The following is a 127,500-nucleotide window of genomic DNA, read 5'->3' as shown; positions in this document are numbered from 1 at the left end:
GCAACAATAGCACTTTTTATGAGAGGATTTGATGTATGAGACGAATGTTGTTGATGTTGGTGGTGGTCAATAAATATGGTCGATTTGAGGTATTAGTTGGAGACAAATAGCTAACGTCAACAGTAGTTGCCTCTAACTTTTATGTTAGAGATAAACAAAACTATTGTGGCCACGATTTTTAATTATTCCCTGCCCGTTAAGAGCTATACAGGTGTACCTGTTGAATTGTTCAAAGAACGAATAACCATACCCAAAACCACTTACCTATCTATCTGTAAAGAATCAATTATCTTGCCCAATCGTCTCCCATTTCTTTTAAAAAGACCTATGTGCTACTTGCCCTGCATGTGAAGGTGTTTTTAGACGTAATCGACTTAATCCACCTGTATTATTTTCTATTTCTGGAGGTTGACTTTTAAGACCTAATCATTTTGCGTTGTTTATAAAATTAGGATGAGAATCCTCTTCGGATCTTCTTTGTGGGGATTCTAGGGATCCTCACATTCTAGCAGTTCATTATACATTGTGCGACCAGTTTTCGTCAGATACTATTTATGTTTAATTTTAAATAAGTAAAGTCAAATGATTTCTAACCGCATGATATATGATGACTAACTAAGATGTGAGGATCCCTAGGACCCCCACAATTTGGATCCGGATGGGATCCAAGAGCATAAAATGATAATCAAGCAACTTTAACCAATTTTTTTAGCAGACATGAATAAATTCATATCGGTTATAAAGTGAACAGATTTATCAAGCACAATCTCCTTACTACTCTAAATATTGACCACTTATAGCGGATATATTAAGTATGATCATCCATGAGTTGCAAAGAAAACATGGCCTTTTTTTTCTTAGCAGGATAGACTCATGAGTTGCAAACAAAGTGGACACCAGTAGGCCTATATCTATACATACATACATCCTTAAAATAAATTACAGAGTGAGGTGATAAAAACGTGTGTTAATAATTGTGTAAGAAAAGTAGTGCACAAATACTTGTACATATTAATACAAGATAGTGGTCCAATACTTTAGAAAAAAACTTGGATAGTTTTTTCCAGGTCAGCCTTTGTCCTCATGTGATGGTCGTTGTTAGATTTGGATCTTCTTCTGAGTTTAGGAGGCTGAGCCTCTTGAGCAAAGCACACTGGCTGTTGGATTTTGATCTAATAGCTACAATTATTATAACTTTTAGAGGACCCCCTGTTTGTAGCCGTTGAATTTTGATCCAACGGTCCGTGTGCTTTGCTCAGGAGGCTCAGCCTCCTAAACTCAGGAGAGAATCCAAATCCGTTGTTGTTTACATTTCACCAACTTAATCTATCCAATAAATATTAATTTTTCCCTTTGACAAAAAAAAAAAAAAAAAAAAAAGAGTTAATTTTTCTTTTTCTAGGGTTGACTCAATGATGACTTAAACATCCGGTCTTTTTGTATTGTGAAGAATTTTACCAGTGTCTGTGGTATGTGCAGCTTATCTCCGGTTTAGACTCTATATATTTAAGACAATCATCATTTTGACAGTTGTGATTGTCTTAAATACATGCATTCATATGAATTATATTTAATCATATGATAATCGTATTGAATACATGCAAGTATTGTAGCTTTGTATATATTTGACTCTTTGACGTCTTGACCGTACCATTGAAATTTTGTTTTTTTTATTAGATACAAGTGATATTAAGAAAGAGAACATTCAAACACATAATTTAATATGCAAGGACGAATGCTCTATACCGCTTTAAGTGATATTGAGATAGGGGGCATTGCTCCAGAAAGCTGGCTTTAAGGTCGACATTTGTACACTGATCACTCTCCGGTGAAATTCAAGGACGGAGCAAGAGGAAGACAAGGCGAAGAAAAGCGGAATTGATGACCATCTTATAGAGTAGTGACAAGGAAGTACTTGATCATTGTTTGCAGAGAAATTACACGGATAATTTTGGTTTTATTCTGACAAAAAAAATTTATATACTTATATATAGCAAGCCAAGAATAAGAGACAAAGTAGATAAGCATTAGATTGAGACACTGTTGGGAATTCCCTTGCCAGTAATTCCGGGATCACTCGAAGGATAAAGCAGTGTATATGGCATCTTGGCCGGTCCAGAACGGTTCTTCAATCTCTTATCCTTGTTCTTTCTCTTTATGCATTCCTCAATTTCTTCCAGCTTCTTTCTGAAATTTTTAGAAGCTTGCAATATGTCTGCGTCCGTTGTCCATTCTGCGGCGTCTCTATGCCCCAAATAAACCTCATCAACCGTATGCCTTGATAAGATTTCGATTGTGGCCATGCCAAGAAGGGTCTGCCGCTCCGGTGCGAATGTTTTCAAAAATGCCTTCTCGGGGTTTGTCTTGAGCTCCTCGTATTCAGGAGTGCCTTCTTCAGGCATGAATCGCCTGCTTGTGCTTGGTCGGTTTGGGGGGTATCCACCATAAGGGTACTGCCCAAAATTGATTGCTGCATGATAGGCTGAAGCAATCCATATGATAATGGTGCACAATTCTATCAGCTCTTCGCGAGTTTGCATTTTTGGCCACCAGGGCTCATCTTTCTTGTCACCGTGACCTTCCTCGTGGAGTTCCTTCCACCAGGACTGGAGTTCCGAGTCCTTTTGGACAGTTTCGTCAGTTTTATAGTAGAAGGAGCAGTAGTCTTTAACCCATGTTTTAATTGCAGACCATATCTCAAGCCCGTCTGCAGCATATGGATAGTCCTCTATCAGTAAGCGCACACCATGAGAGGAGCTTGAATCTTCAACTGCCATTCCTCTGAACAAAGCAAAGGGTAGATGCTTAATCACTTTAACGCTATCATCTTTGTTTCTAAATGCACATATGATTAATGTATTGTCATAATATTTACCTTTTAATCAGATCTGCGGGGAGTGCTTGTTCAGGAAAAACCCAATTCTTATACATTGCAGACGACCATTCCATTGAAAACTTTGCAGGAAAGACCGTTTTTTCTATTATTCCACAAGCGTTAATGAGGACCCGTCTAGCGAGTGCATTTACATTCATATTGTCACGAAAGTGAGGATGCAGAAGTTTATAAATCGGGTGAAGCACGCTCAACTGCCTATTTGTTGCTATAATAAATGGCTCCATCACTGCGTGAGTTCTCAACCTACAACAAAACAAGAACACATAAAAGATTCATTTGAAAAAAAAAAAAAAACGCTATGAACTTATTTGCTAGGCTTTTTTCATGTGTTATACCAGTGACTGATGAGCTGATGATAACCAGTATCATTCACAGCCACGTAAGCTTTAGCAAGTTGCCAAATGGAACTCTCGACGCCTTGGCTAGAGGGAGTATAGACTTTGCCAGTGCAACCAAATTGATCTCCGTTGGGATGCGGCAAGCTTAATTCAATAGCTAATGGCTTCAAAGTCCCGTCATCTTGTAAGAAGAGGAGTGTCCTGCTTGCATATGTTTTCGTTGAAGTTGTGTTTATGCGCTTCAGGTACGGCATTATTGAATCATGGTGGTCTAATATGAATAACCTGTTTTCATCGATTGCCTGTTGCAGAAAGTAATTTTCAGTAATTATTTTGAATATGAATATAACGAGAATAGAAGGATGCAAACTTGCAAAGCAACCTCAGGACTACTTGGTTCAAACTTCAAACTCAATTTCGAAAGAAACTAGTCAATAGTATTACCTGGTCTATGCTGAGTCCTTTTAAGTTATGAGCTATGTTTTCTTTGGTTATTAGACTAGTTTGATCCCCATGTGCTTTTCGATCTAGTTTGCTAGCAGGCGGAAACTCCTGCAGTTTATTCAAAAATAATAACTATCAGGGATGAAAAGTCGAAGTTATTATGATTCAAATGTAAAATCTCTAGTGTCTCATATTTTCTTCAAAACAAAAGAAGACAATAGCTTACTTTGAGACGACGAATTGTAACAGGATTTATTCCTGCCAGCATTTCTCTTGCAAATTCTTCATCAGCTCTCCATGCTGATTTATCCTCTAATATAAATCATTCAAAAGACCAGTCAGGTAAAAGAAAGAAGTAAATGAAGATACGTTGAAAGTAATATCTTGTACCTTTGATCACTTGAGGCACTGGGAACTTGAGGAAATTTTCACCATCAGGTCGGAAAAGTTCCTTGATTGTCTCTAAAGGGATGTTATCCCTAACAGATTTCTGTAAAAACTCGGGCAACCGTATTCCTCCTTCGTAGAGTTTAAGTACATCTTTCAAGCTTCCAAACTCGTTTTGTGAGGCAACTAGAGTTGCTAGCTCATCAGGCTTAACGAGCTGAGATATCGATTTCAGGGCATAAGCAATTGCGTCTGACGTCTTTAAGTGGCCAAATCTTTCGTCTCTGGGAACGTACACAAATATGTTCACGGGAAGCATCATGGGGCACGCTGTTAAGATTAAAGCAAATTAGTCATAATCACACAATACATCTTTTCATGTGAGCAGTGACTGAGAAGTAGGGCAGATTGACAGACCATTTTCAGTTGTTTGTCTTCCGATTTTAACTCTGCGAGGATAAGGAAAATCACTAGACCCTCCGAGAGTTGGACGCGCATACTCTTTCCCCATACATGGTTTGCCCAAATCATCATAGTAAGCATAGCCATAAACTCTGTCCCATTCCTGAAGCTCTCTTTTTTCATCATCGTCGTCTCCTCTCAAGTTCTTGAGCTCTTCTTCTCTGAATTTCTGTAATGGCACTGGCGTATCACTTGAAAGATACGTCTGCGCAAATTTATATAATTCGTAAACCTTACTCGTGGCTTTACCGAAGACTATTGAGCATAACATAACAGTCCATCGGCTAAAACATAAAATTCAATTGGAAGTTAAGAACTTCATGCATCCTGTATATCGTTACCTTGTTAGCGAAGAAAACGCGGTCTTTTCTGTACTTTTCGGCAGGGTACACCCATGAGTTGCAAACAAAGTGGACTCGACCTTCACCAGGAACATCTTCGAGTGTGAGAGACTTCAAGTAGAACTCATTGTGATGCTCATTTCGGATTATGAATGCTCCCGGGACTCCAATCTCCTCGTCCCAATCGAAAGTAACATCAAATGCAGTCTCCTCTGCTGTTAAAGAAGTGATTTTGGTAATCCAATCTTCCAAATATGCCGGCCTTCCAACTTTTCCTTGCGACCCATTTTCTACATTAACATATCAAATCAAAACCGAGAATTGAGATGTGCTGTTTTCTGTTTTTGGATTCTGGCATTAAGATTTAAAACAACATATTTTTTTTAACTGATTATTTACTTCTTTACCAAAACAGTACAACAAAAACTATGGAAGCTTAAAAGCCGTTGTTTTCCCGAACACGCAAAATCGGTGCGATTAGGACGATGAGTGGGAGTAGGCTACAGATTTAGGGTTCGAAACCTCCTTTGTACTAAAACTCATATATTTTGTGGATGAGATAATTGGAGCAATTGCTCTCCTTCAACTTTAGGACAATTGGAGTTTTAATCTCTGAATTAAAAATTCGTGAGTATTGATCTTTGAACTTGTTATAATGTGGAGAAATTGTCATTTTGGCTAACATCATTACAACATTCATCTATTTGTGTTCCCTTAAACTCTTTATTTTTTATAAAGTTCTAACGGAGTTAGCGAAAATGACTACTGCCCATATTATTACAAGTTAAAGGACCATTACTCCATGAACTTAAAAAAAAAGGTGAATTAGTAAAAAATTCTTACCAGGGTCACAATTAACAGAACTGATGAGCTGCAGTAAAACTCTTTTACCCCGCAGCTCATCGAAACGATCAAGAACTGAAGCTTTGAGGTCGTTGAGCTCCAAAACGTTCTTCTTCATCAACACCACTGTCCCTCGGAGTTTCTTCTCCCCAGTTTTCTGGCGATAATCAACGTTGATGGTCTGGGATGGCTTTGCAGCTGATGAAACCACAGTCAAAGGCTGAGATCGTGCCACATCAGTCATGCACAAGACACCAGCTGGGAATACTTTCATGGGATCAGTCGTTTGAAGCAACCCTGGTCTGCCAATGACCGACGTGGAACGATCTCGATTGTTGGTTGTTGCTGCTGCAACAACAACTGAGCTAAGAGGACTGAGTTGCTTGAGAAGAACATGAAGCATATTTGTCTGCTTCAAGATATGAAAAAGTTGGAAGTAATATTGGAAAAAGTGTTTGAACTGAAGATCTCACTTCACCGACAAGTATGAAGAATGTGAAGGAAGGGTTGGTGGTATTTATAGGAACCGGGAGCTCACTGTTCAATGATTATAGAATAATCCTCCAATTTTTTAATGGGTCATTCAGTCTTTGTAAAATTGGAGCGCTTTTCGTGTCCGGAACACGGGATGATATATGACGTGTTATTATACAAGTGGTGAAGTACTTGTGTTGAAAAACTAAAAACTTGAAAAATAAAACTTTCCTCTACTTATATAATAACATGTGGTGTACCACCTTTGTTCTGTGCACAATGAAAATTTTCTGGTTGAATTGGAGAGATTTTTTTAGTGTGTTAGAAAACACAGCCCAGTCTACAAAGCGTCATTATACAAGTGGTCAAACCACTTGTACTATTACACTTATCTCCAATTATGTTATAACACTTGGTGTACCGGGCCGTATTTATGGTACATTGAAAATTTTCTCGTTGAGTTGAGACTAATTTCCATGCATGGCTATACTAATAATTGTAGCATTTTCTGATAATAATACAATTATATGTGAAAATATACGCATTATTGTAAATTGATATGAATCGTCACAGAACGATATATCTTTGTTGTAACAGTCTTTCTCATTTGAATGAATGAGTACTAGAAATCTTGATTTTTCATGTTTTGGTCTTTAAACGGGAGAAAGTGGAACGTCTTTAAACTTCACCAACTTATTCGGTGTTTTTATATTTCAAGGGTTGATTTAATGTTTTAGTCCTTTTAAGGTAACTTCAACCCTCCCTACTAAGGTAAAAATTTCGGCCTGATTACGTTAATGATTATATTAATTTTACAAAATAATAGGATCTCTAGTACCTTGATCTCGTTAAGTGTAAAGATTGTAATTCCAGGTCAAAAAATGAGCTAATTAATTTTAAGTTATATGGTCAAATTCTAATACATAATCGCGTTAGTTCTATCCCGTAAGGGAATTGCCTTAAGCGATAACCCTGGAAACTCTCATTTAACTTATACAATTAACTTTGTAGAAAGTTACTTGCATAAGTTAAAAGCCTAAAATACACCATTTAGTTGCACCACGAATTCACAAGTCGGTGACAATATATAATTCAAAGTTTCCAACATGGTATATTTGGAAATAAATCATGAGTACACGTTTACCTAAGTCCATAGAGATTTATAATATACAAAATATATACTAGTCAAGCGACTAGCTGTACAAATAAACATAATCTACATGAATTTACAAAATCTAGTCCAAAAGAATTCTGATCGGATTTTCCTACATCGAAGTTTTGTAATATTCGGTGACAATATAATTGATATTTCTGTCACATCAAAGAACAATTTGTACACTTAATCAATTTAAATAGAAACTTCTGTAACGCGTTAGTTACCAATCAAAAAACATACATAACGAGAACCATGCATTCAGATTCCACGGAGACCCAGTCTTAATCGAGTCAATGAAGAAACCCAACAAACTATATTTCTCATCAATGTGAGGTCTTTGAATTCACCAACTTAAAAGGCCCAGTCTTGCATTTTGGTGATAGTATCATAATAGTCTGAACTTTCAATGATAAATGATGATGGTGATAACTCTTAATGTTTACATGTGTGTAAATAGAAAATGATCATCTCCGAATTTCTTCAACCTAATTATATTCATTAAACAATTTGAATTTTTGAAATTTGATTCAACCATTACAAACAGAAGTTCACTTTAAAAATTATAATAATTTTAACCATTGAATCAAATTTTAAATATTCAAATTATTTAACGATGAAAATTAAATGAAAGGAATCAGAGAAGATCGCTTTCCGTGTCAGTTGTTTACAGCTCTGTCGCCTCACATAAAGAAAAATTTCTGCGGTTTCATAGTCACACTTTCCAACACGTAAGCATTATTACTTACTTAAGTATTATAATATAAATATAATACATAATTAAAATTTCATGACCGCCACACAAAATTTCGGATAAATCTAATCAACCTAATAATGCTGTATCCACATAAATTCTTTTTTGTTCTTTATTTCGTTGTCGGAGACTCAGACTCCGAATCAACGTTATGGATTCATATTGTGTCCTGTTTAAAGGTGTAATTGTCATCCTTCACCTACCATAAAATATTTTCTATAAAAAATCTAATATTAATAAAATAAAAATTCAACCAAGTTGTCATATTTTAAAAAGAATTTTCACAGGGTTTTAAATCTTATTTGGGTTGTCTTTATTCATTTGAAGAATCCAGTGTCTTTGTGGGTAATCCATGCCGGAAGATGTTATAAAGATTAAATTTGTAAATTATTTTTGTATACTACGTGATGCGGGATTGATAGTCAGACTCATTTTTTAATAATTTAAATAAAGAATTCAACTATCAATCGTCAAATCATGTAGTTTACGAAAGATGATTAAAAAATTTGATCTTTGTAGCGTCACCCGATACATGCCTACCCCACAACTATATATAAATCAAATATTAAAATGCTTAATAATCCACATAAGTAGCTAGGTTTTTTTTTATTTTTTTATTTTTTTATTTTTTTTGGTCAAACGATAGATTTTGTTAGATTAGAAATTAGATTAGCCACTGACAGAGTTTGAACACACGTCGTCATGTAAGGACTCAATACCTTTCCACTACTGTGGTAAAATGCACATGCTTAGGTTTTTTTTTTTTTTTTATTGTTTTTTTTATAGAGAAAATTGTAGAAATATTCCATCAACTTTAACTCAATTGGCGCAATGGTCCCTCAACTAAATATTCATGACCATTGGTCCCTTAGCTCATCAAAACGTGCAACTTTTGTTCTTTTCGTCAACTCTATCAGAATTTTGTCAAAATGAGTCATGTTGGGAGGACCATTACTACAATTAGATTAAAGTTGAAGGGCCATAGCTCTAATTGGGTTAAAATTAAGGGATAACTTCTCCAATTGGGTTAAAGTTGAGGGACTATTGCTAGATTTTTGTTTGATTTGGTTTTCATATTTGCCCCTTGATTCAATCTCACATGCGTGGCACGTGACTTATTTTGATGGAAGTTCTAACAAAGTTGACAAAAATGATTATAGTTGCACATTTTGATGAGTTAAAGGACTAATGATCATAGAATTTTAGTTGGGGGACTATTACTTCAATTGAGTTAAAGTTGAAGACTATTGCTCCAATTTCTTTTTTCTTTTTTTTTATAGCGACAACGTCAATCTAACTCCAATATTACTATTATAGAAAGTGACTATGAGATGAATTTATTAATAAAAAAAATACAATAAGTCCAGGCGGACTTAAAGTCAAACTCACACCCTTTAAAAATTCATCAAAACCAAGTCAAAACCACTTTTAATAAAACCTATCACATAATTAGCTATGTTCTTCTTCTGCACTTAAAATATAAATATATATATATTGATTTTAGGTGATCAAATGTCAATGGGAATTAGACAGACAGTTTACATGCAATAGGTATGAACTTATGAATAAATAATGCAAAAGCCTTAGCAAATTGTGTTCCCATTTGTATCAACATCTATGAAGTTGAAGAACATATATAACTTGTCTGAAACAAATTAATTTACTGATTAAATTAAATTTAAATAATGAAAGTCGTATCCACCTCAGCTTTCACATTATAAGTTTATAGTCAAGCCACATGGTATCGTTCAAAAAAATAAAATAAAAGTCAAGCCACATGGTAGAAGACAACTAGACCAAGTCAAGCAAAAGTGTAAAACCGTATATATGCAATGAAATTGCAAAGTTCTTTTCTTGGACTTGTCAAGGTTTCACTCATTAAATATTTAAATACTATTAACCTATATTTACGGGGTGGACCATGGCACAACCTATTTTACACAATTTTTAACATATGTTTTTGTGAGGCACATACGTAATGTATTTTAATGATTCAAATTGTTTATCTTTTAGAATATTATTTATAAATCATTTAAAGAAAAAAATTATATAGATCCAAAATCATTAAAACATTTATTTGTAGTGCACAATGGACAAATACTGTTATACAAAGAAACCCTAAACCCTTAATTCAATGGTCATATGGTTTCAGATTTGGGTGATTTATGGTACAAAATAGACATGATCTGTGAGGAAAGACTTAAAAGATAGACGGTTTGGATAATTGAAGTACATTACGAAATATACTCCACAAAAACGTATGTCAAAACTTGTGTGAAAAAAATGATGTCACGGATTCATGCCTATATACATTGTCTTTGAAGTCTTACAAATTGACAGTAGTAATCCAAAACGACAACACAAATGTTTGTGTTGGACTCTCACAAGGTGTAGGAGTCCCCATTATTTTATGGTACAATGGTGAGAGTTTGAGACAAATTTAAACCATTTTATATGGGTAGTTGACTGTTTCAACTTTATAGTGTTTTTGGTTTTTGCAAAATCTTTTCTCTGTTGTGATGATTTTTATTTTAATTCTGAAACAGATAGAGAGAGAGGTATTCAGAAAAAAAAATCATACCAGGGTATAAACTACCAAATTTCTGTTATACTGAGACTGCGTTGTTTTTATAATTTAGTAGCTTAAGGGCCCAAAGACTAACTCAAACAGTTGTTATTAGCAGAAAGAATCACAGAAGCTTTAGATTGAGACACTGTTGGGAATTCCCTTGCCAGTAAGTCCTCCTCCGCTAGTAGGAAACAGCAATGTGTACGGCACCTTCACCGCCCCGACCCGGTTCTTCAACTTCGCATCATTGTTCATACTTGTAATTCTGTCCTCAATCTCAGCCAGTTTCTTTCCAAACTTGTCGAAAGCTTCCAACGGCACGGCGTCTGCAGTCCACTCGGGTGTGTCTCGCTGCCCTAAGTACACTTCATCAGTTGAATGCCTAGACAGAATTTCAATGAGGGAAATGCCAAGCAGTGTCTGCAGCTGAGCAGTGATTGTTTTCAAGAACGCCTTGTCGGGGTTGGACTCAAGCTCTTCGTATTCAGGAGTTCCCTTTTCGGGCATGAATTTTCGGCTTATTGTAGGGCGATTGGGAAGGTATCCTGCGTAAGGGTACTGTCCAAAGTTGACAGCTGCATGGAGGGCAGAAGCAGTCCATATGATGGTTGTGCAGATTTCGACTAGCTCTTCGCGAGTCTGCATTTTCGGCCACCAGGGCTCGTCTTTTTTGTCACCGTGGCCTTCCTCTACTAGCTCCTTCCACCAGGATTGGAGCTCGGTGTCTTTCTGGATTATGTCGTCGGTCTTGTAGTAGAACGAGCAGTAGTCTGCAACCCATGTTCTTATGGCAAACCAGATTTCAATCCCATCAACAGCATAAGGGTAGTCCTGGATCAGTAAGCGAAGACCGTGTGGAGAATTTGCATCCTTCACTGCCACTCCTCTATTTTGATCAAAGGCAAAGCATTCTAATTAAAACAAGAAATGAATATTATTACTATGGTAAATAATTTCCACGCCTAGTTTTCTTCTTCTGCACACCACTGTTTATTAATGCCCCTTTCTCTTTTGATTTATTCAATTCAAAAGCTAGAAATACACAGGGTTTGCCAGCAGAGAAAAAAAGTGTGCGGAAATAATTTTAAAGTCAGAAATCATAGATTTTATGTTTGCCTTTTGATGAGATCTGCAGGGAGGGGTTGCTCAGTGAAATTCCAATCCTTGTACACAACTGATGACAGCTCCATGGCATACCTAGCAGGGAAAACTGTCGTCTCAAGGATACCGCCAGCATTGATGAGGATTTGCCTGGCAAATGCATTGATATTCATCGTGTCACGGAAATGAGGATGCAGAAGTTTGTAAATTGGGTGAACCACGCTTAGTTGCCTGTTCGTAGCAATTACAACTGGCTCACTCGCTGCATGAGTGTTCAACCAGTGACTGATGAGCTGATGGTATCCAGAGTCATTTACAGCCACATAAGCTTTAGCCAGTTGCCATATGGAGCCTTCTACACCTTGTTCTGCTGGTGAGTAGACATTGCTAATGCAACCAAATTGGTCTCCATCGGGATGAGGCAAGCTCAGTTCGATCACCAATGGCTTCAAAGTTCCATCATTTTGCAAGAACAGGAGAGTTCTGCTTCCGTAGATCTTGTTTGAAGTTGAGTTTATCCGCCTCAGGTATGGCATCAGAGAATCATGATGGTCTAGTATGAATAACTTCTTGTTCTTGAGTGCCTGTTCAACCAAATTCAATTTCATCATTACAATTTGATACAGAACCAACATAATAATCTAATTTCAAAGTAACAGCATTGGTATGTGAGTTTTTTTTTCTTAACTTTCAAATGAAATGAATCAAAGATTTTACCTCATCCACAGTTAGTCCATCCAAGTTGTTCTTTATATGTTCTTCGGTTATTGTACTGGTTTGATCACCGTAAACTTTTGGATCTAGCTTGCTTGCAGGCGGAAACTCCTAAAATTTGATTAGAAGTAAGTGTGATTAGAGACGAAACGAATAATAAACTTGACGTTTAGATTGTTACTTTTTGCTCGGGTCTATTTATTTCATTATCATTGCAAAAAATCACACAAAAGATACATGGAGATTACTTGGAGGCGACGAATGTTGACAGGGTTCACTCCAGCCAGCATTTCCCTTGCAAATTCTTCATCAGTCCTCCAAGCAGACTTATCCTCTTTGCCAAATCAAAGCATCGGAGTTAGAACTTAGACGAAAGAAATAGTGCTTTATTTTTGTAGGCCCTTGTTTGTAAGCCTCTAAGTTCAAAATGTTGTTGTTACCTTTGATCACTTGAGGCATTGGGAATTTGAGCAACTTTGCATCATCAGTTCGGAAGATCTCCTTGAGCATCTCCAAGGGGATGCTGTCTCCAATATGCTTTAATAAACCTTCAGGCAATGGAATGCCTCCTTCGTATAGTTTAAGTACATCTTCAAAGCTGTCAAACTCATTAGGAGTTTGATCGAGCAAGGATTCTAGCTCCGGTTGAATGAATTGAGCTATGGATTTCAGGGCATAAACCAGGAAGTCTGACAACTTCAAGTGGCCAAATCGTTCATCCCTTGGCACATAGATGTTTAAGCTCTCAGCAAGCGGCAGACGACTCTCGCTTTTTTCATCTGTTGCAATAAGACCAGAAAAATTAGTGATCGTAACATCTCCAGTTCATTAAAATCCAAATTAGTATATCGAGTCTTACACTTTTTGGTAAACATTAACACTAAAGATAATCATCATTAATCGAAAACTAGATTAACTATGGTAACTCTAAAAATAAAGGAGTAGTATTTACAAATGGCTAACCTGTCTTAGTTTTTTCTCGGCCAGTTCTTCCACGGCGAGGGTAAGGGTACTCACTAGACCCTCCAAGAATAGGACGGACATATTTGGCACCCTTATCAGGATTCCCCAAATCGTTGTAGCAATCATAGTCATAAACCCTGTCCCATTCTTGGAGCTCTCCTTTTCCGTTTTCATCATCTCCTCTCAAATGTACTAGTTCTTCTTCTCTGTATTTGCGCAACGGCAGTGGTGTTTCGCTTGGAAGATAAGTCTGCACAAACATATAGCAGGCATGAGCTTTTACCATATATTTTAAACCTCACAAAAAAAAAATAAAAAAATTTACATCAGACACTAATGAAACGTGCAAATCATTTGTTACCTTGTTGGCGAAGAAAACACGGTCTTTGGTGTATTTTTCAGTAGGGTACACCCAAGAGTTGCAAACGAAGTGTACACGGTCCTCAATGGGAACATTTTCGAGTGTGACAGTCTTGAGGAAGAACTCACTGTGGTGATTGTTTTTTATTAAGAATGCTCCTGGGACTCCTACTTCCTCTTCATGGTCAAATGTAACCTCGAATGCAGACTCTCCTGGTGTTAAAGATGTGATTGTGGTAATCCAATCTTCCAAGTATGCTGGCTTTCCAAGTTTCCCCTTCAACCCATTTTCTACAAAAACACATCTATTATTTAGTGATAAAATAATTATCATTCAAGAGTTCCTTTTTTTCATCTTTTACAACCTGATATTACATACTACTTTAATTTACCGGGAGTGGAATTTGAACTCGACTGCAAGGGGTTAACACACAGCCAAACTCGCTCAAGTTTTATTATGAACAAATCTGAAGTTGTTTCTGTTGAGAACGAATCCGACATTGATGAGAGGAGGGATATTGCATGGGCTTATAAGTAAGTTGGGCTACTCCCCATATTGTCAATTAGTTTTATGGTGGAACCTGAACTTCATTCATGGTACCAAAGCATGTTCTCCCACGTGTGAAGTCAAACGGTCACACGCGCTCCACGTCACCCTTTGTGTTGTCTACATGTTAGGCGCTATTCCCCATATTACCCATTTATTTTATGGTGGAACCTCAACTTTCTTCAGGAAAAAAAGAATTGGATGTGGTAAAAGTTGTAAACCGTAGTAAAAAAAAAAAAAAAAAGGTTTGAAAGCCATGTGGTGCTTCATTTTCAGGTTAAACCGGTGGCTTAGACTGGTAGTTGGCTTCCAAAGGTAAGAGTTTACCCGTCTAATCAGTTAGACTGGTAGTTGGCTTCCAAATGTTCTGTTTTCTCTTTTCGGGTTCTGGTATGAAAATGTAAAGCAGCATTCTTAAACAGATACATACTTACTCAACAATTTACGAATAAATATTTTTATCAAGAAGGAAACTAAAAAGCAAAGTTGTATTCTCACCGGAACTAATAAGCTGCAACGAAACCCCTTCGCCAAACAGCTCATGAACACGATCAAGCACGGACGCCTTAAGGTCGTTAAAGTCCAGAAAATTCTTCTTGATCAACACCACTCTCCCTTTGATCTTCTTGCCCTTGTAACCAGTCTCAACTTCCGTCTTCTCTTCCTCCATTTCTGTGGGGCGTGGCTCATCAACAGTCGTGATGTTCTGGGATGTCTTGGCAGCTGCCAAAGCTAAAGTCAACGTTCGAGGAGATCTCGTGACATCGGTCATCGACGAGAAACCATGCATTTTCATAGTACTCGTAGGCAACAGAACTGGGAAGATAGATGGGCGGGTTAGAGCTTGCTTGTTAGCTGGGCGAGAGAATAGAAAGAAACATAGAGAGATTGTGTTGGTTGTTGCTGCAACAACTGAGCTCGTCTTGAAGCTCAGAGGATTGAGATACTTGCAATGCAGCATCTTTGTCTGCTTCAAGAACTCAAAAATAAAAGTTGAAAATATAGAGAAGGTTTGAAAACTTAGGTTTGAACTTCTCACTGGTGTGAAGAATGAGAGAAGGATGTGTAATTGTGCTATATTTAAGGAATTTGTGAGCTCATGTTCAATGTATGTATGTGTAGAAAAATACTTAGGTGCTTATTTCCAGGTCAGTCTTTGGCCTAATGTGATGGTCTTTTTTTACACTTCACCAACTAATCTATCCAATAAATGTTTAATTTTTTTCCGATGTTGACTTGGTGATGAATTAAACATCCAGTCATTTTGTAATCTTAAGAATTTTACAAGCGTGTGTTGCCTGTGCAGCTTAGGTCTGTTCTAGTTTTGCCTCTTTAGATTTGTTGGTTTGATTTTCTGGATTTGGCTACAATATTTATATGTATTTAATACAATCATCATCTGAACGGTCGGTCCGGTCGGATAGTGATTGTATTAAATACATATATTTATATGAATTATATGTGACTATCAGATAATAATTGTATTAAATACATGTAACTATTGTATCTTTCAATTTGACGTTTTGGCGTCTTGGCCGTAGGTTGAAGTTTTGTGTTTTTTTTTTTTTTTTTTTTTTATGGGATATAAAGCGGTATTGATAAAGAGTGATTCAAACGTAGAATCACATATGCAAGGACAAACGCTCTTGACCGTTTTAAGTGATATTGAAGAAGCATATAATAAACTTTGCTATTTTGTTATAAAAATAAGATATAAAGCATTGGCAATGAATCATATTTGTTGACCTAACACAATATAATCATATTTTAGCCGTTTAATTGAAGAGTGTCATTGCAATCATCCTCCTACCATCAAAATCTATTCTATAAAGATGAGGAAAAATTAGTATTCTTTCTCTAGCTGTTCATGTTCTGTTGATAGACCTTATTAGTTTTCAGGTTTTAATTGAAATTCCTAAATTTAATGTATTAGTGTATTTACTTGTCAATTATATAACTTTTTTTTTAAAATAAAAATTGGTTAATTGATTTAGGGCTTTAATATTCACACCTTCATTAATCTGCTAATTAATTCTCAATTTAAAACATTTTACAAAATTAAAATAAATTAATATAAATTTGTACTCATTTATTTTATATAATTTTTTGGGAGGTTTTTGACACACCCCGACCCGAAATGTCCACTTGGACACCTGAATCACGATGTGCTAGTCGACACCTAAGAGGTGACGAAGCCATAAAGTGTAGTGATGTGGAAAATGTGAATAAATTAAAGCCTAAAAGTGACTCATTTAGAGTGTTCATGTGAGCGGGGATTGAACACATATCACACAAGTGATGTCAGAGCATAAACAAATTGCAGTAAATGAAGAGTAATAACATTTATACCGGAAGGAGAAGTCTCCTACATAACAGCTTTTGCCAACCATCCTCATCGTCAAGAAACCTTTGCCACTAAAATCCTGGAAGGGCGAAAAATAAGGATGAGTGGGCCTAAAAATAAAGTTTTGTAAAAACCTTTTCGAAAAGTGTAAACCCTCTAAAACAAGTATATGGTTTCCCAAAAATATTATAATAATAGTATGTAGTAAGATGTAGGATGACAAGATGTCTCAATATTAAATCTCAAATCGATATCACGAGAAAACAATACTCATTAATTTATGTAGGCATACAAGTCCACTGCAGAGATATTCAGACAGTAGAACAGGTTGGGTGTTGGTTTTACATTCTAGTACTATATCACGTGAGCTACGCTAGTTGCATCACATACAAGTCCAACACATCATACAACAGGACATGCTAGCACCTAACTGGATCCAAAGTGATGTAAACGGTGCATGTGAACTACACGTGAAGCTAGTCCTTGGCCCAGGACAATACAAATAACTAAGAGACATCGTGTAAACATGTAGTAATGAGTAGATAAAAGGTAAGAATGTCATGCCACAGTTTATGCTCACAGATAATATTAAAAACATAAAGTGCACTAAAAGTCTATTTGTAAAGGGCATGGCACATCATAATATATTTAAAAGCAGTTGTTCGGAAAAACACATATACATATATATACGTTAAATATATATATATATATATATAATAACATAAATAAAAAGTTACTCTTTTTTTAATGACAATAAGGAATTAGTTCAATTAATACTTTTAATAAAGCTGCAAATTAAAATACCATTGTAGAAAATTAGTTGTTAGCTAGCTTAAGTGATTACTTTGATTGATGATTTCAAATTCTAGCATATTTACGTGGGTTAATTTTCTTATAGTCACAAAATATTTTTAACATTGGGATTAAGTCGATTAACGTTGTGTGCTTTTTAAGGAGAATGTTTTTCCTCTCAAAGAAATTTATTAGACTAAAGTTTCTTATTTTCATCTCATGCTGATATATGCAGATTGCAGAATCACATGTAACCTTTGCTTAATTAATAGAATTAAGAAAGCCCGAGTTCTAAACAGCCCGAAGGGCCTTGGTTCAAAAGAATTTGGGCTTGAAAGCCCGGCCTGAGTTCAAAACATGCATCGCCGGACCCAATTGAAGGAGAAGGCCGGATTTTGGCCGGAAAATTGGACAAACTTTAAACATTCATAACTTTGTCAATACTCAACGAAATCGAGTGATTCAAAAGCAAAAATCATAGTGCTCGACGAGACGAAGAGAATGGTACCTTGCACGACGTCTAAATCTTTATGGTTTGGCCGGAAAACGCCTTGAAAGTCTCGGAGGTCGCTGGAAACTGGGTAAGATTCAAATAGATATAACTTCTTCAATACTCAACGAAATTGGGTGATTAAAAAAGAAATGTTGTAGTACTCAGCGAGACGAAGAGATTGATACCTTGGACGCCGGCCAAATCGTCGTGGATTGCCCGGAAATTGCCTCGAAAGGGGCGGTGCTCGCTGGAAAACTGGGGAAGTTTTCCCCCGTGAGGTTCCTACGTCCAAACATCGATATAACTTCTTAAAACCACTTCCAAACATACACTAAGACATGATCTATAACTTTTGGACGAGGTTCAAGGCTTACCTTCGCCGGAGGAGGAGAAAACTCGCCGGAGAACTTCGGTGAACAGTGCAGGCCGAGAGAAAGAGAGGGGTTCGGGGTGTTCTTTTTCGATTCTAAGCTCACTAGGGTGTTAATGGAGATGTTGATGTTGTTGTTTGATGATGAGAAAAGCCCGCGGAGGGGCTGAGAGAGAGAGAGCCGAGAGGGACCGATAAGGGAGAGTGAGGTAGAAGATAGAACTGAAAGAGAACACACAGAGAGAGGTCGGGGGACACAAATCAAGGGGTGGGCCCCTTGGCACACCCATTAAGACCGAAAAACAAATTTTAGAAGAAAAAAATCTAGCCCAGGTGAAATTTCACGAAAATACCTTATTCTTTCTATTAAAATTGGGATAGATTGTTACAGGTGCCAAGTCATCGGTATTTTCTTTGGAAGAAGTCTATCACAATTTATCAAAATTACTTGTAGGGATGGCTAAGTGATGGAGACCAAAATCCATTAGATATGATTTTTTATGAAACATCTAAAAGATAGACGATTCAGATCGTTGAAATAATTACGAAGCGAGCCCCATAATGACATATGCCAAAAAGTTAAAAAAATGATGTCATAGATTTGTTTTCTACATGCAATCTTAACATATTTCTATTTTTTTTTAAAAAAACTTCCTACTCTCACATTCTTTATCACTTTCTTCCTCTCTTCTTTTATTTCAAAAACAAAAATAAAAAATTTTCTCACGTACAATTGTGTGTGCCCATATGCGAGTATATATAGATAGAATCAAAAGACAAATATTTTTACACTCTATTTAGGCCCTTAGGTTAAACTCGTTTTAATGGTTATGATTGCATTGATCCATTGAATATTTTGAAATAAAAAAATTATAAATATTTTGATTTCTCTCTCTTCTTATATCTTAAATCCAAAAATAAAACTGTCTTTCCGAACATGTTCTGGTTCATAAATTTTGAAATATCTATTGGACATAATCTATACTAAACTACGAACACAAATCTCACCACTATCATCAAAGTTTTCCTTTCTACGGTCGTCGGTTTGAAGTCCATCTTCATATGTCACGACTGCCCAAGTCAGCCTAACGGAAGAAACTGAATTCCGACCCAAGTCAAAACCTACACTATACGTGGCACTTTCCAAGAGCCGTTCAGAGCGATTCCACATGCTCTCCGCCGCACCACATTATTCCAAATCTCCTACTTGCTCTCCGCCGCACTAAATTATTCCAAATCTCCAACAAGCCCGCTAAACCGTCCTCTCTCTCTCTCTCTCTCTCTGCGCGTCCCAGCAGCTCGATTCCAATTTTCGCGCTATTTCTCTCTCTACGAATCCCTAATTTCCAATCCAAAAATCCCAAATCGCACGTATCGATTCAGTTTATAGGGTTTTTGAATGGGTCCCACCGACGCAGCCTCGTCGAATTCCACGGATTCCTCCGTCTCCGGTGAGTTAATTCGCACGCAGCTTCTTCAATTCCTTTCATAATTTTCTCTGCAATTACACAATCACATTGTGGGGGTGTGTAATTTTAAATTTTCGGGAAGCAAAAATAATAATCTGAATTTAATTAATTAATTTTTATAATTTTGTAGCTAATTATGAAAGGGGAAATCAAATGGAAACAGAAGGTTTCAATTTTTGTACGTTTTTAAATAAAATGGAAATCAAACTTTTATGGGTAGGTAAATAAAAACAAAAAGTTTGCTTCTTTTAACTCTTTAAATGTGTAATCAAATTCCAATGGAGGAAAGTAGTTTTATTTGTTTCACTTTTCAGATTGAAAATGTGAAGGTTGTCTGTAATCTTTGAATTTCGCAGGACTCCGGTTGAAGCATCACCAGGAACTAGAAAATTTAACACTTACAACACAGCCGTTAAAGACATTAAAGTATTTCAATTTGGCTATTGGCCAATATGTTCGGCGTTTTATGGCGAGAGGTGGTTGGTTTCTGCTTCTAATTATGTTAGCAGGAGGTATAGGAGTGATCACTGCGACAGTTGGTGGACCTCAACAAGAGGTATTTACTCGCAGGGCGACATTTTTGTTCAGTTGCATTTAGATTTTTAGTTAGAGTAACCGTTATTTGATTAATATAGTTTGCTTAATATTGTTTGTATGAGCTGTTGGGATAAAGACTTCCCATGAATGTTGCATTATATATGCATTATCGGGCATGTTTCTTGCGTAATGTTGATGTACTTTTGGACTTTCCTTTATTGATTTTATAATTAATCAAAATGCAGCATATCCAGGAGCTTATTCGTTATCTGCAATTTGGACTCTGGTGGCTGGCTCTTGGTGTAGCATCATCTATTGGTCTTGGTAAGTGCGAGTTATATTCAAAATAGCATGAAAACTGTGAATTTCAGGTTGATGGATTTGCTCTGTCTCCAAATTCTCGTGTAGAAACATATTTATATTACACACTAAACCAAATGGAGAAGTAGCAATTGATTTTTTTTCTTTTAAATTCTGCGGTAGCATGTTTGTCACAAAACTCTGAATGATTTTTGTTGTATCACTATTTTGTGCAGGATCTGGTTTGCACACGTTTGTGCTGTATTTGGGGCCTCATGTAGCTCTGTTTACCATGAAAGCCGTGCACTGTGGCAGAGTTGACATAAAAAGTGCTCCATATGACACCATTCAGTGGAGAAGTGGTCCTTCATGGCTGGATAGAGAATGCTCTGAATATGGGACACCCCTGTTGTTATCACAGCACGGTTCAAGGGTTCCGCTTAGCAGTATATTGCCTCAGGTTCAGTTAGAGGCTATTCTATGGGGAGTTGGAACTGCACTGGGGGAGCTTCCTCCTTATTTCATATCAAGAGCTGGTGAGTACAAAACAAGAAGCTATGTTATTGTGCCTACTATTTAAGTATGTTGTGGATAAGTTCTGTCATCTTTGTATTAAGCAATATCTAGTCAAGAACAACCTGTCAGAAAAACTTCATCTAGTATAATGTTTCACATTATCTATGTTCTATTTGTATATATGCATCTCGAGCATATGTGGTTACCTAGTTGCATGTACAAAGATCATAAGATGCCTTAACATTCTACATTTCTAAAGTATCAATTTTTATGTACTTCTTGGGTAGTTGAGAGTTTCATAATCCTGCCGTTGGTTGAATAGTTTACTACAATTTCAATTTGTGGACATATATCATAGGTACCCTGGTAGCATTTCTATCTGGCTATTACTTAATTCAGAACTGTAGGCAATATAATGAAAATTGTGCCTGTGTGCACGCATGTGGCGATGTTCATATTTTACTTCATGGCCCTTTTCAAGTCAGGATAATTTTCTGGATTCCTTAATCTGACTGCATACTGCAAGGATGAGTGAGTTGGATACGTTTGAAATTTTAAACCACTAATTTTTCCCTGAACAAATTTCTCAATTTCTCCTTATCTATACTTAAGTGCAGCTAGTATATCTGGTCAAAAATTGGAAGTCATGAAAGAATTGGATTCTTCATCAACTGAAGACAGTGGAATGGTAGCTAGTCGCCTCAACCTGATGAAATCATGGCTTCTTTCACATACACAATATCTGAACTTTTTAACTATATTAGTTCTTGCTTCGGTAATTTTTCTTTCTTAATGCTACTTATACCCGTGGAGTTGCAACGTTCTTTCAACACATGTTATACTTATCCTTTTTGCAGTGCAGCACTTTTTTATTTTCTTGGCTCTTTTTATTTTTTTTTAATTTTTTTTATTTTTTATTTATATATAAATATTTTTGAGACCTTTAAGGGTGTTTATTCAAAATAAATTTCAGGTGCCCAACCCTCTATTTGACCTTGCTGGTATATTGTGTGGACAATTTGGCATTCGATTTTGGACGTTCTTTCTAGCAACATTGATTGGAAAGGCATTTATTAAGACTCACATACAGGTTTGTTAACTTATCAGATATATCAAATTTTGAAGCCTCTTGATGCCTGCTCGTCCTGGCAGAGGTTTTATCTTGTTATTTTGAGGTGTTTTGCTTCATTTATGATGAGTTCTAAGAACTGTTTCTAATACAATCTGTGCATCACTGATTGGATCCTGCTCCGTCCAATCAGATGTTTAAACATTGCTTTGTTTTTATATCTACCGAACATGCTTACCGAGGTTTATAGTTTCCTATTTAAAGATTCCTTGCATTTAACAATGCATAACTTTACATAAATTGAGGCGGTTATGTTGCCCTGTAATTGCAGACAGTTTTCATCATCTCAGTTTGCAACAATCAGCTTCTCGACTTGGTAGAAAATAAATTGATTTGGTTGTTCAGCTTTTTCCCTGGATTTGGTTTGTTTGTGCCCGACCTCATCACCAAATTACGTACAATGAAAGACAAGTATACACACGCCTCACCTCCAGTCGCCTCTAACAGCGAGGTAGTGTTTTCTGAATTACAGCTTTAGCATCCATATGTTGTGTTTAAGTTCATTTTCCATCAACTGTTCGGGCATATTTTGGACCGAAAGTGGGTGAATGCAATCTATTGGCCAGTTGGTAAATTGAATTCTGTATACATGTTCCTGAACCCGAGGAATTTGGTACTTCTGTTTCGAGTACTTAACAACCGGGCATGCTTGTCCTTAACATATAACTTTTCCGCATTTTTTGCTTTCAGGAGAAGAAGTGGGACTTATCATTTAGTTCGATTTGGAACACTGTTGTGTGGCTCATGCTCATGAACTTTTTCATCAAGATTGTGACGGCAAGCGCACAAAGCGTTCTCAAGGAAGAACATGAAAAGGAGCTGACTGCGTTGTCGAACAATCTGCATACATCCAAACAAAAAAGTGGTGCTTGTTGCAGCCAAGCCTCTGATTGAATCTTCCGAAGGCTGCTCCGGTTTGGTTATTTTTCTCCTTTTCTGGTATTCACAGCATTGGAGTTTAGCGGCAGAATTTTTGTATCTGCCGCGATTGTTTCTCCCGTAGCTTCCACCCGTTTATCTCTCTTTCAATTTGTACGTATAAAACATGAAATGAAACATAGGTTAACCCGTAGAAGTATCTACATGTATCATATTTATAGGGGGAAGTTTATCGGCGATTCCATATCAACCGTCATTTCGTTTATTTTAGTGACATCTAGTCTCTACTTTGTCTAAGGAGATTCTGAGTTCAAATTTCATGAACGATAGTTAAATCAAGAAACGAAAAGCTGAACATTATTCTCTATTCAAAACAAGAAGCTTTCCATCAATAACAACGTTTCGACATTAAAATTACAAATCACAAGACTTACATACACTTGAAGTTGATTCATTGGCTGATAGAAAAAGCATTACAAGTTGAAATTCACTTAGCAAAAGCGCTACTGGCAGAAGCGCTTATGACACAAGCAGTCCCGAACCAGCCCTAAGCAAAGCCGAGGTGGGTGCTGGTCTCCCACCTAAGGTCTTGGGAGAACTGAGAGATTGCAGCTCTTGGATCGCCATTGGCAATGGACAAGTAGTAGCTTGCAGTTGCATCATCCACTCGCAGGCTTCTCCTCAGTGATTCAATCACTCTTTTCTTGCTCTGCAAAACAGAGCATGAAGAGATGCTGCCGCTGTTTATGGTTTTCGGGCCGGGGCCGCCCTCCAAATACAACACAGCCACCTCTCTCTTAGCATAATTGTCCACTTCAACATAGCACGTAGCTTCCGAAAGGATCTCCGCATTGCTTACCGGAATCAGCAATCTCTCCCGCGAGTATATTCCGTGCTCGCTCATCATGTTGTTCAATCGTTTGATGTCCATCACCTGAAAGAAATTGAATTAAGACTATGTTTGGCCGGAAACTTAAAATTGCTTATCTGTATAGAAGTACTTATGTGCTTCAAAGCAAACAGATGATAGGAATTAAGAATCAAAATGCTTGCGTACCTGAACGGAATACTTGACGGCGAGGCTGGCGACGCTGTCCCCGCGGACAATCCGGTGAGAGATGGCGAATTTTCCGATCGAATTGTCCCTCCAGAAGCTTAACGACGCCGGCTTCCCGATCACCTCCTTCAGATTCCAAGGAGCTTTGAAGGCTTTGGCGACGATCTCCTGATCGGAGGCGACGGAGCTCCGGACTCGGCAGACGCAGCTGGAGCGAGCGAGGTCGGGAATCGGGAGCTTCTCGAAGATGAGGCGGAGGGTGTCGCGGCAAGTCAAGGCCGAGAAGTGAGAGTTCATAGGGGATATGGTGGTGGTAGAGTTGGAGGATTCGCCGACGCTTGGGGCGGTGGTGTCGGTGGCGTCGGCGTAAAGAGGGTTGAGGATGTCGTCGTCGTTTTCTTCGTCCCCGCAGCAACCCATTGTCGTTTAAAGAAGCTTAGGGCCACAGCAATATAGAAGGACGAATTTTGCACTAACAGTCCCCGCATTTTATTCGGATTTTCACTTTTCTATTATGTACCTTTCTCTTATCATTTTCGTCTTCATAGTTTCCTTTTGTTTCTAATCCACCAACTTAAGTTTTCGATTGAAAATTATTAATTTCTTCTTATAAAGTTCCAAGCAAATACTTTAGTCCCTGCTCTGTTTTGATTGTGTTGTTTGAACAAAGTTAATTTTACGTAGTTTCAATTGTCGCAATTTAAATCCTTGTAATTTGTCAAATGTGATAGCATAATGACAATAGTTTGATTTTATTTGAGGATAGATTGGACTTTCTAGCACTATAAAATGCCATGTATATACTTCGATTGTACGTTAACTGTGAAACTGTTTATGACAGATTTTGCTTCAATAATACATACTTATAATGAGTCTTATCTGTTTTAAGAATTTTCTCTTATATTATTTTTATATTACAATTTGATATGTATAAAGTTGTTTGGTAATGAAAATTTTCCTTTTCTCAAAAATACAAAATAAAAACTTTCTTTGCCCATTGTATAAAGTGGAGGAAAATCTAAATGGGGAAAAAAGGAATGGCAAAGGGAAATTATAGGGAGAAAGAGGATTCAACTAAAGACAAGGTATACATATGCAAAACAATAATACTTTATGTTCCCCCATTGGGAATGCACATCTCATATTTTACAAATAACGTATCCTCATCATATAACTCTATAATTGGACCGTTGAACTTATTCTCCAAATTAGAAAGCGTTTAGTTGTTCAAATGTATAAAGTAAATCAACAATTCATTTTGAATATGTTACTTGGTACTCACATCATCACTTTCTTCCATACACTTCGAAGTCTAAATGATCTCCAATTAGAATGATATTTTCTAGAAATAATCTTCAACCGAAGATTAAGAAGTTGAACGATTCTGACCATGAAATTGATATAATGAATATACGTTATTAGAAAGAAGGGGGAGAATGAGAGGTCTTACACTCTTACTACATATACAAATAGAGAAGTATCATATTTGATCATACATATCAACCAGCTTCCTTTCTTAAATTCAGAATACAAAATACAATACATCACAAGCTTGAAAGATTCAGCAGAACAAACGTCTTCATCGAGGAATATTGTACAAACAAACAACAGTGCCTTATTCCACTAAGTGGGGTCGGCTGATCGAGGAATATTCTACGTTAGATAAAAACTTCCAAGCGTTGATGGCAGAGCAAAAGGATTAATCCAGTGGCCTGAATCTACTTTCTACCTCAACCGCATGGTGACTTGGGAAAAAAGTTGAAAACACAATAAAACTCATCAACTTGCCAATCCATGACCATGGCCAAGACCGTACGCATCAGGATAACTAGCTCCATGACTATGATGGTGGTCATGCCCGTCACCATGGTCATGGTGATGATGGTCGCTGATTTTTGCTTCATCGAGCATTTTCTGAATATGCTCGGGGATCGGCTCTTCTTCAACCTTTCTGACAGTTGCAGGCAATGAGGACACAAAATAAGAAATATTTTCAGCTACCTCATCAGCTGCGTCCTCCTGCATCAACCAAATAAATAGAACAGCTTATTAAAACTTCCACAACAGGCGATGAGAAGACCTCGAAACAGAGCGATTTCTTGAACTACATGGCATATTGTTCAACAAAGGACGAAGTTGGTCCGTAAAAATGGAAAGTAAAATCAAACTCCTTTGCATAAAGTAGGCAAAATCATTAAATATTTTTTATTTCACTAACAACATTGTCCCAATACACTAGGTATCCTGACCTATCGACTACAACATTGGTAAGATAGGTATAAATCCTTCCACAAACCGCGCAACTACATGTTCAAGCAAGAACCATCTGGTTGTATTGATTCGGCCGGCTGTCCAAGAGCTAGCCTCCTCCACCCAGCAACCGATGCCCTTTGTGAATATACCATTATATCGTAATCTTTAACAGCAATTTTAACTTTAAGTCATAAATTTCTAGTGACATGCACTACAAAGTCAATTTCACAACCAAACAGGGACATTGTCTTGTGTCCCCTGGAAACAAGTTTAATCGCTAAATAAGTTTCATAATTTCCACCATATAGAAATTTTTAACAGTATTATTCCAAGGAAACCAAGACCTAGGCAAACGTATCCTAAATATTGAGATTTTTAGCCCCGTCACATACAAGAAAAACAAGCTGTAGTTCATGAATATATCGAATCCTCACCTGAGGCCACCGCCCGCCGGAATGGGTGACAAAAGTTGCCTGTGGAAGTGCACTTGCAACACGGTTTCCCTCTTCACTCCATTCCTTGGACCAACTGCTAGACCAAAGCACCTGCATTGGCACACCTTTCAATCCATCCGAACCCCCCCATTCTGCTATATCAAAGCTATGATTCAACTTCTTTCCCATCCCAACAATGGCCCTAGTCCCATCCCTACCCTTCAACAGAAGTCTATGTGCATCGATATCCGAAACATCAATCCCCCTTGAGCAACTCATTTTAACCAACCAAGCATAAGCATGTGAAAACCTCAGCACAAACTCCCTAATCATTGGCACTCCCAAAACCCACAAAGGCAAAGCACCCGTCGATCTGGGTGAGGTATCAACGAGCGTTACACTCCTCACCGATCCCACATTTTCCAAAACCCAATTGGCAACCATCCCCAAAGCTGAATCATGCAACACCAAATGCACAGGAGCTAAACCTGTCGTCTCAATTACTTGCCCCAGCACCTTACCAATCTCCTCAGGACCCATTTCAATCGGCTTCACAACCTTCTGTTTCGAAACCCGAGCTTCGATTTCCTCATACGGCATCTGCCCTGTTTCGATTATCCGATCAAATGCCCAAAACAAACCCTTTTCCTGAATTTCACCATATATATTCCAAAACCTCCCTAAAATCCCAGTTTCCCCCTCTCCAACCTCCACCACCGATTTGTCCGAAAACCCGTTTCCGGGCAAATCAAACGCAACCGCACGAACCCCTTTGGACCCTAAAAATTTAACAACTTTTCGAAAAGAGTAGGAGCTGAGTCCCAGCCCATGAACAATAACAGCATTTTCCGATCCCACAGAACCTTTCTCAGTACAAAAAACTTCAACCGGGTTCTGATTCGGGTGAGTTTGTACCTTTATGGTGCGACCCTTGGAGTAGTGCTGGCGGAGAGCGGCTGGCAGGCTCAAAAACCAAGACTTCGGGTCTTGCGGGGAAAGAGAGGAGAGAGAAATGAAGACGACGGTGACGAGAGAGACAGTGAGAGTGAAGTAGAACCAGAAAGCGAATGGATTTTGAGAGTTTTGCGGTGGTTTTGGCGGCGGCGAAGTGCGTTTTGGTGGTGGAGTTGGCTTGATCTCTTGTGGTGACGACCGTTTCGGTTTCGGTTTCGGTTTCGGGTCGCGGCGGTGTTGGTCTTCGTCTTCCTCTGTGATGGTCACCATTGAAAAAAGCTTGAAGCTTTCGGGAAATGGGGAGTTCGAATTGAACTGGGATTTCGGTTGGTTTTTGATCTGCGGAGTAGAACTGGAAAGTAAAGCGACAAAGTAAGAGAGAGGGAGAAGAAAAAAAAAGCAGAGGTCCGACTTTTTGGGTGTGCTTTTTCGTTGGAGCTCTTAGGTGAGAAGGAAACGGCATGTCGTTACGCTGTGTATACACATGCAGACTGACATTCTCCAAATGCCCCGCTCTTGACTATCCGAAATTGCACCTCTCCATCTCCGCCAAGCCATCTTCGGAGCTCCGAAAGAAGAATTCCGGTTCGGAGCCCCGCTATTTACCTTTATTACCAAAGAGAAACATGCATGCTTGTTAGACAGATGACTTCTAATAATGTCATTATTGATTAAACAAAACAAGTTTTTTCTTATTATGGGCAATGACGAGACAAGCACATTTCAATTTTAATATTGTATTAAGTGAGAAAATTAAGTCATAAGTTAGACCACAAAATGGTGCTTGGCTGGGAAGAAAAAATTGTGATAGTGATTCATTCTCAAAGCCTATAAATAGGCTTTTTCCATCAAAGTGTCAAGCATCGCAAAATTATATTTGAAACAAAGCAACATGAAATAAGCAAAACATTTTTGGCTTCTCTAGTTTTCTTGGTTTGTTTCAAGAAATAAGGTTTTGCTTGAGTGAGTGAGTGGTTTGGTTTTATAGTCTGGTTTGTGAGTAAAACCAACAAGGGTGTATTTGGGATTTTATTGGGAAGTGAGGTTGAGAGTTAAAGAGTGTTCTTCTTGTATTTCACATGTTCCCTTGTTAGTGAAAGTGAGTATCTCCCTCCCGTGGACGTAGGCAAATTGCCGAACCATGCAAAATTTCTTCTTGTTATTTTCTATGTTTATCTTTGCTTTAATTTTCCCATATCATCTTTACCGACGGTACCGCAGTCAATCCGCTTCCGTTGCACAACAATGCTCTTATATTCCCAAGCTTACTACTGAGTCACTGACATAACTAGGACCGTACATTTTGGTGAACCTACCTCGCGACAAAAAGAATGCTTTACCCGAGTTTTTCAGGTACACAATTAATGTACTTGAGTATTCGACTCCTCGTACTGACTAATTTTTTGCATTTGAGATCCGATTGTCTTTTGAGTTTTCTGATAAAGTTTGCAATTGCAGGGTCATATAGCTCTTGATGAGGCAGCATTCCATGAAAACACGCCCAGTTTTGTGTTAGATGCATTTGCTCGATCTTCCCTTTGGAAGATAGGACTGGATTTTCGACACGGTTTTTTTCTTGAATTTCTATCAAATTATCATAAACTTTTTCCTTTCTGAGATGAGCTAAATTATTTTTACGTTGCCTTTAATTGTGGTAGGAACTGGGCATGGTGTGGGAGCTGCATGATTGTTATTCCATACTATTTCACATGTTCATCCTCATACAGAATCTCCTTGTTGTGAAAGAAGTCGGCAGGCCAAATCGTTTTGGAGGAATTGGCTACCTGGGATTTGAAAAACTCACATTTGTCCCGATTCTGGTATGCTTTGGTTACCTAGTAGTTCAATTGGTTATGTGTGTGACCTTTTTCAGCGAGTGGTTAACCAATGCATTACTGCTGGAATACCTTTTAGTTTCCCTCAGACTAAGAAACCAAATTTGACGTAGAGCAATCACCCTCTTCACATTGGCTTTTACCTTTAGCATTGCTCTGGTGTTGGAATGGTTTTACTTCTACATGCCGAGCTAGAACCGCCCCTACAACTTTTAGTTATTCGTCCTTAAAAGAAGGGGCGAAGGGGCTGGTTTCTATGGTTTTTCTTTCCATACGGTTTTTACCATGCATGCTAAAATGATCAGACTTATCTTTGCTTTCTGCTGCGGAGTTTGATTGCCTTGATGATTACCATTCACAAGTTTGGGAGAAGGTTAGTACCACTGTTCTAAGAATCCTTGCCTAGGCGCAAGACGGTTGATCATCGTCCTTATTAATGCCTAGACATTTGAAAATAAGAAATGATGCCTAGACCTGCTGAGGCGCCCACCTAAACTGCCTAGATAACTTTCATTTTGCATTTTATTTTTTTCAATAAATTGTAAAAGACTTGTTGAATACGTAAATGAATACACATTATATGCATGTTCCCATGTTTTCATTATGTTTCAATACTTTATAATATATATGTCATTCTATTTTGTAGTTCATAATAAAATTATATATATTTTAAGTATAAATAGACATTTATTTACACGAAATATAATAGATTTACTTAAATCTGCCTAGGCTCTAGGCCTCAGCTCGTCACCCGACTAGCGTCTAACGTCTTTTGAAACCTTGGTTAGTACATATCACATCCTGGCCCGGGGTCCACCACATCCCGAGCCCGCTCCACTACCGTAGCACGATATTGTCTACTTTGGACCCCGACCACACTCTCAGGGTTTTGTTTCTGGGAACTCACACGAGAACTTCCCAGTGGGTCACCCATCATAGAAGTGCTCTCGCGCGTTACTTGCCTAACTTCAGAGTTCCTATGAAACCCGAAGCTAGTGAGCTCCCAAATGGCCTCGTGCTAGGTAGGAATGAAAATATACATATAAGGATCACTTCACTAAACGATGTGGAATGTCACAGTACAGATCAGGAAACCGTTTTGGCTTGAGGGGTTATGTGTATATTGAATAAAAGGCTCAGGTCGGGTGTGCGCGTCTGTGCGTGTATAGAATTATTTTTGTCTTGCTGTATAATTAAGTCGTTCCAGATTCAGTCTGGATATTAGAACTAACCTTAAGGTTTCACAGGTCTCCTCTCTTGTGGAGGGTTCTGCTCGTCAATGGCTTTGGGCTGGGACAACACAAGGCCGCTTGTGAAGCAGTGATTCGTATTTCTATCCATCAGTTTCTCTCTCTCTTCTCCCATATTGTACACAAGAATAGTAGCTAGCCACAACGATAAGCCGATCAAATATATAACCTTGTACATACTTTGCTCCGGAGGCAGTGATATTTATCAAATTTATTAAATTGTTCAATTGAATTCAGTAACGTACTTTTGTATTCCAAGCACTCATAAACTAATTCAGCACAATATTCCATTTAAGTAAGAGATTGTTATTGGCATTCCACAGTCGTCCTACGCGTTGCATTTATGAAAAATACAGACAGATACATGAAGGACATGCAAAGATCCTTCTTACTTCTCACACCCTACTCAACATGCTTTGTCTTTGTAACTTTCCATAGCATTGATTTCGAATCCACAGTTCAATCTTCTTTCATAATCAATCGTCAACATCGTCATACTTGGGTATGTTCAGTAACATATGGAAGACACAACGTAAAACGAAACATGTAATGCGATGCTTGGTAGAAATCGGGATGATCAATGGAACAAGCAACAGTATTACAATGACGAGGAAGATTGAACCCGTGATGACAACGAATATGGCAAGCCAAGTAAGGTTACTTGTTACTAAAGCAACACCAGCCATGAACGCCACAAGCATCATCGAAAGAGCCAAGCCTAAAATTGGTAGTCCAACTTTTGAACAAGCGTAACTCATATCACCCGTCTGTGCCCACAAAAGACCAATTGCAACAGTGATTGAGCTATACATTGCTATGGTGTTGCATATCAAGAATGTTTGGAATAGCCAATCTGTAACCAAAGTTGACTTGCCTTCGTCCCTTCCAGAGCTCATATATCCACCTGGCATCGTGAAGCCAGCAGTAAAGGTTACAGTGGCTACGAGTGTCGACACCAGTAGGAGATTAGTCTGTATATGGCTACTAGCGTACTCGGGGACAACAGAAAGAAATGCTCCCCTCTGCTTGGTGACGTTGAAATAATTAGCTTCCGTTGGCTTTACTTTGGAAGAAATACTCTTGTGTGGAGAACGCGAAGCACTTGCTAAGGTCAAGGCCATGACCGTTAGAGGCTGCAAGGAGAAGGAAACACTGAGAAAATTCAATCTGCACTCGTTCAGGAAATAAAATGTGTTGAGGAAATTACTTACCCGGAGAAGAAACAAGGTTTTTTCGCCCATCAAGGACGTTCGTGCAATGTCCATTGCTGAGTAGCCTGCACTGTTCCTAACGCTGAAGTTAACTCTCTTATTTGATGCTATAATGCTGACAGTTTTTGGGTACCCTTGCCATACGGCTAAATGCAGAGGAGTGTTTCCAAATTTATCCTTTTGATTAATCAACACTTGAAACTCGAACCTGCCAAGAATATATTTGACCACGTTGTCTCTTCGATGCCAAACTGCCGTGTGAAGAATATTCCATTTGTTTTTGTCAAGCAAGTCCCTTGGCGGTGGGCAATGTTTGAGAAGTAAATCAACAATCGTGATGTGGCCCTTTCTGGAAGCCAAATGTATGGGAGTGAAGCCATTTTTGTCCTCTTTGTTTGCGGCAGCTGAACCTCCGACAGTTGCTAGCATGGTGCTAACAGTTTCAAAGTCATCTATATATGCCCCAAGTGTGAGAGGAGTCATCCCCTGTTCATCCGTTGCCCCGACTAGAGATGAAGAAATGCATTGCAGGACTATGTTTATGATTTCTACAAGAATTTTACGAATAGTTGTGTGAAGAAAAGGAAACAACAATGCTATTTCGGCACTCAAAACTGACATACCTGCTAAACACAACCTCTAATAGAAGTGGTGAACCATAACATTGTGTGTTTAACATCACTTTGTACAAACTCAAGACCTAGAGAGTACTTGACTTAGCAGATATTCACGTTCCACCTTTTTGCATACCCTTCAAGCTAGGGCTGCATGTATTTATAGTCATGCGAAGATTACACTCAGGGATTCAAATCCCTATTTACATGGAGACTTTGAAAAACAAATATACAAACCTAAACCTATCCAACTACGTACAAAACAGAAATACAAGATAAACAATAATTCAAACAGATTCGGAACACTTCAGAACAGACCCAATCTTAACAGACTGAGGACTAGGTCTAACACACTTATATATAAAAGTGAAACGCAGAAAGAATGGATGTTCGTCAGAAATTAACTATGTTCCGTATTAACCTGGCGCGAATCACTTGGAACTCAGACATAATACAACACTGACGAACTAAGCTCCCTTATAATTTCAACAAAAAAAAGGTCAAACAAAATTTGTGGTACACAGAAATTACCTCTGTTCCTTCCTAGAATGGCAGCGCGCAGAACTGAGTTTCCTTCCCATCGTTCCTCAGGAAACTTGTCAAGGGGCAACCAACTAGGTCTGCCAAATATCATATGTTTAAAGAGCTCAACATTCCCAGCTTCAGCGGCCATGGACAAGGGAGTCTTGCCATACATATTTGGAGAAAACCTCGATTCGTCATTATTAATCAAGAACTTAGCCACCTCTTGTTGGTGATTTTCCATGGCAACATGCAACGCGGTGTTCCCTCTCGTATTCTTCTCAACCAGTAGATTATAATTGTTAGTTTGGGAAATTTCCACCAGAAAGCAGACCGTTGATAGATGTCCGGCGGATGCTGCTAAATGAAGTGGAAGGTTTCCTTCATTGTTTTGTTTCAGGACTTGCGACGGATGTAGCTCGGCTATCAGTTTGACACTCTCCAGATCGCCCACACTTGAAGCCAAGTGAATAATGTAATTCCCAAGGGTGCTTCTCTGTTTGAACATTTCTAACCTGAGCTTTGGACTTGTATAGTTCGGATCATTGACAATTGCTGCATACTCACGTATTTCAGGATCCATGCATTTGTCAATATTCTCCTCCTCCTCCTCCCAATTCCATTGCTCTGCAGTGTTCACCATCTCGATATCTTCCACGCCGTGCTCATGATCATGAGCGGCACCCTCTTCCATCTTAGCCAAGGTTTCAATGCCTTGTCTTGAACTTGAAGCAGCCATGGTGTACATGTGCGCTACCTCGACCAACTGGCCAAAATAAAGATTGATGGAAACACTATATATAACTCGTACCAAGAAAAGAAGAAATTGCGAAACAAACTAGAGGAGGAGGAGGAGGAAGATGTCCGACTCCGAACTGATGATGCAAGATCAGGTCATACAGTCAGTAAGATGTTCATACTTCATGATCGAACATTGAAGTCATTATTTTGTTTTATTTTCTTAGGTCAACCACCAGTTCTAACAAAGTAATAACAATTAAAAGAAGGAGGAAATAATATTTTTCTGTTCACACCTGCTTTAATTTTTATGTTGAACAGTGAATTTACGAATGTATCCGTAGCTGGTAGTTGGCGGGGTTCCTGCAACGAGAGAAATGGGCGTGGTGCTGTCACGTCCTTAAAGGGATGAAAAATCCCTTCGTTTTCCATTTGCTTTCATCGTTATCCTTTCCTCACCTGCAAACTTTCCCTTTCACTGCGCCCTCGACTTGAGAAAAACCACAACACACGAACCAAGCTTCGGCTTCAATCCGCCTCACGGATCTCCTCCTCTCAAAACCCATCTGGTTAGATTCCGAACCTTACCCCAATTGTATTTTCTGTCTGTTTCTGCGCTTTCGAAAGGTTTCAGGATCACTGAGATTTCTACACTGAGCTCTCTGGTTTTGTATAGTTTGGATCACTGAGATTTGCTGCATGCTCGTATACTTCAGGATCCATGCATTTGTCAATACTCTCCTCCTCCTCCTTCTCCCCCTCCTCCTGGTTCCATTGCCCTGCGCTTGGGTTAATATTTAAACTTTGGGCTTCAAAGGAAAGGAAGCCCAAATGAGCTCAATAAAGAAGGTTTGGCCGAAGCCTAGGGTCAAGCCCAGGTCATCCATCTCAAGACAAAATGACAGCCTCCATTAAATGCAACGACTAGGTGCTTACAAGAGAAGTGATAACCGATGGAAATCCTCCTACTTCCAGCCCAAAAGTACTTTTGGATGGCAGAACATGTAAAAATGCTGATGATTCATTACCCTTCAGTTACTTTCGGACAAGAACAGAAACAACACAGTTGAGTTAATTCATCCATAAAGGAGGAAGAAGGCCCAGAGACAAGAACACTCAACCAATCAAATAAACAAACATACAAACTCTGCTCTCAAGCCAGATTTGCATCTAGAAGCTGTAATCAGCCCCAGATCTCAGTCATTTTCATGATCATTCCCTACAAAAACCATCTTTTGTCTAGATTATTAGCTATGCTACCTTCCCCAAATGTTGTAGTATCGATTTTCTTGTATAAACTTGTTTACCCCTCATCCTTCTTTATTACTCAACCCTTTGTAACTGCAAAGAAAAAGGATTGCAAGACGCTTTAACCTTACCTGACAAGATGAAATCTTGCCCACTCTCTTTGATTTTGCCTTTCCATTAATAGATTTGGTGTTATAATGTATCCCTCAATATATATGCCAATTATTTTCGGTCTCTTGATAATCCAAAGTTCTAGTAACTCTTAGATCCGGTTCACTTAGCACTACTATCGTAAAAGTAAATGAAACTGATGCCTTGATCAGATATGAACCCCTCCCCTTTAAAAGCATACAAGATAACAAAAGTCCTTGATCTCAAGGCATAGAAAAGAACTTAATGTGGATTTAACCCACCCATGACAATCCTTTGATGATGAGAAGTCAGAATAACTTGAGGCGCAAGTAATCGGCTTAAATACACTCATTCTACATCTGTCATACATAGATGGCAGTGGCATGCCTTAGCATTAAGTTAGTTTTGATTGCGAGCCTCTTGGCTTACATCTAAGGCCCGACAAAGGCACCTTCCATAACTAACTTTGCCCTCTTCTTGCAGCCCGACAAGCAAGCGAGAGCTCAACAGTCAACCAAAATGTCAACACCTTAGGGAGCTGTGTGCTCGAGCCAGGAACCCTTCCCAGCGAAATTCCTGCCCGAACACCCTGCAGTGTTCGTCGTCTTGATATCTTCCATGTAGTGCTGATGCATGGTTCGCCATCTCGATATCTTCCACATTGTGCTCATGATCATGAGCCAGCCCCCTCTTCCATCTTTGCCAAGGTTTCAATGTCTTGTCTTGAACTTGAAGCAGCCATGATGTATATGGGCACTGCCTCGACCAACTAACTAAAATAAAGATTGATGGAAGCACTATATATAACTAGTATCAATAAAAGAAAAGAAAATGAGAAGCAAACTAGAGGAGGAGGAGGAAGATGTCCAATCTCCGATGTCACATCCCGGCCCGGGGCGGATCACTTCCCCGGCTCGCTCCACTACCGTAGCACGATATTGTCTGCTTTGGGCTTACCATTCCCTCATGGTTTTATTTTTGGGAACTCACGAGCAACTTCCCAGTGGGTCACCCATCATGGGATTGCTCTAGCCCCCTTCTCGCTTAACTTTGGAGTTCCTACGGAACCCGAAGCCAGTGAGCTCCCAAAAGGCCTCGTGCTAGGTAGAGATGGGAATATACATTAAAGGATCACTCCCCTGGGCGATGTGGGATGTCACAATCCACCCCCTTAGGGGCCTGACGTCCTCGTCGGCACACCACGGCCAGGGTTAGGCTCTGATACCAATTGTCACATCCCGACCCGGGGCGGATCACTTCCCGGGCCCGCTCCACTACTGTAGCACGATATTGTCCGCTTTGGGCTTACCATTCCCTCACTGTTTTGTTTTTGGGCACTCATGAGCAACTTCCCAGTGGGTCACCCATCATGGGATTGCTCTAGCCCCCTTCTTGCTTAACTTCGGAGTTCCTACGGAACCCGAAACCAGTGAGCTCCCAAAAGGCCTCGTGCTAGGTAGAGATGAGAATATACATTTAAGGATCACTTCCCTGGACGATGTGGGATGTCACATCCGAACTGATGATGCAAGATTAGTTCATAGAGTATATAAACACATACACGTTATACTAACGATATTGTAAGACTGGGGGTTGTTCGTACCTCGGAGTCCATCATGAAAGCTACCTAACGCCAAATATTAATGCATGTGTACACACACATACACACATACATACATATAGGAAGCCAGGGAAGGGATCTTTATTTTTCAACTTGTACCTCATAGATTATTCTTGCAAAAAAGTAGCCAAATCACAAATATTTGAGGCATCTAATTGACTAAAAAGAAATTGACGAATACTTTGTTTTCTAAGAAACATTAAAATTCCATCGTGATAATTAAATAGGCAAATTATTTCGTATTGAATTGAATTTTTTCAAGGATCGTTGAAGTTCGTTGTGGAGGGGGTCCCATAACTAATTCCCTCTTTTGAAAAAAATGAGGATCCTTTCCCTTAAAGGGTCTGCATACATACATTATATTAACAATATTGTATGACTGGGGGGGGGGGGGGGGGGGTTGTTCATACATCGGAGTCAGTTCTATGAAGGGTCCATACCACGACAACATCGGAGGAAAGTGGATGAACTATTTTGGTTAAACCACACAATTGGTCAATCACAATAAATTGTTATCAAACTCGTCATTCATGTAGCCTGAGGGTTGTTCATACATCTGAGTCAATTCTACGAAGGTTCCATACCACGACAGCATTTGACGAAAGTATATGAACGATTTTGGTTAAACCACACAATTGGTCAACCACAATAAATTGTTATCAAACTCGTCATTCATGTAAGAGTCGAATTATTTATAAGTAAAAAGTAATATCATTTAATCATAATATTAGTGTTGGGCTATAGAACCTTAATTGTTGAGTTTAGTCTACTTAATTAGGTATCCTAAACCCTACACCTTTTAAGAAGTTCAGTCTCTGTACCAACTAAAATTGCATCTGTAAAAATATAAAATGTAATCGTTAGTAAGATCATCTCACCGATCGATGATCTTAAACCGGCCTCTGGGCAACCACAATCCAATGTCTCCAGTATGCAGCCAGCCATCGGCGTCAATCACTTCTTCCCCGTCCAATCAAAGTGGACAGTCGGGTAGACTCAATAGTACTAAACTTCGTATCTACCAACTACCATAATCATAACAGATGCAAGTTAAGTACGTCTGCACCTCGTCTTTGTAGTAGCCTTGGAAAACGATGGGACCCCTGACACAGATTTCACCGCGAGGATGGGGCTTGTCCTCGGAGGTGTAGTTCATTTCAGGGACATCTACCAGTATTATTTCTGTAAAGAAAGAAAGGTTTTTTTTTTGTAACCGGCTACGGAAATTCATAAGTGAATTTTGACGCGCGTGATTTATAAGATTATTTAGTAACACCAGTATATTCTTTAAGAAGCTAAAGGACCTTAATCTTTAAAAAGTCAAGCAACCATTAGTCAGTGATGAAGCTCAGGATATGATAAATGTGTAAACTTGTGTTAAATTGTATGCGGTAAGATAGCAAATATACACCCTAAGGAAGTCCATGACATCAGGGGACAAGAGTGAAGCATCGGATGCATAAAACGAACGCATCCTCCAAGCTTTGCCTTAATTTTGTTGAATACCAAGCTGTCCCAAAGCAGAGATGCATTTGAACCTGAAATTATTGGACAATGTAGGGTTTTGGCGGAAGATTGAAGCTAACTATGCGACTGTTTAGTTATTAGTATAATTTACCACCCATGATGGAACGCTTCTGCACTCTTTTTTTTAATCACCTCTTGCACAAATGTTTTTCTTAATTATTAAATTAAACAATTTAAATAAGAATTTGGAGTCATAACTGTGGATACAAATTTCTGTCGTCTTCTCATTTGACGAAAAATGCACCTGCAAAATAATAACATCTAAGATTAAGGCCACACGATGATTTTTTTTTTGGGGGGGGGGATGATTTGGCCGAAGAATCTTTGATGCCAAAATTAGAATTCTGAAAAGAATGTGGATAGGAGTTTGTGGGTAGCAAATGGTTTGTTTTTTAGTAGGAGAATATGGCTATTTACAAGGGAGTGGCCGGCCATATATGGTGAATTTGTGTGAATAATTGTAAGATATTATATGAAATAATGTTTTGCAATTAACATGATAATTAATTCTAAATTAAATAGAAAAATTGGGAGTTACCTTTTGAATAAGGATTTGATAAGGAGTGATGAGAGAGATTTGAATAAATACAAATTTGATCTTCTTTGACTCTTTCTTAATTGAGCCGTTATTGTTTATTACATGCGTGTAAGAATTCTGATGTGCTTTGAGGGTAATTTTGTCATTTTCACCAAAAATTCATGTATCCCACTCATAATTTTCTTGATTATTTTTTGCTCCACAATAACTAAAAAGGAGTGTAGAAAACAAAAAATGTGTGCAGAAAACACTATTTTTTAAGCGAATTTGGAGGTAAATAAAGGCTGAATGATTCACATGGCCTGTAATCTGTCATCCCTTTATGTCTCCCTAAATTCAACTCCTCATGATGAAAAGAAGCTATGGGAAAAAGAAAATATCATGCGTATGAAATGGGCAGGAAAACTTAAATCTATAGGCTACCAATTTCATACGATAAATGAAATTTTTCCACAAAACATCGAAACGACGTCGTGCGCTGGAGACTGTAGAGCGCGGTAAAATCAAAAAGTAGTTGTGAAATTATTGTAACAGACATCTGCATCGCATAGAAATCTCAGCCATTAAAATCCAACTCGGCGACTCAAAGATGATCCTAATAATTGAGGATGGTAGATGATCCCAAAACTGCTCCATCTTTGTCCCACGCTCACCGACTCCCACACGCACAGACACCCTGATCAGGAGTGAGAAAGAAAGACTCTGAGGAGTGAGAGAGAGCTTAATTGAGTTTGCTAGGGTTTTAATGGCGGCGATTGGGAAGACGAAGCTGGACTCCGGGTGGCTCGCGGCGAGGTCAACGGAGGTCAGTCTCAGTGGGATTCAGCTCACCACCACCCACCCACCCTCAATTGGCACATCCCCTTGGATGGAGGCCGTTGTTCCCGGAACGTAATTTCTCTCTCTCTCTCTCTCTCTCTCTCTCTCTCTCTCTCACACACACATTTGACGTTTCAGTGTGATTAAATAAGTAAATGTGGTTTAATTTGATTAAAGTTTCTAGCCTTAATCTTGTGCTTGTGGCCTGGTGGGTTCACAGTTAATTTCGATCCTTAAAGTTGTCGAATTGTTTTGCTTGACATAGATATATGGGGAAAATTGTAATGGTAAAATTGGTTGAAATTGTTGTGCGACATTTTTCAAATTTTTGGAATTGGTTGATTTTTGTTATTCGTTTAAATTGGATGAGGATCCTCTCCAAATCCTCTTTGTGGGGATCCTGGAATTTTTCGTACATCGTGCAGTCAGTTTTGGTTAAGTATTATTTATATTCAATTTTAAATTCAAAATTCAAAATAATTTCTAACTGCACAATGTACAATCAACAGATTCGATTGATTGATCATCTGGATCCCCACAAAAAAGATCCGGAGAGGATCCTATTCCCACATTTACTGTTATTGGATGACCAATTGATGAAAGTCTAGAATTTGGAGCTCAATGCTAATGTTGGTTTAGTTTGGCAGTGTTTTGGCAACCCTGGTGAAGAACAAAGTTGTGCCAGACCCGTTCTACGGGTTAGAGAACGAGTCAATCATAGACATTGCTGATTCCGGGAGGGAGTACTACACGTTCTGGTTCTTTACAACTTTTCGTTGTAAACTGGTACATTATTCTTTTAAATGATGAAATGGACTTTGTGGTTGACTCGAAATTATTTCCGATGTGTTGTTTCCTTTCGGAAAGATTTATAAGATTATTCTCGATTTTCCAGTCAGGTACTGAGCACCTTGATCTGAATTTCCGCGCAATCAACTATTCTGCAGATGTATATTTAAATGGGCACAAAACAGTCTTGCCAAAAGGGATGTTCCGAAGGCATTCTCTTGATGTCACTGATGTAGTGCATCCTGATGGTGAAAACTTGCTTGCCGTTCTTGTTTACCCTCCGGATCATCCGGGGAGTATTCCTCCTGAGGGTGGGCAAGGCGGTGATCATGAGGTACATCTCTATATCCATAAACCTATTGATGACATTCTTCAACATTTTTTTCTCAAAGATTAACCTTCTACTTATAACTTAATTATGAAATGTATGGCTTGTGCAAACTGAGATTATTATAGTGTTAATTTTAGAATTTCATTTCAGATCGGGAAAGATGTAGCAACGCAGTATGTGGAGGGTTGGGATTGGATATGTCCTATAAGGTGATTACGTTTTCCTATTGAGATTTGGGAGTGTATGCTTTTCATCTTCTTCCCAAAATGGGATGTGAGAAACCGTGTCAGCATTTTCTATTCGTATGTCAAGAAGATTTTTTGACCACATGCCAATAAACTGAGACAAGAAACTATCTATTTTTGTTGAGCAGGAAGAATCAATGCTCTGCATCAAAATTTCGAGATGATAAAAAACAATAATATAGATGCATTCTCTGGTTTATATTCTAATGCAAATTAACCTAGAAAGTTTCTTCTCGGTTCCATTTGTTACTCTGCCTGTGCAGAATACTGTTATACAGATCTTATCTTTTTAAAAAGCGGTTGCAATCTGATTCACTTGTATATTGATACAGGGATAGAAACACCGGCATATGGGATGAGGTGTCGATTTCTGTAACAGGGGTGAGTCTTAGTCTGAATGATTCATTTCCTGTCATTGAATTTTCCATGTATTGAATCTTGTTAGGAAATAACTTAATGAAGTCGTTCCCATTTCATGCAGCCAGTAAAAATAATTGACCCTCACTTGGTTTCAACGTTCTTCGACAATTACAAGAGGGTATATTTGCATACTACTACTGAGTTGGAAAATAAGAGCACCCAGTCTGCGGAGTGTTCACTGAATATCCAAGTAACAACAGAACTTAAAGGAAATTTTTGTTTAGTAGAGCACGTTCAGACTCAATATTTGTCAATCCCTGCTGGATCCCGAGTGCACTATACTTTTCCCGAGGTTCGTGACAGAACATACTATGCATTTTTATTATGGTAAAAGAAACAATTACTTTCTGTTTATCTTTATATTCAATCGGTTTTATTTATTGGGCTTAGCTTTCGATACTTCTTTTCATTACTAAATGTTAAATTTGCAGCTCTTTTTCTATAAACCTAATCTATGGTGGCCAAATGGAATGGGAAAGCAATCCTTGTACAAAGTATCTATTACTGTTGATGTAAAGGGATATGGAGAGTCTGATTTGTGGGGCCAATTATTTGGTTTTCGTAAAATTCACAGCGACATTGATACTGTTACAGGAGGAAGGTATGATATAAATACACAATGTTTTATATAGATTCATTATTCATGCGTGCTCTGTTTTTGGTATGTAGTGTAACCTGTACATTATCCTATTCAGGTTGTTTAAGGTCAATGGTCAGCCTATTTTTATTCGTGGCGGTAATTGGATATTGTCAGATGGCCTCCTCCGGCTTTCAAAGAAGCGTTACAAGACTGACATCAAGTTCCATGCAGATATGAATTTTAACATGATCCGTTGTTGGGGTGGTGGGCTGGCTGAGAGGCCGGACTTTTATCATTACTGTGACATTTATGGCTTGTTGGTAAGTTGTGCCTGTTCTTGCTTTCAAGTGCATGTTTGCTAGGTTTCACAGGACATGGAAATCTCGGGTGAATCTAATATGTACTGCTCTGCTTTGGACTTTAAACTTTTTTTGTAGGTCTGGCAAGAATTTTGGATTACAGGAGATGTCGATGGACGAGGTATCCCTGTATCGAATCCAGATGGTCCGCTGGACCATGATCTTTTCTTGCTATGTGCAAGAGATACTGTCAAGCTTCTCAGGAACCATCCTAGTCTTGCCCTTTGGGTGGGCGGAAATGAGCAAGTTCCACCAGATGACATCAACACGGCTTTGAAAAATGACCTCAGGCTCCATCCGCATTTTGAAAAATCGGTAAATGAAAGTGGCAAGTCCACTGAAGATTTGTCCCCAGTGTTGAGGGATCCAAGCCAATATCTTGATGGTACGCGTGTTTACATCCAAGGATCCATGTGGGATGGATTTGCAAATGGAAAGGGGGACTTCACCGATGGTCCTTATGAAATTCAAAATCCCGAAGACTTCTTTAAGGATGACTATTACAAATACGGGTTCAATCCTGAAGTTGGTTCTGTAGGCATGCCGGTTTCAGCTACCATCAGAGCCACAATGCCTCCTGAAGGATGGCAGATTCCTTTGTTTAAGAAGGTTTCTGAATATTACGAAGAAGTTCCAAACCCCATATGGGAATACCATAAGTATATCCCTTACTCAAAACCAGGCAAGGTTCATGATCAGATTTTACTTTACGGGTCGCAACCAAAGGATCTTGATGATTTTTGCTTGAAGGTAAACAAATCTTTTGAGTTTTTGGGGTGCACGTTGGATCCATTTCTGTTTTGAGTGATTGACTTAATTTATAAACCATCACAGGCTCAACTTGTGAACTACATTCAGTATAGAGCTCTACTGGAGGGTTGGACTTCCCGAATGTGGACTAAATACACCGGTGTTTTGATTTGGAAAACACAGAATCCATGGACAGGTCTTAGAGGTCAATTTTACGATCATCTTCTAGACCAAACAGCAGGTTTCTATGGCTGTCGCTGTGCTGCGGAGCCAATCCACGTCCAACTTAACTTAGCTACATATCTTATAGAGGTAAATTGGCTATCGATGGAGTTAACCCTCTAGACGTGGTTTGAGTCCTTGCGATTTGCTGATCATTTTCTCTTCCCTTGAACAGGTTGTCAACACTACATTAGAGGAACTATCTGACGTCGCTGTAGAAGCCTCGGTGTGGGATCTAGAAGGAACATGCCCATACGACAAAGTTCACGAAAAGGTGTCAGTGCCCCCAAAAAGAACAGTGCCAATTGCTGAGATGAAATATCCAAAATCTAAAAACCCGAAGCCAGTTTACTTTCTTCTTCTCAAACTGTATCACAAGTCAGACTACAGGATTATTTCCAGGAACTTTTACTGGTTGCATCTGTCGGGTGGGGATTACAAGCTGTTAGAACCATACAGGAAGAAAACAGTGCCACTCAAGTTTACGTCCGCAGTTTTCATCAAAGGAACCACCTACGAAATGCATATGCGTGTCCAGAACACATCGAAGAAACCAGATGCCAAGACTTTAACCTATCAAAACAATTTCACTACTAAACAAGGTGACGGCGATTTTGATACAGCCTCGGTGGATTGTGTACAGGATGGAGCAGGTACAAAGAACGAAGTTAGTTGGCTTCAGAAAATATCCAGACGTTTCACAAAGGAGACTGATGATTTGAAAGTTGCTGAAATCAATGGCGCCAACATTGGCGTTGCTTTCTTCCTTCATTTTTCTGTTCATGGAGTGAAGAAGAACCGTAAGGAAGGAGAGGACACAAGAATTCTTCCCGTTCATTACTCGGACAATTATTTTTCACTGGTGCCAGGTGAGGCTATGCCCATCAAGATCTCTTTTGAGGTCCCTCCCGGTGTCACGCCCCGAGTTACTCTCGCCGGATGGAATTACCATGGTGTCCATACAGTTCATTGAGTTGTTCTGTTTTGTCTATGCCCCTTGTAATATCTGAGTTATAAACAGTGAAAAACAAGTGTTGCTTGAAATAATTTCAAAGTTGAGGGAAATTTTTTACTTGTTAGTAATGATCTCGGAGCTAAGTAACTTATTTTGATTTCCTTTCTAGGCTTTGAATTTGATTATGAGTACTCTAAACTTTTAAACCGTGCCAATTTGCCTCATTCCGTTAAATCTACTAAGTTTTTATTCAAATTGTGGGTTACTTCTATACATTTAAGCGTGAAAACTAGAAGAAAATGTGATAATTTGGGGCGTTGCTGAACTTTTGCCCAATGTCAAGCAAACTATGATCGAACAAAAAAAACACAGGTAAACGTTCATTGACGAGAAAAATCGAAACTAAACGGTGTCGTTTGCCGGATGTGTGGAATGCGCGGTAAAAAATCAAAATGCAGTTGTAAAAATATAACGGATACAACCGTACGTATCCCGTGAAGTCTCAGCCCTTGAATACAAATCCGAATCCTCACCGGATCCTTTTTGTGAGAATTTCAGAGATCCGTGAATCGTATCCATTTATCATATATCTTGTTGTTAGAAATCATTTTAAATATTTTTATTTAAAATTAAACACAAATAGTACTTAACAAAAACTAACTATATAATGTACGATGAATGGATACAATTCACAAATTCTCCGAATCCTCGCCAAAAGATCCGAAGAGGATCCTGTTGGCTTGAAAACAAACCAGTCACGTGCTATCAAATGATACACCATCCTTGTTGACCCACCTCAGCAGCACACCAACCGACCGAAGTACACTGAGACTGAGTGTACACACTCAGATTCTGAGAGACACAGAGAGAGAGTTTGATGAGTGAGAGTGAGAGCTGAACTGAGCTAGCTAGAGCTTAATGGCGGCGATAGGGAAGACGATTCTGGACTCGGGGTGGATCGGCACCAGGGACAGGGAAGTCACCGCCACTGGGACCCAGCTCACCACCACCCACCCTCCCTCCCCCGCCCTTCCTTGGATGGAAGCCGTCGTTCCCGGAACGTAATCTCTCTCTCTCTCTCTCTCTCTCTCTCTCTCTCTCAAATTTCAGCAAATGTGGTCTAATTTGATTAAAGTTTCGACCTTGAATCTTTTGGGGTTCTCTTCTGGGTTTAAGTTGGTTAATTAACTTCAATTCCTCAAGTTCTTAAGTTGGGTTTTGTTTGTAACATACTTGGCCAATCTCGAAACTACTAAGCACCGGTCAACAGCAGATTCATAAGATTTTTCTTTCAACCAGGAGGCCAATCATAACATGACACATGTCGGTATCAGAGGTCAATCATAGCGCGACACGTGTCGATATCAGAGATCAATCACAACACGACACGTGTCAATGTCAAAACAAAGTTATAAACTCTCTTCTATAAAAGGAGATCATTCTCCCACAATAATCCCTAATGTTATTTGTATTAAACTATTCACTAGAACTCACTAAAAAAGAGCTTGAACCTATGTATTTGTGTAAACCCTTCACAACTAATGAGAACTCCTCTACTCTGTCGACGTAGCCAATCTGGGTGAACCTCGTACATCTTGTGTTGTTTGCTTCCCTATCTCTATTCATTTACATACTTATCCGCACCAATGATCAGAGCAACCTAGCGAAGGTTATAAACCTCACACTTTCTGTTGTACCAAAGTCCTCGCCGATTTTGTGCATCAACAGGTTTAATAACTTTAATTGTTGCTGCTAATTAATCTGAATCCACAGTGTTCTGGCAACCTTGGTGAAGGGGAAAGATGTACCCGATCCTTTCTACGCATTGCAAAACGACTACATTACAGACATTTCTGACTCCGGGAGGCAGTACTACACATTCTGGCTCTTTACAACTTTTCGGTGTAATCTGGTACGCTGATACATTTGAATGATAAATGCAGTTTTCGAAACATTTGTTGGATTACGATCTCCATACTAATCTTTGTTTTTCAGTCAGGCACACAGTTTGTGGATCTGAATTTCCGCGCAATCAATTACTATGCCGAGGTGTATCTAAATGGGCACAGAAAAGACCTGCCAAGAGGGATGTTTCAAAGGCATTCTCTTGACGTCACTGATATAGTGCTTCCCAATGCTCAGAATTTGCTTGCTATTCGTGTTTATCCCCCGGATAATCCAGGGACTATTCCTCCTGAGGGAGGGCAGGGTGGCGATCACGAGGTACAGATTGATATCCAAGAACCCTATTTTAATACATTCTATTTCTTCTAGATATCTGCTCAAAGTTTTATCCTTGTACTAATTACTGATGCAAGAGCGAGCGATGATGAATCTGAAGACGCTGATTATCTAATGTAGGCAATGTGCGTTATTATAATCCAATTCTTATTTCAGATAGGGAAAGATGTAGCTGCACAATATGTGGAGGGTTGGGATTGGATGTGTCCTATAAGGTGACGATGTTTTACTGTTTTGTGATCATGAATTGTTTTTCATCTTTTTAATATGGGATGCGAGAAAACGATTAAGCATGTTTCTTTTTTTGATTGAAGATTTTTCCACCTGTTTAAAGCTAAATGATACAAGAAGTATCCTATATTGTTTAGGCAGAAAAACCAATGCATCCTCTGGTGTACCTTCTCCTAATCCTATAGATATTATCATTGCAAAATAATTTTTAGTTGTAACCCACTTATATAACGTTGCAGGGATAGAAACACGGGCATATGGGACGAGGTGTCAATTTCTGTAACAGGGGTGAGTTTTATATTTATTCATAATGATTCACTTCCTACCATAGAATTTTTCATGAGATTAACTGTCCTTCATGATGATATGTCAAAATCCATTTTGTAGGGAAAGATAACAGTTTTATCTTTATGGTTTGATCATATGCGAAGTTGTTGGTCTCATTGTACTTCAAAATTTTTTGCTTTGTGATCTACAGTTTACCAAACATGTGATGCATTCATGATGAGATCATATTATTCTGCAGAGTCAATGTATTTGGTCATGCAATTTCGTCTTCAGAAACCAATTTTCAGTTACAGTTATTTGTATAAGACTATAAGTTCCTTTTTTTATTCTTGTTATCTTTTTTGTGCAGCCAGTAAAAATAATTGATCCGCACTTGGTTTCATCGTTTTTTGACAACTACAAGAGGGTGTATTTGCATGCTACAACTGAGTTGGAAAATAGAAGTGCCTCGGTTGCTGAGTGTTCTTTAAATATCCAAGTAACAACAGAACTTGAAGGAAACGTTTGCTTAGTAGAGCATCTTCAGACTCAACATTTGTCAATCCCTGCTGGATCACGGGTGAAATATACATTTCCTGAGGTCCGTGAAAGAATATATGATGCGTTTTCATTATCTCAGTAGAACACAGTACTTTTCTAGTATCACTTTGGTGTTTATCTGTCATTCATTGTGGTCTATCTATTTAGATTTAGCTTTCAAGGCCTGTATTCTAATTTCTAAATAGTATAATTTGACAGCTCTTCTTTTACAAGCCAAATTTATGGTGGCCAAATGGTATGGGAAAGCAATCCTTGTACAATGTTGACATTACTGTTGATGTGAAGGGATACGGAGAATCTGATTTGTGGAACCAATTATTTGGATTCCGCAAAATTGAGAGCTACATTGATACTGCCACTGGTGGGAGGTATTCGATTTATTGTATCATTATTTCTGTAATGTTGGTTACATGTAGTGCTTGAACATGTCAACTCTTTTTCTGGTGTTTATGTTCTGTTACCTGTATAATCTGCTCTTCAGGTTGTTCAAGGTCAATGGTCAGCCTATTTTTATTCGTGGTGGTAATTGGACAGTGTCAGATGGCCTCCTTCGACTTTCAAAAGAGCGCTACAGAACAGCCATCAAGTTTCATGCAGATATGAATTTGAACATGCTACGCTGTTGGGGCGGTGGAGTGGCCGAAAGGCCAGAATTTTATCATTACTGTGATATTTATGGTCTGCTGGTAAGCATACCTCTCTATCTATGTTTTTCCTTCAGCTTTGCATATTTCGGTAGGTTTTATAGAAGAATAAGGGCTAAGTAGCGTGTGAACCATATGGCTGCTGTTTTAAATTTGTAGGTCTGGCAAGAGTTTTGGATTACTGGAGATATCAACGGACGAGGTAAACCAGTATCAAATCTAAATGGTCCACTGGACCATGATCTTTTCTTGCTATGCGCGAGAGATACTATCAGGCTTCTAAGGAACCATCCAAGTCTTGTCCTTTGGGTGGGTGGAAGTGAACAAATTCCACCAGACGACATCAACACAGCTTTGAAACACGACCTCAGGCTCCATCCATATTTTGAAAACTCTTCAAATGAGAGTGGCAAGATTGTTGAAAAGTTGTCCCTGACTTCAGAGGATCCAAGCCAATATCTTGATGGTACACGCATTTACATTCAAGGGTCCTTGTGGGATGGGTTTGCAAATGGAAAGGGGGGCTTCACTGCTGGCCCTTATGCAATCCAAAATCCTGCAGACTTCTTTAAGGATGGGTTTTACCAATATGGGTTCAATCCTGCGGTTGGTTCTGTAGGCACACCAGTTGCAGCTACCATCAGAGCGGCAATGCCTCCAGAAGCATGGCATATTCCTTTGTTTAAGAAGGTTTCAAATGGTTATGAAGAAGTTCCAAACGGCATGTGGGTACACTTTAAGTACAAGCCTTATTCAAATCCGGGCAAGGTTCATGATCAGATTTTGCTTTATGGGTCGCCGAAAGATCTTGATGATTTTTGCTTAAAGGTAAACTAATCTTTTAGTTATTCAGGGTGCACTTTGGACTCAGTTTCTGTTGTGAAGATTTGGCTTACTTTAAATCATCTCAGGCTCAACTAGCTAACTACACCCAGTATAAAGCTCTATTGGAGGGTTGGACTTCCCGAATGTGGACTAAATACACTGGTGTTTTGATTTGGAAAACACAAAATCCTTGGCCAGGTCTCGGAGGTCAACTTTACGATCACTTTCTAGACCAAACTGCAGGTTTCTATGGCTGTCGCTGCGCTGCTGAGCCAATACATGTCCAACTTAACTTAGCTACATATTTTATAGAGGTAAGTTGTAGAGTTACACAGTTCAAATCTTGTCTCCTTCACAATGTTGAAATCGATAATATTTTCGTGTTGAATGTGAATCTTAGTAGGACTAATGTCCATTGATCCATTTCTGTAACTGGGTGCAATGAACAAACTCTTGAGAAGACTAATTAATGACTTGCAAATACCTGAGAAAAAGAATGAAAAGTCCTCACAGAAGGAACACCTATCAGTGGAACACAATCTCTTTTACACCGTGCTATTCAGAGTTTACCATAGACATGTTTTAATATTTGCTGATGACTTTCTCTTCTTCCCTTGAACAGGTTGTCAACACTACATCAGACGAGCTATCTGACATCGCTATAGAAGCCTCGGTGTGGGATCTAGAAGGAACAAGCCCATACTACAAAGTTCACGAAAAGGTGTCAATGCCACCGAAAAGAACAGTACCAATTGCTGAGATGAAATATCCAAAATCTAAAAACCCAAGGCCGGTTTACTTTCTTCTTCTCAAGCTGTATCACAAGTCAGATTATCGCATTATTTCCAGGAACTTTTACTGGTTGCATCTGTCGGGTGGGGATTACAAGCTGTTAGAACCATATAGGAAGAAGACAGTACCACTCAAGGTTACATCTCAGGTTTTCATCAAAGGAAGCACCTACGAAATGCATATGCGTGTGAAGAACACATCTAAGAAACCAGAGCCAAAAAGTTTGACCTTTCAAAACAATTTCACTACTAATCAAGGTGATGGCAATTTCGATGTAGCGCCAGTGGAAGCTACACATGATGGAGCAGACAGAAAACTTGAAGTTGGCTGGTTTCATAAAATATCTAGACATTTCTCAAAGGAGACTGATGGTTTGAGGGTTGCTGAAATCAACAGCGCCAACATAGGCGTTGCTTTCTTCCTTCATTTTTCTGTACATGGAGCGAAGAAGGACCATAAGGAAGGAGAAGACACAAGAATCCTTCCAGTTCATTACTCGGACAACTATTTTTCACTGGTGCCAGGTGAGGCTATGTCGATAAAGATCTCCTTCGAGGTCCCTCCCGGTGTCATCCCTCGAGTTACTCTCGACGGATGGAATTACCATGGTGTCCATACAGTCCATTCATTTGGTTAAAGATTTGTCAATCAGTCTTTGCTGTTTGTAACAGTTCGCACCAAAGTTCTTGCTCCCCTAGCAGAAGACCAACGAGGTGTCAAGCTCCAACTTCTACATGTTACATTATTTGTCTTGTTCATCCTTTGTTTCTACAAAGCTTTTACATCAACCTCCTCAAATGATGGTTGGAATAAAATCAAGATTTAAGTTGAGAATACTTTTTTCTTCAGCAACAATGAACTTGTAATTCACGTGATTAAGAGTATTTAGTTTAATGATGTTTCTTTCTCAATATTAGAAAAGATACCAAGATCAAATCGCCTTAATAAAGAAAAAAAAAAAAGCACATAAGATTTAACTTCAAAGAGCGTATAATTCACATGATACTATTTATTTAGATCGTCAAATTCTTAATCAAGCAACATTTCTCTTCTCAATATTAGAAGAGTACTATATTCAAATCATCTATTCTCATTGATAAAGAAAAAAGCTAAGCCCGAAATTCGACTGCAAGGAGCCTATCACTTTGACTAAATACAATTTAATTTAGTGATATTTATCTTCCACTATAAAATTCTTAACCCGAAGTCGAGTTCGAACCCAGTCTCGATATCGTTTGTATCTAAAAATCCAAGTGCCAGCACCCGGAAACCTCAACTGTCAGTACTTGGTCTATGTGTCCCATTTTTCATGGATGAAATCCAGGTGGGTCTTTCAGCTTCAGAACCTCAGCTCCCACCACTTCCCCTCCTGCGCTTCCTCTCTAATCTCCGCCTTCAAAACCAAGCTCCACCGGAACCCCTATTCACAAACAACGGCAACATTGGTCCTCAACAATGTCGACATAAGCCTGCTCCTCTCTCTTTGTGGAAAAGATCGCAACTTTCAGCTGGGTTCTTCCCTCCACGCCTCTCTCATCAAGAACCCTGAATTCTTTCACCCTGAGAATCACGATGATCACCGCAATGCCCTTGTTGTTTGGAATTCTTTGCTGTCAATGTACTTAAAATGTGGTAAATTACGGAATGCAGTCCAACTGTTTGATCATATGCATGTGAGGGATACGGTCTCGTGGAATACGATAATATCTGGGTTTTTGAGGAATGGGGAGCTGGATAGTGGTTTTGGGTACTTTAAGCAAATGTGTGGATTGGGTTGTTATCGATTTGATAAAGCGACTTTGACTTCAATCTTAGCAGCTTTTGATGGGCCGGAGTGTTGTCACTTGAATAAGATGATGCATGGTTTGGTGGTTTTGAATGGATTTGAGCGGGAAACTGCTGTGGGGAATGCTTTGATCACATCGTATTGTAAATGTGGGTGTTTTCTGTCCGGAAGACGGGTGTTTGATGAGATGTTTGATAGGAATGTGATTACATGGACTGCGATGATTTCGGGCCTTGCACAGAATGAATACTATGTTGAAAGTTTGGAGTTGTTTTTGGAGATGCGTGGTGGAGTGGTGGATCCAAATTCTATGACTTATTTGGGATTACTCATGGCATGTTCTGGTTTGCAGGCAGTAAGTGTAGGGCGGCAAATTCATGGACTTGCATGGAAATTGGGAATTCAATCCGAGTTGTGCATTGAGAGTGCACTAATGGACATGTATTCAAAATGTGGTAGTGTGGAAGAGGCATGGAAAATTTTTGAATCCACGGAAGAACTTGATGAGATTTCTATGACTGTTATTCTGGTGGGATTTGCACAAAATGGGTTTGAGGATGAAGCAATCCATATTTTTGTGAAAATGATAAAGGCAGGAATTGACATTGACCCAAACATGGTTTCAGCAGTTCTTGGCGTATTTGGTGTTGATACTTCTTTAGGTCTAGGAATGCAGCTCCACTCTTTAATTGTCAAGAAGAATTTTGGTTCAAACTCTTTTGTCGGTAATGGGCTTATAAATATGTACTCCAAGTGTGGAGAGTTGGAGGATTCAGTCAAAGTGTTCAGTCGGATGCCTCAAAGGAACTCAATTTCTTGGAATTCCATGATTGCAGCTTTTGCCCGTCATGGAGATGGCTCAAAAGCATTACAGTTGTATGAAAAGATGAATATGGAAGGTGTACAACCAACAGATGTTACATTTCTGTCTCTACTTCATGCTTGTAGCCATGTTGGCTTCGTTGAAAGGGGCATGGAGTTCCTGAAATCCATGAACAAAGATCATGGGATGAGTCCGAGGCCAGAACACTATGCTTGTGTTGTCGACATGTTAGGTCGGGCAGGACATCTCACTGAGGCCAAAAGTTTTATCGAAAAGCTACCAGAGAATCCTGGTGTACTTGTTTGGCAAGCATTGCTTGGTGCTTGTTGCATTCACGGCGATTCAGAGATTGGCAAATATGCCGCGGACCAGTTGTTATTGGCAGCACCTGAGACACCAGCACCATATGTTTTGCTTGCCAATATATATTCTTCTGAAGGAAGGTGGAAAGAGAGAGCAAGGACTATTAAGGGGATGAAGGAGATGGGGGTGACAAAAGAAACGGGTATTAGTTGGATCGAGATTGAAAAGAAAGTTCAGAGCTTTGTTGTTGGGGATAGGATGCATCCACAAGCAGAGCCCATTTATAGGGTTTTAGGCGAACTGTTTAGACTGATGACAGATGAAGGGTATGTACCAGATGAAAGGTTTATACTGTACTATTTGGATCAAGATGAAAAGAGATAAGAGCCAATTCTTTGTTACATTCTTAACAAAATGAAGACATATAAGAATGATTTAGGTTTGTCATTCCTTTATTATACGAATTTTCTATGTTTAATCTATCCTCGTAAAGTCAAACTTATGAATTTTTTTCATGCTGGGTTTTTTATTTCTCATCCGGAATATTTTCTCTCAGCAACTGGATAAAATTAAGAGAACCTCGTCGAAATCTGGGATTCCAGACCTATCATAATATTTCGTAGACAACGAAAGAGAAACCTATTTGCATAAGGTATAATGAATTATTATCTTTTACATTTACATTGAGCAGTTAAGATCTGTTATTTTGGGTGTCAAGATATTTGCTTCTTTATGGACGACTGGAGATTTGAGTTTGCCAAGTCAGTATCAAATTCAAAAGCCACCATGAATTAGTAATCTTCATTTATGGAATTGACAACTTGATTGTTTTAGTACCTGGGGCCGCATGATTATATCCTAATCTAGTAGTTAATAGAATGAGGGATTGATACCTGCAGCAATTAGTAACTAAACTGCTTTACATGAAATTGCACTGATTGATATTTGATTAATTGGAGAAATGCCTTCAGAGCTGGGTGCCAAACTCCAGAACTTGCAGAAGTTGTACCTGATCAATAACATATGCTTTCTGGTAAGATTCCAGTGACCCTCTCCAATCTCTCTCAGCTGACAGTATGAACAAATTAGAGGGGGAAGTTCCTGCAGAGTTGGGAATGCTATAGAACCTTGAGATTCTCTACTTTCATATCAATGCCTTAGGTGGTGGCGGCAGATTTGGTAATTCTTCCCTTGGTTTCTTAACAGCTCTCACAAACTGTATTTTGCTTCATGTTTGTTGGGGAAGAAATATACCATCTTCTGTCGGCGGTCTTTCGAAGACCTCTTTTACGTCAATCTTCTGGATAACGACATTACTGGAAGTATACCAGATAGTGTTGGGGACTTAAGCAGCCTAGTAAGTTTATATATGTCAATCAACTAGTTGAAAGGAAAAATTCCAGCATCTATGGCCCTACGGGGAAGCTTGGGAATTTGCAGAGGTTATACTTGTACAAAAACAGAATTCTTGGACCAATTCCAGATGACATGGGGAAGATGTTTAGCCTTTGATACTGGATCTTGGAAAAAAATTGATTGGCGGGTCTATTCCACCTTCACTTGGTAATCTCTTACAGCTGAGATATCTTAACCTGTCTGAAAACCGCCTATCTGGTAAATTTCCCGTCAACCTTACTCACTGTTCTCTAATGGTGCTTCTTAATTTATCTTTCAACAGCTTGCAAGGTTCTATTCCTGTACTGCTTGGCCTTCTTTCAAGATTAGACTTCTCAATTAACCTTTCAAACAGTCATTTCGAAGGTCAACTACCAGCAAGCATTGGAAAGTTGGTGTCCTTGCAAGCAATTGACTTCTCGAAAAATAACCTGGACTCATAAGATATTCTTGGAGAAGTCGATTGTTGGACTCGTAGGATATTCTTGGAACACTCTCTTATCCTTGATTTTATTGGCAATGGGAACTTGGGAGAGCATCTCTATCCTGGTGGACTAGAGGAAGGAGCTTGTAAATTAACTTTGAACGAAAAAATATCAATAGCTACAGGTATTGCCAATCGCTTCAAGTATCTTTAAGAAGGCTGTCCAGTCCAAGTGATACATTGTGATCTAAAACTGGAAAACGTGCTTCTCAGCACCGATATGGTGGCTCATGTAGCAGATATTGGGAATGGAAAGCTCATTTCAACTGACCAACTGAAAGAACATGTCAACGGCCGGCTCTCTATGCGGATCAATTGGTTATATCCCACCAGGTATGCATATCACATGCATTTTTTTATACTCTTCAAAGTGGCATTATGATTGAGAGAAATTGCTTCTGATTGAGTTAACCATCTTTATAAATTGCTTGTGAAACAGAATATGAACAGGGAATTGAGGTATCTGCTAAAAGGCATGTGCATTGCTTTGGTGTGATTCTGCTTGATTTGATGACAGGAAAAAGACCAAGCAATATGTTTTTGGGTGAGGTTGATTTAAGGAAGTGAGTGAGTTCTGCATTTCCTCACCGGATTTTGGATGTTGTTGACACCACACTGAAGCTGGAGGCATACTGACGAGGCACGCCTGGTGCTTTAGCAGAGCTCGAACTATGCAGCATTCAAAGGCTTGATATAGGGATGATGTGCACAGAGGAGAGTCCACACAACGACCCTCGATGTCCTCGGTTGTGTCAATGCTGAAAAAAAAAAGTCTGGAAATAAGAGGAATTTGAAGCTCCAACTTCAAGTGCGGCTGGAAGATGATATATGGTAGAACTTCTACTTGTACAAGTTGTTCTTTTCTTCCACCTTTTGCTTGTGTGTGAAGTTGGGGGGCATCTGAGAGTCTTTTTATATTGTTTGTACTTAATGGGGACATGTTGATCAAAAGAATGCATATGTAATCTAGCTTGTCAATGTGATCAGTAAATGTGATACAAATAACATTGTTATATGAAAAATGCGTATGACTAGTTTAGCTGTCTATGTCTAGTATTATAATGGTCGTGTCTAGTCTAACACTATTTTTTCACAAAAAACTTGTTACTCAAATGATTAAGAGTGTTTATCCTGAATGTTGAGGCTAGTGTTCTAAACCCCCTTCCCACAATGTCAATAGAATAAAAAAAAGGCACACGAATGACTATTACTAATATTAATAATCGTTTTTCTTATAATTATAATAATATGCCAATATATTCAAAGGTGGGCCCATCCAACTGAAACGCAACGTTTTGCCCTTCTACTAACATTAAATAATAGAGCAGCAGTTTTTCTTAGAAGTGAAGAGAGAGAAATGGAAGGTTTATTAGTGTGCGGTTGGAAGATACCACCAATTCCACCATTTCAAAAAGCCGGTAAAACTCTGAACCGCCAGAAATTCACAGTGAAGAACTGCAGAGAGGATGCTCCTCCTCTCTCCGCCACTTCCAACGCTTACAATATCCTCGGTGTCCAGCCTTCCTGCTCCGCCGCGGAGCTCAAAGCCGCCTTCCGCGCCAAAGTATTTATCCCACCAGATTCTTCTCTTCGTGTTTCTTCAATTAAAACATAATTTTAATTTAAAAATTATTATTGTGATAAAATAGGTGAAGCAGTTTCATCCAGATGTAAATAGGAACGGGAAAGATGCTGATATGATGATTCGCCGTGTAATTCAGGCCTATGAGGTAATTCTTTTATCTTAAAAAATGCCACTTTTATTTATAATTTCTGTTTCCGTAATATTTTTCGAACCGTTTTTAGCCAAAATGGTCTCTGATGGAACTCCTTATTTTCGTCTCTGTCAATGAAAATTGATAGAAATGTATTTGAGTTTGTCTACCGTGAATTTTTTTTATTCTTCCGTGAAACATCAGTTAATATTACGGAATAACCAAAATTATAGATCTTTTGAGAATATTGACAAATTTTTTATAAGGGGTCAATATGATTACAGTGGACAAACTCACAGACCACTTCCATTGGTTTTCATTGTCTGAGATCAAAATGAAGAATTACGACAATCTCATGGATCATTTTAAGATATATATATATATATATATATATTTTTTTTTTTTTTGGGCTAGCAATGAAAATTGGTGATCATTGCGGTTAATAAAATGTGTGCAGATGTTATCGAGTTACAGCCGATCGGAGATAATCGAGAGGTAAACTTTGTGTTTAGTTTTTGTGATTTTCTTATGCATACGTGTCAGACTGTGATTTGCACGTACGAAGGATGACAGTGTTGTTATAGCTCACTAAGCTCACTATTTCTGCTTGGCTTTGTAGGGAATGTGTAGATCCCTTTGATAATCCAGAATGTGAAGCGTTTGATGTTTTTGTTAACGAGGTTCTTTGTGTGGGAAAAGGTACTAAATTAAACTTTACTTGTTTTTACAAATGACATTATAACAAAAATCATCTTGTTAAGAGACGAATTCAAGATCTCCTGCTTACTAGACGGATGCTCTAACCAACTTAGCTACGACAGAACATGAGTCGAACTTTTTCTGTTTTTAAAACAATCTGCAGGTTGTCTATATTCATGTGTACAAAGAGCCCCTCATGCCTTCACTTATGCTTCAACTGGGACTGCAAGAGCTACATCTCAAGGTTCGTTTCTTTCGTTTTGTTTCGTCTTTGTTGATACATTTTCGGAATAAAACCCGGTTTTGATTAATGTTTGTAGGATTTGGGGATGATTACCAAGTTCAGCTTGCAGTTGGTCAGTGCCCAAGAAGTTGCATTCATTATGTAACTCCATCACAGAGAATTATTTTGGAGGAGTTACTTGACAGGTGGTTAATTTACTATTTACCTTGTCATACTTTATCTTTATCAGGGCTTGTTTGAATGTGCTAATAAAACCTTTTTACTCATTAGCGCTTTTACGAGGAAGCAGTTTGTTGTCCTTCGTTAACTTTTCCTTTGTGTGGTTGATCTTGATTTTGCAGTATCATCAACACACCGTATGATAGTTCGCCCGAGGCAGATTTGCTCTACTCGCTTATAGTCAAAGCCATGTTTGAGAACAACCGGTATCAGAAGCCGAAGAAGCAGCCAAAAGCTTCGACACAACATGTTGATTGGTTTTGATTTGTGGAAGATTTTGTAGAGCACATATGTTGCTCAATGCCACTGTATGGGAGGAAGAAACTGATAGCAGAAATGTCGATTAGGGTTGCCTGTAAATTAGATCATTAAAGCTACTGTACTCGAGAATATCTATGCCAGAAGTACTCGGTTTCAGTGATACGAAAATGTGAAGTTTTCTTTCTTTCATTTGTTTCGACGGAAAATATCAGATGTAAAGCAAACACTTAATACAATCGCGTTACAGTGAAGGAGATGGATCATAGCAGACTATAATTCTATCTTGAAATGACCCTCATAAATCGATTTAGCGAAGAGAACATCCCTGCAGCTTGATCAAACAAAGATTGGCCCTTCTCTGAGCTCTCGTCTACATTTCCGAATATCATCTGCAAAAGATGAAATCGAATTCGTTTACCTTGTTTATACATTGTGTGTTCATTTGTTCAAGTCAAGGAGTTAGCATCAACCACCAACCTCAAGTTCTTCAGCGTCGGGGCGCTGAATGAGCTCTTTCGCGAGCAGGTATCTGTTCGGTCTATCCTTGTCATCGTAGAACACCTTCCATAGCCTGGTAAATGAGCAGGGGAACAAGACCTTAGCTGCAGAAACCGTAGACCAAAGGGGCCAATCTAAATGTTAAGAATTTAATACGATATTCAGATCTCTTACCCTGGATAACGCCTAAATACAGCACCAGATTCCATAGGCCTCATTGAGTAGACCGTCGTAAAAGTTCTGCAGACCACAAATACAGAAGGTAGCAGGACACAACGAGGCGGTTAATTGTCTAACAACTGATAGTCGATAACCCAAAATAAGTAAAGATGCCAAATATGTTCATCCAACCAACAGTTTTAGGGGGCCTCTTAAAAATTAATACCTGAGAAAGTACCGCCTTAACTTTCGAACATTGAATCCAACTCCTACATCCTCGCTGATGAGACGGGGGTTCCACATGATGAGAGGCCTTGGCTGCCAATTCACAAGAAAATGAGGAAAACTACTTTGAGGTGTACTTTGAGAAAAGACCAAATGACCCGAAAAATAACATATTTCTGCATCGCATGGAGTATATATCAGGTAAATTTAACTTCAGAAGGTACGCAACAGCAAGAATCACTAGCTTACCGGGTCATCTGAGAGAGTAGCCGCAAGTTTCTCGACGTATCCCAACATCTGGTAATCAGGAACAACCATAACCACAATCTCATCTTCACTCGTTATAGGCTTTCGGTCGCTTAAGCTGAATGCAAGGCGACAGAAGATTGTATAATGAGGCGCAAAATCTAACATACGAGCACAGATCAAAAAGAAATTCGAATAGATTCAAATGATGGATGCAACCTACCAAACTACAATACTAAACCAAATTAATTGTGCTTAGGACTCAGAGTTGGGACTCAACTGGAAGAACACAATAAACTGATGGCAGGCAACCATGGCTTATAAATACATGGCACAATTAAGTCCCATATTCAACTGAAGAGAACCGCTCATATTATAAATTACCTGGCGAATCCAAAAGCAGCATCTTTCCAACGGTGTTTTAGAAGCGCTGCCGCACCAGCATCAGGAAACACAGCTTTAACTCTCTGGCAATCAAATTAGCACTTATCAGCTGAAATTATCTGTAGGTTGAAGCGAATGACAGTTAACAACAGAAACATTTTCAACTAACCTGACCGCCAGTTTCTTCAATCAGCGTATCTAAGAAAACCCTCGACAATTCCCAGAGCTCAGCTTGTGCACCTTCTTCGTCTAGAAATTGCAGCTGAGGGATCAAAAGCTCAACCTGTGAAAACATATCGAATTTACAAATCAAACTTCGCAGACTAGCAACTAAAACGGGTAATGTGCTCGCCATTTTTCACTAGCCAGCACAAATTTAAGTACATATTCTACAACATAATCAAAGTTTTACACCTCAGATTAGCTAGATAGTTCGTTACGATGTTTGACTAATACATGTTATTTTAAATAAAGCTTTGTCTAATGCTCAGAACTGCATTACAAGAAGATTAAACTTTTATCAATAAGATTATAATTTTTTTGTTAGAGCACGTACTATGGCTCTCATTCCTCCTGAAGACACAAAGTCTGCACTTGCTTCACCTGATTGACGCACTGCACCCTCCAAGTTAGAGGGCAAGCAGCTGAAACGCATCAAGACAATCACATCAATCCAAATTAATCAAATTATGGATCGAAAATTAACAGCTTAACGATTTGTTAATTAAGATTTTAGAGAGATGGACAAACACCACAACAACTAATTAGTCCAACAACTATACCCAATTAACCATTGAATGATTCATTTGCTAAGATTTCATAAAACCCGATAAAACTAATCCACATATCACAAACTAGAGATATGTGCTCTCCTTATGAGTTCGAGCTTGAATTCTCCTTCAACTATAAATTAGTTTAAAGTAAAATATGGCTCGTATAAAAAGATGAAACACATTTCACCTGTCATCATCTTCCTGCTCACCATCTTCTTCGTCAGGAGCTTCTAGAGATGGTGGTGGTGTGGCATCTTGAAGAATTTCCTGGGGAATCCCACCTTGGAACTTATCAAACTTGGCAGATATTCTTGAAGAGGAAGAAGATTTGGTGAGGGAAGTTGCACTGCAGCCATTGAAGATAATATGAGAAGAAGATAAGGGCAAATGTGTGGTGGTGGTTGAGTTGGATACTGAAGAAGAAGAAGAAAGGGAGCTGAAGTGAAACAAGCAGTTTGGGGATGTGGAGGAAGCCATCATCAACTTAGCCACTGGCACCAATTACTTTGTACAAAAGTTGCAGAGATCTATATTTTCTATCAGATATATATTTTTTATTTATTTTGTGATTGACTTGAGGAAGATCTTGATAGGAAATAGGAAGGAAACCAATCAAAGGCCAACTATACCTTATATTTTAGAATAATTACAAAATGCACCATTTGTTGTAAAAGTTGTGTGGGATTCCCCTACATATTTTTAGCCAAAGATAAAAAGTGAGGAAGACTTAAGAATAGTAGCATTGTTGTTGTTGTATGAAGTTTTTCAAAAGGCACTCATTTCATTTTTGTGATTCTTCACGGATATGGCTCTATATAAGGAGTATTCTGTATATGATCACAATACACAGAAAAGAAAAGAAGTGAAAGCATAATATCAATATCTCTTCCTTCCTCTTTTTACTTGCAATCCTTTATGTTATAGTTAGAAAAGTAAACAGTGAGATACATTGCACCAGCTTCGCTTATGTCCCTAGCAAATGTTATCTCTTTAACTTTTGCCTATTTATAACACCGTTAAAATTTTGGGAATAATTTTCTATAAGAGGTATTTGTCTATTTACTTTCCAATTTTGTATAAAACTGTCAATTCCTTCTAAATTTTAATTTTAGTTAATTACCCTCTAAATTTTTATAATTAGCCAATTTCTTCATAAACTTTTATTTTATCAGATTACTCATTTGAACTTTTATAAATAGTCAATTTCTTATTTTGGCGTTAGATAACATGAGAAAATTAAAACGTGTTATCTATTGAAAATTGAACTTCACTTAAAGGTGTATTTTGCAATTAGCTCTACTGGTAAACAACGTGAATGTTGCGTCATAGACGACGTGAAACTAAGCGTCGTTTGCCTTCGCAGTGACTGGGCCTATTGGGCCATTACGAAGTGGTCCACCGAGAAAATTTTGATAGCCGTTAGAGCAAAAGAGCTCCTTCCATTTAAACCAACGGCTAAGATCCCTTCAATTCAAACTTCAAAGCAATCAAAACCCTACCCTCACAAATCCCTCCGGTCCTGAATGCAAAACTCAAAACGCTCCCTCTCTCTCTCTCTCTCTCTCTCTCTCTCTCTCACACTCCAGAAGTCGCATTCTTGCTCCGATTCGAATCCGTGGAAGGTACTTTCTCTCTCTTCAATTATTTCTTGTTTTTTATTTAATTTCTTGGTAAATCGTTGAGCGAACGCTGTATTAATCGCGAATTTTCCTGATTTAATTCAGATCAAACGGTGGAAATGTTCCACGAAAACTGCACCGACGTCGTTCCAGATCACTACTCCAAGCCTTCCGCAACCTCCGAAGCAGGTTTATGATTTATTTATTTATTTTTATATTTCATTTCCCCCTTTTTTTTAATTTTTGAATTACAAGAAGTTTGAATTTGAGGTTCGGATTCGAAGATTACTGCTTCTTTTAGTTTTAATTTTATTTTCCAGTCCAAGAAAATGTGGAATTTGGAGATTTTCTGATTTGATTGCATCCCTCTTTTTCTTCAGTTAAAACCCTAGAGACGATAGCAAGCCAGGTGGACAGTGATGTGAGCGACAAAGGTGGGTAATTTCTGCAGTTCTTGCCCTTTTAATTTTGTAATTTAAATTAGGAATTGTTGCCACTGAACTGTTAAATTTTGAAATTCAATCAATTAGGTTAATTTTAACAAAATGGAAATGTGAATTTTTGAGTGGTGGTTGAAGTCAGGCACTAATTATAACATTATTCAGAATGTACTCCAGACATTACTACCAAACCCGTCGACGGAGATTCTGATTTGATTGGTGAGAGTAGCGCGTCGAACGGAACAGAAGGTTCTCCATGTCAAAGGTTCCTTCCAGTTTTGCAGAAGATCACTGATTTGACAACCAAAATTCAGGTAATTCTTTAATATAGCATTTGTACATTCTTTTTGTTTTAGATCTTTGAAAAATTTTACTGTAAGTTTTCAGTTTTGCTCTTATTTTTTTAGGATTTGAAGAAAGAGCATACTGTCTTGTCTGATCAAGTCAAGCTTACAACGAATTCCTTTCCAGACCCTTCAGTTCTAAACACCATTCAGCTGCTAAGTGAGCCTTTTGTTTTGATCACTCACGATTATTTTCTGACTTTCCTTCTATCTTGGATTGTAATTGGTGTTGTTTCTGGATCTCTAGGTATGGAACATGAACTTTTAAAGAAGAAGTACCTAGATGAGTTGTCCGAGCGAAAGAGACTTTACAATGAAGTGATTGAGCTTAAAGGCAACATCCGAGTTTTCTGCAGATGTAGACCTTTGAATCAAACTGAAATTTCAAGCGGATCTGGTTTCGTTGTTGAATTCGAATCCTCCCTAGATAACGAGCTGCATGTCATTTGTTCTGATTCCTCGAAAAAGCAGTTCAAGTTTGACCATGTCTTCAGACCTGAGGACGACCAAGGTAGTTGAGAACTCATACCGATTTTGTAATTGCACTGTCTAATACTCCACAGTTGATTTTGTTATGATGGATAACTTTCAGATATATTTTGTATCTTTCATGCTGAGCTTTTCAAATGTGCAGAGGCTGTTTTTTCCCAAACGAAGCCTATTGTGACTTCGGTGTTGGATGGGTATAATGTCTGCATTTTTTCCTATGGACAAACTGGAACTGGCAAGACCTTTACGATGGAGGGTACTCCTGAAAACAGAGGTGTTAACTACAGGACTCTGGAGGAGTTGTTTCGGATTTCAAAAGACAGAGGTGGCTTTATGAGATATGAGTTATGTGTTAGTATGCTGGAGGTTTATAATGAGAAGATTAGGGACCTCTTGGTCAATAACACTAATCAACCCACAAAGAAGTGAGTTTTCTTCTGCTTAGATGTTAATTGAGTAGGCTTTGCTACCATAACCTTGCCATTTGAAAAATTGTTTATTCAAATCAAGTATCATCATACACATCATTTGGGCTCTTAAGATTTTGAAGAATCGAATTGGCCTCTGATTGACAATTGAAATGCTTACTTAGCAAGTAACATAGACAATTGCAGAAATAGATCATAGTTGACCGTCACCACCCTCAGCGCTTCCACGAGTTTAATAGCATTTTAAGTTTGTTAACTGTCTAACTTTTTAATGTTATATCCTTTGGCAATCTTAAGAATCTCAGTTGGAGGAGATAATGTTGATCCCTAATAGATGTACTTATTTGTTTTCTGTTCAAAGGTTGGAAATAAAGCAATGTGCAGACGGAACCTTAGATGTTCCAGGACTTGTCGAAGAGCGTGTTTATGGCTTTGAAGAGATGTGGGAACTGCTAAAGTCTGGAAGCCAAGCAAGGTCTGTTGGATCTACCAGTGCTAATGAGCAGAGCAGCCGCTCTCACTGGTAACTTTAACACTCAAAATCTCTTAAATATCTTCATTTTCAGATTCTTGTTTTTTTCTCTGCTAGATTAAATGGAAGGGCACTAGTACACTGAATGTTTCAAAGCAGAGTGAATATCAAGAAATATGAGGCAACCAATTTTTCTTTCTATGGTTGTATCCACTATTCAGTGAAAATTTGTTTTCTACAGCTTGTTGCGGGTGACAGTGAAGGGGGAGAACTTGATAAATGGGCAAAAGACAAGGAGTCAACTGTGGCTCGTAGACTTGGCTGGCAGTGAACGTGTGGGGAGGATTGATGTTGATGGTGAAAGACTGAAGGAATCTCAGTTTATAAATAAATCTCTCTCGGCCCTTGGCGATGTTATCTCATCCCTTGCATCCAAGACAGCCCACATTCCTTACAGGCAACTCTCTCTCTCTCTCTCTCTCTCTCTCTCTCTCTCTCTCTCACACACACACACACACACAGAGACTCACACACACAAACACATTTGGCTACCATATCTAAACTTCTCTTCTTTTGGAAAAAAACCAGGAATTCGAAGCTTACTCATATGCTGCAGAGTTCTCTAGGTGAGCCTTTATAGTAATAATTCATTTCATGGGAGTGGCTCCTCTAAGTTGGTTATATATGCATGATTTTAATTGAAATTTGATTTGCAGGGGGAGATTGCAAAACCTTGATGTTTGTCCAAATCAGCCCAAGTGCCTCAGATCTTGGAGAGACACTGTGTTCATTGAACTTTGCCAGCCGGGTGCGGGGAGTAGAGAGTGGACCTGCTCGCAAACAAGCAGACCTCACTGAGCTGTTCAAGTACAAACAAATGGTATGTGTTATAATTAAAGCATACTTTTGTTCTAGCTTATCTTGATTTCACATTACGAAAATTTTAATTCCTATTTAACAGGCTGAAAAGGCTAAACATGACGAGAAAGAAACAAAGAAACTACAGGATTGCATACAGTCTCTGCAGTTGAGGCTTGCTTCAAGGGAACACATCTGCAGAAATCTACAAGAAAAGGTAATCTATCTTCAAGGCGACTTGAATTTCTTATTGAGTTTTTTTGTCTGTTTGTTCATTGTTCAATAACTGAATTTTTTTTCATAGAATCGAGACCTTGAGAACCAGTTGGCTGAGGAAAGGAAGACCAGACTGAAACAGGAGACTAGAGCTTTCGCAGCGGTTTCTCATCAGTCTTCAGCATCATCATTCCGAAAACAAGGAGCTCAGAAGACTGCTGCAGAGAAGAAACCGCCATTGGCTCCTCCAAGATCAAGGCTACCTTTGCGAAGAATTTCCAACTTCATGCCCCCACCATCTGCTTTACCGCCCAAAAAAACCATCTCTAGAACTCCCGTCCCATCTTCAGTGGATGGAAAAGAAAACATCTCCACAACAGCACTAGCAGGAAGAAACCAGAAAAGCCAAATTTTACCGAGAAGAATCTCCATTGCTGTCAGACCTCCACCCGCAACAACACAACAGGTTCTCCAGCCTAAGAGACGAGTCTCTATTGCTACATATCGCCCTGACCCGAACTCTCACATGACAACACCCCTCCACACCTCTGCCTCTCTATTTAACAGTGGCAGACTGTCGTTCGCAAGGGATCCACGAAAGGCACGGTATTCGAGGCTGTTCTCCCCGATGCCTGAATTGAAGTCGGAAGCAGAGACAACACCAACCACAATGAGGAGAAGCAGCAAGTTCATGGGTAGTCCCCCGACACTGGCTGGTTCAGTCAGGGCAGCGAGGCATCCGGCAGCAGTTGCACTACAACGGAAACCAGTAATCTGGAGTCCACTCAAGCTGAGAGGCATGAAAAACAGAAGGCCATCACTGTTACTGCCTCTCCGAGGTTCGAATGACATGCGGTGAACCAATTCGTCGTCTATATTTTCAACTACCTTTAAACAGTAAATCCTTTTTTTCTTTTTTACCGTAAAACTGTTGTGATAGTACTGAAAATGTATGCTTCTTGCCTACTAATCATTCATATTTCTCCTACCCATAATATCCCTTTGTATTCTCTTGCCTTCATTGTTAAACCACTTTGTAGCACTTTCTTGTTGAATGGCAAAAGGTTAGATTTCATAAATTAGAAGAGGTAGTTGTCGATTTGTCCCCAGATTTGTATGGAGCTGCCAATTTTTCTCTAAACTTTCATTTTAGTAGATTACTCCCTTAACTTTTATAAATAGCCAATTTCCCCCCTGATGTTAGATTTTAGAACTTTTCATCCATCTAATTTTCCATCATTTTTGACCTCATACAGTTGCCATGTGTTGTTCACGTAATCAAGATGGATAGAAAATTAGAAGAAAAAATTTAAAATCTAGCGCCAAGAGGAATTTGACTATTTATAAAAGTTCAGAGAGGTAATCCACTAAAATTAAGTTCAAATTAAAAGTTTAGGGAGAAGCTCCATACAAGTTTTTTTTTTTTTTTGGGGGGGGGGGGGGGGGGGGAGGGGGGGTGTGGCGAGGGGTGGGATGGCAATCAAAAATCACGAATATCCATCAGCGATAAATCCTAGAATGTAATTGGGTTCAGTGTTGCACTGAATCTTCCGTTAACATAAATTTAGTTGACATAAAATTACGTACCATCTGCATATTATATAATTGGGCCGGTTTTAAATAATTCATGTTGAGTTGACCTGACCCATTGCACATTCATATGTATATTTTGTAAACACTTTTATTCCTCTGTTGTACACTCATATGAGTTCCATTCCTTTTATTCATTTTCCTAATTAGTAATGCAGCCACACTCAACTCAACTATACCTTAATGCTCACTCCCTCTATAGTCCTTTTGGTATTGGGTATCTAATACAAAGTTTGCTAATTGGCCATCATTATTAAGTATCCAAATTAGATGGGTATCTAAAACAATTATTAACATGTCTATGTCATAACCTTATAGCATGGAAATGGTCTTACTTATTTTTCCTTTGTATTTTGTTTGATTCATTTGCTTGCACCTCAAGTTTCTAACCGTCGTTAACTTCAAACGGAGTTATTTGCTTGCACCTCAAGTTTCTAACGCCCGTTAACTTCAAACGGAGTACTAGAGAAGAGTGGGAGAGATGTTACATGTTATATATAGATTGATATTGGATTATTGATACACACCAAACGTCAAACTAAATAAATGTGTTTGTCATCTTCAAGACACATACAAAAATACACAAGAGGCCGTAAATTATTAGTATGAACACTTAGTAGCTTTATCTGTTTTTAGATTGGAGTAGGATTCTCTCCCCTCTTTTTTTCCCTCTTCTTCCCTCCCTTCCTATTTGAATAGTCACGGTTAAGCCACGTCAACATCTTATATTAATTTTTCATAGCAAGAGAAAGACAAAATAAGAAAATGTAAGAGGAGGGAATGGAAGGGGATAGAAAGAGGAGGGGAGAGAATCCTAGTCCTTTTCTATTTTCTATCATTTATAGGAGTTAGTAGACCCAGATTTGTTTAAGTTGTGTTCTGTTTTTGTTGCTGTAGGCCTTCCTTTGTACCAACCAAAAAAAAAAAAAAAAGAGTAGTGTTGCTATGAAAGGAACTGGATCCCAATAATCTGAGTCCAATGAATATTTTATTTGGACCGTTGCAATTTGATCAAATGACTATAATTATTATAACTTTAGAGGGGACCCTTGTTTGTAACCATTTGATCAAATTTTAACGGTTCAAATCATTTTATCCTTAGACTCAGATTATTAGGATCCGAATGAATCCGATTCCGATATGAAATGCACTCTCCGTAAAGGCGCCATTTCAGCTGAAAAAGTTTCGCTAAGTATGATCGAGCTGGGATTCTAATATTCCCCACATTTTTGCAATCAAAAGTGACATGCATGTGCATTGTTTGCTAATTTGGGATGAATTATTAGTGCCTTGAACAAGTGACTTTCTTTGAGAGTGATGCTATGAAATGCTGGTTGGTATGAACGGAAGCAAACTAAGGCTAAGTTAACTTTAATTAGTGGGATGTTATGTAAAGAGTGATTTATAGTGACATTGACTGATAGACATGTCAATCACATTCTCAATGGGAACGAATCACATGCATGGGAGTTTCTGGTTTTAATAATATATAAGCTTAGAGGGATACCCTAGTATGTACTCTAGGTTAAACAGGCATTTTATGCAAATGGATTTTTATTTTTGTTTTTTTTTAAATAGGGATTAGTTTTGGGATCCACTGCACGTCAAACTTCAATGATTTAAACAGTCTATTTTGTAAGACTCGATCAATAGATCATTCTTGTAAAAATTCAATCTAATCTGAAACCATTTGCCTAATTCATGCTAAGCTAACATGTCCTGTTGTACATTCATATATATTTTGTAAACACTTTTATACACTCATATGGTCCTAATTAATTAAAAATCTCCAATAATGCAATCAAAGTTGAAAAAAGAAGAAGATAAAAACAAGTAAAATACTTGGAGCCCTTGAAATCCTTGAACATTTCCCGATTCAATTTCTTGATAGCAACCATTATTACAAAATTAGAGGAAAACTAAAGAAAATGACTTAAAAACTTTAAATTTTAATCAAAATGACAAAAAGGTGTTGTAAGTGAATAGTACCATGAGTGATTTTTTAAAATAAAAATATCATTTTCATTAAAAATGAACAGTACTAAGAATGTTTCGTTAAAACTCTCTTAGATTAGTTCAAAATTGCTTTGGACATGGACATGATGGCGAATCTCCGTATCGATGCTGAAATGTAGAGTCGCCTCCTCTCCAACTCTCTCTAGCAAGCAGTATGAGAAAAGAAGAAAATCTCCAAATTTGAAGGAATAAGAGAGAGAGGAGGGGCCCATACGGGTCATGTTTCCACCCGGAAGATCAAGGGGAACGTTTGGTTTTTCAAGTCAGAAATAATGAGACCCCAAAAAACCAGTTCAATATATGAAAACCATCACCATCAAACTTGTGCTTGCTCTTATTTTTATGAAAAAAGAAGAAGAAAAAGATATCCAAGATTTAATCATTGCATTATATGATATGTTAAAAGTGATTTATGATAATGTAATCATCTATTATAGTCGAACAAAACACTAAATTAGATCTCATGATCCAAAACTTACACAAGTATTTGCGTCTTGGACCAAGTACACATCAATCATGCGTGGAAAAACGAATTGATCGTACATGGTGTCCATGGGTGTTCAAGCCAACAAGATCCTTCCCGCATTCTTTTGGTGAGGGTCTTAAAGATTCGTAAATCGTGTCTGTTTATCGTACATTATGCGGTCAGTTTTTATTAAGTACTGTTTATGTTTAATTTTAAATAATTTTTTACTGCACGATGTATGATAAACGGATAAGATTGACGGATCTCTGAAATCCTCACAAAGAAGATCTGGCGAGGATCCGGGTTGGGATGCAGCTGTACACGATAAGTAAAAGTAACAAAGCGTACTGACCGTTAGATCTAAATACGCAATCAAAGGTTCCCATTAAAAATTGAAAATAAATGAAAAGTGGCCGTTTGCGTGCGTTTGGTTGGATAAATTCGACCGTTGGACACCAAAACAGAAACTTAAACAAAGGATCCGTTACCAAAAGGGTTGCTGCTTCCATCTGGGTTTGACTTCTGCACTGAGGAAGACAAACTGCGAAGGCCAAAAAGGAAACCAAAGAGAAAGAAGCAGAGAGAGAGAGAGAGAGAGAGATCTTGGAGACCCACTTCCCACTAAGTGTTTTTCTCTCGTGTCTTAAGTAAAAAATGGTTGCAAAAACCCCACCAGAGCAGAGGAAAATGGTAGCCCCTCTCAATCCTCTTCTCCTCAGAGAAACAGTGAAGAAGGTGAGCTACTTCAATTTTTTTCTTGGAGTTCAAGAACTCCGGAGTTGAAAGTTCAGTTCTTTGTAACTCCAGCATCGAACTTTGGCGGAATTTGAATATCTCGTGGATTTTCATGTGGTTTGGAGCAATGGGTTTCTGTAATTTTGTGGGTTCGTGAAGTTGGATAGATGAATTAAAAAATTTCACAGAAAGAAAAAAAAAACCAAGAATTTGAAAGTTTTGTTTTCTGCCTTTCCTTCATTTCCTCGGCGCAGAGCATCTGTGTTTTGAGGAATTTGAATCTCTCTGATGCGATTTCTTGTGTTTTGGACTAATGGGTTTGTGTTGCTATGTGGGTTTGTGAAGGTGGATAGATGTATGGCTCGGTTGCAGGAGCTGCAGTACACAGTTTCGGGCGGTACGAAGGTGATCTCAGGAGTGAGTCTCAGCCCTCGGAGTACTAGAGGCTATCTCAGGACTAGCCTCCGATGCAAACAAGAAACTGCAAGGTAATTCAGAATCTGATTTGAATTTGATTTGTACAAACCAGGAACAAAAAATCCCAGCTTTTGCTTGGATTTGAAGTTTTTTATTAGTTTTGGTCAGTTTTGATATTGGAACTGAAATGGGTCTTTTGATTTATGCAGGATTAAAGGCTCAGCCACTAGAAAATCTCCTGTTGGCAAGTTTCCAGCAAAGGCAGGAGGTATCTCTCTCTCTCTCTCTCTCTCTCTCTCTCTCTCTCTCTCTCTTTCTCTCTCCCCTCCCCCCCCCCCCCCCCCTTAAAATCATAGATATGGCCAAATGGATTTTCTGACATGAAGTTTATTCTTCACTTTTCTCAAAGAACAAAATTGAGTTTAGGTTCAAAATCTGAAACTTTTCTTTTTGAAAATACGACATTCTAAACTGCTTTAATCCACGGGAGGGGTATTATAGCTCTTCGGTACAAATATGTTTGCCACACTGTAATGTCCAACTAACCTAACCCACCTCTACGAAATTTCTTTCTTTCCTTTGTAACCTGTTCTTGAAAACCAAACATAAAGCAAGAATTTTTTTGAAATAGGTAGTAACTTCATTGCTATTGAATTCAGGGGAGTGGCAGAGAATGTCCTTGCCGGCAATGCTGGTCGGTGAAACCGTCGGAGAAATTCTACAAGCAAGCCAATTTGCAAGAGAAATAATAGCAGCAATTGGCAACAAAACAAAGAAAACCACTTCAGAAGACCCCAAAACCCCAATGACACAAGGGAAACAAAGGCAGAACCCTGAAAACACAGAGCTCAGGGCCAGAAGAAAGAAGGAGAAGCACAACAAGTCTCAATCCACTCGATCAGAATCCGGTTCCCCGGTACTGCAACGGGCTCGTTCCCGGATCAATTTCAAGGTCTCACCTCCACACAAGAGAGAAATGGAGAAAGAAAACAACAGATACGTGGCAAACAGAGTATCTCCGAAAAATAGGCCTTGGGCTAAAAAAAGTGTGTTGTTTCCCAACCCTTTGTTTTCGGCTTCAGATTCTTCTCAGCAGCAGAAGTTCTGCAGAACAAGATCACCGGTCATTGGCAGAAACGATTGTAACAATGATAGGCCAAGGATTCAGACTCCGCACAAGTTCCTGATCAAGTCCCCGCCTTCTGCTTCGAAGTTTCCTTCACCTTCCAAGTTTCAGATCAAGATCAAGAGCCCTCCATTGGTTTCTTCTCTGTCTCCAACGAAAGCCAAGAAGTCACCGAAGATGTCAACTGCTTCAAAACTTCGCAGGTCATTTTCGCCGTCAAGATTGGCAACCAGGTTGGTGTCACCATTGAAGAGCAGAAAGAGTGTGCAGAAGAGTAGTGAGGGAGCACTATTAATGCATGGTTTGAAACAGCGTCCGACTTCCTCAGTGCCATTGGGACTTTCAGCTCGGAGAATTTGAAACATGTTTATGCATAGATTGGTGGTTTTGTTTGATTCTTTTGGTGTTTCAGATATTTTCTCAATGTCCATAGTCTCAAAATTTCGTTGTTCATTTTTCGCTTATGAGTGTGAATTTGTCATCCATTTTTTCATGTACAAGATTTGACTTTCGAGTGATATTCAATAAGTTCGATTTTTTTTTTTTTTTTTTTTGGAGACGTTATGTTGTTTAAGAGCTTTTGCCCCTACACTCGATGTCCTAATTTTGATTCCCCATCCCTCACTATTGGTTGTATTCGTATGTTAAACTTTTTACAATTTCGATATTAAGAGTGTCCTTACCACCATCACCTGAGCCAGGGGACCGTAACCAAATGCCTGAATGGTAACATCAAAAGATGGGTGCCCACTCTATCTATCCTCTCTTGTTAAAAGTCGTATCTGAGCAACACCTTTCCGAGGATTTGTTGGAAGTTTGGAGGGGCCTAGACGCGAAGTTAATGGTGCGGCTCACTGTTGCTTTGCTTTCTGAATTGCGGATTGTGGAGCATTTTTGTTGGGTCAATAGAGCACCACTCTCCTTGATTTGGTTCTGAACAAGGACGGCCTGAGGTACTGTTTGGTGTGTGGGATGGGATAAAATGTAGTGGGACGGGACGCACTCATCTCACGTTTGGTGTGCCAATTTGCCTCCCGTGGAACGGATTTTAGTCAAACTTTCGTGCCACCCTCCCCCCTGGAACGACTTGTTCTAGCCTATGGAACACAAAATTATAACTTTTTGGACAACAATACCCCTCCTCTTTTTCATTAATTTCACTTCAAAAATAATCAAAATTCCAGAGATCTCTCCATTTCTACACAATTAGCATAAAATATTCATTAAAAATCGAAATTTACCTCAACAGATCAACTCAAAAACTGAGTTCTCTTGTTTTTCCAAGAAAACAAGTTTCTGTGATCGCACTTCAAATTTTCTGAGAAACTGAATGATAAAAACCCAACAAAAAGCAATTTTCTTTGCGTTTGAATTCTATATTCAAAGAAGAAAAACAGCAAAACGAAGAACATCCAGATCGGATAAAAGGTTCCTCAGAAAGCCAAAGAGAGGAAATTTTCTGGGGAAACAAACAAGAAGAACAGAAGGGTACCAGGGAAATCCGACGAAAGGCCATGGCCGACGCTATCACTCGAGGGATGGGATGGCAAGGATTAGGCAGAAGATATGAGGGATGACATTGAACTCGTCTGCGATGGCTTAGGTAAGGTCGAACTCGTCGGAGTGGATGGGTACGATTGTCATTTAATCTTTCGTTCCATTCCAGCCTGAGCGTACACCAAACATAGCATGGAACCTCCATGCCATTCCGTCCCGTCTGCGTACCAAACGCTACCTCATTGTCCACCAAGTTATTATTGGTGACTTGGCTGTTCCTCCGGAGATCACACTTTTGGTGGCCTTTCGTAGGCGCTTCTTTCTTTGTTTCTGGGTAGTTAGTAGTTACTGTGTTACCCTATTTAGTTCCAATGTAACTACTCAGAGAGAGAGAGACAGAGATTACTACAAACATAAACCGCTATTAATCACAACAATCAGAAACACACATCAAAAGTGGCAATCTATATATCATGTGCCATAAGATCCAGATTACTAAATCAATAATACAATTTCTATTCACCGGATACCAAACATGAAAACATGTATAATTCGCCCGCCCCAAAAATAATATACTCGTATCCAACAATTTTATACAGGCATGCTTACACTAGCTTGGCCTTTGATAGGACATACAAGCAATACCACTATAGGTGGTTGCACAAAGAGAAATTGAATTGGACGAATCAGATGCTGCAGCACTGCTGTTTCCTTGTGGAACTGGATTTTGGAAAGCCGGAGCACCGCAGGCATTTACTGCTACGACCCAAACTCCAATCCAAAGATGAACTCTCAACAGGAAGCTATGACCGACTTCTAAGTCATTTGCCTGGAGATGCAAACCTAGTTCGCTCTCTCTGCCGATTTAAACCTCGATCCTTCGGAGATAATGTTTTCCCTCCTACACCTGCTTGGCGCATCATCTCTGCAAAAACAAGAAATTTGATAAAATCATTTTAGTTAAGTGACGGTTGAATAACATATAGGATGGTTTGTTGGTTTACATGTTTGTCATTTGTACAACTAAACTTCAGACAAGATATGTTAACAGTACAGAGATATAATCTTCGTGGGCAAATCAAAATCCCACAACTTCAGGACTATTGCGCCAATCAACATAAAATCTTAAATGATTTTATTTGTAACCAGAATGCAAACGGTCCTTCAAACTTTAACCAAAATGATGGAGCACAAAAGACAGCTGCTATAATAACCCTATATAGTTGGAATTAGAAACCACACGTGGAAAAAGTAAACTCTACCTCGCTTTCTCGCAAGCTCTAGATCAAGCTCTTCTTTCCACTTCCTCTCTCTCTCAGAGGAGCTCATACTGTGAGAAGTATCATATATCAGATTACTCAAAAGGGTAGAGAGAGGAAACAGAAAAGAAATGACATGAACTAACCTTGGACTGCCTGGCTCTTGCTGACTGCATGGAGGTGATGGCATGTCGTGTGCAGTTTGAACATTTGCATTACCAATATTTGAAACCAGCCTGCCATTACTCCCAGGGCTTCCAGTACTAAGAGCATCAGCTACTCCCCTACTGGGTGATCTACTTTTGGGAGGTAATTTCAAGTACCTTGAGGTAGGTTCATCAGGCGAGTTATCCACAAAATTTGGCGAGCAAATTACATTCAAGCTGTTGTAGAACTCTTCAAATAATGGCGTTTGCAGCTTTTTAAGTTCTAGGGCCTGAGATTTGGAAAAACAGCACAGTTCAGAAATAATCAAGTCCAAACCAAAATTTACAAAAGCATAATATCACAACATAGAAGACACCTAATACTGACTCCAACCAAAACTGTACCTTCTCATCCAGAAAAGCCGTGATTTTTGATTCAGTAAGTATATCGTCTTCCTCCGCAAGTGATGTTCCACAAGGAAATGAAAAATCTTTTTCTCCCTCTCCAATTGTTCCAGAGTTGCCGGCAGGAAAATCAGTTTGGTGATTGGTATCCAGACCCAGATCCATTCCATTTTGTTCGGTTTGTAAACCTCCACCAAACTTGCACACCAACTCATCATCAGTGGGTTCACACATTGGGTTAAAGCTCTGGCATAACAGAATAGCATGCAAACAGTTAGTTTCTGAATTTCTTGAGTGCTTAAAACTTATCTAACTCACAAGGGCACAAATTCATGTACCTTGATGTTGTCAGGCATCAAAGAAGAACTGAGCTTTACTTCACCCACCATAGTATCGTCTTTTTCATCAATCTGACACATATCATCATCATTGCTGTTTCTTCCCCAAGTGGCTCTACTTTCCAGCAACTTGTTAGGATGTATAGTTGAGTGTTGCAAACTGCCCAAATTACACAAATCATCCGAATCTGGGCAAGTTGACATCTCGCTGGCAACAAAATTGATGCTACCATGTCAAAATCCTCCGAAAAATCATTAGCAAAAAGTTTCTATTTTACAAGTTCCAAAGAAGCATAATTGTAATACTTACAAGGTGTGCAGGTTTGGAGAATACGATGGAGATTGGAGTTCTGAATCTTCCTGATGATAGCAAATTAAGTGTCACTAAAACGATTTAAATGGTGAAAAACAAACACGACATTATTCAACATCTCACTCATTACCATGACAGAAGTACGAAAAACAGGATCTGATTCCATATTCTGCCCAGTTACGAATGGATGCTGCATGTAGTTGAAAAAGTGTAAGAACTTGATAGGATTGAAGGGAGCATCGCCAGTCAAAAGCAACAAACAAATTGCAGTAGAAGTAGACAATGTGCAACATGTATTACCGGAAAAGGAACTCCAATACAAGAACGAAAACTTAATGAATTTTAATTTACCTGAAGCAACTCAGATGCAACTGACCTCAAATGCGGTTCCCTGCCATAGGACCAAGGTAAACATAAATTCAGAACAAATAAATACTCGAGTGGTAAGTTGATTGTTACACAAGAAATATATTTATGGATTAAACGGAATGGGTAATTGCAACATTTAAAGAAAAAAAGATCAGTAGCATACTTTTGCAGACATTTTAGCAAAAAATCTTTCGCCTCAAAGGATAGGTGCTCAGGGATTGGTGGATGAGACTTTGTTGTCCCTATATGAAAGAGAGCAGCAACCTAGAAACACATGCCATTAGTGTAACAAGCAAGGGGAAAACTTTCTTAAGAAAATAAAGAGTTAGCAGAATAATTACCTCTTGGTACTGTTGGCTCCAAGGAGGCTTTCCAGTGGCCATCTCAATCACAGTACATCCAACACTCCATATATCAGCAGAGCTGGATAGTTATTCTTATATATCAGTATTCTTTACTTATCCAGAATAGAATACATAATGTAAATTTATTATCACTATCTAGGAAGAAGCGCCAGCATGATCGAATAACATGCTTGAAATCAAGTAGATGTTAAACGGTAATAATTGTGCATACAAGCTATGACCGGTCTGGAGAATAACTTCAGGAGCCATCCAGTATGGTGTACCCTTCATAGACTTAGCACCAGAAATGGTTGCCTGCAACAAAGCACCTCTCAATTCAATAGGAGATGCATTATAAGTAACCATGCATAAAAAGTACTGCACATCTGAAGAGAAAGGAAGGAAAATAAGTTTTTGTACCAGCTCGACGACCTGTTTGGATGCCCCAAAATCCGCAAGTTTGATGCATCCTTTATTATCAACAAGGATATTTGCTCCCTGAAAGTTAAAACGAGATGCGTATTAGCCACTTACAAGGAAAAGTTAAGGTAGAGTCTAGAAACATTCTTGTACATGCATAGTTGCATACCACTCACAGTTAAGGTGGAATACCTACCTTAATGTCCCTGTGCATGATTCCATTTTTGTGTAAATATTCTAGTCCCAATAGCAACTGCTTGGTATATGTTTGTATTACCTGCTCAAAAAGATTGTTTAAATTTAGCATTCAAAACACCTACTGAATACAAAGTTAGCTGGCAAGAACTTACTGCCTCAGGGAAAGATCCAAATTTCCCCAAAAGTGATGATATGGATCCACCAGGGACAAATTCCAACAGAATATTCAAGGTATCGTCCTCCCTCACTGTACCTAAATATCTCTAAAATCCAAAACAAAGTACATGCTACAGGGTCAGAAAAGTGTGGGACTTCGAGAGTTGATATAGATACAAGGCAGTACTACTCACAACAATGTTTGGATGAGACAGATTCTTCAGAAGCTTTACTTCTTCTTCAAGCTCCTTGATGTGAGCCTACTTGTAGCATTAAAACCATTAATCAGCAAATTATAAGCAACTAAAATGATAAGATATCAACTGTAATACTAAGAAAATCTTCAGAAAATGTTTCAGATGTCCAAAAAATACTAAACTCTGTTGCTGAAAGTTAAATGTAAAAAGCAGTGATATATAGATCAGAAGACATTACACTTCATACACAACATCCACTCATACGCCTCATGCACCTGAAATTCACTCATAAATGTGAACAAACATCTAATATAGAGGGCAGCTATCCACCACAATCACATCCTATGTGCACCTCAAGGCTCACACACTTTACAGTGACACTTATGCTCGCTCTCCAACACCCTCAATGACACCCAAGACTCGACGCGTCCTGGGCATACACAAGAATGGATTTATGCTTCCTTCTATAGCAAGTTAGCAACAATGGGTCCGAAAACTAACCATCTTCAAAAACTCTCCAAAATTCTAGGATCCTGCCTATGACCTCATCCAACTTTTCAAGTGCATTAAAGGAAGTGAGAGGTGGTAAAGAGTCGACACTGATCCATCACAATCATCATGACCAACAGCATATATAATTCTAAAATCTTATAATTGCAGTAAGACGAGTTCAATTCAAACCTGTGCTTTCTCCTTTGAAGCGCCATTTGCCGCAATCAGAACCTGCAAAACAACCAACAAACATTCAAAACTATACTCTGAACCAAATACCAGACTGATCTAGCTATGAAACTAGTAAATTGAATACTCCAAAATGATTATAAAAAAAAACTCAATATTTAGCCTAAACCAAATATCAAAAACGAAATCAACTCCGAAATGAAAATTGGGGGAAAATCCAATTTGATTAGAAACAGCTCCAGCACCACCTCCAGATCAAAACCCATATAAAATCAAGCTTAAAAACCCAAAGCAAAAGGTCAACCAAAATGCCGAAAAAATTAACAAAACCCAGATGGAATTAAAAACCGAAAAAAAAAAACAAAGAAAAAACTTCAGAGCCTAGAAATAACGCCAAAAGCAGCAGAAAACTCAATAGGATAAAAAAGTGGACCTGTTTCACCGCAAGAAGCTCTCCGGAATCAAGATTCATGCCCATGTAAACACGCCCAAAGGCACCGCAGCCGATCAACTCGCCCTTCCGCCACCGGATCGGAGGAGCGTTTTCCTTCGCCATTGCCGGCAATGGAAGCGGCGGAGAGGGCTTGGAGAAGACTCTGGATTTCCGAATGCAGGAATTGATCTTGTCGACTAGGGTTCCTCCTTGGGAGTCTTCATTGTCCGATGCTGGGCGGAACACCAGTGATCGGCGAACTGATCCGAAAATGTCTTGCATCTCCCTCTCTGCGAGTGTTTGTGTGGTTTGATTGAGAGAGCGTTTACGTTCTGCTGTTGATTTGGGGTTTCATGTGATCGGCAGAGTAGAGTGAGAAACTTGGGAGGAGAGAGAGAGAGAGAGAGGGAGGAGGGAAAAAGGTGGAGGAGTTTTTTGAAAAAATAATAATAACAAATGAAAATAAAATAATATGCACTGAAATCTTCTGTTGGCTAGGGCCAAAATAGAGGAAATTACATGTTGTAGACTTTGTAATTTGTACTATATAGTTTATTCTTTTGATAAAATTGTACCATGTAGTTAAGTTTTATTCCTTCTGTCTCCCAACAAGAGGTCATACGTAAAACAATTTCGTCGTCATTGCAGCATTTCAAACCATACAATGTTACGTGTAAATTTATCAACATAACAATACACTATTGAACTACGACGTCATATAGCAGTGAATTTGTTTAATGCAAGTTACACAACATAATTGACATATTTTCTTTCATATCAAATATTCGAAAAATGTCTATAGTTCAAATCTCTATCTTTTATACTTTTTAAAATAAAAGATGAGGAAGTGATGATGGTCGGAAAGTTACTAGGTAAGCCATGGTTTGGTCGGATTGCTTTATATTATAAATGAGATAATGGGAGCATATGTCATGATGGTTGCCTGGTTAAAACTTTATTTTCTAATTCACAATGCATCCAAGATTTAAGTTGAAAAATTTGAAAATATGTGTGATTTAAGTTGAACATTGATTGTATACAAACTTCCTCATTACTTATAAAGTAAATAAAGGTAAGGTTACTAATTTAGTTAATTTAATCATTGTGTCTTTGATTCAACAATTTTATCATTATGTTTGGCTATAGTTTACAAGAACAAATGTAAATGAAATAGTAGCTGAATAATACGCTTCGCTATAATCCTTGTGTTAGCTTTTGGTAGCTAAAGTAGTTCATTAGTTTCAATGTAATGGAAATTGATCGATAACAATGACAAAGTTTTATTCCACTAAGTAGAGTCGGCTGTACGAATTTTAAAACACCACTGCGTTCGGTTTTTCGAACAAAATATAAATACTGCTTCTCATACATATGTTTAAATTTCACAATCCACTTGTTCTTTGGAACCCAAGGCACTAATCAACTCAAATCATGAAAAAAAAGACCACAATTACATAAAGTTACACACCAAAAATTAAAATAAAAGCAAGGACTATATATACAAATGATGTTGTCTGGGGTCCTTAATCACAATTTTCCAATGTCCATCAGAATAATTAGCCTTCGCTGCTTTCACTCTCCTCGTCTTCAAATTTTCATCCATCTTCTTCGTCAAACCACAGTAAGATTTCAGCTTCTGTGGCATCTGATCATACACTTTCCACCATTTCTCGTGAGCCGAATCGCTCGCGAAAATGCTTCTTTTATACCCTTCCCAGTTGCAGTCATAATCTCTGTAACATGCCCAAGGCTTGAACCCCAAGTAATGTAGTGCATAAAGGTCCTCAGCCATCTCATGATTTGCACCTTTTGATCCCCCGAAACATTTTAGTGCATTTAGCCTCCAAGGCAACCTATGCCACCAAGTAAAAATCTCATTCAAAAACCCCTGATCGCCGCCGTTGTAAGACTCGAGTTTGGATGTTTTTTGCGTTAGGTATTCGAACATGCAGTTCGATGGCTCCACAACCATCAAGCCGGAGTTGAACAACACCCGGTTATTCCCCACGGCTGACAACTGTTGGTGCACGAAGAAACTATCTATGTTCTTGAGGACTAGAAGATCCGCGTCAATGAAAATAACCTTGTCATACTCCGTGAGCTGCCACACGCGGAGTTTGCTGTAGTTCCATTCGTTGTACGACCCTTTTTTAGCAAATGCACTTCGGATTCTCTGGATTCGCTTGATCTTCCATCCTGCCGCGGTTAGGCCTTGGATGGATTTGGGAGTGATGAAGTCATCTGCAAGGAGGACTAGGTCTTTGGTGGAGTTGGTTTGCCTGATGCTTCGAGCTAGGGCTATTGCACCACACACATAGGCTTCTGAGGAGTGCAGGATTGTCACATAGGCAAGTCTACGTCCCTCGTATTGAATCCATGAGCTTGTTTCTAACATGAATTTTCTCCAGATTTCTCTGCCTGCAACAATATATTCAAATAATTTACTTAGACTAAATAATTTGTGAACATTTTTAAACAATTAATTAGATGGACATATATATAATTTACTCTAATTAAGTGGCACCATATAGAACAGTTATAAGTGTGAGATTTTACTCCCCTAAATTAAATCCCCTTCTTTTAACTCAAAGCTTTTGCAATGTTCTAAACTTTCGACCTTATTCCACTTTGTCCTTAAAATTTTCAGCTTGATTTTGAGCGTCCCTAAACTTTCAATTTCCCTTCCCTTTTCCCCAATCGTCGATTTTGTCACAATTTTGCTGTTAATAGTCAATTATGAGTAATAAAAATGACAAACTTTGAGAAGCATATACGTCAACAAAATTGTACATCCACGAGAAAGTAGAAATATGTAGAATTTTGATAATTGAGTTAGGAGACGAAAAAATAATTAAGGAGAATTGAATCTTACAGTTTTGCTACATAACGCGTTTATTGTACAAAATGGACGAAACTAACCCTAAATTTGACAGAATAATTGACATGACAACGGCAAGAGGACATTGGCACTAACTAATGTTTAGGGGTGATGTTCTAAACTCAAATTTCATGATACAAGTGGAACAAAGCTATAATACCATAATCCTACAGAAGAAAAAAAAATATTAAAAAAAAAAAACCTGCTTAGACACTAATCTTAGGAGATCCTGTACACATATCATCAAATGTTAATTAAGGATAACCAATCAGTTGATTTTCATTACAAAAGTAAAAAGAATCGATCAACTGACTGAAAGTATGTTGGAACTGCAGGAAGAAATCAATTGTGATTAAACTAGTAAATAGTTAGTTAATTAGTACCTGTTTCCGCATAACCTGAGGCAACTTGGCAAGATCCAACAGGCATATGCACAATTTGTTTCAATCTCCCAATATTAGGCCTATAAACCCAATAATTCCCTCTATGCATCAAAAGATCATCACATCTGAAAATCTCCACCATCGGTCCACAATCCCCGATAAACACAACGTACACCGTCCGATGAGCATCGGGCTTCATCCACCCTTTACCCACCACTAGATTAGCCACCATCAAGTTAACTTGTAACCTAAACACATCTCTAATCCCTTCCCTGTCACTCGTCCCATTTGGTCCACAGGGAACCTTGGCCAGTACCACATCTATGCCCTCGTAATGCTCCAGCTTAGGAATTGGGATTTCCGGACACTTCGGCTTCCCCCATTTCTCGTCTTCATCTATCCATTCGGGAAAATAGTCCTTCCATTTCCGATCCCTAGCTACGCGTTCGAATGCCACTGAGACTGCCTCTACATCCGATAGTCCATGGAGCTGACTATGAATGTGTTCATCTACGTTGACCAAACCTACCTTAATTTTTCTACCCTTGATTTTGAATAGCTTGGAAATGGCAACGAACCAATCTACGTTCTTTCTTTCGTTCTTGGTTTCATTCTTGATAACCTGTTGGTTTCGAATGGTAGCGCAATTATTTGACTTGGTGGGACGAAAGTTAAACGAGATAATTAGGCATAGGAAGAATAGAGAGAAAATAATTAGATAGAGAACGGAGGGGACTACTCGTCGTTTGGCATAGGAGGAGGAGGAGGAGGAGGAAGAAAACTTGGAAGCCATATTCACATAGTTTGGTGAAGGAGCAAGCATTTGTACATTCGGGTTGTATATATGTGAGAGAGAGAGAGAGAGAGAGAGAGAGAGAGAGAGAGATGAAGGGGAATTTGACGTATATGGGAAAGGGTTTTAATGGGAAAGTTTGCATGGGTGGACGTTGGAGAAGATTATATTTTGCTTATATATGAGATTGCATCCTCGAGCGTATGGAGAGCGTTTTAAATCATTGTTTAAATTTTTCTTTACAAAGATACAATGACATAAATAGTGAATTTGATACTTTATAACTCCGGTCTTAATTATTATCCTTGTAAAGAGGTCTTAGCGTAAAAAGAATCAAGGAAGGAGAGAAGAAGAATTGGCTCATATACACTATCTTTCAGAGGAACGTAAAGAATACAACGATATATTTATGAAGTGAGACTGGCGAGCTTATAGAAGATTTATTTTGTTGAAACGGTGATGAAATATATATATATATATATATATATATTTGAATACGGATACTTTAGGTAACTAGGATTTTTTTTTTTTGCTAAAAATATGTGAAATTCACTCATATTTGTGGGAGTGTCACAGTAACTACGAGTGCTTAGTAGAACTATTTTTATGAGTGAGAGAGTCACGATTTTTTTTTGGTTGACAACAGGGCATAAGCTCAAAAGAAAAGAAAAGATTACATAAGAAATCACCACACCTTAGCTATATCTGCAACTAACAACCAACGAAAAAAAGAGGAGCTTGAATATTTTTAATCTCTTATATCATATATTTCATGGATTGAAAAAAAATAGTTATGCCATTGATAACATATATTTTACTTCTCGAAGTGAAGATGGAGATCCGCTCACAATAATACAGTTTATTGGAAAAATATTTATACCACATTTACTCAATTTCCAATTAATTAAACTATTACTTTAATCAGGTGGATTACTTTGACCCAAAAAATATAGAAACATGTGAACTATAGTTAATCCAAACACAGGCTTATAAGGTAGACAGTTCGAAATGCTAGAAACGTATCTTGCATTTTTGGCCCTAGTAGTCATGGTAGGATAATTTTTGCATTTCCGCTCAAAATATTATTGTTAAGGGGGTTACCGTTATTCGAAATCTATTAATGTAACAAATCGTGAAATATTAAAAAAAAATTATTGAGTTTAATAATCTTCCATTTCTCGATAATAAAAATTCCTTCAGTAATTTAACATGTAATTAAACAATAAACACTTTGTTCAAAAAAAAAACAAAAACAATAAACATATATAAATGACTAAACGGTCTCCAAATTAAGTGAATTCGTCAAGAAGTAATCTTTTAAAAGATGATAAAATGAATGAGCAATTCCAATTATAACGTTTATACGCTAAAATGATGTCATGTTAATGGAGAAAGACCTACTTACTAAAAATGAAGAAAGTATAATCCATAATAATATTATAACATTTATTTTGAGAATAATAGAATCCAGATCTAGTCCGTACAAGAACCTAAAACAGTAAAACCAATTTGACGATAAGCTCCCAACGCAGTCGGGCCATTGTCATGGAAGGGCATAGTGAGCCTGAAGAGTTCTTTCTATTCCCTAAGTACTGTTTGGCACGTGGGATGAAACAGAACATAATGAGACGGAACATCTCATTTCACGTTTGGTGTGTAAAAAATAGTGGGATGCGCTATTCCACGTAATGAATTTTAGTTAAATTTCCGTTTCATCTTCCTTTGGAACGACTCATTCCATTCTTGTAGAACACAAACTTATAAAATTTTAAAACAAAAATACCCCTTATCTTTTTCAATATTTACACCATCCAAATCATAAAACAAACCCTAAAATTATATCATCTTCTTTCCATCTTCTCTGCCGCTGCCTTTCTTTTCCCGTAGCCTTCCTCCTCATCCTCTCCCATAGCCTCCCTTTCCTGTAGCCTTCCTCTTCATCCTCATCCTCTCCTCCTCCTCTCCCGTAGCCTCTCTTTTCTCTTTTCTCACAACACGCTACAGATTGACCCAGGTATCTATCTTTTCTTAATTCTTTATTTTTCTTCTTTATAAGGTCAGAATCAGGTTTTAATGCCTTAATCTGAAGATTTTGGTATTGTAATTCTATTCAATTTGAAAAATTAAATTAAAAAGTGAGGGTTTTAATGTTAAATCGAATTTTAGGGTTAGGAATTAGGAGCATATATTTGCTAATGTTACAAAGAACACACTTCATGCTCATTGATAGAGACGTCAAAGATTTACGAAGAAACATGAAAGATGATAATGCTAATGGTGTCTCCCTGGGTAGTGAAACATCAAGTGTGCATATTTTGTGTTCTGTGTTTTTGTCTCCCTGGGTTAGGAATTAGGAGCAGGTATTTGTGTTGTGTGTTTTTATCTTTTGTTTATGTGTTAATATTTGTGTTAATATTTACCAACTACATCCGAGTGTGTGTATTTTGAAAGGAAAACTAATGAAAAGGGCTTGAAAACTTTGAGTTTTAACGATAAGGACAAAATAAAAGGTAAACTGAATAATACCCATGATTGACTTTTTAGTGTAAAAATGTGGTTTTTCGTTAAAATAAACAGTACCGAAAATTTTTCGTTAAAGCTCCTTATTTTGAAATGTTAGCAGCTCAATACTCGAGGATTTTCTTTCGTAAAAGAACCCCTTATGCTTCACCGTGTGTTTCATCATGTAACTGCTAGCTATGAGAAGGAACTCGTGGTGAATTATTCTTTTGAACTTGTTGAAATATAGAAGGGTGTCTTTAATAATCACTAGCATTTGGTTTCTCTAATCTCTAGTTCTAAGTGGAGCCAGTTTCTAGGGCTAATTAGTTTTGTGGTATATGGTATAGAAAGAAATTATTGATTTCAGAATTCAGTTGACTCTTACCAAGAAGATTTAAAGGTTATAGTCAAGCTATTCTTCATGCCTTTATGCTCTAACATGTGCAGAGATTTTATGTTTATTTGCTAATGTGAATCTGTGATACGCTTAGATAAGCAGTTAGGTATTTATTTTTTTTATACGAATGAGATGTAATGTGAATTAAAATTTTCTTTTTACATGGGCCAGTATTTATGGATTCATCATTCGTATTGAATTCCTTATCTCCTAATTAACCTTTAATTTCCTTTGCAATTGTGTGTTTCAATAATGTGTATATAATTGGCTCTTCTAGGTTGTACCCAATCAAGCTTGGTACTTGGTAGTTATGTATTTTGCATGTCATTCATGAAGGTTTCATCATGTGCATATTTCTTCCCTTCGTAATATTTTTATCTATTGTTTGTTATTGCCCAAGTACTACGTCTTTGTAACTTCAAATTTGGACTTTTTATTTTTTATTTCTGAAAGTTTGACACAATCATCTTGAAAGACTGATGAATCTATTCCAATTTTTTACTTTTTCAAAGGATTAATGTGAAATGCTCTGTGGCTGATTACTTGGTGCTTTTCTTTTGTAAAAGTAGCCCTTGTCTTTAACCAAGTGAGACATCATGTAAGTTTGTAACTGCTTTGCAAGGAGGCAAGCATGCAAGCGGTTTAGGAAAACTATGTGAAAGATTGTGACCTGCAAGCAGTTTTACTAGTGTGTGTGATTGTAAGATATGGTATGTTGAATTTTATAGTAAAACACAGAAGCATATTTGAAATCTAGACTAGGAATCTACATAAGCTTTTTCATGGTTAATAGCTATGGTTCTTTGTTTTTTTTTTTTTTTCCTTCAAATATCTTCACTTTAGCTATCTTTTCGTCCCTGGCCAGCTATTTATTTATTCTCTTTAGGATAAAAAATGTCATATCTATGTGCTGTATGGTTTTGCATAGAAGAATTATGGAGCAACATCGTGTTGCAATTGTATGGATACAATTTTGTATTTGGTTTGTGTTTTTAAAGCTTAGTCCATTTGTTGAATATTTTCTCTTTCTTTTGAGCTTCAGTGTACTAGTCGTGTTAGATTGTTGGGGAATTCAGCCAAAAGGCTTTTCCGATACATGTGCTTTCTTTCTTGGGAGGTTTGTGCGTATTTCTCAACTTTTTCATAGGTGAATTGTTTTAAATACATGTTCTTTTCTTTTTTACAGTACTGTGTTTCATTGCCGACTTTGTTATGCATATATGTTAAATGTCTTTAGTACGACTCTTACAAACGAATACATGTGTTGTTTTTTTGCATGTGAAGGCATGGATGAATATGAGACTCACTTTTTTGTTCTTTTGAACATTTGGATTATATAGCAAAAGTCTTTACTATAAATGCACAATTGTTACTATAAATGCACAATTGTTCATCAACATCCCAATGAACCTATATTAATGTCAATAACAATAAATTAGTAACTTAAATACTTTTTAACAAAAATAATTATACATTCTTTAATACAAAAGTATCGATAACTTCCCCACCATGAACTTCTTCAACTCCTGAGGCACCATTTTCCAAGACTCAAACTCGGCAGAACATTGGCTCTGAACCAAACCCCTAATATCAAACCTAAGTTCGGTGTACGCATCAGCCTACTTTTATCTTCAAAGTAAGGCACTTGCTTACGACGATATCTCTCTATTCGCAACACACATTTCCTTTCACGAGAGCCTTCTCCCAAATCGACCATTGCCTTTGAAACAAAATATGTGAAAACTAGGGTTTTGAAATTATGTTTATACAGAACCCGTAACCACTTCGTCGCGCAAAATGTGATATAGATGTGCACTAAATAGGAGCGGTTAAAGGGTATCTAACCGTTTCAGTGAAACTTTGCACGACGAATATGTGGAAATTTTCGTCAACAAACATTTGGCGGCAAAATTTTTTTTCCCGCTTTTTCTTGTGCGATGACGACAAGTGTTCATCACACGAAGTATTCTTACACGACAAATATTTTCGTCACATAAAGGTTTTTTTCCTATCCTGTCATTTTTGTACGATGAATATATTTTTTCGTCGTGCAAGTGCCACTTAGGCAACGAAATTTGTTTTGTTGCGAAATCTCGTAAGCTGTTGTTTCTACTAGTGATATGAGACTCACTTCTTTGTTATTTTGAACATTTGGATTATAATGACACAAGTCTTTACTATGAATGCACAATTGTTGAGGTATAGACAACAATAAAGGAGACAAAGGGAAATAGCTAGTTTAAAGCAGAGGACATTTGTTAGACTTCATGTTAAGAGAGTAACAAAGTACTACATCTGTGGGTTATAATGGCACAATTGTTGAGGTATAGACAACAACAAAGTATTCATCTGCCTATGACATGATGAATACCTCTGGATTTGGTTGGGATGACGAGAAAAAATGTATTGTTGTGGATAGTGACGAAGTACTACAGCTGTGGGTGAAGATAAATTTTGTTTCTTATTCTTTCTCAATTAGTTGCTTTAAAAGTCTTAACCTTGATTTCTTTGGGTTCTTATTGTAGAAACATCCAAATGCATCTTGCAAACCAAATAAGCCATTTTCGTTGTATCCACGCTTGTGTACGGTGTTTACGAGAAACCAAGTCATGGGTATACTAAATCAGTAGCAGATGCAATCGAAACATAGGGTTGGAAAATGAGGATTGCGAGACCTCCAAGATGCCTCTGACTTCACCTACCTCATCTCCTTCTGTTGCTACATCCAGTGTATCTCAACCTATTAAGAAGAGGAAGAGGAATAAAAATGATTCTAATGCAAATATTGTAGATGTTATCAATGAAGGTTGGAATAAAGCAGTTATTGAAATGAAGAAGTTAGGTGAAAGTTTTATTTTAGAAGAAGTGAAAGTCAGGTTACCTTCTGAGCTTTAGGCTATGGGTTTCCCATATGATCAAGTGCTAAGAATTTCAATGAAGTTAGTGAAAGATACAAATTTGATGCGTATTTGGTCTACCTTGGATGACTCACGCAAGCTAAATTTCATTAAGGTGTTTATGGATGACCTCTGAGCATTTGGGGGTTTAGTATGATGAACTATATCAACATCTAGTGCCTTCATTATTGCTTCAACAATATCCCAAATTAAACATTCGTCTTGACTTAAAAAAAAAAAAAAAAAAAAAACAAAGAAGATAAAGTCTTGCTAAAGCAATAATGAAAGCACTAGATGTTGATATAGCTCATTATACTGAACTCTCAAATGCTCAAAGGTCATCCATAAACACCTTAATGAAATCTGGCTTGTGTAAGTCATCCAAGGTAGACTGAATACACATTAGATCGGTATCTTTTACTAACTTCATTGAAATTCTTAGCACTTGATCGTATGGGAGACCCATGGCCTGAAGCTCAGAAGGTAACCTGGCTTTCGCTTCTCTCAAAGTTAAACTTTCACCTAACTTCTTCATTTCAGTAACCGCTTTATTTTAGCCTTCATTGATAACAGCTACAATATTTGCATCAGCATCATTCCTCTTCCTACTAAGTTGAGATGCACTAGATGTAGCAATAGAAGGAGATGGGGTAGGTGAAGTCGGAGACACCTCGGAGGTCTTGCAGTCCTCATTTTCCAACCCCATGTTTTCGATTGCATATGCTGCTATTGTCCGTGACTCGGTTTCTCCCAAATATTGTACACAAGCATGGATACAACGGAATGGCTTATTTGGTTTGCAAGATGCATTAGGATGTTTCTACAATAAGAACCCAAAGAAATCAAGATTAAGACTTTCAAAGCAATTAATTGAGAAAGAATAAGAAACAAAATTTATCTTCACCCATAGCTGTAGTACTTCGTCACTATCCATAACAATACATTTTTTTCTCGTCATCCCAATCAAAACCAGAGGTATTCATCATGTCATATGCAAATGAATACTTTGTTGGTGTCTATACCTCAACAATTGTGCCATTATAACCGACAGTTGTAGTACTTTGCCACTCTCTTAACATGAAGTCTAACAAATGTCATCTGCTCTAAATTAGCTCTTTCCCTTTGTCTCCTTTGTTGTTGTCTATACCTCAACAATTGTGCATTCATATTGAGACTTGTGTCATTATAATCCAAACATTCAAATGAACAAAGAAGTGAGTCTCATATCACTAGTAGAAAAAATAGCTTATGAGATTTTGCACGACGAAACAAATTTCGTCGCCTAAGTGGCATTTGCGCGATGAAAAAATATATTTGTCGCGCAAAAAATGACAGGATAAGGAAAAAAAAAACTTTGTGCGACGAATATTTCTCACGATGAACACTTATGGTCGTTGCACAAGAAAAAGTGGGAAAAAAAATTTTGCTGTCAAATGTTTGCGCGACGACACATATTCATCGTGCAAAGTTTCATTGAAACGGTCAGATACCCTTCAATCACTCCTATTTATAACGCATTTTGCACGACGAAGTGGTTCGTTGTGCAAAGTGTTACGGTTCTATATAAACACAATTTCAGAACCCTAGTTTTCAAATATTTTGTTTCAAAGGCAATGGCCGATTTGGGAGAAGGCTTTCACAAAAGGAAAGGTGTGTTGTGAATAGAGAGGTACTGTCGCAAGAAAGTGCCCTACTTTGAAGACAAAAGTAGGCTGATGCGTACACCGAACTTAGGTTTGATATTGGGGGTTTGGTACGGAGCCAATGTTCTGCTAAGTTTGAGTTTTGGAAAATGGTGCTTGAGAAGTTGAAAAAGTTCATGGCAGGGGACTTATCCATAAGTTTGTATTAAATAATGTGTAATTATTTTTGTTAAAAAGTAGTATTTTTTAAAGGGAAGTGTTATTAGCATTCCAAAAATCTCATTCTACACTCCTCACAAGTGTATTTTTCTTTCCTAATATAGAAAGTTGGGAGTGTAGAATGTGATTTTTGAAATGCTAATAACAATTGCCTTTTTTAAATTACTAATTTATTGTTATTGGCATTAATATAGGTTCATTAGGATGTTGATGAAACCAATGAGAAGTAGGGGAAGTATCTAGATGACCTTTTCAAGATGCATTTTCAGCAGTGAAAGTTCGATGTGTTGCAGGATGTGGAGCATAGGGAGTTTATGATGCCGCAGAAAAGGAGGATCGAAGTTTATTTGTTTTTTTTTTTATCAAATAAGATTTATTTGGACGTTATATTTTACTTTGATTAATAAATTTATGTTATATGAATAACTTAATATTTACATTAGTTATAATATGTATTTGGGATAATAAATTAGTTTTATTAATTATTTTGGTAATGTTTAATTAGGTTTGAGTTTTTTTATTTAGATTAAAATAAAAATTTACATTAGTTAAAAAGAAAACTGAAAAAAAAAAATTAAAAACATGTATTTTACGCAACCAACACAGTATTCGTCGCGCAAATTGTTTACATTAATAAATTATAAAGCAAACGAAAAAAATAAAAAAAATATGTAGACTTGCGCAATGAATGATACAGTAGTTGTGCGACGAGTGATACAGTAGTCGCACAAATATACTTTACGCAATGAACACCGTATTCGTCACGCAAAATCATTCGTCCAAAAGTAATCTTTATAATCTGGATTCAGTTTCAGAGGCAGAAAATGCAGTAAAACTGCAGAATCCGCTTATGCACCTCATCACCCTTCGTTTTTCTTCAATCTGGCATCCGTCATTTCCATTTTCTCTCAATTTCATCATCTAATACTTCTTCCGTCTTCCTCTCTAGGTTGATCGAGCTATCTCGGTGAGTCTGGTAAGTGTTTTTTTTGTTTTGTTAGGGTAAAAATATTAATGTAAATTCATACTAATGCCATGAAATTCATTGTCTATAGGGATATTGTATGTGATTAGCGATTGATGGAGAACGATTTAAAAGGTATTTTCTTCATTTTATTTCAATTATATATATAATTAATTAAATTATTTTGAAATTATGTTTTTATGTTTATATTCTGTTGTGAAATTATATTTATATTATGTTGTTAAATTTGTACGTGACGTACAAATGTGTTGTGATGTATGGAGTTAATTGTAATTAACTTTGTTTTTGTTTTTTTTTTTTTAATGGTAAAACTTAGTTTCTCGTTTGAGGATTAGTTGGATTTCGCCCATACATGCGAAAGCATGACTATGGTCCAATTGATTCTTGAATTGTCCCATTATTTGGATAGTTTGGGAACGCATAGTTATGGCGTGTAGTTTATGGTTGAAGGTTTAGGTTTCGATTGTGGGGATTTCGGTGTCATCTCTGTACGTTCTCCGAGTGGCACATAGGTATTTCATATCTACATCGTTCATGTAAAGAACTGTAAAGTGATGCTATCGAATTTTCACCACGTCGAAATCTAATCTAATGTAGCCGTATATTATGTGACATAATTCTGCATTCCCGAATGGGATATAGCCCTTACCAAAGGCATAAGGTGACAATATCATTTGTATGAAGTTGTGATTGTTGTATTGTTATTGTGGTTGCAGGAATTATGGAAACAAACGTGGATACAGGACCCGACTAGATGTGCAGACGAATACTTGGATGGAATCGAGAATTTTATTGAATTTGCACGTACACACAATCCAGGTGCAACAAGAATCCGGTGTCTATGTAGGTGGCGTAACAACACATTAAGGGACACAATTGAAAATGTTTGATTTCATTTAGTAAGGAATTGAATGGTAGAGACCTATAATACTTCAAACCATCACGGGGAACAATTAGACAATGTTTCGTCTTCAAATGCCACAAAACTGGGCAATGTTGAACATAATGTGAATCCTAATGAACAAGTCATGGATATTATAAATGATTCCATTTGCATCGACAAACACCAATCAGGAAGGGGAAGATGGCGTGCTTACACCAATGGACAGTGCAGAGTTCAAACAATATGAAAAACTATTAAAAAATGCCAACCAAAAGTTATACTCGGGGTGCGAGAGCTTTTCGGTTCTCAAGGTCGTTGTGTAACTAATGCACAGAAAAATAAAGTATCGTATGTCGAACCAGTGTTTCAGTTACTTTTTTAGGGTTTTCAAGAGAATGCTTCTAAGGGACAATTGTTTGTCGAAAGACCATAGACATGCGCAAAAGGTGTTGAATGGTCTCGGATTGGGTTATGAACAAATTCACGCTTGCAAAAACAATTGTATTTTATTCTACAAGGAGAATAAAGCATTGGATAAATGCCCTATATGCAATAAGTCGAGGTTCAAAATGACATCTCATAATAGAACGACTAAGATCCCACAAATAATCATGCGTTACCTGCCTTTGAAACCTAAGTTGTAGCGATTGTATATGTCGACGCATACTGCCATCGAGATGAGATGACATAAGGAAAAACGAGTAGACGACGATCTGATGAGGCATCTTGCAGATGGGGAGGCATGGAAAGAGTTCGATCGAACATTCCTCGAGTTTGATGTTGATCCCCGGAATGTTAGATTGGGACTTGGCATTGACGGGTTCAATCCGTTCGAGGTTCTAAGCCAACACTACAACACTTGGCCTATTTTCGTATTTCCATATAATTTGCTGCCTTGGAAATGCATGAGAAAATATTATATGATGATGACTCTTGATAACTGAAGATCTTGGTAGGTCAATCGGTGTTTACTTAAGGCCATTGGTTGATACGCTAAAGTATTTATAGATAAACGATGTGCGCACGTACGATAAGTGTATTGGGAAGATGTTCACTTTGCGGGCAGCAATTATGTGGACTATGAACGATTTTTCCGCATATGCAATGGTTTCTAGGTGGAGCACTACGAGTTCTATGGCATGCCCTGTATGCAAGGATGATGTAACATTTGGTTGGCACGCCGGAAAAAGGTAATCGAAGATTGTTGCCATGGGACCACAAGTGACGGGAAAAAGATAAAGAGTTCAACGGGAAAACAAAGCATCGCCTCAGACCTAGAGAATTAAGATCAAAATTGTCGTTGAATTTGTTATTGATTTAGATGAATTAAATTGGATTTGCAGCTCTTAATGTTCATTAGAGAAGCTCTTAGTAAATAAACCCAAGTTGGAAATAGAATTTTATTATTTAATCAAGGTTATTATTTTATCCAGCATTCATTTATCGAGGTTGGAAATCATTTTTAAACCCCCATTTCTCCCTCTACATACCCTCATTTGTTTTTAGCTTTTAAATTAAATAAATCAAAAGGTATAAATAAGACAATTAAAGAGTACAAAATGTTTTCATTTTTTCCCTTTTACTCTGTTTCCCCTTGACACCATTTTCTCCACAACCTCACTATCAATCCTATACTCTCTCTACGCACATGGTCCGATTGTGACTAACAAGTAGCGGACCTTGCGCCATTTGGTTCCTTGCAATGCAAGCTAACAAGAACCCAAACAATTCCTGATTGATCAAAAGAATAGCACTTGCTAGTTGCTACCATACCAATCTTGTTAATTACAAGGGTTTAATCTCCAAATAAAAATTACAAGAGTTTATGAAGCGGTAATGCAACTAGCAGTCGCAACCGATAAACTAGACTGGTACTTCATCCTTAATCCTTTTTAACTGGAGGCATTCTTCCTCGCAGCATAGACTCGGTAAGCCGCCACTCCAACCATGGCCACTGCAGCTCCCACTGTGAAGATAACACACAGATTCCATAAACTACACAACACAAATCATAATCACTGAAAAACGAAAGACCCTAACAAACTGACAGATGAAGCCAAATTTTTTTTCTCCGCATAAAATGTGGCAAGCTTTGTCGTTCTTTGTTTATTACTGAAATTTCATTTGAATACGTGCATTTCTAACATAAACTTCTCCTAAAAGTGAGCACATTAGTTTTAAACATAGCATCCGCCGGGCATGGAACCCCAGAAGTCACCCTCTACCCAAGGGAAGGATGTGCCATTACGCCCATGTCTTTAGTAATCTCAGTTACACATCAAGCAGGACCGAGTGAGTACCATATAAAGACAATTAAAATTCAAAAGATCGTCATACCTGAAATAAACATAAGAGATCGGTTAAGGATCTTATGGTATTGCTTGCGGGTCCTTCCAGCCTCAGTCTCAGGAATGCTCAGATGCGGGTGCTCCGCGGCACTTACAATTTTACGAAATACATTGTTGAAATCACCCAACTTTGTGCTGATAGGTATAGGAGCCTCTGTTCCCATATCCTGGCTAACCTGCACGAGTATATTAAAAATATGTCAATTATTAGGTTAGATAAGAGAATGCATTGACATCAAATATAGTTGTACAACTCCAATTAGATGGCTGTGCAAAGAAGGAATGCCAAGCTCAAAACAACCAGACTAATTTCAAACACAACGCACAATAACCCACACAAACTTCAATTAACTCAGTCAAAGAACAAAATGGTGTCAAAATGTTGTAAAATGCATCTTGCATTGAATACCAATGAAATAAACTTCAGAAAGCTTTCAACTATTTTTGGATAACCCCACACGGGAAGAGAAAGAGAGAGAAGAATAAACTGTATACACAGAGCAGTCTATTATATATAAAGGGCAAACATAAATCTAAAGGCACAACAACAATGATTACGTATTACAATACGGAAAATAGTTGGTCCACATCTTAGAAGTTCAAACTTTCAGGAATAGTTGTAACCAAAACTAATGGTTCACCAGGTAAATCCATTTTACTTGCAAAAAGTATAAGCAAAGGAAAAAAATGGTCAATGTAAAAATAGACATACCCTCGTAGAATGTTGAATGGCCGATGGGAATGCATCGAGATCATCTTTAGCTGCAACAATGAGGCAAGGTACCTCAAAGCCAGTAGTCTCACCATGACTAGCAACTTCTATCAGCAACTCAGTTGCTCTCCTCCAGGACGACTCATCAGAACTAGCAAGAAAAAAGACACCACCCATTAAAGAGGGATAATTCAACAGTAAAATATTGCTAACAGTAGGGAAAGATATGTGTGCATGCCGAAGTAATGCTCTGAGTCAACCTACGATTGGTTGTCAACAACAGGCATCACCCAAAGAGAGAGGTCAATAAACATGTGCGTGTATAATTCACAAATACAAGTCACTGTCAACAATGTACATTTCTGTTTTTTGGATTATTGACAACAAGGCGCTTTTGCTATCCTGGAAACAGAAAAGTAGATGAATATTTATAAACTTGGATCTTTTTCCATTTCACATGTTTATGTTTATCGATAATATTTCCAGCAATTAAAATATCAGAAATTTACCATTTGTATTAGATTATGGCTTCACAATTAAAAAATAAATAGGAAAAGACATACCATAAAGGTTTCAAATCAAGAAACAGAAAACTTGGATCTTACATAGGAGAAGAGAAACAACCACCCAAGTTGTACTAGCACGGAAGATAACAGAAGAGTAACATGATTCAAGAAATATTAAACACCCATTTTAGGCTTCTGCTTACCTGTCGTGAACAAACACAGCTATGTCACATGCAGCCAAAGCCTCTTTATTTCTGAGAAATTTCTCAACTCCATCTTCAGGAATTTCTCTCATTACTAGGGTTTTCTTGGGTCCCTGTGTAAATACACTGAAAATCAGCAAACCACTAAAAGGACTAATAATAGACCTCACACAAAATAAATCTCATCACTCAAACTAGAGTTGTATGCATACAAAATTACTTATTAATAAAGTTTGGGGTAAATCTAAGCATGCATTTAACAAAATTTGGTGATAAGGTAATATTTAGATAATGTAGCCAGTGAAAGTATATTCCATGTAATTGTCAAGACACAAGGCTTCATGTAGTACAACTTACCCCAGGTTGATCAACAACATTAACCGCATAACGCTCCCCAGTGGTTGGATTATAAGTATCAGAAAATGGCCTGCAGCAATTCCAGTTATTGTCAAAAAAATTGTTACAAAATTTAATTTAAAAAATTAAAGTCAAATGGAGAAGCAATCTGAATCAGACCTTCCAAGAAAAGAATCCAATAATGCAGACTTCCCAGCCTTCTTTGGACCAAAGACAAAGCATTGGAAAACATTTCTTTCAGATTGCTGTTTCTTGCGATCTAAACGCCTCTTCCTAGTCACACGGATTGTGGATGAAACATCACCAGGATAACCAATGTATATCAGATTCTCCATGGTAGAAGCTGGGTTTAGGAGGGTCATGAGGGCCCACTGAAATTATGCATATTTGTCATAAAGTTAGTTAGGCACATAGAAGAATAACAGTTGGTTGTAATGAATGTAACAAAGTGCCAACATGACTGAATGTCTATGGAAGTAAAAGTCCATTAAAACTATAAGTTGAGAGTTGCAAATACTCCCCCTGCCCCAACAGAGAGAGATAGAAATAGAGATATATTACCTGTGACAAAAATCCATCAAGTGATAACCCTCCAAATGCATTTTTCTCTGCAGCATCCTTATATGGATGTTCACTAAATGGGCTGAAATTTCAAACGCCAAAAATCAGAACATACCAAGATCTTCAAAGCTAGGTATTATAGTGAACTAGACTGAGAAAGTAAGTTATTAATACTTCGAACCTCTGAACATCATTATGAACTATGAAGCTTTACTGACCAAACTTTTAACCGAAAACCAACATTTAGGTAAACTTTTGTGTTTCTATTTTCTAATGTCATGAGCTTTAACAATATTACAATTTACATCACAACACCATATGAACAAAACCGTGGGGAAACACAACTGCAAACAGGATCTCTTGTGGTAAAGAAACAAACTAGTTGCAAAGAACTAAAACAAATGGAAACAGAAATGATACTAATAAATAAAATTTACCTTGCCGGAGCAGTAGAAAATAGTTCTTCAAGTTCACGTGGTCGGAGGGCCCCATCCTGGTGGAACGAACATATAGGTCCATGATTATAAGAACTAGGAGAACAACTAAGGCACCTAAGAGGTTGTAAGGCTAGATCAAGGTGAAGATCCTCAATTTTCTCTCTTTTTTTTTCTGATAGAGAGACTTTTATATAAAGTGAAGATCACAATGAAGATCCTTGATGACGCAAAATATTGGAAATTAATCAACAATGTAATAGAGAATGTAGCATTTAAGAAGGATGAGTACTAATACATACACCATCATTGTCAAACAAGTCAAAGTTAGCCTTCAGAAACTCGATTGCCTCATTTGTCAGCTCCACACTCTGCCCACATGACAACCAAATACATCACCATGAAACATCTCCAGAAAATCTAAAAGGAAACTAAAAAACTGTAGTATACACATAAGTGTTGTTCACAAAATAATCTCACGAACATGATGTACTTAAAGTGGCATGATTATGGCAAATCACATATAGGGGTCAGTGTTGTCTCCAAAGGCCCAGCTCGGATTGATGGCTATTTCTACAGTTCTATCAAAGAATATGTTTACGTACAGAGAATTAATAATTAGGCAACACCCACGAGCATAGGTAGATAAGGTACTTAATTAATAGGACTCTAGCACTTGTTGAATAAGAAATTTTTACCAAAATAAAGAAATTAGTTGTAAAACGAGCACAAATAAGTTACAAAATTTTACAAAATGATGATTACTCAAAACTCAATGAATGTCTTACTTCACTTCAACATTAAATATCAACACATAATAAAACCATCTCATCACTGATAGCAGCACAGAATAGAAATCATAACTCAATTAGTGTTACCTGGTCAGGAGTTCGTTTAGTGGGAGACGGGATTAGTTCATCTGCAAGTCTTATTTCATTGTTGTATCCAAACTTCCTAAGGACAGTCCACGTTGTCTCTAGACGTCCCTTCTCTATGAATAGTGCATGAAGGAAAAGAAACCCTGTCAATGTAAGCCCATGTTCATTGACTCCTTCCGGTAATTTTTCTTGCACAACCCTCTTAACACCCACTATTTCAGAAGGTTGTAATGGAGCATTGAAACATTTAACCTGTTCACAATAAGCAGTGAAAATTTTCATGAATCTCAAGAACAAATTACCATGAATTCAGCTTAGGAGATTCGAAAATATAGCTATAAGATCATATAAAATCACACAGAACACTAGGACTTTGGAACAAAAGTTAAGAATAGGACCAGAATATGGCGAACTAGAAAAAAGAGAACCTGGAAATCATTCAACTCTGCATCACTGAGGGCACCATCCCTATCATGATCACAAAGAATGAATATCCGCTTCAAGGCTCGCACACATTGGTCCTTTAAAGTCTGTGTTTCCTGATCAAATAATGGGCCCGTTGGATGCAGCACAGCTTTTTGTGCATAGTAAAAAACTTCCGGAATCTGCAAACAGAAAGATATTTCATATAAAGTCCAAGAATTGATGTACATACCAAAATAACAACACTGTTTGAAACAATAAGCCATCAATGAGGTTTTGGTCAACAAAGTCATCCATTTAATTCAGGACATAATAAAGATGAAAATGGGTTCTCGTAGCCATTTTAACTGACATTTTAGTAAATGTTGCACACAAGTAATTCATAGAAATGCGTGGAATACAATAAACAGGTCCCAAATCATTATGATCTGCTCAAACACACATTTGAAAGTATGAATGAAGAAATGCATCACATCGTATGGTGCATGTTAAATTCACAAAAAGTAGATAACTAATTGTTGGAAGCAAATTTGATCCCACATTAACCAACAAAAGGAAACTTGAAATAGATAGGAGTCATTACTGCATACCTGAATATGTTTATATGCTGAACATTCAATGCAAGTTTCAATCTCCCGAAACTGTTGCATTATTGGTGACATCACTTGTTCGAGGCTCACCTGTTGGTTCTCATCTCTCAAATCCAGCTTACAACCCACCACTATAACAGGTACCTTTACCTGTTCATTAAATTTCACATTTTCCCATCATAAGTTCATACTACAGGACAGGTGTTGCTCCATTAACCTCCATATCAAACTACTTTTCAAACAGATCAGTGAAGTAATAAAATTATCAGGCTTCATTTTCATAAGCTCACAATGAATAATATACTGTCAAGATTAAGGTTTCTTTTCATCAGGTATTTTTTTCTTCTTCTTGTTTTTGACCATAAAAGGCAGGTGTTAAAACTTTTGGAGAAGAAGAACCCGTATAGTGAGGAAAAGAAGGCAAACACACACCTCTAGTTGACGAAGTTTTGGAAGCCAAAAGGTACTCAACCGATCAAGTGTCTGGGGCTGATTACACGCATAAGTAAGCACAACTGCATCAGCCCGCTTCAATTCTTCAGCAACTTTATTGGTATCCTCGGGTCTGATTGAGTAAACATAATAAAACAATTCAATATCATACTAAAGATATCAGCTGGAGGAAGACTGACCAACATGACATGATCCCTTATATGGTTGGGCCGGAAAATAATATAAAACTTATGACCTAATTCTCTTCCCTTCCAACCCATTCTATGCAGAAAACGGACCTTTCAAAGACACATACAACGCAAACTTTACAATTCAAAATCAGCAACTAAAATGATCATTTCCTTATGTCAACTAAGAGATTCATACCGAGAAGATGTGTCGATAATGGTGATGGGCACGCGTTCAGGGTAGAAATCTTCAGGCAGCCTTGTTGGAGGCAGCACCGGAGGCACATTTGCCGGAAAGTTCTCAGTGGCAGCAGTCACAATCAAGCTGGATTTCCCCGTGCCGCGGTCTCCAGCCACAACAATTCGGACTGCGTTTTGGCCAACAGGGTGATCATTTCCTGCTGCAACTTTGGTCATTGAAACTGCAGAACAAAACCCAAAACCCTAATCGCTCAATAATAACTATCAACACATAAAAACATAAAAATGCGTTTCGTACGTAAGCTTTGTGACAAATGCAGTGGCAAAACTAGAAAACACTCAAACGATTAGGGGCAAACACGAATCAAAATTTTTTTTCTTTCAATCAGGCACAGATTCCATCAAGCTTTTGGCTAAGCTAGCGACTGATGCAATGGCAAACCCGTAAAAAACTTCACTTTTCAGGCGCAGAGATTTCAAGCAATCAAGAAATAGATTCAAAGAGCGTCGGCGTAGTGAAGGAGCGGAAGTGCACAGAGAAGGGTAGTGATGGAAGGGATGGCACGAATAGTAAATTACCTGAATAACGGGGGGAAAGATGGAGGCTGTGAGGAACTCTATCTTCGCCGGAGAAGATTCGAAAAAACCAACCAGAAACCCTAGCTGGCCCGGCGGCGACGGCGGCAGCTGTGGCTGTGGCTGTGGCTGTGGCTGCTGGGTGAGAGATAGCTGAGCTGCTGAAGTGTGAGGAAGTTTCCAATGCGTTTTCGACTTCGTAATTTTGTTATCCAATTTTCTTTTTTTTTTTTTAAAAAAAAAAAATTTTAAGCCAGATACACAGACGCCCCGGTGGCCTATTATGGAAGCTGAGTTGTATGTTTAGTGTGTCGTTTTTGCCACGTCAAACCTAGAAGTTTCCATGGGGCGGTACTCATGTCTGTGTCGTTTCATCGAGTCATATCTACTATCTATTATTATATATAAAGCCATGAAGTCATCATCCTCTTGATCATTAGATTTGGCTTTAATAAAATTATGTGGTTGAGATTCTGTGGCCTATGATTTAATATCAACCACAGAATTTCATTAAAGTCAAATCTAATAATCAAGAGGGTGTTCCCATTTTTTTTGAAAAATTGGATCCCTTCCCTTAAAGAGCATGTATAAAGCCAATGGAAAAGTGAATGGCGCTTTTGGTGTCATCAAGCTTCAACAAAAATATTTAGACAAAAATGTCCCTAAAACAAAAAACTTCAAAGGCATTCCAAAATAATGCATCAAATAAAGTAGGGGCATTTTCATCATTTTAACAGTATTTTTTTAATAATTAATTATTTTGTGCCTTTAAAAAAAAATTAGTAACTGGCTAGCAATAATGTGATTCAATTTCTCTATTTTTTAACATGTTCAAAACATCTTAAGAGGCGTGTAATGCCGGTTATAAAAAAAAGTATTTCGCACGCAGATAATAATATGATTAAATTAGTTATCAAATAATTGTTTTTTTTTATTATCTACACTAAGGGAGAGGGGGTGGGTTTAGCTGTACAATGGGCTGGCAATAATGTGATTCAATCAGTTGTTTATTAAATATTATTTTCTCTATTTTTAAATACGTTCAAAACATCTTAAGAGGCGTGTAATGCCGGTTATAAAAAAAGTCTTTCACACGCGAATAATAATGTGATTAAATTAATTGCCAAATGAACTTTTTTTTTAACAAACAATATTATATACACTACAGAGGAGGGGGTGGGCTTAGCCTCACAATGGGTTAGCAATAATGGGATTCAATCAATTGCTTATTAAATATTATTTTTTCTATTCTTAATATAAATTCTATAGAAACCGATTTTATTATGTGAATTCAGCTGTTTTAATTAGTTTATGAGGGGTTTCTTATAGCATGATCTAAGATTATTCATTTACTTCAAATGTTTCACTAAATACATTTAAAATGTATAAATCGCGCGTAGCACGCCGTGATTCAAAAAATATCTTTTGCACGCACATGAGCCCGTGCATGAAGGCTAGTGTGGATATCACAAGGATACATTTTTCTAGGAACATAGCTAGATACATAAATTGTAATAATTTAATTAGTTAAAAAAATCAAGTTTTAATCAAATTGTATTATTACACTTGGTAAATTGAGCCATGTTCTTCTTAGCACAAAAATAAATTTTTCAATAAGCCGAAATGCGCGATACGCCATGTATTATAATACAAGTGGAAACAATTTTTTCTAAGCGTCTTTCCTCTTAAATAATGATATATGGCATATGTGTGTACTCCGGGTACACTAAAAATCTCTCTTTCTAAACAAAGCATTCATTATATCAAAATAGTTTCATACGTTGACATGACTATTGTTTAACGTACTTTAATTAAATCTTAAAAAGGAATCAATGTTTCATCTAAAAAGTATTGAAAAGATGGAGGGATTTTAATTTTCTCTTTAGTTGGTAGTGGAATACATGTATCAAGTGATGAGTGAAGAAAATAGCTAGAAGGTTATTAACATTCTCCATTATATATTTCATATTTGAGCTTTGAAGTATTAATTTCCAATGAAAATTTTGAAAAAATAATCAAAATTTTGAATACTATATAGAATTATAACCACCTTTTTAAATTTATAATAATATTAAATAAAAGTTGATATAGAAGTACTAATATACATTTAAAATTATGGGTTCAAAGTGGAGAGATCGAAAATTGTTACAAAGTCGTCACTTGCAATTGTCATCCACACATCTAACTTTCAAACGATTCTTTAGTCTATTTAGCCATTTTGAACTCATAATTCTTCCTCATTTCAACCATAACTAATAATTACAAGTCGCGACTTCATGTATTAGTATTTTTAAGCGTATATTAGTACTTTCATAACAGATTTTTATTATAATTATCATAAATTAAAAAAGATGTCTATAATTCTAAATGAAATTCGAATTTTTGTTATTTTTTTAAATTTCTGATTTTGAATACAATTCTTCATAATAAAATAATCCAAATTCCAATTAGAAAATTAACAAAATGGGCACCCTTTGGCATTAACAAAGTTCGTATCGGAAGAAAGACTTATATAACACAAAACATTACGTGAATGTTATTCATGTCATGTAAGCTATTCTCTCATGTCAAGAGGCATGTTCGACATTTAAAGTGCTGTTATGGAAAGCTCAAAAAGTTGTTGAGAAATGAGGTTGTGTAATCAGCATGGGAAAATACGCCCGGTGGCGGACCACAACCAATAAAAACACACAGACACGCTGATAACAGCCCACGTTTTTTGAAATCTTAACAAAACGACGTCTGATCGGTCCACATCCTCCTCTGCTTCCGTCACGTCTCTTCCCACGCCGCACCGAAACTTTCCATATGCAACGCCTATATATATACATATTTTTATATCTAACGTCTCGGTTCCAATGATCTACCAAAAAGTAGAATAAAATAAAGATTCAAAGAAGATGGGGCTTGATCTTGATCTGGAATCAATATCCGAGGCGACGTCAGGAGCCGTTGGATCACTCGTGAGCACCACTCTGCTGTACCCGCTCGACACCTGCAAAACCAGGTACCAAGCCGAAGTTCGAGGCAATGGTCAGGCCAAATACAGGTAACCATTTTTTGATCTGGGTCTCTGTTTTTCTTTGGATTATCGTTCTCTGATTGGTTTTCCAGCTTAATTATGTATGTTCTGTATTTTTGGGAGAATTTGTGAGTAAGTTTTAATTGGTTCGGTAGTGTTTAGCACTAATATGTTGTTAACGTTGGAGAGCATGCTGGGTGATTAGTAAGTAATCTTTTAGATTAGCATGTAATTAAGATGGATTTTGGGAGTTTTATGGAATATACAAAACTTGGTTGTCAGTCGTATCGATTTCATCTCAAGGTGGTAACTTACTAAATTTAAAGGAAGTTTTAATAAAACACTTTCAGTATTGTTCACTTTTAACGAAAAATTACATTTTTACCTTTTTTGATACTATTCACTGCACATTTATTTGTCATTTTTCATTAAAACTAAAGTTTTTTTGAACTTTTCATTAGTTTTTCTAACTTTTTAATTGCAATTCAACCATCGTTTTCAGGTTTTTAATTTTCGACTGGTGTCAATATTATCAAAGTTTTTAGCAAAAAATGAAAACTTTATACTGGAAAGTTTTGAAACTGGAAAAAGTTAAATGATTTTGGTGTATGGCAACAGTTGAACAAATGTTTGTCATGGAGAGAAACTTATCTATAAGCGGGATGCCACGATGGCGTAGCATCTTAAATCAATGACGCACTGCCATGTGTAAAAGTTATAAAAACATGGCGGTGTTAGTTGGGATACCGCCATAGTGAAAATCTGAGTTGAAGGTAAGTTCTTATCGGCAGGGATCCAAGATTCTGTAGGTAGTGACAGAATGTTGCAACCCTAGTGTCAGACTTTCAGACTCGAAATTTATCCGGTCATATGTGCATATATGAAGCTTTTCTTTTCTTTATAGTTCACCGAGCGTCTATCTGGTTCATTTAATAATATGTTCTCTGCTGCTAGCAGACAATAGCTTCTGTGGTAATACATTTTGTTTGAGTCAGCAATCAGATAATTATATGGTATATAATTCGCTAAATTTCTGTGGTTCTGGCTTGTATAGGAACCTTTCGGATGTGTTTTGGGAAGCAATATCCACACGCCAGGTTCTTTCACTGTATCAGGGTCTCGAAACAAAAAACCTGCAATCCTTCATTGCTCAGTTTGTTTATTTTTACGGGTATAGCTATTTCAAAAGACTATATGTGGAAACAAGTGGTGTTAAATCAATAGGGACGAGAGCAAACTTAGTCCTTGCAGCTGCTGCTGGAGCTTGCACTGCCATTTTAACTCAGGTGAACCTTTTGTGTACAGTTCATCGCACTTTTGGTTCTATTCTGACGGTGAAATGGCGTATAGGAAGATTATGGATTTATTCATATTGGTTTAGTGACTGGAATTTAATGACTGTCTGTTCTACGTCTGTGTAGCCTTTGGATACAGCCTCGTCAAGGATGCAGACAAGTGCCTTTGGAAAATCCAAAGGATTGTGGAAGACCCTTACAGATGGTAGCTGGATTGATGCATTTGATGGTCTCGGAATCTCCCTGTTGCTGACCGCAAACCCTGCAATTCAGGTAGTTACTGATTTTGTTGCCATAAGTCTCTAGAATTTAAGTTTTACCTTCAACTCGAAATATTTAAGATGGTAACTGAGGCTGAAACTGAAATTGTTATTTACTTCAGTATACAGTGTTCGATCAGCTAAAACTCAGACTCTTGAAAGGGAAAGATAAATCGGGCAAGGGTTCATCGCCAGAAGCCCTTTCTGCCTTCACAGCATTTGTTTTAGGTGCAGTCTCGAAGACTGTTGCCACCGTTCTGACCTATCCTGCCATCAGGTACATATTGCTCTCACAAATTCCATCTTATTTACAAGGTTGAGAAATATTTACTCACTACAGGTGTAAGGTCATGATCCAAGCTGCTGATGAAGATGATGGAAAAACCAAAAACCCCCGGCCAAAGTCCAGCAAAACGATTCCAGCAGTCCTATGCGCTATATGGAAAAGGGAAGGGATTCTCGGCTTCTTCAAGGGATTGCATGCTCAGATCTTGAAGACCGTCCTGAGCTCGGCATTGCTTCTGATGATCAAGGAAAAGATCTCCGCTGCTACTTGGGTTCTTCTACTTTCAATCAGAAGGTCTCTATTGCTCACAAGGGGCAGACTAAAAAGTGCTTGATTGCAATTGTGTCGACGAGAATTTGCAGAATTCACATGTAAATTAGGTGGGAGTTTTATCTGCTTACCTGAAACAGATGTACCCTTTGAATTCGGGGTACTAAGGCCATCTCCAACCGATCCGACTAGAGGAGCTTGTACTCTTGCAATAAAGCAGTTTTGTTTGTTAGAGGAGAAGGATGGTTCAGGCCTTGCTTCAAAGATGGTGGCCTTGTCAATCTGTTGGAGCTTGGTATTTAGGATGAAACTTTTGTTCAGAGAAATAATGTAGCGCAGAAATTTTGGTCTGCAAAAATATTGATTTATAAATTTTAATTGTGTAAGATTTATTACCCTAGTAAATATGATTTACTGATAGTAATTTTATTTGTGAATTCTGTGCAACTAATGTTAGAGCTAATCAGTTACTTAATTATTTTGTTAAAAAAAACAAGTGAAAAATGACATCAAAATCAAAGCCAGAAGAAAAGGAAAATCATAAATATCTAATTTTTTTAATTCTTACACAAGCGATATTGGGGGTTTGAGAATCAAACTCACGAACAAAAAAAATGCAAATAAATAAAAATATCTTAAAATCCAATCAATTAAGCAAAAAAATGTGAAAAATGTGAGAATAAAAACGTAGACAATAAGTCTGTAAGATAATTATATTTATGTAGGTAGGATGAAACTTAAGTTGTTAAGAGTATTTTATTCATGTATTTGATATCTTGTGCACCAAAGAACAAATACATATGCAAATTGGAAGCGAGTTTAGTTGGCTAAGGTATTGTACCTTCCTTTTGCTTCTAATTTGAATCGTTATTTTATAGTTTAGATTAGAATATTTGCTTGAATCACAAGAAAAGAAAGAAAAAAAAAAGTTTTGCAATGACCTTGTAATTGATTAGCTCAACTTGTTAAAGCCATTTAACAAACATACACTTGAAGTCGTGTGTTCGAATCTATTAAGGGCTGGTTTGGTATTGCTGTGCTTTGAAAAAAAGTTGCTTCTGCTGTGCTGTGAGAATAAGCAGCTGTGAAATAAAGCAGCAGAGTGTTTGGTAAACTTTTTTGTAAAAGTGCTTTTGAAAAAAAAAAGCAGTGTTAGAGTGTTTGGTAAACTTTTATGTAAAACAGATGTGAAAAAAAGCCGGTTTTTCAAAGCTAGGTTTTGCAGCTTCTTGTTTTTGGCTTTTTTCATCCAAAACTGTGAAAAAAAGCTGAAGCTGAGTGTTTACCAAACACAAAAACAACTCCCAGCTTTTTTTGATAGCAGCTTTTTTTCAGAATCACCTCAGTACCAAACCAGGTCTAAGTCCAATTGAGCTTTAGACCCAACCAAAGCAAGAGAAGGCCAAACCTAAATCCAAATTTTTGTTTTTATTTCTTTTCTTTTTTGGTCCAAGTTTTTTTTTTCTTTTCAAATCTCACATTCTCACCAACTTCATATTTGTCTCATGTGAGAAAAATATTATTAATTATTTTTTGCTATGCCCCCTTTTAACTTTATTTCAATCTCAATTTATCCCTCAACATTTTTTTTGAGTGCATCAATATTTTATACAAGGAAATGAAAATTTGATTACTCTACGTTATAAATAGCTTAATTTAATATCGAATTCGTTCGAATTAAGAACCGGAATATCAACAGATTGTAGTCGGCAATCTCAACTTAATTTCAAGAGCAAAAAAATAATAAGGACGACGCGCCACTCCAAGTCGCCAACACCGGCGAGAGAACTCATCTGAGCGAGAGAGCACGGACACAAGGAGGAGGAAGAAGAAGAAACGGAGAGAGGGCAAGATGATGTCCGGAAATTATACCAGCATTGACAACCAGAACGTCTCGGGATCTGTTCCTGCTGTAAGTAGCATATACAATTTCACAAATACGTATATTTATACATATATATATATGTGTGTGTATATTGATATTTATGATGAAATGATGTTGGATAATTTTGCAGGCGGTTCCAGATCCAGGCCACCTCACCGTCAAATTCCAAGGTACAATTCGTGTTTCTACTCTGGAAATTAGTGATTAGTTTTGTGGGATTTCAATTGGCGCGAAATTGGAAGGAAAATAATGCTAAACCTGATTGGATTTAGGATTAATAAGCTACGAATCGATGCGTCTGTGTGTTTTATTATTTTGTTTAGCTGTTGGGAATTGATGCAGGAAACGAATAGGGAAATCGAATTCTAATTTTCTTGCATTTTCTCAGCAATCAAACTTCTTTTGTTTAGGTTAAATTTTCAGTTGAAAGTTTAAAATTTTATTGCCAAAGCGCTTTATCGATTAGTGTATCGAAAGAATAAACCTCTGATCGGCTGAGTTTAATGTCAAACTAACTTCCAGCTTAATTGCTAGGTTTTGAGTTTCTGGGTGTAAAGTTCTCTACTTTTTTATTTATTTTTATTGTAATAACAGTGTGATTTAAACTGATGCAGATTCAAGCCTTCAGACATTTCCTCCATCTGGGACACAAGGGAAGATCGCTGGTGGTGCCCTCCCTCCTCGTGATGCCGATGGTACATTTTAATTTTATATATGGAATTTGGCGAACCATGCTCTGTCTTGATATGTGACTTTCCAATGCTGTTTCTGCTATCTAGTCCAATGAAAACAATCTTTGGATCCAATACCTAAAGGCTTTTAAAAACTAAGTTTAAAGTCTTTGAGACAATGGTTTGAAGATGTAGGATGGTAAGACTTCGTGCTTTTCCATTGTTGTTCTATGAGTATGAATTTAAGTATAGGCCACTGATTTCGTGGATATGAATCACAGAAGCAAGGTTTGGGAGATTGACTAGTTGAATTTGATGAGATCAAAGTGTTCATGACATTTTTGTGACTAGACTGGGTTGTATCGGCCATAGGGAAAATTAGATCTGCAGTAGTATTATTTAGATGTACCCTTCAAATTCAACAAGATTTCAGAATGAATGCGGTTGAAGTTGTGATTTAGTTCTTTAAACTGCATCCGTGGACATATGAACTCAACAGAGTGGATGCTTATGGTAATTTGACAAGAATGACTGAAATCTGTTTCGTGTGCCTCATGTCATTTTGTGTATCTGGTATTACTTCACCCAAGAGGTGTTAAACTTACAGTAAGACTTATTTTTTATTCTTAATGAGTGTTAAAACTACTGGCCATAACCCTTTCCATAAATGTTCCACAATATTGTTTTACTACTTTACATTTTGTTTTCCATGGATGCCAATTTTTTGTTGTGTCATGTTATGGTCTGATGTCCATGTTTTCTCTCTTGATACAGACACATTTTCTAAACCTGTATCTGGTCCTGATGAACCCCAGCAAGGTGGTTGGTTACGGGTATTCTCTGTAGCTTCTTACAAGCAATACTTTGATGTTGACACTTCAGATGTCCTAGAGAGGATTAAGGATTCACTTCTTCCATTCAGTGGAGCCTTCAATGAGAAAACATCTAACAGCCCAGATTTGTAAGTTTTCTTTTGGTAACTTAACTGATTATCTGTCTCTAAAGTAGCGTTTTTGAGTAGTTTCAAATTGTATTGTACTTTTTGAACATCCTCTGAGATGCTGCCAGCAACAAATGTCTTTTTGACAATTGATAATTCTGGATAAAGATTTTGAGATTAGAAGAAAATCTTTAAAATTGAGAAACTATTTGAAAAGGTTGTCTTCACTGTTCAATAGTTTGGAACTACATTGTAGAAGTTGCACTAAAAGTCTCCTCTGTATCTTGATGGTTTATATTTGCAACTGTTTATTTGGCTATAAAATCTTTATGGTGAGGCACCTGTCATCCAATCTTAACTTCAAATGCTGTGCAGGTATGGACCTTTCTGGATATGCACTACCCTAATATTTGTAGCAGCTGCAATTGGCACTTTCGTGACGTATGTAGCACACAAGGTCAAGAGTAAAGATTGGGAATATGACATTAATGTGGTGCAATGGTCAGCGGGATTGTTCTATGGTTATGTCACTATTGTCCCTCTTGTACTGTATGTAATTCTCAAGTACTTCTCGGCACCATCAGGTCTCGTTCAGCTATTTTGTCTCTATGGTTACTCTCTGTTTGTCTTCATTCCAGCATTGGTAAGTCTCTGGTTTTCCGGTGTAGTTTAATATTAAATTTATTACCGCAATGATATTTCTTTAAAGGTTTAGGTGTACAAGATCTAAATCGAATCCTCTCCCAAAAGCTTATGCGAATCATTTTAAGCTATATACTAGTGTATGCATATTCAAGGTGGAAAGAAGACTTTTGCCAAAAATTTCGCGTAACTGAAATTTTTGTCAAACGGTATTTCACCAATTTCATAAAAATCCCGGAGAAGCTTTTCTAAACATCGTCAATTCTAATAGTTTTAGACACAAATGTCTTGGTTAAGAGTCGGTTATAAAATCTTAATTTGCCCTTTGTTTTAATATGTTCGGGATGGGTACCCATTGTTGAATTCTGTTGTGAGCTTCTGTTTGTCAAAATACAGGAGTCTCGGTAATACTTAGCTGACATTCCCTCCTCTGTTTGGTTGCAGTGCCTCTCAATTGTGCCTCTGGAAATCTTCAGATGGGTAATTGCAGGCATAGCTGGGGTTATGTCTGCCACCTTTGTCGCAGTTAATCTTCGCGCCCACATCGTATCAGCAGGTGAAAGGTGGTTCTTGATTGTAGCCGCGATCTTTCTGTTGCAGTTGGCTCTGTCCCTCGTCCTAAAACTCTACTTGTTTACCGTCACGGTCTAGGATTAAAACTGTGCTTTCACAAAGAGGCATCAAAGAGTTGTAGATTACACAGTAAGATATTTTTGGTCCGGTTACTTGCTACTGTTAGCTGAACTATCATTCATCAATTAAAGAAACATCTTGTATCCATTCTTTTCGGCAATACGAATTCGTATGTATCAGAGTATGCGCTCGGTATTCGATATTCGATATTTCTAATTTGGTTGCAGGTGTCATTGATAAAAATAAGCCTTTGCTTAATCCATTTTTCAGTCCACTTTTCTCTATTAAAACTGAACTTTGGGTTCAAATTCGTTGATGAACAATTTGGATGGGTTCGGTTGAGAGGTATGATTAACGGTATGAAGAATTAGGGGTGTTCAAATTTCAATAAAACCATACCTATTTGGTCCGGTTCAATCCAATCCAATGCAATCCGATTTTGATTGGTTCAACCATTTGGCGGATCAGATTGGATCCTTAATTTTAAAAGGAAAACTAATGAAAATAGCTTGAAAACTTTGAGTTTTAACGATAAGGACAAAATAAAGGGTAAAATGAATAGTACCAGGTTTGACTTTTTAATGTAAAAATGTGATTTTTTGTTAAAGTGAACAGTACCACGGGTTTTTCGTTAAAACTCCCAATTTAAAACTGTCAAGATTGGATAGGACGGTGGATTTGGTTGTGAGAATTAATCGAATCCAATCAATCAAGATGGGTTCTTGATTTTTTTTTTCTTTTTCTTTTCCTTTCATGAGCATTTGAGGTTGAAAAAATTATGAACAATTTAAGTTGATGGACTATGTTTAATATCTTGTGGAGCATTTAATTTTATTTCACCATTTATTATTCTATTATTATTATTATTATTTTTTTTTCACATTTACATGCACCGAAAATGTGTGATTGGAGATTGAACGGCAATTATAAGGGAATTATTTCATATTTTCGTTATTTTAATTCCATTATTCAACTAATCATCCCATTGATTAAATTGGAAAATCCACAAACCAATATCCATTGGATCAGATGCCGATTGACTAAATTTCATCGATTTCAAACTGACCAATACTTTTGAGAATAATGCTACTTTTAGTTCTTAATCTAACTATTGATGCATTTATGAACTCTGCGTATATCATCGGTCAAAATTAACTCACGTGTACACTATGACCAATACCAACTCACGTGTGTTGTGCGAGATTGAATTTAGTATTGCTCTTAATTGTACACGTAAGTTACAGTTGGCTCCTCAAGATTTCTTATAGTTTCATGATTACCAAAAGGAATTTGGCGATTTCCTTCTCATTTTTCTACAAACCACAGCTTAATAATCATCGCACTATTGGGTAAAGTCGACTAATTTTTCATCTGGTTTTTAAGTCAGTTAGCATGGTCAATGCCGGCTAAATCAATCTACATTTTCCATTCAAAAGTTCAATCAATAACAAAGATTCTTGCCTGAATTTAAATTCTTAAAAGAAAAAATACATTAAATTAGTGTCTCATAGTTGATTTCGAAACATATGTTAGGTTAGTTGGTCAAAACAATCTACGTGAGCCTTGAATTGAGTCGAAGTCCATCTTCATAATTTCTTTTTAATTTAATGTTTGGATGTTAGGATTTGAGCTAGAGAAATGCTAAGGAGATTCTCAAGTGAGACTCTCTATGGACTATTTTCCACCTCGTGTTTTTGGCACAAAATTTTATAATGTTGCCATGAGAATTGTGCCAAAAACATGAGGTTGCGGAGAGTCCATGTAGAATCTCACTTTTAAGAGAGTTTCCTTAGCATTTCCCTTTGAGCTAACATGCACAAGAAGATATACATATATAATTACAATCTAGCTCTGTTAAGTTCCAATTTTGAGGACTTGTGAGGAACAAATGTATATTGGCGGAAAAATTATATTAGTTTAGATCAAAGGCTTAAAATATTTGACAACTTAATAATCAAAACCAACTTAAAATCCTTGAACCATTAGAAAACTCATTTTCTTGTTTTGTTTTATTAAGTAGTCAGATTTTACGCCTTTGGATTTACATTGATATAATATTATGGTTAATATGCATTTAATCCTCACAGATCTTCAAAATGGAGACCTCAAGAGAGAAGGACTTGATATATTTATATTTATAGGTGTGATCAACCCCTCACGAAATGATACAAAAATAACATGTTTTAGGTCAACTCATTAACAATTCGAGTTGTTATCGGGTTACCAGTTAAGGATTGAGTAGTTATTAGGTTACCTATTAAGAACCTGATAAGATAACGAGTATGACACGAACACAACCCATTTTCCAATTATTAACATTAGATCCAATTTCTAGGATGACCCGTTAATCGGACACGAAACAAGCGACTCATTAAAGAATTATGTTGTTATTAGGTCACTTGTTAAAAACCAGTTAAGATAATAGCTTGACACAACACTACCTGTTAAGATAACGAATATGATACAAAAACAACACAAACACAACCTGTTTGCCAAGTAAAAAGAAAAAGGTTCAGAAGAAAAAAAAAATGAGAGAGAGAGAGAGAGAGAGAGAGAGAGAGAGAGAGAGAAATAAAAACAAAGACTGACAGATTACAATGGAAGAATGAGACAGAGCTAAACACGAGTAATAAAGAAATAAGAGAGAGATTAAATTAACCCTTTTCTGCCTTTTAAACAAACATGTTTTACTTTTTACCTGGTTTTTATAACGTATTCATCAAACAGGCCTGTTTGTTTAGGGCATCACTATCTTATTAAATTCGTACCTGTCTCATGTCAAAGTTTACTTTTACCTTTTACTCGGTGCAACTCGGCCCCTAATCACTTTTGGCAACGCATGCATTAATTTTACCAACACAATAGCTGAAATGCATGCTGGTTTCTGTTGCACATGAAAATCAACACAAAATAACTATATAATATGTCGTCCGGTAGCGTTATTTACACACTCGTTTTTACTGTTCACAAGTTCTTCTTAATTTTCGACCGTCAGATTGAATGAACTGAAGAAGATCAATAGCAAAATATTATCAAAAATGTGTAGAAGATAAAAATAAGTGTGTAAATAGCACTATCCTATGCTGTCAAGACACCATTTTCTTTCCACATTCACCTCTATTTGTTTTTAATAGGAATATAAACTCATTTCATCCTCTGCATGCCCTTTTAATTATGGTCCTTGATTCTCATAGTTGGAAAGAAAAGAGTGGTGTCCAAGACGTGAAACAGGGTTGTGATAAATCATTCCTTGTTACGGCTTTTTGATTGAATAAATCAAATGACAAGAGATATAATAAATAAACGGCTATGAGAAGAAGGAGAAAAGTTGTGCACATATCATAGCGTAGCCACATCTAATATTCAAACACTCTCATCACAAATACATATCGTTCTTACATCCATATGTTTCCAAACCTCCAATCAAGAGCAGATAACTATCACTAAACCAAAGATTAATTGCTATGCAGTGGATGAGGCACAAGATCAGTCACAAGACCTCATTGTGGGTAAGAGAGATCTCAGACAAGATTAAGAAAGGATTAGACAAATCTTAAGATTCTTAAGAGTGAGATTAAAGAAAGAAGGGATGCATTAATGGAAAAACTTCCATACAAGCTAGTCCAAAAGAAGAAACAAAAAGCATGGTAAAATACATAATTACAGTACAAGAAAACGTAAACACAGAAAGGCAGATGCAATGTGAGTTTACTTCAAAAGGCAAAGTTCCTAGTTTTCTGAAACATAAAACGTAATTAACAAATTAAACAAGTATTAAGAAAGGATTTAGAAATAGAAAATTACTGTACGTTAGCCTTGAAAATTGCATATATTCACATGGATACTAGCACTTTACTAGTCTAGAGACGCTTGAAAATCCGAATGAAGAAACTGGAGACAGCCCAAATGAAGAGCCAAAGCCAAGATCCTGAATTTGAGGACCTTTTTGAAGACAATGCATAAGTTGAATTAAGGCTTGATTACTAGTAGTTTATATAACATTTTATATTATTGGACTGGTTAGTTTGATACGACTAGTGGCGAAATTTTACCATAGGGGGTTAATCTTAAATGTCTATAAGCTTAAAGTGAAAAAGAAAAAAAATTACGAAAGCTTATATAATAACACAAAGTCATAGTTTGAAAACTCATTGACGATGATTTTAAATGTATTATGTACATTAACTTCTACATTTCTAGTATGACATAATTAGACATAAATTGTATATTTAGCTTAGGTGATTAGCTAATCAGTGATCGTTGACACAACATAAAGAAAGAAAAATACAAATTTGTAAATTTCATTGATGAGTTATAGCTCTGAGGATAAGGGTCCAAGAATCAAAATATCATACTTTTCAATGGTCAAAACCTTAATAATTTTGATATAAAAAACCAAATACACAATCATATAACACAAACTTGAAAGTGAGAAAGGTCAAGTGATCCTCTCGAGCCTTCATTCGCTATGCCAGTGGATACAACTTAAACACAAAATACTAACAGTGAATCACATCTAATTTAAGTTGCATAACCTTGTAACTCAAGTGGTTAATAACGTTTAATTTTACAGTTTTCTAGCTCTCGTTTATTCAACTTATAAGTTATAACTGAAGTATTTACTATACATGCACTCAGACAGCTTGTGTTTGAATTTTCTTTCCCCTTATGTTTCTCGTGTATATAAAATATCTTCTGTTTTAAGGTGTGGTAATTGTGAAATGTTAAGCAATATTAAAACAATGGGGTTCATGGCATGGGATGGTGTAGGACACAAGTCACACACAACCAGTCAAACAAACAACCGTCACAAAACCATTAATTAAAGTCTCACTCCTATCATAGTTTATGACTTGGGAATAAGTAATGTCTGTTACAAGTGTTAGTGGTGTGTAGAAAATATTTAAAAAATTAAAAGAATTAGAGAAGTAAATTGACGTGTGTGAATATAATCTTTCGTTACGTATTCCCTTTACAACTCCTCCCTTTAAAAACTTGCCAACTTTCTCTACACGCCCTATCTCTCTCCTCTCTATCCTCTCTCCCCTTTCTCTCTCTCTCCTCTCTCTCTCAACCAAAAGAACCCCAAAAGTTGGATTTTATACTCTCCACATGTTTGCTTAAAGAGAAGCTGAAGGGAGACAAAGACATCATTTTTGGATCTACAGAAGCCATGTTCATCACAAGGAATCAAGTCATTGGCCTTCTTTTGATCTTCTTGGGCATCTGCAGCTTACACGACAGCAGCGGCGTTTCCGGAGCTAGATGCTTAAACGAGAAGGTGGAAAATCTGGAGAAGCCTCAAGTTTTCAACTCCCCGGCTGATGATGAAGGTTTTTTTGCCACAATCAACAGACAAGTGCCTTCTTCTCCTGACCCATTGCACAATAGGTAGGTGGTTGAGAAAAAAAGCACAAATATGTCGCTTAGCAGTTAGCACTAGAAGCTAGCTAGCTGTACATAACCTACCTATATGGCCTGGAAGGTTGGATTATAGAAAGAATTGGTTGCTTCTTTGTGACCGAGAGGTCATGAGTTCGAGTCCTGGAAACAACCTTCTTGCAAAATAAAAATAAGATTGCGTATGATAGACGTTCCCCTAACTTTCGCAAAGCAGGAAGCTTGTTGGCTTGGGATCGCTCTATTTTTTGTTTTGGAACTTTAATGTATAACTAATGTCTGTTACAAAATCCAGAAAGTGCAGACATTTTTTTTGTACTTTTAGAATTTTTATTTTATTTTTTATACAATGTATTTTTGGAACCCTATATTTATAGGTTTATAAGAAATTATATGTTTTTGGCCTCTGGTAAATGTGAGTTTTATTACTGCAAATTAGAAAAGTATAAGTATCATCTCGAGCATATAGCTTTGATCAGTTTTCGGCCATTGCAATGATTGCGTACAAGGTTCGAATTTTAACCACTCATCTTTTGTAGTTTTTCAAATCACGGTGACAATTTTTACGTGTAGCTGGAGAAAATTTTCTGGTACTGGTACACCAATTGAGTTGGTGTTCCTAACCAATAAAAGCCAAACACCTAATTACCTAGTTTTTTTAATTAAGAAAATGTCAACTAGTGTACTTTTTTGTCAATCAAAATTCCTAATTTACCCTTAAGTGAAATAAAAATTAAAAATAATCACCCTCCCTCTCACAGCACAACCCACTTTGCACCGCCAAGAGCAGACCCTACCACCGTGCCACCTTCATCGAATCTGATATTTTCATTGGAGAAACCCCATCAAATTCTCTTGCTTCCTACTTTTTCCTTTCTCCTCTTCCATTCTTAGCTTTACATGGTACCCAAGAATGATTGACGACAACTCCAACCTTCAGATCTGCAGTCACCGATCTTTGATCGAAGCCTAGGAGTGCAATTTCTGAGATCCTTCTCCGGCGTAAGGGAGGAGTAGAATTAAAAATAGGAAGAGGAAGGAAAAAAGAGAGATAGGTGAGGGGAGATGGGTGGGGTGGGGTGGGGTGGGGTGGAGGAAGGGAAAAAGAGATAGGTAAAGAGGAAGGCAATTTCTAAGATCCTTCTCCGGCCTAAAGTTCTATGTTTTATTTGGCCTGATATTCTACTTGAATCTAACTTTTTAAACTTAAAAATAATTTTCAAGTTTTAGGTCTTAAAAACTTGTTTGGTATGACGATTTTTAAAAACTGAACTCAAGACTAACTCAAAAATATAGTCTATTTTCTAAAAACATAAAATGTGAGTTTTTAGAGTTTTTAAACTTAAACTTACTTCTTTCTTTTCTCTCACTTTTCCCATCTCACTCCAAATCTATCTCTCTCCTTTTTTTTTTTTGGAGTTTTAAAGAAAAACCCGCAGTACTGTTCATATTAACGAAAAACCATATTTTTACACTAAAAAGTCAATCATGGTACTGTTCATTTTACTCTTTATTTTTTCCTTATCATTAAAACTCAAAGTTTTCAAGCTCTTTTTATTAGTTTTCCTTTTTTTTTTTTACCTTTTTCATCGCTCCTCTAATCCGTTATCTTCATTCTCTCAATTCTTTCTCTCACTCATCTTCCTCTCTATCTCATTCGATCCCCTTTCTTCTTTCTCTTTCTTTCAATCATCTATTACTTTCGTTCCTCCTCTCTCCTCTTTCTCCCTCTCTTGCGACCCCATCCTTTTAGATCTCTTTGTCTAGTTTAAGTCGTAAAATTTAAAAATTTTGAAATTGTAAACCAATCAAATTTTTGAATCTTAAAGAAAATTGTTTTCAAGAAATGTTTTGAGAAATGATTAAAATTTTCAAATATGATACCAAACATGCCCTTAACTTTTTCTGTTTTTTTTTTTTTTTTTTTTTTTTTTTATAATTATTTTTTGAAAAGTTAAGTATTAGGGACCAAATAGGAAGATGGTAACTCAATTGCTAACATGTGACATATAAAAAGAAGAAACCTTGGTGTCATGTGCCCATTCGTGAGGAACACCAGCTATCTTGCGTACCCGGTACCTAAAAAAATTTCTCGTGTAGCTAGGATATAAACTCATTTTTTTTATTTCACTCATCACGTGACTTTTTCAATCATGTAATCACGTGTAACACGAGGGATGAAAGTGGTTAAATCTTAATATACATCCTTAATTCCACTTAACAAAACTATCGGTGGATTTGATGTTGAATGCAGAAAAATATAGAAGCAACCCTACAAACACAGCAAATAGACAAGATCTGGGACATGGGAATCTCCCTGTCATTGTGGACGAGAAAGATAAATCTAAAAGTTGATGCTTCAAAGTCATCGCTCTTTTGACTTCGAGACCAAAGCAAGATTCCAAATACAGTAATTTCCACAATTTTAATCCTAATTACAAGATTCGACGTAAAAATTAGAGTGTCGATTATCACGATTTTAATCCTAATCATGCAAAAATATTTCAATTTGTGGGCTCTGGATTATTTTGTTTCATATGAAAAGTTATTCGAAAAAGATAATAAAATTGACTAAAACAATCACAAATTAAAATTTAATTATTTAACTGTTTAAAATTAAAAGAAAACTAATGCAAATAACTTGAAAATTTTGAGTTTTAACGATAAAAACAAAATAAAGAGTAAAGTGAATAGTACTAGGATTGACTTTTTAGTGTAAAAATATAATTTTTCTTTAAAGTAAACAATACCGAAAATTTTTCATTAAAGTTCTCTAAAATTAAATATCAACGATATAACTGTATTTGATATCGACAACATAACGAATAAAATGTATCATTTTAATAATTATGTTCCGTAACCCAAATCGACGGACCAACTCCTTTGGATAGTCCATGTGTTTCACACAGGACAAGTTTCCTCTTTCATGAAGGCTGAGTCAGCCCCAGTAAACTGAAAAGAAAAAAGCCGAGTAGGCCTCAACCCAACAGGATCCTCACTGGATCTGTGAATCGTGTTCATTTATTGTATGTTATACGGTTAATTTTTATCAAGTATTGTTTGTGTTCAATTTTAAATAAAAAAAATTTAAAGTAATTTCTGACTGCGCAATGTACGATGAACGAACACGATTCACGAATTTTCGAGATCTACACAAAAATGATCTGGAGAGGATCCGAATTCGGCCTCACCTTCAATTCGTGGAGGAGCTGTGATGATTGACTGGTACATGTGTCAGTTTTACATTGGTGATTGGCCCATGTGTCAGTTTTACATTGGTGGTGACTTAAGCCTGCAACTGGCTTATATGCTAGGATTTGTGCAGTAGCCAAGGTTCGACGGGCATCCAACATTCTGATCACGAGTACTTTTGGTTCGAAGAAGCTCTGGATTTTCTCCAATACGTTGTATTAGAATGTAGAATAATGTTATCAAGACTAAATTTATAAATTAAAATTACAAATTAAATTATGTGTCATCAATAAGAAATGAATACGTTTATCACCGTTTAAGTAATAATCCAATCATCAACTTTTAAGTTATTTAGTTTACAAAACTTAATCTCTCTATGTTACTCCAGAATGTACCGCTACTTAATTTTTCAATAAAGTGCCATCGTTTCATCTAAAAAGATTGAAGCTTCACTAAGTTTCCAAGATTTATCCCATACAACGCAAAATTTCCAATTTGTGAGCTCAAAATCAAAGCTTAGGGTAAAAAGTGACTGGAAAAGAAAGTTGATTTCATGTCATTTCAACATCATGGTCAGTTTTTTTAACCCAAATCCCCGGACAAAGTTGAAGAACGGGTTTTCAAACACTTTGAGGATCGACGATGACGCGAATTCTTGACAACCCATCAAACGAACGGGGTGGTGGCGAACCCTGCAGAAGAACAAATAGATTTCTTTCAGAAAGGGGACAATGTGACTGCAGAATGTATCAACAATTTACCCTCCCAATGTTCGAAGTAAAACTCTCCGTAAATTAAGTCGTAAAACATTATTTAATTAAGGTTTCTTGCGGGTCAAGCATACGCCTTATCAGATAGAACTATGCATATCAGAAATCAGAAGGTAAACAAGCTCTAAGTACATTTAATTCATTACATCAAGACATGGACTTTGGGTTTCAGAGTTTCTCAGAACAACCAGTAGAAGAGTTTACGCATGCGATATATCCAGAACTACTCTTGTTAATCTATTCTTCATTAAAGACTATAAAAATTATGAATTTTAGGCCTTCGATTTCTTCCCTTTGACTTCAGGGACCGGTTTCTCCTTGAACGGTAGGAACTCCTTTCCACCCATGAAAGGTTGAAGAACTTTTGGTACATTTACACCCTCTTCGGTCTGGTAGTTCTCGAGAATGCAGCACATGGTTCTCTCTGTCGCAGTAAGAGTTGAGTTCAATAAGTGAACATATTGCTTTGTCTGCTCGTTGCCCTGTAAAAGCACAAAGGCTTGAGTGAAAATAATATTTCAATAGGTAACAACAATACATTCTACGTTCAATTAACACCATATGAACAGAATATTTCCTAAATTTGATCAGAGCATACAGTTCAATGGTATATGACCTATGGTAAAAGTAAGCGGTTATCTTTTTTCTAATTAAATTTCTGAGGCACACAAATCAATCTTTACGTTAATTAGAAGTACAGTCTGCAGTAATCAGAAATATGTGATAAATGTAAGATTTAACCTACCTTTTTCTGCCCATATCGAATTTCTAACTTTCTTGACTGGTAGTCCGTACAGTTTGAACAAGAAACCAGCTCTCTATATGTCTGAGACGCAGGAAACCATCCTTCCAGATCATACTTCTTTGCTGCGGCATCATTCAAAGCACCAGAAACGATGGACACAATACGATAGGGGAGCCCTAACTGAAAGTGACAAAATTCAAAACATCATACCTAGAAATGACACTACTAAACAGAAGATGTTCATCTACATTAATCAGATCCATAAAAAGGCATCCAACTTTGGTGTACAAGAAGCAGGCATATCTGCATCAATCTCTCAACCAATACAGTGGCAACCATGCAATTCAAATTTTTTCCTCCCAAAAGTAGAATAAACGTAAACTTAAACATGGGGTATGTGCTACAGATGCCATTTGGCATTTCAAAGTCACCCGGTCACTAAATCATCATTCCCAAACTTGATCAAAAAAGCAAAAGTATGAAAAGGAAATAAGTTCTAAGGGGAAAAGGTTATACCGCTTGATAAAATTCCTCAGAGTTTTTTATCATTTCCTCGTGCATTTCCCAAGAGTCATTGCCATTTGGGGTTGTAATACAGAACTGTTCAACTTTCTCAAACTGATGGACCCTAAAAATTCCCAAGGTATCTCGACCGTGTGAACCAACTTCTTTACGAAAACAAGATGAATATCCCGCATATCTGAGAAAAAAAAACCAAAAAATTAATGAACGGAATACAAATATCATCTTTTATACATAAATTTTCCAACAAAATGTTACTACCTTAAGGGTAACTGGGATGGATGGATCCAATCGTCTATATGATATGCACAAAGTGGCTGTTCAGATGTAGCAATCAGATATTTGTCATCACCTTCACCGGTAACCTGTTCCACAAAAATAAATTAAAGTCATCCTCACGTTAGGCAAACCAAATGTAGAATGAAATATATTTGCCATCACCTTATATATATGATTTCAATGGATCATTAAAAATTTAGAATGAAAAACATCCACAACACAAACCAATTCTAGTATCTTGACAAGTTAACACAAAACAAAGCCCATATATTTGTAAGTTAAAATTTCACAAATACAACAAAAAGCTTGGGTGCCAACTCTATATGGTCCTATAAAACAAAAACTATTGGCAAATATTACCAAACGTTACCTTGTAAAGTTCCTCATCAAATTGTGCTAATTGAGCACACTTTCCCATGATATCTTTTCTCATGAAAAATGGGGTATGCAGTTCTGTATATCCCCTTTCCTCAAGAAAATCAAGACCAAAGTTTATCAGAGCTTGATTAAGGCGTACACCAGCACCCTTCAGGTAAAAACCTCTACCTCCTGCCACTTCAGCGCCTATACATTTTAAGCAGATTGAGTTAAAAACAGGCTAGTTTGGAACTAGGCAAATCTAGAGAAGATACATGTCATATTAAGTAAAAATGTACAATCATCCATAACTTTCCAATTCTTTCAAAACCCATAGACCCAGAAACAGAGAGAACTCAATACCTTTCTTCAAGTCTGCAATCCCAAGAAGCTCAACAAGTTCAACATGATTTTTGAGTTTTGGCTCCACTCGTTTGTCACCCCATGATCTAATCACAGCATTATTTTCCTAAAATACATAAAAACACAACATATAAAAATAACAATTACATAGACCCATAGCAAAAAAAAAATCAATGTACCCAACATTACCTCATCATTGCTAAAGGGAACCGAATCATGCACAAGGTTTCCAATGATTTCCAGTTTTGAATTCAACTGTGTTAAAGCTTCTCGCACTTCAACTTCTTTCTCTGCTGCCAACCTTTTATTTTCCTCTGTGTCCTTAATCACCTCAGTTGCATCCTCTCCTGCCTGTTAATCCAGAAATTCTTTAACATTCAGTCCATAAATCACACAACCAATATTTCAAAATAGAAACATACATACTTAAAGAAAACAAATTCAGTCAAAATGCACTTGATGGCCTTATAAGAATCTGTTCTTATTTTTAAGAGAGAGAGGGAATAAAAAATCTTATTCAATGTTTTAATGAACTAGGTTTCTAGAATCGGGAAAACATTCTCAATCAAATTTCCACAGTCTAATATTTGTATATGCAAAGGGGCCTGCTTTACAACCATATGCTTACAAGTTCAGTAGTAGACACAATAATATAAACACTCAAGTAAGCATCAAAATCACCACCGCAATTCCATGCAACCACACCGACCCTCATTAACCAACTTCCTCATCCATTACAAAACCAATTGAACATATTTTTCAAAGTCAGTGATCTGAGAACAAATTCTAACCTAACTTATAATTATTATCTTTCCGTAATTGTTTCGCAAATATGAGTTTCACAAGTTGTTCTGAGTTTCTAAACATGTACAATCCAAAAATTCAGGATTTAATAACCTTAAGGATGTATTTTCGGAAAACAACCGATCATCAAGATAACATTCAAAAAGGAAAAAAAAAAAAAAAAAAAACAAATACTCACAATCCTCAGCTGAGCAACTCGCTTGTTGATCTTGTTGAACTCTTTCCGAAGGCTCTCAAGCTCGAATTGACCTAAAAATTCATCATTTCACCACGAAAATCAATACTTTAATCATAATTAATTCATTCAAAATAAATCTCAAAGCTCATGAAAAACTCAAGCTTTTACGTAGAGAAATGGATTGAAAGAGATGGGGATTACGCTGGCGCCATTCTTTGTCGAGCTGGATGACCTCGTCGACGATCTCGACGCCTTTGAAACGTCGCCGTTGAGATTCCCGGATTATTTCGGGGTTGTGGCCCTTCTCCTCTCTGAACAGATTGATGTCCAGCATCTTTCTCTTCTTCCGACTGCAAGAGTGCGCGTGCGACTGCGGATTGAAGTTTGGAATCGGAAAAAGTTGGATGCTTGCTGAAGAACAACGCACAAGAAACGCTAATCCTTACTGAGTGGAAGTGATCCCCAAAACCCTGCTTATATTTTATTTGATTTTCCCTATTTAGGGTCGATGATTTGGATTTCCGCCCCGATTTCCCATGGCCATATCTTCGACCCGATTTTTATCGGCCTCCCCCTCACCTCTTTTTTTTTCGTTTCTTTTTTTTTTCCTGTTGGGGTCTGTTTGGAGATTTTCTTTTTTTTTTTTTTTTTTTTTTTTTTCTTTTCTTCCTGTTGGGGTCTGTTTGGAGATTTTATTCACTAACGGCTGAAAGTGTTTTTCTTTAATACATGGGATCTGGTTCGAAAATAAACCTTTAACTTTAGTGCGGAATTTTTTTTTTAATTTTTTTGGAGCACAATTAAACTTATATTTATACTAACTTTTAGTCAGAATGATCACAATGCTCTTTGAATTTAAAAATTTCTAACTTTTTCGTTCTAATTCTGAATTGAACGTTATTTGCACCAACAGACTTGTGGGATCGAGATCTATCCATACATTCTACACTCACCTTCATACACCAAGTAAAATTCAAAAGGTCAAAATGGATTTTAAATTGTTTTTTTTTTTTTTTTCAAAAGTATAAAATAAAAAGTAATATATCACATATTCTTGGTTATCTTGTATATATGTTGTTCAAAAACATTATCTTTACAACACTAATGAATTTTATCATGAAGGCATCATTTGTTGTCTCCATTGTTCATAACAACTTTGAGAGAGATACTTTGAAAATAATTTGTAGAAGATTCTCATGTTGCCTGGGTAATTTGTGAAATGTTCACGAAAAATAAGATGTCACAATAAAAGTAAAGTAGGTCAAGCCTCAATGCTCGTACAAACCCACCTTCTCCTACTTTCAAGAATTTGGTCCACCGCTTGATGAGCTCGTAAATGGAGACTATAATAAGTTGGACTTGAACCGTATAAGAGGTATGGTGGCCAAGTTTAACGACATGCATTTGAAGATGTAAGTGGTTCATTTCATTTGTAAAATGAACGCAAATTTTTTAGTTTCCCTCAATATCTTAGTGTGGTTGGAAGAAAGATAGCTCAATTCAAATGGAAGTTATCACTACGGTGATTGCGAATTTGATTGTTGCTCATGTAATCATGGCCGCTAAAACTTAGCTCTCAACTTCTTTTATCTCTTTTCTAAATGTTTGTTTCGTGTTCATTTTTCTCATACAAAAGTAACACAACATCACGTATATGGTATGATGTTAACATGAAATAATTTTCACATTATGGAGCAAGTCATGATAAAAGCCAATTCGAATCTCCTGCTTCGCAATTTAGACTGGTTTAAGGCAAAATAACGCTGGTATAAAAGATGGAGGAATTTGAATTTCGAAATTTCTTAAAAGTTTCACTGGAAATTATTATCACTCTGTATGCAAGAACCCACCTTTCACCAAGGAAACTCTACACAAACAGGAAACTCTACACAAACCGGCGACTTTAGGCCCTTTTCGATTTCTCGATTCCCTTCCCTTTGGCTTGAGATTGAGGGGAAGTTTGTTCTTGAAAGGGAGGAATGTGTTTCCATGCATGTACGGCTGTAAAAACTTCTGGTATCTCCACACCATCTTCCCTCTGGTAGTTCTAGAGAATGCAGCAAACAGTCCTCTCAGCTGCTGTAAGAGTTGAGTTCAACAAGTGAACGTATTGCTTTGTTTCTTCGTTGTTCTGCAACACAACAAAGTTTTCTCATCACTGTTTTCTAACCCTATTGAATATTTGATTGCCTGCAAAATTAGAGAAATGTAAGTGCATGTCACATTACTTAATTAGTACCTTTTTGGCGCCCGTATCGAATTTCTGATCTTCAGGTAGTCTCTGCGGTTTGAACATGACACCAGCTCTCTGTATGTCTGAGATGTCGGAAACCATCCTTCTAGATCATAGTTCTTCTCCGTGGCATCATTCAGAGCATTCAAAACTATGGACATGGCTTGGTAGGGGATCCTTAGCTGAACGTCACAAAATTCGGATTAAACAAGCTTAGAAAAAGTCACTTGGTCACTAATCATATATTTCCAACCACAATGATCTTTCAAGAAATGCAACGGTTACGACACTCATACAGAAGTCCTCGGAGCTTTTGATCATTTCCTCGTGCATGTTCCAAGAGTCGTTATCATTCGGGCTGGTGATACAGAATTGTTCAACTTGCACAAACTGATGGACACGAAAAATACCCAAGTGTCTCGCCCATGTGCGCCAGCTTCCTTGAGGAAACAGAATGAGTCTCCATCATATCTGATAAAAATGATCCGATAAATTCATGAGTAAAAATCGAAAACCATTATTTTGTAGCTAGAATTTCCAACGGGAATTTACAACCTTATCGGTAGCTGGGACGGATGGATCCAATCCACTCCGTGATATGCAGAAAGAGGCTGTTCAGCTGTAGCAACGAGATACTTGTGTCTCCTTCAGTGCTTGCCTGTTCGATACCTATTGAACTTTGTCAGTTGCTGACATTAGGAGACAAAACGCAAAAAACTGATACGAAAACAAATCCCGTCCAGTAAATGAACACAAACTAGTGGCTGCATAGCGAAAAATCAGCAATAGCTACCAACATTACCTTGTAAACTTCCTCGTCGAATTGTGCTAATTGAGCACACCTTTGCATCAGATTTTTTTCTCTTAAGAAATGGCGTCTGCATTACCTTATATTTCGCATTTCCTTAAGAAAATGAATATCGAAATTGGTCGGACCTTTTTGAAGGAATGCACCATCCTCTGTCAGGTACCGACCTCTACCTGCTCCCACCTTACCACCTACATATCTTAAACAGACTGAGTTGGAAACAGGTTAACGTGATACGAGCCAGATTAAGAAAAGATACACGCCGTACCATAAAATTTCCAGGCTTGTTTGAACCTCATAAGCTTGAAATCAATGCGGACTCAATACCTTTCTCGAACTCTGCAACCCCGAGAAGCTGAACAAGATTTTACAGATTTCGCTCTGATTGCAGGGGCGGAGCAATGTACTTATGTACAGGCCTCAAGTGTCCATGGTCCCCCTAAGGCTTCTTGTCACTCTTTTCAAAATTTTCAACAATTAAACAGGTGCACCAATCAGTTTAAGAAAATTTGGTGATCTAATACACGGAGACGATTTTTTTTCTATTTGTCATGAAGAACTGAGAAACACTTACAGTCAACTTGCCTTCACTGGCCTTCAAGTCACGAACAAAAACCAGAGCTAATGGTTTGCTGATACAAATTATCAAACGGGCGCTCAGATTAGACATTCGTGTCAACTGTAACAATTCCGATAGCTACTGCACCATAACAGAAGATGCCCAAACCCTTAAGAATCACCGAAGCGCAAACTTAATCCTACGTACCAAACAAGATAGTTATCGCTTTCTATGTCTGAAGAGGCTAAATAATTTTGCATTGTAATCAAAATGGATTCATACCGTCCTCATTGTTCATCTATTCCTTAGGTAACCAACTCCTAGTCTTCAAAAACCCACATTATCAAAAGCTTTAAATAAATCGTATAAAAACGTACTGTTTTGGGTCAATTTAACCGAAGTACATTTGTTGCATAACAAAGAGAATTCGGTAAATACTGCAGTAACCGCACATTATCAACAACATTAAATTGTACTAAATCGTAGACGTATAAATCCCTACTGCACAACAGACTCAGTTGTAAAACTAAATTACAAAACTATCAACCTGCCATGTCATTGATGTTGAATAAGAAGAGTATCCAAGATAACTCTAATGATCCCAATAAGGAGAAAATAGAGCACACTCTTAAAGAAAGCTCACAAAACAAACTAATTAGCAAAGTTTTTCTTATTTAGCTCTAGGCTTTGTTTTTCCTTGGATGATTTACAATGCTTGGGGACTTGGGTATTTATAGCAAACCAAATGAAAGCTACACCACACACTTAATTAAACTAAGTTTATTTGCTACCACACAAAACACATTAATTGCACCTAATTATGTTGTCTTCCACACAACCTTACCTAACTTTGCAATTGTAAGCAATTACATCATCAAACTAGATATGGACTTGGGCTTTAGATTGGGTTGTGGATTACTTATTGTTTTGGGTTGACATTGATTCTCAACACTCCCCCTCAATGTCAGCTCTCATTCTTTGCACTGTGCTGAGTAAACAGCGAAAAATTTCGAGCTTGACTGTAATCAAACTTTTTGTGAACAAGTCCGCAACTTGATCATTCGTCTTGAC

General features: G+C 37.5%; 18 protein-coding genes and 1 pseudogene across 19 annotated transcripts; 8 read left to right on the top strand and 11 right to left on the bottom strand.

The window, feature by feature from the left end:
• Positions 1-1,789: 1,789 nt before the first annotated feature.
• LOC137744219 (probable linoleate 9S-lipoxygenase 5) lies at positions 1,790-6,195 on the bottom strand. Its single transcript, XM_068484081.1, has 9 exons — positions 5,712-6,195; positions 4,869-5,158; positions 4,483-4,732; positions 4,069-4,395; positions 3,905-3,990; positions 3,679-3,786; positions 3,232-3,536; positions 2,876-3,139; positions 1,790-2,781 (listed from the first exon to the last, which is right to left on the bottom strand). Exons 1-9 carry the CDS (start codon positions 6,112-6,114, stop codon positions 2,028-2,030), a joined length of 2,787 nt encoding a protein of 928 aa, XP_068340182.1. The 5' UTR covers positions 6,115-6,195; the 3' UTR covers positions 1,790-2,027.
• A 4,475-nt stretch (positions 6,196-10,670) lies between these two features.
• LOC137744218 (probable linoleate 9S-lipoxygenase 5) lies at positions 10,671-18,572 on the bottom strand. 2 transcript variants are annotated; one of them, XM_068484080.1, is made up of 12 exons: positions 18,350-18,572; positions 18,161-18,257; positions 17,991-18,059; positions 16,696-16,769; positions 14,845-15,162; positions 13,801-14,090; positions 13,440-13,689; positions 12,917-13,255; positions 12,725-12,810; positions 12,480-12,587; positions 11,778-12,346; positions 10,671-11,547 (listed from the first exon to the last, which is right to left on the bottom strand). In XM_068484080.1, the coding sequence occupies exons 5-12, from the start codon at positions 15,140-15,142 to the stop codon at positions 10,794-10,796; spliced, it is 2,694 nt and encodes an 897-aa protein (XP_068340181.1). In that variant the 5' UTR covers positions 15,143-15,162; positions 16,696-16,769; positions 17,991-18,059; positions 18,161-18,257; positions 18,350-18,572; the 3' UTR covers positions 10,671-10,793. The 2 variants fall into 2 exon arrangements, with proteins under 2 accessions (XP_068340181.1, XP_068340179.1); XM_068484078.1 differs by lacking the exons at positions 16,696-16,769; positions 17,991-18,059; positions 18,161-18,257; positions 18,350-18,572 and having other exon boundaries at positions 14,845-15,505.
• Positions 18,573-19,355: 783 nt separating this feature from the next.
• LOC137745624 (vacuole membrane protein KMS1-like) lies at positions 19,356-23,507 on the top strand. The gene is made up of 8 exons (XM_068485607.1): positions 19,356-19,796; positions 20,171-20,370; positions 20,597-20,675; positions 20,888-21,187; positions 21,785-21,942; positions 22,141-22,257; positions 22,568-22,747; positions 22,987-23,507. Exons 1-8 carry the CDS (start codon positions 19,745-19,747, stop codon positions 23,188-23,190), a joined length of 1,290 nt encoding a protein of 429 aa, XP_068341708.1. The 5' UTR covers positions 19,356-19,744; the 3' UTR covers positions 23,191-23,507.
• Positions 23,508-23,515: 8 nt separating this feature from the next.
• Positions 23,516-24,688, bottom strand: LOC137745625 (F-box protein At1g55000-like). Its single transcript, XM_068485609.1, has 2 exons — positions 24,233-24,688; positions 23,516-24,109 (listed from the first exon to the last, which is right to left on the bottom strand). The coding sequence occupies exons 1-2, from the start codon at positions 24,650-24,652 to the stop codon at positions 23,723-23,725; spliced, it is 807 nt and encodes a 268-aa protein (XP_068341710.1). The 5' UTR covers positions 24,653-24,688; the 3' UTR covers positions 23,516-23,722.
• A 1,014-nt stretch (positions 24,689-25,702) lies between these two features.
• Positions 25,703-28,229, bottom strand: LOC137744843 (protein AUXIN RESPONSE 4-like). The gene is made up of 2 exons (XM_068484652.1): positions 26,920-28,229; positions 25,703-26,251 (listed from the first exon to the last, which is right to left on the bottom strand). Exons 1-2 carry the CDS (start codon positions 28,141-28,143, stop codon positions 26,012-26,014), a joined length of 1,464 nt encoding a protein of 487 aa, XP_068340753.1. The 5' UTR covers positions 28,144-28,229; the 3' UTR covers positions 25,703-26,011.
• Positions 28,230-31,434: 3,205 nt separating this feature from the next.
• LOC137744879 (protein ACCELERATED CELL DEATH 6-like) lies at positions 31,435-34,044 on the bottom strand. Its single transcript, XM_068484688.1, has 3 exons — positions 33,315-34,044; positions 32,170-32,717; positions 31,435-32,091 (listed from the first exon to the last, which is right to left on the bottom strand). The coding sequence occupies exons 1-3, from the start codon at positions 34,042-34,044 to the stop codon at positions 31,435-31,437; spliced, it is 1,935 nt and encodes a 644-aa protein (XP_068340789.1).
• Positions 34,045-39,706: 5,662 nt separating this feature from the next.
• LOC137745075 (mannosylglycoprotein endo-beta-mannosidase-like) lies at positions 39,707-44,703 on the top strand. The gene is made up of 11 exons (XM_068484948.1): positions 39,707-40,000; positions 40,576-40,714; positions 40,824-41,051; positions 41,199-41,257; positions 41,626-41,674; positions 41,775-42,005; positions 42,145-42,314; positions 42,409-42,613; positions 42,731-43,402; positions 43,487-43,714; positions 43,800-44,703. Exons 1-11 carry the CDS (start codon positions 39,855-39,857, stop codon positions 44,595-44,597), a joined length of 2,925 nt encoding a protein of 974 aa, XP_068341049.1. The 5' UTR covers positions 39,707-39,854; the 3' UTR covers positions 44,598-44,703.
• Positions 44,704-45,294: 591 nt separating this feature from the next.
• On the top strand, positions 45,295-51,119 carry LOC137745645 (mannosylglycoprotein endo-beta-mannosidase-like). Its single transcript, XM_068485634.1, has 11 exons — positions 45,295-45,640; positions 46,353-46,491; positions 46,575-46,802; positions 46,977-47,035; positions 47,291-47,339; positions 47,689-47,919; positions 48,078-48,247; positions 48,361-48,565; positions 48,683-49,351; positions 49,435-49,662; positions 49,971-51,119. Exons 1-11 carry the CDS (start codon positions 45,498-45,500, stop codon positions 50,775-50,777), a joined length of 2,928 nt encoding a protein of 975 aa, XP_068341735.1. The 5' UTR covers positions 45,295-45,497; the 3' UTR covers positions 50,778-51,119.
• A 216-nt stretch (positions 51,120-51,335) lies between these two features.
• Positions 51,336-58,076, top strand: LOC137745713 (pentatricopeptide repeat-containing protein At3g05340-like). The gene is given in 8 exon segments (XM_068485713.1): positions 51,336-53,524; positions 56,347-56,495; positions 56,581-56,661; positions 57,104-57,141; positions 57,266-57,345; positions 57,509-57,589; positions 57,666-57,774; positions 57,931-58,076. Coding segments are annotated over 8 exon segments (2,751 nt in total). The 5' UTR covers positions 51,336-51,453; the 3' UTR covers positions 58,073-58,076.
• Positions 58,077-58,226: 150 nt separating this feature from the next.
• On the bottom strand, positions 58,227-60,902 carry LOC137745712 (uncharacterized). The gene is made up of 9 exons (XM_068485712.1): positions 60,542-60,902; positions 60,138-60,225; positions 59,751-59,864; positions 59,582-59,664; positions 59,201-59,315; positions 58,953-59,044; positions 58,742-58,807; positions 58,547-58,640; positions 58,227-58,458 (listed from the first exon to the last, which is right to left on the bottom strand). The coding sequence occupies exons 1-9, from the start codon at positions 60,832-60,834 to the stop codon at positions 58,348-58,350; spliced, it is 1,056 nt and encodes a 351-aa protein (XP_068341813.1). The 5' UTR covers positions 60,835-60,902; the 3' UTR covers positions 58,227-58,347.
• A 954-nt stretch (positions 60,903-61,856) lies between these two features.
• On the top strand, positions 61,857-66,406 carry LOC137744991 (kinesin-like protein KIN-14S). Its single transcript, XM_068484832.1, has 13 exons — positions 61,857-61,976; positions 62,079-62,162; positions 62,354-62,407; positions 62,579-62,727; positions 62,821-62,917; positions 63,005-63,268; positions 63,392-63,671; positions 64,036-64,197; positions 64,388-64,603; positions 64,735-64,772; positions 64,863-65,026; positions 65,108-65,221; positions 65,309-66,406. The coding sequence occupies exons 2-13, from the start codon at positions 62,093-62,095 to the stop codon at positions 66,077-66,079; spliced, it is 2,379 nt and encodes a 792-aa protein (XP_068340933.1). The 5' UTR covers positions 61,857-61,976; positions 62,079-62,092; the 3' UTR covers positions 66,080-66,406.
• A 3,405-nt stretch (positions 66,407-69,811) lies between these two features.
• On the top strand, positions 69,812-72,081 carry LOC137744050 (microtubule-binding protein TANGLED-like). Its single transcript, XM_068483912.1, has 4 exons — positions 69,812-70,027; positions 70,373-70,515; positions 70,654-70,712; positions 71,104-72,081. The coding sequence occupies exons 1-4, from the start codon at positions 69,947-69,949 to the stop codon at positions 71,928-71,930; spliced, it is 1,110 nt and encodes a 369-aa protein (XP_068340013.1). The 5' UTR covers positions 69,812-69,946; the 3' UTR covers positions 71,931-72,081.
• Positions 72,082-73,524: 1,443 nt separating this feature from the next.
• On the bottom strand, positions 73,525-78,743 carry LOC137744993 (mitogen-activated protein kinase kinase kinase NPK1-like). Its single transcript, XM_068484833.1, has 17 exons — positions 78,327-78,743; positions 77,894-77,935; positions 77,210-77,275; positions 77,012-77,122; positions 76,858-76,938; positions 76,662-76,739; positions 76,474-76,556; positions 76,239-76,320; positions 76,061-76,161; positions 75,880-75,919; positions 75,659-75,718; positions 75,526-75,575; positions 75,216-75,423; positions 74,878-75,123; positions 74,473-74,762; positions 74,330-74,397; positions 73,525-73,992 (listed from the first exon to the last, which is right to left on the bottom strand). Exons 1-17 carry the CDS (start codon positions 78,606-78,608, stop codon positions 73,889-73,891), a joined length of 1,992 nt encoding a protein of 663 aa, XP_068340934.1. The 5' UTR covers positions 78,609-78,743; the 3' UTR covers positions 73,525-73,888.
• A 1,075-nt stretch (positions 78,744-79,818) lies between these two features.
• LOC137745474 (putative UDP-glucuronate:xylan alpha-glucuronosyltransferase 5) lies at positions 79,819-82,380 on the bottom strand. The gene is made up of 2 exons (XM_068485432.1): positions 81,588-82,380; positions 79,819-80,744 (listed from the first exon to the last, which is right to left on the bottom strand). The coding sequence occupies exons 1-2, from the start codon at positions 82,378-82,380 to the stop codon at positions 79,819-79,821; spliced, it is 1,719 nt and encodes a 572-aa protein (XP_068341533.1).
• An 11,236-nt stretch (positions 82,381-93,616) lies between these two features.
• Positions 93,617-100,505, bottom strand: LOC137745305 (mitochondrial Rho GTPase 1). The gene is made up of 15 exons (XM_068485242.1): positions 100,319-100,505; positions 99,738-99,960; positions 99,351-99,483; positions 98,919-99,068; positions 98,334-98,510; positions 97,906-98,157; positions 97,330-97,398; positions 97,031-97,086; positions 96,594-96,675; positions 96,192-96,403; positions 96,033-96,102; positions 95,676-95,788; positions 94,967-95,117; positions 94,244-94,430; positions 93,617-93,872 (listed from the first exon to the last, which is right to left on the bottom strand). The coding sequence occupies exons 2-15, from the start codon at positions 99,953-99,955 to the stop codon at positions 93,799-93,801; spliced, it is 1,944 nt and encodes a 647-aa protein (XP_068341343.1). The 5' UTR covers positions 99,956-99,960; positions 100,319-100,505; the 3' UTR covers positions 93,617-93,798.
• A 2,637-nt stretch (positions 100,506-103,142) lies between these two features.
• Positions 103,143-105,895, top strand: LOC137745266 (peroxisomal adenine nucleotide carrier 1). The gene is made up of 5 exons (XM_068485184.1): positions 103,143-103,364; positions 104,392-104,623; positions 104,759-104,905; positions 105,015-105,169; positions 105,233-105,895. The coding sequence occupies exons 1-5, from the start codon at positions 103,216-103,218 to the stop codon at positions 105,510-105,512; spliced, it is 963 nt and encodes a 320-aa protein (XP_068341285.1). The 5' UTR covers positions 103,143-103,215; the 3' UTR covers positions 105,513-105,895.
• A 1,180-nt stretch (positions 105,896-107,075) lies between these two features.
• Positions 107,076-110,421, top strand: LOC137745559 (uncharacterized). The gene is made up of 6 exons (XM_068485522.1): positions 107,076-107,360; positions 107,464-107,503; positions 107,948-108,028; positions 108,779-108,965; positions 109,320-109,587; positions 110,031-110,421. Exons 1-6 carry the CDS (start codon positions 107,301-107,303, stop codon positions 110,235-110,237), a joined length of 843 nt encoding a protein of 280 aa, XP_068341623.1. The 5' UTR covers positions 107,076-107,300; the 3' UTR covers positions 110,238-110,421.
• A 9,274-nt stretch (positions 110,422-119,695) lies between these two features.
• Positions 119,696-123,433, bottom strand: LOC137744893 (serine--tRNA ligase-like). Its single transcript, XM_068484706.1, has 9 exons — positions 123,031-123,433; positions 122,830-122,900; positions 122,037-122,198; positions 121,848-121,953; positions 121,498-121,691; positions 121,110-121,213; positions 120,843-121,026; positions 120,327-120,506; positions 119,696-120,063 (listed from the first exon to the last, which is right to left on the bottom strand). The coding sequence occupies exons 1-9, from the start codon at positions 123,161-123,163 to the stop codon at positions 119,854-119,856; spliced, it is 1,344 nt and encodes a 447-aa protein (XP_068340807.1). The 5' UTR covers positions 123,164-123,433; the 3' UTR covers positions 119,696-119,853.
• Positions 123,434-124,732: 1,299 nt separating this feature from the next.
• LOC137745473 (serine--tRNA ligase-like) lies at positions 124,733-126,540 on the bottom strand (annotated as a pseudogene).
• Positions 126,541-127,500: the final 960 nt, after the last annotated feature.

The sequence above is a fragment of the Pyrus communis genome, chromosome 9 (genome assembly GCF_963583255.1).
Source record: "Pyrus communis chromosome 9, drPyrComm1.1, whole genome shotgun sequence".
NCBI lineage: Eukaryota > Viridiplantae > Streptophyta > Magnoliopsida > Rosales > Rosaceae > Pyrus > Pyrus communis.
Note: the sequence above shows the minus strand (reverse complement) of the source record. Positions and strands in the feature narration are given on the sequence as shown.

Bases quoted from the DNA above. Each gene is read 5' to 3' on its own strand.
- LOC137744219 (XM_068484081.1), bottom strand. From the start codon at position 6,114: ATGCTTCATGTTCTTCTCAAGCAACTCAGTCCTCTTAGCTCAGTTGTT. The intron at 4,396-4,482 runs GTCTGTCAATCT...TAATCTTAACAG, and splicing joins AAGACAAACAACTGAAAATG to CGTGCCCCATGATGCTTCCC. The intron at 3,991-4,068 runs GTACAAGATATT...GATTTATATTAG, and splicing joins AGTGCCTCAAGTGATCAAAG to AGGATAAATCAGCATGGAGA.
- LOC137744218 (XM_068484078.1), bottom strand. From the start codon at position 15,307: ATGCTGCATTGCAAGTATCTCAATCCTCTGAGCTTCAAGACGAGCTCA. The intron at 14,091-14,844 runs GTGAGAATACAA...GTGTTTTTGTAG, and splicing joins GTTGCAGCTTATTAGTTCCG to AAAATGGGTTGAAGGGGAAA. The intron at 13,256-13,439 runs GTTAGCCATTTG...TTATTGCAACAG, and splicing joins CCGAGAAAAAACTAAGACAG to ATGAAAAAAGCGAGAGTCGT.
- LOC137745624 (XM_068485607.1), top strand. From the start codon at position 19,745: ATGGGTCCCACCGACGCAGCCTCGTCGAATTCCACGGATTCCTCCGTC. The intron at 19,797-20,170 runs GTGAGTTAATTC...TGAATTTCGCAG, and splicing joins CACGGATTCCTCCGTCTCCG to GACTCCGGTTGAAGCATCAC. The intron at 20,371-20,596 runs GTATTTACTCGC...ATCAAAATGCAG, and splicing joins TTGGTGGACCTCAACAAGAG to CATATCCAGGAGCTTATTCG.
- LOC137745625 (XM_068485609.1), bottom strand. From the start codon at position 24,652: ATGGGTTGCTGCGGGGACGAAGAAAACGACGACGACATCCTCAACCCT. The intron at 24,110-24,232 runs GTACGCAAGCAT...AATTTCTTTCAG, and splicing joins CCGTCAAGTATTCCGTTCAG to GTGATGGACATCAAACGATT.
- LOC137744843 (XM_068484652.1), bottom strand. From the start codon at position 28,143: ATGGTGACCATCACAGAGGAAGACGAAGACCAACACCGCCGCGACCCG. The intron at 26,252-26,919 runs GTGAGGATTCGA...TGGTTGATGCAG, and splicing joins CCGGCGGGCGGTGGCCTCAG to GAGGACGCAGCTGATGAGGT.
- LOC137744879 (XM_068484688.1), bottom strand. From the start codon at position 34,044: ATGGCTGCTTCAAGTTCAAGACAAGGCATTGAAACCTTGGCTAAGATG. The intron at 32,718-33,314 runs GTAATTTCTGTG...AAATTCTTGTAG, and splicing joins CATTCTAGGAAGGAACAGAG to AAATCATAAACATAGTCCTG. The intron at 32,092-32,169 runs GTAAGTAATTTC...TTCTCCTTGCAG, and splicing joins AAACCTTGTTTCTTCTCCGG to CCTCTAACGGTCATGGCCTT.
- LOC137745075 (XM_068484948.1), top strand. From the start codon at position 39,855: ATGGCGGCGATTGGGAAGACGAAGCTGGACTCCGGGTGGCTCGCGGCG. The intron at 41,675-41,774 runs GTGAGTCTTAGT...CATTTCATGCAG, and splicing joins TGTCGATTTCTGTAACAGGG to CCAGTAAAAATAATTGACCC. The intron at 43,715-43,799 runs GTAAATTGGCTA...TCCCTTGAACAG, and splicing joins TAGCTACATATCTTATAGAG to GTTGTCAACACTACATTAGA.
- LOC137745645 (XM_068485634.1), top strand. From the start codon at position 45,498: ATGGCGGCGATAGGGAAGACGATTCTGGACTCGGGGTGGATCGGCACC. The intron at 45,641-46,352 runs GTAATCTCTCTC...CTGAATCCACAG, and splicing joins GAAGCCGTCGTTCCCGGAAC to TGTTCTGGCAACCTTGGTGA. The intron at 49,663-49,970 runs GTAAGTTGTAGA...TCCCTTGAACAG, and splicing joins TAGCTACATATTTTATAGAG to GTTGTCAACACTACATCAGA.
- LOC137745712 (XM_068485712.1), bottom strand. From the start codon at position 60,834: ATGATGGCTTCCTCCACATCCCCAAACTGCTTGTTTCACTTCAGCTCC. The intron at 60,226-60,541 runs GTGAAATGTGTT...GATGCGTTTCAG, and splicing joins GAGCAGGAAGATGATGACAG to CTGCTTGCCCTCTAACTTGG. The intron at 58,808-58,952 runs GTATTAATTTTT...TGTGGTCTGCAG, and splicing joins TTAAGGCGGTACTTTCTCAG to AACTTTTACGACGGTCTACT.
- LOC137744991 (XM_068484832.1), top strand. From the start codon at position 62,093: ATGTTCCACGAAAACTGCACCGACGTCGTTCCAGATCACTACTCCAAG. The intron at 62,408-62,578 runs GTGGGTAATTTC...AACATTATTCAG, and splicing joins CAGTGATGTGAGCGACAAAG to AATGTACTCCAGACATTACT. The intron at 65,027-65,107 runs GTATGTGTTATA...CCTATTTAACAG, and splicing joins TGTTCAAGTACAAACAAATG to GCTGAAAAGGCTAAACATGA.
- LOC137744050 (XM_068483912.1), top strand. From the start codon at position 69,947: ATGGTTGCAAAAACCCCACCAGAGCAGAGGAAAATGGTAGCCCCTCTC. The intron at 70,516-70,653 runs GTAATTCAGAAT...TGATTTATGCAG, and splicing joins TGCAAACAAGAAACTGCAAG to GATTAAAGGCTCAGCCACTA. The intron at 70,713-71,103 runs GTATCTCTCTCT...TATTGAATTCAG, and splicing joins GTTTCCAGCAAAGGCAGGAG to GGGAGTGGCAGAGAATGTCC.
- LOC137744993 (XM_068484833.1), bottom strand. From the start codon at position 78,608: ATGCAAGACATTTTCGGATCAGTTCGCCGATCACTGGTGTTCCGCCCA. The intron at 77,123-77,209 runs GTGAGTAGTACT...TTTGGATTTTAG, and splicing joins TGTCTCATCCAAACATTGTT to AGATATTTAGGTACAGTGAG. The intron at 75,719-75,879 runs GTAAATTAAAAT...AACTACATGCAG, and splicing joins TTGCATCTGAGTTGCTTCAG to CATCCATTCGTAACTGGGCA.
- LOC137745474 (XM_068485432.1), bottom strand. From the start codon at position 82,380: ATGGCTTCCAAGTTTTCTTCCTCCTCCTCCTCCTCCTCCTATGCCAAA. The intron at 80,745-81,587 runs GTACTAATTAAC...ATATTGTTGCAG, and splicing joins CTCAGGTTATGCGGAAACAG to GCAGAGAAATCTGGAGAAAA.
- LOC137745305 (XM_068485242.1), bottom strand. From the start codon at position 99,955: ATGACCAAAGTTGCAGCAGGAAATGATCACCCTGTTGGCCAAAACGCA. The intron at 98,158-98,333 runs GTTCTCTTTTTT...TATTGTGAACAG, and splicing joins CAGAGTTGAATGATTTCCAG to GTTAAATGTTTCAATGCTCC. The intron at 95,118-95,675 runs GTAAGCAGAAGC...TTTTCTTGCTAG, and splicing joins GCTGTGTTTGTTCACGACAG to TTCTGATGAGTCGTCCTGGA.
- LOC137745266 (XM_068485184.1), top strand. From the start codon at position 103,216: ATGGGGCTTGATCTTGATCTGGAATCAATATCCGAGGCGACGTCAGGA. The intron at 104,906-105,014 runs GTAGTTACTGAT...TATTTACTTCAG, and splicing joins CCGCAAACCCTGCAATTCAG to TATACAGTGTTCGATCAGCT. The intron at 105,170-105,232 runs GTACATATTGCT...TACTCACTACAG, and splicing joins CTGACCTATCCTGCCATCAG to GTGTAAGGTCATGATCCAAG.
- LOC137745559 (XM_068485522.1), top strand. From the start codon at position 107,301: ATGATGTCCGGAAATTATACCAGCATTGACAACCAGAACGTCTCGGGA. The intron at 107,504-107,947 runs GTACAATTCGTG...AAACTGATGCAG, and splicing joins CCTCACCGTCAAATTCCAAG to ATTCAAGCCTTCAGACATTT. The intron at 109,588-110,030 runs GTAAGTCTCTGG...GTTTGGTTGCAG, and splicing joins TTGTCTTCATTCCAGCATTG to TGCCTCTCAATTGTGCCTCT.
- LOC137744893 (XM_068484706.1), bottom strand. From the start codon at position 123,163: ATGCTGGACATCAATCTGTTCAGAGAGGAGAAGGGCCACAACCCCGAA. The intron at 121,027-121,109 runs GTAGTAACATTT...TTTTTTTCTCAG, and splicing joins CCATCCCAGTTACCCTTAAG to ATATGCGGGATATTCATCTT. The intron at 120,064-120,326 runs GTAGGTTAAATC...GTGCTTTTACAG, and splicing joins TTCGATATGGGCAGAAAAAG to GGCAACGAGCAGACAAAGCA.